Genomic DNA, 114,240 nt, shown 5'->3' with positions numbered 1-114,240 from the left:
GAAAGAACAAAATATACACCAGCAAGCAGCCCCCAACATTGTTGAAAAATATTGTATCGGACAGATGTGTTTGATTGAAGTCTGTTGTAAACTGCAATATCATAAAGCATGTGGTATTACTGTAAATGTTTCTTTCTGTTTCCATGGTTATTTTTTCAGGATTTATTTTGCATCAGCTCTTTTAAATATGCTATGTAAAAGCAAAAATGTGTACACAACCCAGTTATTCACCTGGCCCTACATTGTGATGAATGTACAGCATCATCTCAATGTCTTTCTGGCACCAGACAGCTAATTCAAATGAATGGCACATCATGAGGATCAACAAAAGACAGAGGATGACCCATTTGTTTAAGTCAGGAGTGTTACAGCAGGAAGACATTTAAAACATGCAGAGCACGGATCTCCTAAATGTGAGTTTTGGAAACAGTGCTATGTGCGCCCTCGGGGACCCATTAGGAGCTGGACTGGACAGCTACAGTACCTGTTTCAAGCTGTTTTACACAACTCAACTAGCCTCGGGCTTTCAGTCCTCAGTAAAGTGTTGTCTCCAGTGGTTTCAATGGGTAAGATTGTAAAGAAACACCTGAAGAGAAAAGAAACACGTGACAACAGAAATTCCAAATACTGAACTCTTTCCAGCCTGATAGAATAAAACGGACATTTCTAAGACGAGCAACAATTGTGTTGTTACTGGTTTTATATGAACAGTTACTCATTTTTTATATAATCCTCTGGATCAGTATTATCCTTCTTATCTCTGATTTTATTGGAATGCGTCTGATACACTGAGCAGTTTGACATTACAAAATGAAACAATGCACCTCAGATCTAGAAATGTTTATTTTCTAGAGCAAATACACATATCAACAAACAGAAACGTGGCAACGTGTCTCCAATCTACCTGTAAACTAGGACCTGTAAACTATGCTCTTGATACTTTAAAAACACCAACCACTCTTTGAAAACCAGTTTAAGATATTTCCTGTCCACCTGATTGCTTGAAAGACGTGTACTGAGAATGCAATGAACGTGATCATACAATTACGAAGAGGAGATGGGACGAGGCAGAAAGACACGATGTCAGGATTTGGCCTTGTCTGCTGCCTCTGCCTTGGCTCTCTCCACTTTGCCCTTTTCTCCTTGATAGAAGTCTGACTCGACCCAGCCGGGGTTCTGGGACAGCGTGACGTAGACTTCCCCATCGGTCTCTGTGACCATGTGGGTCCGCTGTTTCACACCCTTGGAGAACCATCTGGCCCCAGGCGGATTTCCATTGGGGTCGGTGGCCTTGTACAAACCCTCCCCTTCGGTCAAAGAGATCTTGTACTTGTGCTTCGGACAAATTATGCACAGCTTGCCATTAATTTCCTGTATGAGTAAATACACATACACACACAAAAAAAAAAAAAAAAATCAGGTAAACAGCCTCCTGTGGGTGGAGTGTCGGTCATTTAGGCCCTTTTACACAACACTGTGATATTTATGTTATGCATAATTTCACCAAATCAAAAAAATTATCAAAAATATGCAGTCATGTGCTATAATTTAAATGGTGTTTTGGTTTCTTCATTTCATCACAATCACAACTTCTACTCTGTTGAGTCAAACATAAACCTCACCTCAATGTCTCCATTCTGTAGCGCTCCCCCAGCATCTGGCGGGAGGAAATAGGATCAGTTTATTGCAGGATAAGCATTTCATCACACTAACCTTTTGCTGACTGGACACACTTTTGATGGGACAAGCATTAAAATGTTGCATGCATAACAAACTAAGGCAGCCTATAGGCAAATGTCTCATTTTCAGTGTTATTCACAGAAAAAGATGGGCCTTTTTTTGGCTGGATAAGATCTAAAGGCAAATAATGCAGTTATTAGATTTAAAGTGCAATTTTTATAAGTTCCTTTAAGTGGAAAAACTGTACTCACGATAACAGTAGCTGTCTAAAGCGTAGAAGGCTCCTTGTTGGTGAAGGATCAGTATATCACGACCCTCTATTGTTCTGAAAGAGCGCTTCGCTTCCATCAGTTCATCCTTTTTGCCAACAAAATATGACGCTCTTGTTGGCTGTTCCTCTTCTTTCATGGCTCTGTGAAGTCCTCCTTCCCTGCAGGGCAGGAAATACCACATTAGAATGCAATACTTTTCCCGAAATTGGGGTAAAATCTCCTACAATGTAGCAATGGACTGTATCTATGGTGTACAGTGTTTTAGGGCCAATTGTTAACTTTACATGAAACTGCAGCTTTTGTATTTTCCACTACGATTATTGTGCTGGCACCTCAATTCACTGTTGTCAGCCGAAATTAAGTCGTCTCTCCATTCAAGCAAGATCAGCACTACTCTATGCAAAGTATGAGATGTTGCGTACATCCAAAATATCAGTTATACCCATTATTCAGTAAACATACTCTAAATAAGAACATGCTCCTACTACGTGCCTTCAAAATTCAAAACAGCAAATCATTCAAGTGCCCAGTGATTGCGGCTATGACTTACATGGAGTGGCAGATATAGGCTAGAGCCAGATACAACATTGCTACATCATCCCCACGTGGAGCTGCTATTCAGGCAGTGAATGCCAAAAATATCTGAATAAAACTATGATTCATGTATAGCACAGTGGAGTAATGAGCACCTCAGTGCAGGCTGAGTAAGCACAGTTGTAGTAGAGAGTTGCCTGTCCGGGAGCCTGTGGCTAAAGCACAGGCCACTGATAAAAAAAGGAAGGAGCAGAAATGAATATTTATGTCAAGAACAAACACATTCATCCAGTGAGCCGTTAAAAACTATAGGCTACATTTGTCCTATTTCTTTAGAAGTGGGTTAAGTTTATGCACGTCTCTCTCAGTCTGCCTGGATGCCTCTCTTTCTCTATATATATTTTTGGTTTTACTTAAAAATGACAAAGCACATTTTACTCTCTTTTTTTCTAATGTTACCTTTAAAGCCAGTGGCTGCGTCTCCTCCGTCAAGTTGTACAACTGCACTGCTGACAGCTCAGGGCTGTGTGGGAAGAGGGGTCCATCTCTATTATCTTCAGACACAGGCTGTCTTCAGTTGAGCCCTACCTACATGCCTGTTTCTTATCTGTCTCTCACAGTCACAACAGCTATATGACGTTGAGGAAGTGTTTACATTTAGCATGAAGCCATCATTAAATTCTTCATCATGTCTGATTTACTGCTAACTGGTTTGATCGATCTAAATGGAGTTATAAGTCATTCTCATTTCATGTGTAACAATGGTTGTAGTAGTAGAATGGTGCTTTCAATTTATTAGAGTATTACAATCTCATGCAACTTTAACACTCACAGCTGTCAATTAAATAACCTGGCTTTCATTTGACATACTATGGTTTCATATGCAATACATTTTATGTTGTAACTTTGTTTTTATAAATCAAACTTAAATACACAGTACAGTGGCATTATGCTCAGTTCCCCCTTCACACTCAAGACAGAGACCTGTAGGCATGGGTTCCAATGCTGATAAGAGTAAGCTCTTTACCTAAACAATAAACTTCCTTTCTCCTTGATCTTTTATGGACCCGTAAGAAGGGGGTAGCATCTGCATTTGGAAGCGCCCTAACATCAGTCACATTTCTGAGAGGTGTCACTTCCAGCCTCAGTAAGGCAGCAGAATACAAGCTTCATAAAATTACATTACCAGTCATAATAAGCACAAAAAGTCCAGGTGGGCATTTCCAGGCTTTAACGTGAGTTGTTTATGCCCATTTATGCTTGCATAAAGTATGTTTTGAGGTGTTATTGTCGATTTTATATGTGGCAAATCATACATAAATAGCTATAAATACACAAATGTATGGTCAAGCAAATAAATATTTACAAAATATTCAGTTTATTTAAATCCTTCATTGCGATTTTCTAGAAAATGTGAGGGACTCTGTAAAATAATTTCATATTGCGAATCATGCCAAATATCATGGAATGATATTTATCATTATACGAATCATGGAATACGAATCATGGAAAACAAACAAGCGGAACTACTTCATCACTTCGACAAGGAGGCGGAGTGGTTTATCGGTTGCACCGCTGCAAACTGGGAGAAAGCTGCCTTGTTTCTTTTCCGCTGCAGAAAGCAAAAGTCCTTTTTAGCTCATTTACAGGCGTTTCTCTGCAAGTACACAGTAAGTCTGAGACATTTCGACATAAGTGAGTGTCTAAAGCCCGAAAGCATAAATGCTGCTTATCTACGAACACACACCAGGAGCCGTACGAGCCAATCAATTGTGCAGCGAGTGAGCGAACGTGCTAAAAACACATCTTTATGTGTCTGTGCAAACAATGAATCTGCACCAAGGTTCACTTTGACCTGCTAATACCTTACTTAAAAAGATTATAGATTTCATTGGAATAATTTGAGCTAAACGCTCCATCAGAGGCTGGGATGACTGGAAAGCTTTAAACTAGTATATGTCATTTATGATCCCAGAGGAACTTGAAGCTGTGAGCTCATTAAAATCAACATATGATAAAGTGCACTGTCGTGTTAAACCATAGATGATTTCTTTTTTTATACAGAAATCAGATCAAACACTCTTAAAACTTCTGCTGTCACTTCTGTAATTATTATGTTTGGACCTCCTTGAAAATGAGTTTTTTCAAAGGAGTGTATTCCTGCAAATCAGACCTTGGCATCATAAAGCCCAAGGGCCACATGTGGCCCTTTAGCTCTTCTTGACCCTTGGCCCTCAAGTGTGTCACTGGGGAAGCCTTGATCAAATAAAGATTACTGTGATAATTGTCTTAGTTATATCTAAAATGGTGCCATTTTTCACATTCTTCATTATGACTTTGGGTTTAGCACCTTGGCGAATAGTGTTTCAAAGAAATATTACTGAAAAAAAATCTAGTTTTTAATTTTGTTATGTACTGAGCTCAAAATGTAGGAAAAAAAGTCATCATTTCCAGACAAAGACTGAGGAAAAGTGACACAGAGGAACAGTAGCTCACAAAAATTGTTAACAAAAAAAAAAACATCTTATCTTTTTCAATAGATAATTCTTATTGAGTTCATGCCAAGTTTCAACTGTCTTCATTAGTAGTGCTAATATTTCATGTGGCCCTTTGGACAAATGAGTTGGCCACCCCCACATTTAACAATAAAATTGAAAAAGTGATAGTAGACTGTATAAAAGAACAGAAGAATATCTGAGAACGGATAAAACAAATGAGTAGTTTCATTTTGGTTAATTGCCTGTGATACTCTATCATATTAATGACTTGCACTTCATGGAATTTATTGTATTCTGTAGTTTGCAGTGTTAAAATAGGTTATTGCTTTTAAAACTTTGCTGTTGGAGCCATTTTTGTGACTTTCTTGCAACTATTCACTGTTGCTTGCAGGTCACCAGTTTATCACAGGACAAAGAAATAGTGAGACAACCTCACACTCGCCATACACGTATGGAGGGTACAGGGAGGTGATTCAGGGTCACCAATTAACCTCACATACCTGTTTTTAGACTGTGGGAGGAAAAGAGGAGGCGAGAGCACTAACCACGGCTCGACTGTGTGGCCCGCACTGGATGGGCGGCGGGTTTTTTTTGGAGATCACATGCTTTTTCATTGCAGACTTCAACATGCTGAGTTTTCATGCCTGATATTTCTGTACCACAAGGGGAATATGACCCAACCGCTACTGTTGGGTGGTCCTGGGTCACCTAGATCACATTAAGCACTGAATCTTCTGATGGTCTGATTGTTGGGTCAGGATAGCTGCCGGACTTATAATGAAGGCTGAGTTGTTGTTTTTTCTTTGCAATGTTCCTTTTTATACAGATTCCAGCTCCAGTCCAGAACTAAATACAGAACCCGTTTGTGTGCATATTTGTTTGTAAAAGATGGCACTGCGAGCTTGTGGCTTCATAGTGTTTCGACGTCTTGGCAGTGCCATCCCCCCGCCGGGAAACATCGAGTATCTTCTTTTGCAGACGTCCTATGGAGAACACCACTGGACCCCACCCAAAGGTTTGCCAAAAACCCTACAGGCAACAGTCGGTCGGACACAAATGAGCCGAATTCTCCTATTACAGCTTGAGGTGTTTTATCATTGACGTCTGATTCGCTCACCGTCAGGCCACGTGGACCCGGGCGAGGACGACCTCACCACAGCTCTGAGGGAAACCAAGGAGGAGGCGGGACTGGGGACGGAGCACCTGCGAGTGATGGACGGCTTCGTCCAGGAGCTGCGCTACGAGGTGCGAGGCAAACCCAAAGAGGTGCTGTACTGGCTGGCTGAGCTGAAAGACCCGCGGACGGCGGTGGCTCTGTCTGACGAGCACCAGGACTACCGCTGGGCACGGCTGGAGGAGGCCTGCACTCTGGCCCGGTACAAAGACCTGCAGGACACGCTGAGGGCGGCCCAGCGGCACTTAGAGGCCCAGCAGTACAAGTCGTGATGTGTCCGGCCTTTCACCGTCGTGAGAGGACGAATAAAGAAAGGAAGAAACGACTAATGGTTGTGGAAACACACATTTTGTGGGAGTGTCCAGTTTGGAAACACTGCAATGAATTTTCTTGATTGATACGTTGATTAATTGAGGCTTATTTTTTGGGGATTACAAAAGTTTATTCAAACCTGGAATGATCAGCAGGTTTCTGTCTTCTGCTGGGGTAAATGGTGTAATATATTTTTAAAAAAAATTTAAAAACGGAAGATTTCCAAAGCTTTTAAATTTTCTTTGAAATCCAAACTTGAAATATTTATCATTAATAACACATGTAAAGGAAAGTATGTTGCAGCTCTTAATCTGCTTTGTGACCAGTGTTAGCTGGTTCACTTTTACCAGTGAAGCTGCAAGTTTAAGAATCTTTTCTCTGTGTCCGTGTCTGCCATTCTTGTTTGTTCCATTGTGTCTGTCTCTTCTGATCTTATATATGTAATCTGATTGTCCCTCCATGATTTATTATTTTTTTTTTTTAAATCTTGAAGCTGGGAAGGTACATCTTATTGCAAAAAAGTTCTACTGCACAATCTAGTGTAACTAGTGTAACCATCTCTTGATTAAAATTAGGACACAATTTCATTTAACTGTAACAAACTGATGTGCTCTTGTTATTTTTTTTCTTTCAATAAAAATTAGTCTGGTCTTGATAATGTCTCAATTGTGGTGTATTAAAGCTCCAATTCCAAACAGTTTGGGAAATGTAAATAAATCAGCAATGCAATGAATAGCATATTTCATGATGTCATATTTGACTAACAATGGAACAAAAAAGAATACATCTGGTGTCAAAAGTAATAATATTTTACAATTGTATGTAAAATATTAAATCATTTTGAATTTGAGTAACGGTGCAAAGTAAAGATGGAACTGGTTCAAGCAAGATTGTAAACTGTAGCTGTCGCCACATGGTGGGGACAAAAACTTGATATCCATAAAGCTGGAACATAAATACATGTCATGACGTTATGAAATTATTTCACATGAATGTGTTTAGTGTCATCTCTCCAAAACTATGTACTTTAGAAAGATCATATTTGATAGAAACTTATAAAATTGTGTAGGACATTGTTAAGTAACAGGCTATATTGAATTGTAGACACCTGAGACGTTCAGTTAATTCTGTGCATCACTGTAGTTCCGCTGTGGACTGACAATTTTCCAAATAGAGAGAGCAAAAAGAAAGGCAGCAGCGCAAACGGAAAAATCGACGACTTGTCTATTTAATCCGAAGCCTCCTCTTGTTCTTCTGCGCTGCTCCCTGCAGGTAAGGGCTCTGCTCCGGACTTCAGTCGGCGGGATTACGTTAATAGCCTCTGCTGAAAGATGGCCTAAGAGTCATTAAAGAAACGAATGTGCTCGTTCAGCTATTACAACAGAATGGAGGCGCTTGCGTCAATTAACTGTCATTTTTCATTAGAAGGACATGCGGCAAAAACTGCATTGCACACCTATTATGAAGGGGGAAGGTCAGTGAAAGTTCTTGGAGTGACCTCTATCATTCTGCTGTCATGAGATACATAAACTGTCGGGGGGGGGGGGGGGGGGGGGGGGGAGAAAAATGTGAAGAAAAGAGCTGGAATTCCTAATTAATTTCATGCCTGGCTGAGCACACAAGCTGCTCGCTCTTTGATAAAAGATAACTGAAGCTCCTGAACCGAAATAACCCCCATGATTAATTATTTACTGTGTGACTCCCTGTATCATCTTAATAAGATGCATGAAATATTACAATATCATCTCTACACTATTGAATCAGTGTACCAATGCATTTAATCAGAATGCAATTATGGGCCATAATTCAGCATGTTGACATTTGACCATGAAGTGGTTGTTAGCAGTGCAGCAGAATCAGGAGAAAATGTGCTTCTTTTTTTTATGGCCTCCATTTATGGCTCTTATTAAGTTTGATTTATCTGCAATCTAAAGAATTCATTTTAGAGGTTTCTGTTTCCACACTGGGACACTGGAGAGGAATGGATTTTGAATGATGGTGCCCTAAGATGTCAAAACAATTTAATAGTTAAAAAATTACACTAAAACTAATGTTCAGACTGATTCGTCAGTGGAGACATTAAGGATTATACAACACTCGGTGTCTGATTGGACGAGGGACTTTGTTTGAGTCCTGCTATTCAGTATAACAGCATCGGGACACTTCACAGCGGTATCACTCTACATTTAATGTGGAGTGTCACACAGTAGAGCAACTTGTATTTAAAGACCAATAGTCTTTAGGTGTAATTAAAGAAGTAAAAAGTATTTTGTTTTTAATTGTTTCATTTTGGGGGGGGGGGGGGGGGGGGGGGGGGGGGCTGCACTTTGGTTTGAAAAGGAGTTTGGAGGAGGACTGAACCACATGCAGAGTTTCTATGCATTTTATTGATCTCTTAAATTTTCAGCCTATTTCTATATTTATAATGTAGTGGAAGCAGACTCAACTTAAAGTTTTGATGTTTTTAACAATGACAATAATCAAGACTATTCTGATTCTGTCCACAGGAGTTGTCGAGCTTCGTGAGAAGTAATAAAGCATCCATCTATCATTCATTATATAAAATGCGTGGTGATGGGGGGTACGGGAGCTGATCCCAGCCGACTACCGATAAAGGCAGCGAACGCTCCGAACAGGTGGACAGTATATTACAGAGCAAAGACAGAGAGACACATTCACAACAGAGTCGTCAATTAACCTCAAACACGTTTCTGGGCTGCAAACTTTACACAGAAAGTCCTTCAAGCCTGGACTGACCCAGGACCACAACCACCTTCAACATTTATCACAACAATCTAATCAGTTCATCATACAGATCATGTCCACGCAACACTCTTGGTAAATATGAAGGGCGTCCGGCTCGGGAAGGCAGAAGACTATCCAACCCGTACAACCTTACAAACAAGAGTCAGCGTTGGCAGCGGAGAACAGCAGACCGAGGTCACAGCTCACACAGTCTCACCAAACTTGGACAGCAGGAAGACTGAATATTTCTTGGTCTGATGGAAATTGATTTCTGCTGCGACATTCAGAGAGTAAGGTCTGAATTTGGTGGTAACTAGATAAAAGCTCTCCTCTATTCTGGTGTTTGTTTTACTGGGGGGTGAGTCTGTTGCTGGTGGTGGTATTATGAGGGAAACTTTCTCGCAAATGTATGGCCATCATTGAAAAACAAACAGATTCTTTTCCATCAATCAATTTCTTCTGATACTTGGGTTAGGGTAACCCGAACCCTAATATGTTGAATACTCTCTGTGTAATTTCAGAATGTCCTGCATGAGTACCAAGATTTACAGCGTGACTTGCAGGGAACAACAGATAATTAACTAAAAGAAAGCAGAATAAAGTCTGTGTGTACCCATATTACATCCAAATAACTGCTTCCAATCGACTAAATATTACATTTCCTTCACTGCTTGTGAAGGAATGTATTGTATTGCATTTGTATTCTCTTTCAGTTCCAAATATATTAACTTCACTCCTCCAATATCTAAAGCCATTGGCTGTCATCAATGGTTCTAATATTGTATTTAGCTCAGGGTCAGAAGAAAAAGGTGAGCAGGTTCCACCTGACACCAGATACAGTACAGTGGTGTTCTTATTGAGGCCACCGAGCACAACGTGGACTCAGAAAAGAAATTATCAGATTTCAGGAAACCCAACAGTGGAGTTCCCAGGGAGCTAATCTCTGTCCCATTGTTGTAAACACAAGACATCAGAAAAGCCGGCACTTAATACAATTCTTCACACTTGTTTAAGACCTTTGCTGCGTGTTTATTATGAAAGAGTTTGACTTTATTGTAAAATGGAGCTTTGTTGATTTGTAATCATACAAAAGTGACTCAAATGTTTGACTAAAGTCACTTTCCCCCCCAAAAAAAAGAAGTGGCAGAAAATCAATTCCAATTGCAATGTTGTTTTTAGATCCTATTTGTGTAATCTAACCCTTAAAGATAATACACTGCTAAACAAAAGTAAATCCTGTTAGCATTTAGCATGCAGTGATAACCAGCAGTGTAAAGTACGGTGAAACCCTTTCAGCAGGCTTTATCGACATACCGTTTTATTTTGAATAGTTTTCCAACTTGACCACAATAACTGTCCATTTGCATATCACTCCTTTTTTTTTTTTTTTGTCCAAACTCACCGTGTCCGTTTTCCACAACATGTGAGCATCGCGACACACATCAAAGCCAACAAATGTGTTCTCTTTTTTTTTTGTCGTACAATAGAAACTTTATAAGTGACATTTGCATCCTCACAAACACAAAATAGTGTGGAAATTAAATGAAAAGAAAATCAAATATGAAATCAATGAGGACAGTGTTTACATCGATAGGCGTGGACACATTGTGGTATCGTCGTGGACGCGAGAAGGCCTTGGGGGGGGGGGGGACCTCACACATGGTCAGCCCTCACTTTGAAAATAAAACACACCTTTATGCACCCACATGCTTACACGCAAACACACACACGCAGAGTAAATTCAGTTTTTGTATGCAACAACGTGTATGGAATAACATCTCAACATCTGTGATCCTGTCTTGTGACTTTTTCTTCTTCTTCTTCTTTTTTTTTTTAATAATAGTTGGTGTTTCTCTTATGTCAGTTGGTTCTGTGAATCTTTTATTCCACCTTGAGTACAAAAACCAAGACGTGCACTTCTAAAGAAGTTGACATTTCTATTATTAGAGCTACACTACATCTTAACTTATTTTTTTTCCTAATGAAATGATAATGCAGTTTTGGATTTCTTAAATTTGTAATAACGTGGCTTTGATGCAACAGTTTGACCTCTTGGGAAACTTTGTTGGGACAGTTACAGAGACATAGATGAGAAGACGGAGTCTCTCATTCTCACCTTCTATCTATGGGCTTATTGTCCATTCATCTCTTGATCTGTGCCAAATAGCGATCTATGAATTATTGATGAAGTACATCTACCTCAAATTGCCTCTTTACTTTCTCCTGTACATGGGTGTCAAATGTCAGATGGTTCATCTTCTACTGGAGGGGGTTTCCTAATTCAGGATCCATAAAAAGAAATACCAACACAGGTTGGTGGGGTCTCCTCTGTACCAACAATAATGCCAATAATGGCCCCTCTGCTGCCCCCCCCCCCCCCCCCCCCCCCCCCCCCCCCCGACATGGCAATGAAGCCCCCTCCACTTTGCACTAGAAATACAAAATGATGCATGAAGTGACTTCATCATGAATTCTTGTTCACGTGCTATATTCCACCAGAGGATGTGAGATTGTGTTTCTTAACACATCATTTCATCACATTTGTGAAGAGACTGCAAGAGACTGCACCAACGCGAATATACAGCTTACCCGTTCTGATTTTCAGGGTCAACCAACTGTCTAACAGTAACTGTAATTTACACATATTGCCTTAATTTGTCATTTTAGGTTTGGAGAATTTTTTTCTTATTCCAAGTTGTAGTCAGAACTAGCTACACTGCTGCTGGCTTGAAACATATTTAATGACGAAGCATTGCGGGATCAATGTTCTCAACAAAGCCTCCATCACAAAGCGTGGCTTTAATGACATATTCCATTCGCAGACACACACACACATGACACACACACGAGTGGTTCCTTTCATTGCCCACTATGGATCTTATGTCTGAGCACCGTGTGGGACGGGCAAAACTGGAGACAACATAAAGAAATGTTCTGAATTTCAGGGATCTTTCCGCCTTCTGTGCTGTGTTAACAAATCCAATAAAAGGTCCATTTCAGAAGTGGATTTTCCCTCTCCGTCAACAGAATCCAGTCTTTGTGAGCCTCCAGAGCATAGAGCCAAGAAAAAAATGTTTCCAAAATCCAAAAGGAGTCTCGTGAAGAGTTTTTTTTCCCCCCTCTTCTTTCAAAACAGCAGTAAATCCACTCCATGCATCCATCGCTCCGCAGTTTTGAAAATAAATGGTGGTGTGGGGTCATACTTGGTTTCCTTGGCATAATCTACATCCACTTGAGTCGCCATTTGCCCCAGTGCTTCGCTGTGTCGGAGAGGCCAACGGGCTCATAAAACAAAGCTCAAAGTGTGTCGTTAACTAGATGCAGCACAAGTAATAATAGTCCCATTATGCCGTTTGGTGTTTTCAAAAGCTTAATACTCACAGGGTGAGAGTTGCTGTTTTTTTTTTTTTTTAAATCAGTCAATTCATTTGCCAATTCAGGCATCCAATAAAAGCACTAGAACGAGGAGCAAACACACTCAATGACTTCTCAGCTGGACAGAGTCCAAAAGGTCATTTGGGCACACTAAAATCTGCACTGGTTCCACAAAAACAAAAAACACGGAAAGCCCTGACGTCATAGCCAATGTGAATGGTGAGCGTCAATCCACACGCGCACAGAGATAACAGGCAATCAGTGTCATATTCATTCAAATGTATTTCTCAGCTGCATGGTGGATTTTGTCGCTCGTGGATAAACGGACTCAACGTGGTGTAGCACAGTAACGACGTTCAGGAAGCTGCAGTCAGCAGGTGTTTGAGTAACAGATCAAATCTGAACACTTCCCCATCTATTGCGACATAATGTAAGTAATGCCTCCAGGAAAGGATACATTTTCAGTTTGTTTGTCTCTTGCCTGCTACCAAAAAAAAGAAAGAAAGAAAAGAAAACTCTATCATAAAGGACCCTAATCTGGAATAATAGCAACACTCAGTCATGTGTAAACGGCGGGATCAGAGAGATTTGGAGCACTTTGGGCCCTCTAATAACACCCAATGATACAGAAAGTAAGAAAAGGAGGTGGAGGTGAGGAGCAGTTTGCGTGTTAAGATTCTTGTCGTCTGGGTTTTCTCTCTCAGTCAAAGTCTATTGAGGCCCTGAGGTTTAAGAGGCAGAGAGAGGCGTGGGAGGCGATGTGGAAGAGAGAAACAAACAAACAAAAAAAAAAAGGTCTTGCTGTAACCCCTCACCAAATGATTGCTGCTTTGAGGGGGTTCAGGAGGGAAGAAGTCATGACGGATACCAGCGAACGAGTATCCATGAGGAGTGGAGCCACTGCAGAAGCCTCCGTTTGCAAGTTGAAGCTGATTGCATCGAAGTGGAACAAGAGACGGGCGTGAGGGGACAGAGACATTCCTCCGCGGGACACACGGAGACGGGACAAGCCGACCAGCTCATCGACTAGGTAATGAGTCAAACAGCGAAGTGACCGAGCCATTCCACAAAACACAAGGAGACAACGACCCCCCCCCCCCAAAACAACAGAAAAACAAAAACCCAGCAACAAGGGAAGACACAGTGGACAGAACCAATCTTTCTTTCAGCACGAGGACAATCGATCTGAAGTGGAGCTGGCCAGCCACACTGGGGTACAAGAGACCACCACAAGAGCAATTTGTTTTCATCATTTATAAAAACTAAAACAATCTGTTTACTTGTATCGCCGGAACTGATTGTTTTATCTTTGGGTAACGCCTTGTCAGAAAAACAAAGACTTATATGCCTCTGAAGAGTTCCTCAAGGTGATAGAAATGATAAAATAAATGAAATGTACATTTCATTTAATTGGCATTTGTAAACCTCGGTTACATGGCTGTAACTCTGTGGAGGTCACAGAGGGCAAAACAGTACGGTTGATTTACTGTTACAAGAGGTGAACAGATTGTGGAGGAAGGGTTTTCTAAAGTTGTTGTTACTATCACTATTCAAACAAGGCGCAGAGATCTAAAAGGTCCGTCACAATTTAAACCACTTTCAAAGACGGAACTGTGGCTGCATCAACGGCACAAAGCTAATGTCTGCAGACAAAAATGTAAAAAGAGGTTGCCGTTATTAAACTGCTACTTTAAAAATGGAATGGCTCCATCTATGTCAGTCCTTTAACTACTTTTGAATGCTTCTCCCTCCAGAGCTGGATGAGGCGTGTTTCTACAAAATACAAAGCAAATTGGTCGTGGGTTTTTACAATGACTGCATCATATACATACAATCGCGAGTGAGTTGCATACACGCTTCGGATTTACGGTAAAAGGGCTAAAAGGCAAAAAGTCTCAGGGTGGACGAAACGAGACTGAACTTTTGGTCTTAAGAGTGCAACCAAATGCCTTGGTTCGTAAGGAACTAGCTGCAGGAGAAGATTATACAGCATGAAGTTTAAAAATGATCATCCAGTAAAGACGAGTACATAATCTGACGTGTGGATATTTCGCTCCACCCGCAGTTGTTAATTTCTATGTGTGTTGATGTCAACGGGGGGGGGGTTGCAGAGTTTGATGTGGTGTGGACGGGGAACAAACATTCATGAAGAAAATGCTAAATGTACTCACTAAACACTTCGGCTGTGCTCGATAAAAGTGCAGGGAAAAATTTTCAATCTCTCTAAAGCTCCAGAACATTTGATGCCGGACAGAGTGCAAGCTGTAATTAAGGCAAACGGTGGAAAGACCAAAATCTGACTTTCAGTAAAAACAGTACCAACAAACTTTAGCTGAGAGGCGACGAAACGACATTACGCTGACAAGTGGGAAATAATCAAACACTTGCATTAGTTTGATAAATGATGAAAGGTTTTTGGCAGTAGACTTTTGACCCCACTGCATGTGCAAACGTACACACACGAGACAAAGAGACACACGCACACACACGCACGCGCGCTTGCACACACACATGTTGAAAAAAGAAGGGGAAGGGGGTGGTGGTGGTGGTGGTGGTGGTGGGAGAGCTGGCAGGGAGGAGTTTTCATCTTGACCATCACGAGTCTTCGTTGCCAGAGTCATCCTGGTTGTCGTAATGTCTGGTGGACGTCCCGCCGTCCTCCGCAGCGCTGATCGCCCCGGCCTCGCCGACGGACTCCATCTCGCTCTCGTCGTCCTCGTCGTCCTCCTCCTCCATGTCGTCGTCGTAGAGGTCGTCGTAGAGGAGGTCTGAGCTGCTGTCCTGAGAGGGAACCCTGGTTTGGACGCAGTACTCTGCCAGTGTGGTCGGTACCTTGACGCCGTCGCGCTCCGCCTCGGCTGCGGTCGACATCACCTGTTTCCTGCGGGAAGGTGGGAACTCGGTGGGGGTCACAGCAACCGGGAACTTGTCGGGCTCATCCGCCTACGCTTTGAAATACTCTGCCGCAACACTGTGAATTACCTGATAATCTCTGCGTACTCCTTATCCTTGCCTTTGCTGTCCCTCCATTTACGAAACATGACAGAGGCGTCCACGTTGGCTGGAGAGAAGGTGTTGGGCTCGTTGAGCAGGGAGATCACGCTAAGCAGGATGGTCCTGGCCGTGGAAGAACAGCACAGAAGAAAAGAAGGGAAAAAAAACATGTATACACACAAAATGAGGAAACTACAATATCAGATCCCATCGTCATAGGAAATAAAAGTTTTGCACAGGATGTTTTAAAGTTCAGAAGCGTCATCCCGGCTCAGACAAAGGCGTTACCTCGCTTCTTTCGCCTGGCGGCTCAATTACACGCCTCACCCAATCTGCTCAGACTTTCAAATCCAGACTCAGCACTCTGCAGCGACTGTGCGTCTTGCTGATAAGCTAAATTTAGAAGATATACAGTAAACTACCCTCCAGCAGTGTCTTCTTCAGAACCAAGAAATGCAACTTGTTTCAGCTACATGTGAAGCACAGACACTCCGCTCCACAAACACGTGGATACTTGTCCAGCATTTTCGTTCTATACAACACCGCAGTGGGGGAAGGTGAAAACCTTTGCCTTTAATTTGAAGGGCATCCCAAATAGATGGCGGTTGAAAGAGTTACTACCCGTTTATGTACGATCCGCATTTTAAAAAGGGACCAAACGTAGTAAGACACACTAAAACAATCATCGAATAATACATAATGTCTAATCCGTGGGGGTGGTGAACAAATCTTTATGGGCCTGACCTTTTGTTTTTTTAATTGTCGGGTTTTGCTCCGCAGTGCACTATTAAATGTCTGCATTGTCTGGAATCACTGACTCAGTGTCAATAAGTGATGATCAACTGAAAAGTGTGTCAAATTCAATTCTGTTTTTCTAAAGTTTACTGTACCATATTTCTTTGATAAAATATCACAATTACAGATAAAATCTGAACAAACATATAGCTGTATTTCTCGGTGGCACATTGACGCACACACCAAGCTTTCTGACACCGGGCAGCACATTCCTCTCTAGAATACCTTGATAGTCTCGAGATTTCATTGTACCCTGCACAGATTCAAGACGCCCAGTGCCAGATGCAGCAAAGCAGCCCCAGAACATGACGGAGCCTCCTCCATGTGTCACAGTAGTGACGGTGTCCTTTTCTTGGCGTGCTTCATTTCATTCGCCTCAGAGCTGAATGTGACTTGCCAAAGAGTTTTAGTTTCGTCTCGTCTGTCCACAAGACATTCTCCCAGAAGCTTTGTGGCTTGTCAACATGCAGTTTGGCAAAGTCTTATCTCGCTTTTTTCTGATTTGTTCTCAACTGTGGTGTCCTCCTTGGTCGTCTCCCACAAATTCCACTTTTGCTCAAACGACGACGGACGATGTGATCTGACACTGATGTACCTTAACCTTGCAGTTGATCTTTAATTTCTTTGGCCGTTGTTCTGGGCTCGTTTGTTAGCATTCGTATTAGCCGTCTCTTCACTTCGTCATCAATTTGCCTCACACGAGTTTGCTTTTTTTTAATAATTCTCTTTTGAACCGCAGTTCAAAAGCAAAGTCTGATTTTCATTGCTTCATTTTTTATTAAATTTCTATTTATTATCAATTTTGTGAGATTGAAGTTATTTCTGTGACCACTGTGGGGGTTTTTTTCTTTCATTAACAGACGGGTACCGACAATTTGGTCTACGTGTGTAAAAGTTAGGAGAAAAGCAGAGGTTGTGTTTGATACTACCTGACATTCTGCGTAGGATTCCACCTTTCAGAGGGCAGCTCCCCACTCTGAGGGTCATCGACAGGGGGGTGCAGGATGGAGATGCACACATCTCCATTCTACAGGAAAACCAAAACTTGTGTTAAAAACACAAGCGTGTCTGTATAGCCGGTATTCACAATTGGCTAATGGAGACATTTGAGAACGACAGAAAGAGGTAATGAGGAATAGAAAAAAAAAAAAAAAAAAACATTTGTACCTCATAGATATTGGGGTGCCACATCTTGGTGAGGAAGCGGAAGGTCGGAGGGGAGTACGGGTAGTCGACTGGGAACTTGATGTGAGCCTGGAAGAACAAAAAGAGGGTTATTATTTGTAGACAACCAAGTCTGACTTCAATTATGCTGCACAAGAGGCTCATGTCTGCCGTTGGGCCTGGATTCTATAAGAATGCATCTCACTTAAACCAGAAACTTAGTTTTATTAACTAAGTCTGAAAAGGTTGGGATGATGTGTAAATTGTGAATAAAAACAAGATGGATCAATTTGCAATGCTCACACGCTCAAATTTGTTGTGCAATATAACTTAACCTTCTTTTTTTTTTTTATTAAAATTAATTTTAATATCAGAAACGTCATATCACTGTGCAGTTCCTGTATTTTTAGATGAATAACATTGAATTCACTTCTGGTGTTGAATTCTTATATGTCAACAATATTGATCTTTTTTCATCCGAGTTCTCATTTTATGATGAGCCAAAGGTTTTATGTTTTAATTAGTAAAAGATCAGGACTGCGACAGGCCAGTTCAGTACTGGAACTCTTCCACTATGACACCGTCTTGCTTAACTATGCGAGGCCTTGAAAGGAGTACATGTTATCCTAAATCCTCTTCGGCATTGATGTTTTCAGTCCAACTTTTTTTTTTTTTTTTTTTTATTTATCATGCGAGAGCCTGTTGATCATAAACATGCAATATTGGCCTGTGGCTTGTGTTCCACGCACAGAAGGATTCATCAATCATATCTTGAATAAGTTCATGTTATTATAGGATACTGGTGAATGCTTTTAAAGAATTCCCTCTGGTATTAATTACAATTTTTTATTCAATTTTATAACCTCTCTATTTACTGACCCAAAAGAAAGCAGTCTCAACAAATTGTAAATGTTTGTTCAATGATCACTGTTGTGCTGCAGAGGGACTTGAGTTCACTTTAGGAGAAACAGATGGCTGTGAAGGCCTTTTGAAAAAAAAGGAAAAGAAGCTCACCAACCAACCAGACCACATTTTATCTCCTGATTTCTCCCTCACGTTTTCAAGCAGACAAAATAATATGTCCCAAACAAGGACACGTTGGAGTCCTTCACTGCCTGTGCTATGAGGCATCTTAACATAAGAAAATTCAATTTTAAATGAATTTTATAACTTGTTTGTTTCTCTTTTTTTCATGACAACCTATTTATTTATTGATTTTTTTGTTTTGTTTTGATTGTTATGGTTTCCTTGCTTTGGATAGCTTCAAAGGTACTGTATCATTTAAAAAGTTCGTAGTCTTTTCATGTTTTAATGAAAGTGATTTTCCCATAAGGGACAAATAAAGTTGTCTGAGATCCAGAGATGCTATGGCAGCTGCTGGTTGGTAAGTTAATATAAGTAAATAAAGCAATCTTTTTGTGTTTGCTGATGTTATACACCCCCCCCCCCAAAAAAAAAAAAAAAAAATCAGTCATTGCCACCTCCATTCAGTGGAAAACCAAAAACAAGTGACAATAAAGCTGATGTCAGCTGACAGATTATTAGGTGATTGCGGTTGTGTTTTATCTGCACAAGTAACAAAGAGAAAGACACAAAGTCTTGGGTGTGTTCCCAGTCAGATAAGACTATCGTCACAGCACAATCAGTCATGATACAAACATGAAACATGAAACGAACTATTTTCATGATGTCCTGGCACAAATGTTCCCATTTGATGTTCATATGAAAGCAACTACCCAAATACCTGAATGCAACATTCAGAAAATCCTCAAACTGAATTGGATGTTTGGGTGTGTCAGGGCGTAAACGTATCGAGAGTAATGGTAAATAGACCAAGACTTTAGTCATTTAATGAACATACATAAGACAGGCGATTAGAAACATTTCTTAATGTGACACTGTAAAGTCAAACACTGGAATCTGAACGTTATCACTTTTCTAAAAGCAAACCAGATCGCATTAGCTTGTGGCTATAAAGGTAGTAGTTACAAGTCTGAAACAGTAAAAGAAAACCCATTTAATGATGGAGCAGATCCACAGCAAAAACCTATTCCTTGTCTGCACTTATTTCTGAGAAATACTTCAAGTTCTCGTTTCAAAACAAGCTAGCAGTGATTGAAAGGTCACCGTTTAATTTTTGTGCTTATTTTCAATCCTTTCCTTTCAATTTCTTTCTTTTTTTTTGGCATTTTGTCGAGGGAAATGTGACATTTTTATTTCTACATTCACATTATCTAGATTCCAAAATACTATTTCTACTACGGGCTATTTGAGTTTCGCTCCTTCTGCATATGGCTGGTTATCTGAGGTGAGTGACGTCTGAACTCTGGCATCTATCGACCTTTTCTGATAGTGTCTCCGTTCGCAGTATACATATATATATATATATATATACACACACACAAAGTATTTGACTGGTTTGAAAAATATCTAGCAATGTTAACATGATGGAGGTGGAAACCAATTTTGTGATTACAAACTGTGGGAGTGTGTGACAAGTGAGGGAACACCAATATGTTCTCTGCATTATTTCGGAGTTCCTGATAAGTGACAGTGGACGATGACCACGTGCACAAACTGAACTCTGAAATTGTGCTCTCACTTGACATGGAAAGAGTAACATGAAAGAAAGGAAGAGGAGTCTGATCTTGCCCTTCTCTCTTACTCTTTCTCTGCGCAGAGGTGCCATTTATATCGGTCTCGTAGCTAAAAATAGCCATTTGAAGCACGACCATAGTACAGTGAAGGGGTGAAGGCTGGGTAAGGAGAAAGTGGTGGGCAGGGGAAAATGACAGGGAATTAATACATTATAGAGCCTGCTGCCAAAAAAACAAAAAAACAGGAAACGTGAAATGCCTTTATATATTTTTACAGCAGTTTTTCAGAGTATGGACTACACATACATGTAGGAAGAAATTTAGCATATAATAATAATTGTGCCTTATTCGGTAGACGTTTATTTCATGGGTTTTTAAAGCATCTAAAGGAAGGATTTGACTCACCTTAAAGTAGCCGCCCTCATAAAGGGTATTTGGGGGCCCAAATATGGCCACTTCCCAGTTGTAGAGGTCGGACTCCTCCACCAGAGTGATGCGGAAGCCCTCCACAGGCTGCTCCTGCAGAGACTTCAGCTCCATCATCAGGGCCTTCTGGGAACTAGGGGTTGCCTGGTGGGCCATGGTAATTCCACTTCTGACACGGGAAACGGTTTTCAGGGGTATAAAGTGAGCAGAAATGGTCAGGGTCTTCATGAAACCGTCTTACATGCATCTCTCACTCAATGATCACCCAACAAGAGACACCGACACACTCTGAGCATTGTTTGTTTTGTTATTAGCTGTTGTAAAAATTAATTAATTAATACATTTAAAAAAAAAATACGTCAGGGCACAGGAAAAATACGAGATAGCGGCCGTGCCGTTAAAATGTTAGTCGCAATAACAGAAACACAAACAGGATATGTGGCCTTACAGGCTCGCTCGGGTCAGTGGTTTAAGTATGCGGGCCCTTTATGAGGGAAAAGCAAAGTTAACAACAAAAAAAGTGTTTACCTCCGTCTCCTTGCACTGTAATGTGTGTTGGTGTCGTTAGAGCCGGAGCCTGGAAGGTAAACTCATTGGTCGTCCAAGCTAACCTGGCTATGCCTTGACAGAGAGACAGTGACAGGAGCAGTGGGTTTTCTGCTAAAGCCTATGGCTGCTCCTCGTGTTGTGTTCCCCCAAAATTCTTTGTGTTGACAGTTGACATGGAGCAAGTATCAGTACAAGTCACGGTCTCCTGAGGATCATTCTCGGGCTGAAAACAGTAGTCTGGTGGTCCCTGACATCCCTCCGTGCTGCTGGTTCGGTTCGGAGAGGCGCTCAGCTGATCCCTGCTTGTTTGTGTTTGTTTATCTGCTCTCAGGCAGTCTCAACTTCTCCACACGTCAGCTAAACCCCCACCGAGCAACTTCCTTCAAATGGAGCACATTTCCAGCTCCCTACCGGACCATCCAGCACAGCCGCGGTGTTGGAGAAGGACAGATTCGAGCCCGCGGTCGCAAAACGGACAGTAACTGAGAGGTTTACACTCGCGAATTACAGTGAATTTCATCGATTTTTATTTTCCTCCCATCGATGCTTCCGGCTATCATTGCGCGTGTCTGAAGAACGTAAAGCGCGTACGGGTCTGTGCGTGACGTGCGCGCACTCGATTCTGAAAAAAAAAATTGCGTTACAGGCGCGCCCTCGATTCTGCGCACTCGATTCTGCGCACTCGATTCTGGGATAATAATATTGATGATGATTTCACTTTATTCTTCTGTATTGCCATGAACATATCTTTTAAACTTTACACAAAATTCCAACCCTGTTAAGTAAGTAAGTAAATAATAATAATAATCATAATAATCATAATAATAATAATAATAATAATTATTATTATTATAATTTTAATAAAAATAAAAAATTCAAAAAATTCAATTAAATTCAACTTCATTTATATAGCACCACTTACAACACATTACTTTCTAGGTGCTTTTAACAGATATAAACCCAACAAACCACTGGTACTGTATCTTTCTGCATCCCTACAATGGATAAAGCTATATAGAAGATGGGTGGATGGTATCAAAATGCACAATAAACATATAGCAATAGCCTGACTAAACTGCAATACATTTATTATTTTTCCTGTGCCCTTTGCATTCATGCACTGCAGTTTCATAAATATTGTAAAGAAAAGCAAGGGATGACCAAAATGACCAAAAAGAACAACAATAGAAAAGGAGTAAGACAAAGCAAGTTTGGGGACAGGATAAAAAAAATATATTTTTTTTATTTGGAAAAGCAATCTCAAAGTGAAGATGAATTAACATTGTATTTTCAGACGTTTGTGACAAATTGTATCATTATAGCAACACTGAACAGCATGATCACACATCCCATTTTTACGTAATATCACGCTGCACGAGTACTGAGGAATACATGTCACACAAAAAGAAAGCATTCAACCCAAAAATGACACACAAAAAAACTGCACGTATTTAATTTTTGTAATTAGTTTCAATAACCCTCTAATTTACGCGCATGGGCTCTCGCTTATTCTGTTTGCATTGTGTACTCGTGCCACCCTGCCGCGTCATCACGCTGTGACGTAAGATAGGTGAGTGACGCCAGACAGGAACCAGAGGAAGGGAGCTTCACAAATCAAGATGGCGACCTGCGCCGAAGCAGGAAAGAGGTTTCAGTGCAAATAAAGCTCACCGGGAGAGCACCTGACGCTGGAGTGACACTGCGATAAGCCGTCGTTTGATTTTTGAGAGGACAGGACGCAGCAGATACTGGTGAGTGGGGTCTGAATTCACATGTTAACGGAGTTTTCTGTGAGGGGCGGTGGCAGCAGGTCTCTCCTATCCAGACACATAACGTAGTAACCAGGCCACCGACGGAGCTAGGAGTGTTAGCATGAGCAGCCCGGCACCAGAAACCACCGGGCACAGTGGCTCGTGATCATCTATGTATCTTTCTGAAAGTACGTGACGCCTTGAGGCAATATCCCAGCTATCGCTGACTTCACGAACTGCCTCGACGCTGACTGGTAGCGTCTGAACTACGATCAACCCACCAGAGTAACAGCTTATCTTGAGAGGCGGCTATCACAACTTAAGTGACAGTGCTTAAATCGTACACCAGTGTGTATGTCAGGCCACAAAACACCAGTTTGAACACACACGTGTTGGACATTGCGAATAAAACCAAGAATTGTAAATCCTTCGTGTTCGATATAAGTCAGACGTTTTGGGTTTTTTTTTTCTTCATCTCCTTCTGTGTGAGTCAACTTAATTAACTTGATGAGTTGCTCAGCACAAACGTGATCGTCCCGAATCTCGCGGTATTGCCTTAATTACAAGACTTGACTTTTAGCTGCACACTTTGTTGTCTTAAGTTATTTAACCTGAAGTGGAGAGCTGTTATGTAAGTCACTCCGGTGTACCTCCTGAGATAAACACTGCACGATTAAAGTTAACACTGCGTAGATCCGATAGAGAGAGGTGCGAGCAGACCACGAGAGAGCCGGTCATGAGTTTGCCACGCAGATAAACTCCCTTTTAAAAACAACTACACAAACAAAGAGGCAAGAGTCCCAGAAAGTCGCACGCTTGCTGTGGTGTTTTGTTTTGTTTTACGATTTCCTGGAGGGTCACAAACTGCAGCGAGCTCATCCAGAGTTCACACTAAATGTGCACTATTGGAGGTTTGAATAGTGATGTTGCCAAATCTCCCATGGAACTGGAACAAATCGCTCACATCTTCTTTGCTGGTCTATTTCAGCACACAGATCAAATAGCGGATATGAAAACAGTTATGTCTTTGTGCTGATATTTCAGGCATGTGACTTCAGATTGAAGGGAAATTGAGCTATTCTGCTTCGGTTGAAAGCTGAAAAATTTCAACTGGCACAACATTCCTTTTTAGCTTTGAATAAAACAGTTGAACTGATTCAAACTACCCATCAGTTCACGGCCAGTCACTCCTGGTGAAAGACAGAAACAATCACCCACATTAAAACACTAATTGTGTGGATGCCAAAAGCAGTCACACATTACTGATCCAAATCTATTATTATTATTATTATTATTATTTCTTCCGTGCCATGCTATTTCTCCTGCTCGCCTCATACCTGTGCATGTATATATATTGCAATAATTTTGTTTGTCTTTATCACTGTTGCTGCTCACTAGTTTATCCTCTGATTCTCATTTCAGAGACTAAATGGCTGCGAGGAAGTCTGGATCGGATGCATACAACAATGGCAAGCTTTTATAACTCTAATGATCAACTGTAAAAAAAAAAATGTTTGTGTTGAGCCTATTGCTGCCTGCAGTTTCGCCATTCACTTTTCTGATGAACGCTTACTTTGAATTTCTTTCTCTGGTAATATGCTTTCAGGGCCTGTCAGCTACCTTGATGAAGTTCCTTTCAAGCTCAATGAGAAGTTTCGCTGTCCAGCAAAAGTGGGGTTGCCTGTCGGCTTCTGTGTGAGAGACTGTGGCTCGCTACTTCTGGAAACACAGGTTAGTTTAATGTTAGTTGAGTTGTGACAACTATTAGAAGCATTTGATATCAGTTTCTCTCAGGTGTATTTTTTCTGGATTTAAGTTTTGTGGAGCTTCCCCCAGTGTGTTGGCATCTCAGCAGTCACCGAGTGTTCCCGAGGCATTGTGTGCACAAGGTCCTATGTATACACTCGACCTCACAAGATCTCAATTTGCAACTGCAAAAAAAAAAAAAACAAAGATCAGTTTCGCAACATTTAAAATAATTCTTGTGGCTTAATTATCTTTCTTTCAGAGAGTCTGGCTTTTTTTTTTTCAGGCTGAATTGTTGCGTGCATGTTTCTCTAGATGACGTCGGTTCGTTTGTAAACATATCGACTTTTGTGTGATCAGTTCAGACAACTGCGGGTTGGAAGTTTGGGGAAGTGAGTGGTAATGGTCTTGTTTTCGTGTATTGGTTTATTCTCTGTGCAGTATTGACGACTTTCATGGGAAGTATATTTTAAAGATACCGGCAGTTACTTTTAGCTATATGTGCAGCGACCTTAATCCTTGGCCTTCCTTATTGACCACAGAGACATCAAAATCAGTTCCAGATGGATGTAAATGATTTTTGCGTGCTCATAGTAGTCCAGTGTTTGCAATATTAGTCTGCTAAGAGGTGTTTGCGATGTGGGCTGAGCCAGTTGTAGGTGTCATCCTGAAATAAGCATGTGAAGTAGAGAGCTGTAATATCAAGATGTTTACATCGCGACAAGATTATATGCTGTCTGAGCAGCATCATAATACAAGGATAGTGTCCTTTTGAAATAAAAATAAAATGCAGATTTACTCAAATTCAAATGCCCCCCAAATACAGTCAGAGTTTCAATATTATCTGAATGTTGGGACTGATTATTCATACATATTACATTTTCTCCCTGACTCTGTGCCTTTTTGTCTTATTACCTTTCCTCCTGTCTCACTCTCAACAGTATGACTTTTCTCTGGAGAGGCGGAGTGTGCGCTGGGGGGTAGAACTGGCCGAGGCTCGAGCAGCAGAGGCCCGGGCAGAAGAGGCGGTGGCCAAGCAGGAGGCCGAGAGCAGGGAGGCTCAGGACATTGACCGTGGTGGCGGGACAAAGCCCAGGTCCTCTGCAGAGGACCAAGATCTTCTACCACCAGCGCTAAATCCCGTTTTGGCCGGCCTGAGCCATAACGCCATCCTCACTCCACTGCCCGCCCCAAGCTTCGGCCCCCGGAAAGCCCAACCCAGCACTCCTCAGCCGCACAGTCTCAATCTCGCTGACTTCGAGCGAGAAGAGGATCCCTTTGATAAGCTGGAACTCAAAACGTTGGACGATAAAGAGGAACTGAGGAGCATTCTCCAGAGCCAGACTCAACCTCAGCCGCCTCCCTCCGTGTCCCCACCGGACGTCTCTCAGCAAGGATCGGCGTCACGTGGCAGCAGCCCATCTCCACCCAGCACCAACACCGGCCTGTCGGCCAAACCGGGCTTTACCCACAAACCCAATGGGCTCGTTGCCTTGCTGGATATGGACAGAGTAGGGCATCCTGGAAGAGCAGCGTTTGACGCTGACGACCGACCCTGTAACATCCGCTCTCTGACTTTTCCGAAGCTCTCTGATTCTGGTGACCCAGAGCCAGTGAGGTACAGTCCAGTTCCCGCCCCTGCTCCCCAACAGAACCTGCCTAATGGCAGCCCCCCGACCCTTCCCAACACCCAAGTTATTGTTGCCCCTGACACGCCCAGTTTCACCAAGAGTGGCACAACAAAGCCAGTGAGTATAAGAGTACATCCTTCCAAGCAGAGAAATGAAGACTTAACTTGAGACGGTGAATAAATATTTTAGCCGAACTGAGATTTATTTGTGTTTCTAAAACTAGGCCAACCCAGGGTCAGGGTCCGCTGGGCTGCCGTGCGGCGGGGCTCTTCTCAGCATGACCCCCAGTGAACGTCAGTGCGTGGAAACGCTTGTGGGCATGGGCTACTCTTATGAAGGTGTCCTACGAGCCATGCAAAGACAAGGACAGAATGTGGAGCAGGTGAGAAATCCAGATACCCACACCAATTCCCTCCCTGGTGCTTGGCGATCCCAGTTCTGAATGTTTGCTTTTGCAACTAATTACTTCATAATGCACACTATCTGTCTGTGTATTTAGCCTTAAATTAATAAAATGTTCTACATGGTCCTGTCTGTTATCGCTTATTATTGTTGGTATGAAATACTGAAAACTGATGTTCTGTCTAGCAGAATATTTACGAATACAAGGGTAAATGGTATTATGCACTTACCGTACTGTTTGAGGAGCTCACAAACCACAATCAATAAATCATGGTTACAACAAACATGATTTATTACTCTAAATATTCTGGTAGTGTAACATGTAACCCTTTTTGTCTCTCAAATTCAAAAAGGTTGATGCTGTCTGATCAGCAGGAATAGAACCATGCCTTGTGATTACTGTAGTTTTTTTTGTTTTGTTTTCTAAGGGAAAAGCTAATAATAATTGCCATTATTGTAATGACACTGTCATGTAAAGGGTTTTAAGCCAACCGCATGTTAAACACACAACCACCTCTTTGTTGGTGTAAGGTACTGGACTATCTCTTTGTCCATGGCCGTCTGTGTGAGCGGGGTTTTGATGCAACTGCAGTGGAGGAATGTCTAGAAATGTACCAGTGCTCGGAAGAAAAGGTTTGCGCATTATGTTATTTCAAAATCAGAGTTCATTTCAATTAGCTGGCTCAAGAAGTCACTTTTCTTTTGTTCCGTTTTCTGCCGTAGGCGTTGCAGTTCCTTGAGCTCATGTCAAGATTTGGTGAAATGGGTTTCGAGCGGGACGCCATCAAAGAGGTGCTGCTTGTCCACAACAACGATCAGGACAAAGCTCTGGAGGACCTGGTGGCTCGCGCCACAGCCAGCTGAGTCAGAAGAGTTCCCCAAAACCAAAGCTCTCCACGGGGCACGCCTCCCTCTACCACCCAACGGCCCCGTTTTCCTTCTGCCTCTCCTGTTTCATCATGCCCTGCCCCTGCCTCGGCTGGAAGGGACAGCTGGGAGACCGCTGTATTTCTCTCTGTGCTAAAATGTATTGTGTCTCAGCACTTCTCAAAAGACTGTGCCTCGAGTGGAGGGGGTTCAACTGCGATGATATTGGTGGTGTTGGGTTCCAGGATTTGGTACTGTTTGGATTTTTTTTTTTTTTTTTTTTTTTCTTTCAAGAAGGAGGAGCAACGACTGAAAGCAGAAAGAGTTGGCGCTTTTGTTTTTCTGATGCCATTCTAATGTGACTGCGGGTGGAACTGCAGAGCAGAACAAGGAGACGCTGGTGAGCGGCACTGAGTGCATCAGTGTAAGGTCATTGAACTTTGGAAACTCCCGAACAACTAAGCTGCCATCTTCCACACTGCTCACTGCAGACCCAGAGAGGACCTCGAGGAGGCTCTCTTAAGACTGAACCTTCTATTATTAAAAAAAAAAAAAAAAAAAAAAAGAGAGAGAAAAGGCACAGTTACCAGGCAGAGAATTGACTGTCATTAAATGCCCTCTGTGCTGTGGTGCCCTCCACCTCTTTGTTTGACTTCATGCTTTCTCTCATCGTTTGTTTTATCGTTTCCATTTGGGCACTTTTTTTTCCACACTTTAAGGATTTTGTGTCTTTGCTTTCTGTTTCAGGAAGTCCATATTAAATCATTTGTCATAGCTCGGGACACGAGCGCATTAGTTGCGCTGTTTTTTTTCTTCAACCTGCACTGGAATAGCTTTGCTAAAGAAGTGGGGGGGGGGGGAACAGTTCCTCTGATGGAAGTTTAGGATGATGTCACAAATCTTTTGGCGCTGTGTTTGTGCACACAGACACGTTTCATAATTGTCATCCTATTTAAACTAGTACACTGACACTTTGATTAAAAAGAGTTTGATATGGCAATGTAAGATATGTTAACCCACAAACGTGATGGTTCTAACTGTCGAGGACTTTTGTTGGCCAACTGGAAGAGCGTGAGTGGTTTAATAGAAGAAAAAAAATTTGAATTGCAGCCACATCACAGTGCAATAGACATTTTTTTTATTTTTTTTTTTATTTTGTGTGACTTGATTGGCACCTTGAGCCTCAAGTAATTGTTGGGAGATGATGGTCTTTGGAAATTTGGATACTGATACAAAATGTTTGTTTTATTTTTTTCCCCAAATTAAAACAAATCTCTCGAATTGTATAAGATACTGCATCTCTTAATCACAAGTGGCTTTGATTTGACTTGTCCACTAAATATTGAAATTTGAGTTCTCTGCGGTCTGATGTGGAACGTCAGGAAAAAAGGTCAAAAGCATTTCCCAACATGTTGATTGGGTGCATTCATTCAAAAGAAGGCTAAATGTAACATTGTTTGTATATGTGATGATGATGGACCTGCCGAGTTCTCGGTTTGAAAAACATGTTGCTTGGTTTTGCAGCGATGGCAGAAGTTTCCCATAATCTCGAGTTGTGTGGTTTTGATGGGGATTGTGAGAGGCATGGTAACAGATTAAGGGCTTTAAAGCGAGCAAAATGTGACTCAGAGAACTGGCCTCTGTTCGAATGAAAGGAGGATATTTCTGATCGCCAATCTGTTTGAAAACAAACTTGTAGTGCGTTTCGCTGCAGACATGGACACGATTTTTTTTCCCCTCGTTCGTTAGAAAACATTTCAGGCCGGCTATTTGCAGAACAAATTGTACCAGCGGAGTGCACAAGTGTGAGCTTGCAGTGAATCAACTTCCCGGACTGCACACTCTGCAGTGTTTGCCTCACAAGTCATTAATCTGTCCTTCCGTCAAACTTAGGCTATTTCCGTCGGTATGCCTTGCACTCCTGCTGCAGGTAAATAACCTGTCTTTGGCACAGTTTGGGTGAAATGACTTGAGCCAGCATTTTTTAACTCCCACGACGTGATGGACAGGTAAACGTTTTCACTGAGTGTTTTTGAAATTGCCTTCCTTTTTGCTTGCCGAGATTAAACGGAAGCATACACTTACCAATCCCACAGAAACATAAGTGGTATTATTGTCTCCACACTCGACTCAAGTGTGGTTTAGTTCACCAGAGCGAAAGCAGGTTAATGTCCACCTGCTTCTGCTCTGACAGCCACTCAATATGAAGCTGATTATGGTGTAGAAAGTTCAGGACCTCCTCCGGTTTTTGTTGGGACCTTCGAGCTGTGCGGGGATACGGTACAACCGGATTCTCATTATTTCGGGGATGTTGTTGAGGGTTGCTTTTTCCAAGGTTCACATCTAAGTCACTGCATAACGGATCTAATAAACATTGAAATATTTTAATAGTATAAATAAAGGTTGGTGAGCTGAGTGTTCTTTCCCAGGCTCCTCAAGTGTGATTCACAAACTGTTCACTTTCCTCTTGGATTATTTGCAAAAATTCACATGATTAAATGTTCACATCTTTTCAGTGGTGGGACTGCTTTGTGATTTTTCAAGCTCAATATGATAATGGTTTCCTTAAACGTGATTACAGAAGACAGATTGTGGTTTATAAAGCTGGTGAGGATGTAGAAGTCCTCTGTGCCTCAGTTCTCTGTTTTACTGCAAACACATTTTAATTCTTTCAGTCCCGTTGACAAGACAGTAGCAATAAAGATTGTAAATGGAGGTATGGTTGATGGAAACTGGGAACATACAAAAGCAAGGTTTAGTCAATACAATATGCAACAGAGTAGTGGTCTGCCTTTATCAACCAGGATTAATAAACTGAGGAGAATATAAAGTCATGTTGAACAATAGCGAATCTGAATCAAGTGCTTACATTGTGCAACCCAGCTCTATGGTATTGTACACCAAGGCAGTGAAGGTCGCCGGATCCCATGTCCTACCACCACTGCTGATGCTGGACAACAGGCTACACTCTGGATCAGTCACCTGTCCAGAGGACAGAACAGGAAGTCATATGCTCACATTCACACTCACACATATGAGGAAATTTGGAGTTTGCAGTTATCCTCAAATGTGTTTCTGAACTGTGAGGGGGGGACAATTGAGTACCTGGAGGAAACTCACGCACAGGTAGAATATGCAAATATGACATAGAGGAGCCCAAAACAACTCAAATCTGGGAATGTTTTCTCAGTGTGTGATGAGCGCTGACCTCTACCCCACTCTGCAAAAAGGAAGGCAAACTGATAGTCCACTGATTTTCTTCCCTTTTTTTTTTTTTTTAGATATTAATTCATGGCTTCTGAAAGTGTGACAGGATTAGTCTTGGATGCTGGACTTTGTGACTTTATTTTATTTCTTTACATTAGACTCAACTGAACTCAACTTTATATACAGATCACCTTTAAAAACAACCACAGCTGAGCCAAAGTGCTCTACATAGAAGCCTAAAAGCGATAACAACTTCTCATTCTGCTTAGATGCTTTTAATTACCAAACTTTTAGGTTTATATATACAGTCTGCAATTTTACCCCCCCACTTTTGAGAATTCTTTTTGCTATTGTAATTAGTCCCAGTTACACCTTGAGCAAATTCAGTCATGAATACGAATATATATATATATATATATATGTATATATATATATATATATCTTTGAGAACCAATACATTACTTTATTATTTCACTCTACCCTCACAAAACACAAAGTTTTGTTTTATATAAAACACAAAGCTTTTTACTGGGTTTTTTTTTTGTTTAACATAGAGCTATTATAGAGCTATTTCAGTAGATTGGAATTTGTGTATATGATAACATTATTTCTGAGAGAGAGAGAGAGAGAGAGAGAGAGAGAGAGCGAGAGAGAGAGAGAGAGAGCGATTTGAAATCCAAACAAGCACGTCACGGCGTTTCCTCTACCCATGTGACGTGAATGCGCACGCACGACGCTGCCGTGTACGTACGACCTTGTTTTTGTTGACGATGTTTAATTTGAGTGCGGCTGCGCGCGGCTCAATGCTTCTCGCCGTTGCTGCTGACGCGACTTGGCAGGGAAAAAAAGAGAAAGCGTTAACCCGCTGACTTTTATTATTGACTCGGGCGATACTGCACACTCTGTGTGGGCCAAGTCGCGTTATTCGGCCGGCGAGACAGGAAGACAACGATCGGAATTTTGACGATAATCTGAGTCTGGGACAAGCCAACCTCATCCGTATGTGATCGCCCTTCCTCGTCGTCGGACGCTGCCAGGGAGGGCCAAGCAACAAAATAGCTTATCGCCATTATATGATCCAGTGTCCAGCGTCGCTTTTACCCTCCATGTGGGTGAGGGAGCTGTGTGTGTCAGATTATGGCGAGAAAAACAGTTAGCAGGAAAAGGAAGGCAGGAGAGCCCAAGGACCAACAACAGGTAGGCGGAAACCGGTGCGGCTCGGAATGCTAACATGCTAACTAGCATTTGGGCGAGCCAGATCGGGCTGATATGAGATATGGCGATTGAAGATTGTCTGTGACATTTGAACAGGATAACAATTTTATCACACGAGTCCAAGATGCACCAGACAAACCGACGTAACCAAAAAAAAAACAACAACAACGGTGTTTTCTTATGTGAATGTCAATACTGGCCGTGGTTAGCATGGCGGTAATTCGTTGTCATTACTGCTAACATTAGCCACCTCGTCTTATCGCTGGATCTGTTGTCCACCGGTTATAAGACTTAAATGAGATTGTCGTTGCGAGCTGAACAACACTGACATGTGCATAGCCTCTTGGGTCGTCAATAATCAGTTTGTTAATCGACAACTGTGCCGTTTATCACCTGTTAAAACCCGTTTCCAGTTTAACGACGAGCTAACGTTAGCTGGATCCTGACCCAGACAGGCTACCACTGATCGATCCAAGGGAATGAGGTGGACATGAATCGACTGACAGCGTTACTCATCATTAGTTTTTGCTGACGTGCAGCCAGTTTTATACCGCTTCAATGACATGACACACATCTTGGTTGTTGATGCACTAAACTCGGATGACCACTGTGTCAGTAAAGCTGCCATAACATAAACAAATTGAACTCAACCACATCCATATTCACAGCAAATAAAAAAAATCATGTGTTACTCTTATCAGAAAAAAAATCGACTTTAATCACAAACTAAGGACGGCATTTTGGATATGAGCTGAAACATCTACTTCAAGAATTTTCATTTGCATGTGTTATTCACATCCCACAGCCTGTGTGACTGCAATCGTTCACAATTCAATCAAGTAATATAATCGTCCAAGCCCTCAGAAGGATCAGCACTAAACCACAGGTTCATTTGCAAAGAATAGTGTTCACAATTAGAGGAAACATAATGTTTCCCCTCTCTGGTCCAGTGTAAATATTCAGCTCTCATTTGGTTATAGATATTGTACAATGCAAGATATAATCTCTAAAGCATAACGCTCCCCATATTTTCCAAAATATGTAATAAACGAGTTCCTGATGTAAATATCAAAGCTGATTTTTGTTCTCCATTAACAAGCAAGAAATTGTTTCAAAGGTGAAATGATGTGTACAAATCAATACTTTTCTCCTTGTGTATTTTCATAAAGGAAATTTGTCTTAAGAAGACTGATGATTCACAATAGTTTGGACTGACATGGATTGAGTGAGACATGCCTCAGCTGACAGTTGAACACTATTGATTTGGGACTTGCTTGATTAAAAAAAAAAAAAATGTAATCCTCTAACTTGATGTAACTCTATTTGCCAATTACCAGAAGGTGTGTGTTTTCTATGGCGCAGTTAATTCGTAGGTGCTTGACTTTGCTCTCGCTCGCTTCCTCCACAGCTGGGCTGGTGTCAGGCGCCACACAAGCGGAGTCGTGTTTCCTGTTCATCGCGTCATGCCCAGCAGTGGTGGTGCAGTAGGCACTCCGTGGTCTGTGCCCTCCGGGGGCGGGAGTTCAGACCTCAGCAGCAGCACGAGTTGCGGCTGCAGCGAAGCCTGCGGGGCTTCGCGGCTGGCAGGCTTCCCAGCATCCTCAAGGAGAAGGAGTTCTCACTGGAGCGACTCAATAAGGTGTTCGCCTCGCAGTGGCTCAACCACCGGCAGGTGGTGTGTGGGACCAAGTGCAACACGGTGAGACGCACCGACATCTATTCCAATAGCTTCTTAATTTGTAAGGCAGCACGTATGATTATTTCTCAGGGTATGGAAGTGCGGGGTGAGGTTTCCAACCCTGTAGCAGTGGCACAAATCTATGCGTGAGGGAAATTCCTTTTCCCAGCAAGAAATATAATTTGTGTTGATGCTCAGAAGAATTAATTAAAGGGTAAAAGTAAGAACATTAATGCTGAATTTGATAGGGTTGTATTGGAGATGGATTAAAATCTTTAAATACTCATGGAGTTTTGCATTTTATTGCCTGTTGATCTCTACAGCCATTAATATATAATGTTGTGACAAAGATTAGGAGCAGTTTAGAAGCATTTCTGGAGGAATCCCATTGTATAAATTATTATAGTTGAAATTAAAAGGATTTTGTTTTTGATAAAGTCACTTTGAGGGAGTTCCACAGATGTGCCATTCAAAAGAAAAAAAATTAGACATTTTGTATGGAATAAACATGTTTTGCGGTTTAGTCTTTCGATTGTACTTAGTTGATGGTTGTGGGAAAATTAATTCCTTTGCAAAAACATTATAAGGAGAATCACTGTTAAAAGACAAAACTGGACCAGCAGGCCAGGAAGTATTTATGATGTCAGTACCGTAGCATTTTAAGGAGCTTACAAATAACAGATGTTTGCAGGGGTGTTGAGATTTTGACTGTATGTATTTAGAAAGTTTTACTTTGCAGTGATGCATATTCTTGTCTGAGTGTCAGGAAATGCAAATGTGAGTTCAGGTGCTTAAGTTTAGGATGGTGCAGATTGTATTTGAAGCTTTACTTTAATCATTTTAGATTAGCCTCAAACTAATTTGTGGACCACCAGGAGTCTTCAGATCAGGTTGATTAATTTTGTGTTTGAAATAATGACTTCACACTATTATAGTTGGCTTTCATTAATATTTTAGATTTTTTTTCCCGCAATGGATATTTTCCGTCTGTGCATCTAACTGTTTTTTTTTTTTTTTTTGTCCTTCTTTCACCTCCAGCTTTTTGTCGCTGATGTCCTGACGGGACAGATAACGCGCATTCCCATGCTGAAGGACAGGGAGTGTCGTGACGCTGGCACCGGGGCTTTAGGTGCAGTGGTAGCAGGGCGACATTACCACTCCACCGGAGGCTCCCGTGCACGACTCGACCAGCAGGGCTGTGGGATCCACGCCATCGAGCTCAACCCCTCAAGAACTCTGCTCGCCACCGGAGGCGACAACCCCAACAGCCTGGCCATCTACCAGCTGCCTACACTGGATCCCGTTTGTGTAGGAGATGTAAGATGCTTGGTTTTCTTGACATTTCATAACATCTCGAGGCCATGGTGTTGCATATGAACTTGGATTTTCAACCTGATTAATGAATCTACATGATTCGAGGCTTCGGTTTCTCTTATTTCTCTGCAAACTCTTGGACGAGTTTTAAAAAAAAAACCCAAAACTTGGGGACTTCTCCCTCCTGAATATATAATCTTCATGCAGCCGTTGTGAGATGAAAAGGGCACAGTACAAACTAGGCTTTTCTCTTTGGAAAGGGGCTTTTTTTTTTAGGGGCGCTGATGCTGATAATAAAATGGTGAAGTCCCATCATGCAGGGCATTGATGCCTGCTGTTTGGATCTAGTGTAGTTTTCAACACAAGGCTGCTGGTTTAGAGGTTCAATCACAGGTTTGTGTTCATCACTCTATTCTCAAACACATTATAATTAGATTATTTTTTTTTTACCTATTTTACATTGTTTGAGTGTTCACCACTGCATGAGAGATGCAGACGATCAAACCTGTAGCCCATTTGAAATAACCAGTCAGCCTTATAGGAGAAAGTTAAATAAAGGCCCTGTTCATCAATACTACTGTTTAATGTTTTTTTTGTTAAAGTTCAAGCCCCATGATTACCCTGGATGTGATTCAGAGGTGTGTGTTGTTGTGTTTACTGCCTGTGTGCTCTGATTGGGAAAACAGCAGGGTTGTCCTGTTCGAGCATAACAGTGCTGTTACTTTAGCTTGAGCGGCAGAATCAGTGACAAAAAGTTTATTAACATGGCTGTTGTTCAAGTCAAATTACAGTAAACAGACTTTATATTTCAATTGAATGTCGTCTATAACATGTAATTCCTCCTCAGAAATGGTTCTGATGATTCTCAACTGGTCAACATTGTATGGTTAAATATTTTAGCTGAGATGCTGATTCGATACTTTCTCTTAAAATTTTTCCTTCAATTACGAAAGATTGAAATTCCACTGTTCATATTCACCTTGATAATGACTTATTAGTATTGTCTTGCCAGGCTGTACAGCATTCATATTGACACACAAACTTTACTGATCAACTATTTGTTTTTCAGGATGGTCACAATGATTGGATATTCTCCATCGCATGGATCAGTGACACAATGGCAGTTTCTGGTGCGTTTTTCATGAGCGTTGCTGAAACAACAGAAAATTACAGCGATACTGTGATGACAAGGGTGTCACTTTTCTGCAAAGTAAATATATATTTACAATTGATTGACACTCTACTTGTTGTTCTGTAGGGTCCAGAGATGGCTCCATGGGGCTGTGGGAGGTCACGGAGGAAGTGATGAGCCAGGCTGAGAAAAGTCAAAACGAGGAGACGGTACCGTCGTACGCTCACATCTCCCACCGTGCCCTCAAGGACATCCCCAAGGAATACACCAACCCATACAACTGTAAAGTCCGTGCTCTGGCCTTCAACAACAACCACAAGGTGAGTCTCAAGCTCAGGTTGTGTCTCTACCAAAATAGTTGAAAGAGCTGATATTGGGGAAAATGCATCATGTCGTAGTGTCATATCTATGTAACATACATTTTCTCCTGCTGTGGTTACATACTCAACTACAACCAAATTCTTCACCTGTTATTGGAAATCACATTCGTGGTTTCATTATCATGTTTAAATTTATAGACATCAAATGTGGATTCATCCTTTGTTCCATCACCACAATGTCTTTATGATATTGACTGAGGGTTTCATAGAGACATATAGAGAACATATATATATATCTTATCTTCATTCTTCCTTTATTTAACTATGTAACTGAATAAATACCGTTGGATATTTAATTGGCTTCTTTTAGTATAAATAAGTTGCTTAGGTCTTCTTTCTTTTTGATGCATTGTTTGAAACCAGCACTCTTTATTTACCTGTCAACAGGTAATGTGGATAGTGAAAGAGCTCTAGACGACTGTTGTCTTACCAGATTGTGTCTTTTGAGACGTAGGTGAAATTGCATTACATTCATATCTTGGTTTTCACTCTTTGCCTTTTCAGGAACTGGGTGCCGTTTCCTTGGATGGCTATTTCCACCTGTGGAAAGCAGAGCACAACTTGTGCAAGGTACAATACAGAGATGGATTTTCTCCTGTGGGTATTTAAATTCTTTGCAGGGCCCCCCCCCCCCCCCCCCCCCGGTGGTACATTGGGTTGAGTCTTGACCTTGAGCGTAGTTCTCGTTTACTGCAGGAAGGGCCGACATAGTAAAAACTCGTCAAGTCCACAGTGCGAGTTGTAATGACTTGCTGAAGAGGCCCCTGTAAATTGGAGATGATGAATAGACACCGACTGTTCCAATTCTATGCATTGCCAATTCAGTCTTTAAGTTTTCCACCATAAAAGTAGTAGCCCTTCATTATTCCTTTATTCCGTGTTCCTCTTTTAATGTCACTCTATTGTCGAGGTATTCATAATAGGTTCCCCTACATCAGTCAGGCTTTTCATTTTTCTAACACAAAAAAAGAAACATTTCTTCAAGGTTTCCCGTGAAGAAGCTCCCTCTTCCAACCTCGTGTGTCCCTCCCACCAGATACTGTCCACCAAGCTGCCTCATTGCAAAGAGAATGTGTGTCTGGCCTACGGACAGGACTGGTCAGTGTACGCTGTGGGTTCTCAGGCCCACGTTTCCTTTCTGGATCCACGCCAGCCAACACACAGCATCAAGTCTGTTAATTCCAGAGAGAGGGGCAGTGGTAAGTGACCTAGAAACTTCATACAACTTGATGAGACTAATGCTGACAGAAGTACCTAAAGCACCTGTATCTAAGTAAAGCGAGAACATGGAGTATTCACTTTGGGTTTTTTTATGGTTTAAATAATCAATTTTGACATCGTGTGTTCTTGGTATTTTATAGCATTTACCTCACACAATGTGATGATGAACTTATACTGACAATACTAACTGCTGTGTGTGTGTTTAGGGTACTGTAAGGCTCAGGGGTCTGTGTATGATGATCCTCAAAGGATTAATGTTTGGGAGTTAAAATGCACAAAGGACATGGCTGAGATTTACTCGTGAGTATCTTTACATTGACGCGTGTGTCTGCCTGTGCAGGGATCCGCTCGGTGAGTTTCTATGAGCACATTGTGACGGTGGGCACCGGCCTTGGTTCTCTTCTCTTCTACGACATCCGGGCTCAGAGGTTCCTGGAAAATCCTTTTAATCCATCCGGAGTGTATCGGAAGTGTCCTGGAGATGGCATCCTCAAGCTCACGACAGGGAAAGGCTGGCTGGTATAAAGTGTTTCTGTTCTTCATGAGCGTGTTGTGAATGTTAACGCTGCTGTTGCAACACAGCCTTTCAAAAATGTTGATAAATGTGTTGGATTTTTTTTTTTTTATCTCCTGACATTTCCTTACTTTGCCTTGCTTTCAGAATCACGACGAGACGTGGAGGAGTTACTTCTCGGACATTCATTCCTTCCCCAACGCGGTGTACACCCACTGCTACGATGACTCTGGCACCAAACTGTTCGTAGCAGGCGGACCACTCTGCTCGGGCCTGCATGGAAACTACGCGGGACTGTGGAGCTAGCTTTTTCTTCCCACCACCTCCATCGCTCTTGTCACTTCATGGCTGTCTGATACAGCCCCACCCACCTCCCATTTCTCTCTTTCTTCAGGTTCTTGAACATGTCACCGTCGTCCCCCTTTTGGTCACTGAACCTCACTCTGTTTTGCTCACTCATGGACTCAGGAGCATGATCTTTCCATCACGGCTTGCAATATTGCTGTTGTGTATATTTGTGTCCATAAATACACAATATTTTCTCATCCATTCTACTTTTTCCTCCCAGTTGATATATACATATATAAAAATGTACAAACAATTAACCAATTATTTCTTAAGAGCTGCAAAGTCTGCCACCGAGGAAGTTATTGTTTTTTTTTTGTTTTTTTTTAAATACCATCAGAAAATGAAGTCCTACATGTTATCACCTTTGTAAGACATTTTTCATTTAACCTGCAGGGATTAGGCTGTGGTGTTTTGCTGGCTTGTTTTTTAATGTAAGGATAGTGTCTAATGCTGCTTCCTCTGTGATGAATAACGGTGTCTTTGTGGAAAAAAAACAAAACAAAAAAAAAAAACCTTGTGGAGTTTTCTCCCAAAAGTTCATTTTCATTGTCTCACTATAAAGGACGGGCAGTAAAGGAGAAGAACGGGGGAAGAAAGACCAGAGAGACAATTTTCAGAGACTGATCTTGAGTGCAGTTCTGCATTTGATGGGGAACATTTACTGGTTGGGACAGCCGGCAACAATCGCAGAACTACTTCTTTCGCCAGAAGTAAAACAAAGAAGCCAATCAAAACGGGACGTTAAGGTCATTCGATCTTCACTGAGATGATGTAAAGGAGACACGTTAAGCTTGATAAATGCAGTGTTGTAATTCTGCTCTGATTAATCCAAAAGAAATGCTTTTTTTTTTTTTTTTTGACTGTGTGATTTGACAGGCGTAACCTGCTGATATTCAAATTGACTTCATTTGTATTTATTTTTCTTGTTTCTGTCACTTTTGTGGGTAAGGAGTGTTTATAACTGCTTCTTTTGAAGGATGTATCGGGGAAGTTGTTGGTTGTTTTTTTTTTTGCCAGTTTGATTTTGTTCTTGTTCCTTTTGACCAGAACTCTTTCAGCAGATTGTTCTCTCCTACTCTTGAACACTGCTCCCAAAGGAAAAACTAAATCAAGATTTCTAAGCTTGAGTCGTACCTAAAATTCATCAGATGTGCTCATTAATAGGAGTCTTTAGTGACTGGGTTAAGACCCCTCCGGTTACTGGAACTGCTCCACGGGACTTGGGGAGAGAATCTGCAGTAGCTCTGTTTGATCTTCTCAGCCATCCGGATTACAAGAAGAACTAATGAGGAATATTGGAACTCTACCCTGGAAATAAACGCTGCAGGCACATACATTTGCTGTCATAGTTGTAGAACTTCCTGTACTCCCTTCCCCTTTTCCTTTTGTACCAAGGAATAAGGGATTCGTTTTTTTTCTTTGTTTGGTAGAGGCAGGGTAGGTATAGGTTACGTTGTTGGCCTTCCTCGTGTCTTTCTGTGAAAGACTGCCACAGGCGATCATAGTTTTCCTTTTCTACATGGAACTTTTCTCCAGTTTTCATGAGTTTAATGACAGATGTAAAATTAAAAAAAAAAAAAAAATCCCAACTACAACCCTGAATTGAACAAAAATACAACACTTTTAAAGTGTATTTTATATATATATAGCAGTGTATGTGTAAAATACATGGGGATAATTGGATACCTTTTTATGTCTGAGAAAGTGTGTGGATTGAGCTGTCTATTTGGTGAAGCCCTGTTTTTTTATACACACCTCATGAATGTTTTTACAAATGACTGAATCTGATAATATTGTAAGATATTCACGGGGGGGGGGGGGGGGGTATCAAATCTTTGAAAAGAGTCAATAAGACAAATAAAATGTATATTGATGTAACATGTCACGTTTGCTGTTTGAATTATTTCTCACAATTAAATTATCGTCGTCCGGATGAAGCTGCGTGCGCCTTTAATGACCACGGGCAGTAAAACAAACGTGTCGAGAAGGCATTGTAAATCCTATTTTGGCAGGGATCGTGCGTGCGTGTGTGTGTGTGTGTGTGTGTGTGTGTGTGTGTGTGTGTGTGTGTGTGTGTGTGTGTGTGTGTGTGTGTGTGTGTGTGTGTTGTAAAGCTTCAGCTGTGACCTGGAGACTCGAGGAGAGCATCCATCCACCACGGCAGCGCGCGTCACGTGACCACCCTGTCTGCTGCTGCTGACCGACTGAAGCGTGTTAGCAGGTAATAAAAACACACAATTTCTTACGTTTTCAAACTTTTACTTTGCGTATCTCGACACCTTCAAAACCCCCGCGATTGTTCGCGTTGTCGCCCAGGCAGTTGGTCGCGGGCTCCTTTGTTTCGGTACCTCGGATGAAGGATGTGTTTCGCAATTTTTTTTTTCTTCTTCTGTTGTCTTGTTTCCCGGCGAGCAATGTCGGGATGGGATTGTGCTCCGCTCGCGAGGCCTCTCTACATTTCAGACACCTTTTGTTGTTAGCGGTCCGTCCCGGGGTTCCTGTGTCGACGGCACGTCTGATGTAACGGGCGCTGCCGTTAAATAACTGCTCGGACCTTAAAATACCCCGCTAAGACTCACTGCGAGGCTGTTTAGCGGAGGACTGTGAGCAGATTTAGATTAGCATCGCTGCTAGCTGCGCTCCCCCCGCATCGTTTGTTCAGCATCGATGTCAGTTAGCATGTCGGTGGCTAACTCCGGTCGGTGCTAGCCGAGGACAAAGGGGCCCCGTAGTACACCTTCAGCACAAAGTCGGTCAGTGTCGAGTCGAGGCACCGCGGAACTCTTGATTTGTTTTCGGGAGATGTTAATGAGCGTCGGTTGTTTCTGAGCGGCAGAAGAAACGAGTAACGGGCTAACATTAGCTTCAAAACAACGCTCATCCAGTGCTACAATAATCTGTGACCTATAACTGGCCAGTCAGCTGTAACAAGGCTGAAGTGACCTTATAATGTGTGTGCGCTCGTTATTAAAATGCCCACAATAAGTGTGCCGTTTGAGACGTGCGGACTCTGAATGATTGTTTTGTTATTGTTTATGTCTGAGCTTGTCCATACTTGACATTGCACTCTATTATGAAGATTTTATTTATTGCTAATAACCGATGACTATTTCTGGGGATCATCAACCGTAGTTATTATTTATTATTATTTTTTGCGTTTTTTCTTTTATATGAAAAAGGCATCCTCGTCCTTGTGCATTATCTTTGTTCAGTCTTGCAGCCAATGGCCGCTTTGTACGTGCCAGCGTCACTCAGACACAGTAATCTGGATTGCTATTGTTCTCTGACATAACATAAATGGGTCAGTGGGGATAGATCCAGTTATTTTAGTGATGGACACCATAGCCCAAACTGTCAGGCTCAAACTGAAGTCCATGGCTGATTGTGTGCATGTGTTTTGCAGGTTATGAAGGACATGTTGTGACAGATGTGTTTTTAATATTTGTTCATTTCATATGTGGTTGCAATGTCACTACAAAAGACTTGTTTATTACCAGAAATAAATTCATGGTTTTTACCTATGAAGTGCGAGGAAGCTTTCATTGCTTTGATACTGTTTAGCAAGTCGAGGGGATCTGGGGTGAGGGTGTGTAGTGTTTTTTCTTCTGCTTGCACACATACCAAAGTACTGTTTGTAAGAGGACACTGGGTTGCATTCCCTCCTTGACCCAGTTTTTCAGCAAAGCTGTTGCATCACTGAGCCAACTGTGTGTCTTACAGTCTTCATAAGGCCAGTATTCATAATTGTGCAATGAGGCTTAGCTGTGGTCACAACCCATATTTCTTGTATTAAACTCTTAACTACTTCTCATCACTCTCAGAAGCTAAAGTCTTGGTTTATACAGCTCATTGTTGATGTCACTTTCTTTTTTCCCCTCTCTTTCTCTTGCAGATTTTTTTCTATTTTGTACATACAGAGTTTTGTATATACTGTATATGATGAGCTCGCTGGGCAGCGACAAGGCCCGGGGCCCTCGGGAGAAAGCGCTGCCAGCTGTCACTCACACATCACAACCACAAAAACAGATACAGGTGAGCAACTCCAACCGCATCTGCATGACGAATGTTTCCTGAGCCTGCATTCATCTCAACCTGACACGTTTTTAATATAAAGGCCAAATTTCATATTACGACACTTGCTAACACAACCATCGTACGCATTTTAAGTAACTGTAAGACACATTTGCAATTGGAGGCATTTACTAAGTGTAAGTGCCTCTGTTATTTACTCAAGCTAACATTTACCTATATTCCTTTTTCTTGTTGACTTAAGGTTTAAAGTTGTCTTATTGTCTCTGTGTCGCAGGCCACTGCTGAACAGATCCGACTTGCCCAGGTGATCTATGACAAGAATGATTCTGACTTCGAGGATAAAGTTAACCAGGTAAGAAGCAGACAAATCAATCAAAGCAAGATATTTACCTATTCCATCAGACAGTGAGGCAGATATTGTAAATTTAAGGCATCCAAAGCTCATGGCTGCTGTTTTTAGACGAGATGCGTTTTTCAGTAATTCTAGAAGTTTGTTTCAGTTTTTGTAACTCAGGATTCCAAGTCATTCTTTCTTCAGGAGCAGAAGTTGTTCAAAAGCAAACAAAATAAAAACGTTTTCAGGTTAAAATTCCACACAACTTGGAGAAATCCCAGGAATTCTAGTTGAGATTACAATATTACTGTTCGGAATATGCAGTACAAATATTGTTTTAGTACTGCTTAATAGCAGTTTTATTTTTATAGTGCGTGTTTACAATGTTGTAGTTAACTTGATAGAGTGCAATGCTTTTCAATTTAGAAGACAACTGGAATGCAGATAAAGACCCTTTTTGCTGCGTTACCCATTCAATTCTTTCCAGTCGCTGAGTTTTTGTTGCGAGGAAGGGTTCAGCATTTTGTTGCCAGAACTCCCATTTGGAGGAACATTTTTAGTCCACACCCCTGAATAGGTCCTTGATCCTTCTCTCTGCCAAGTGGTTCGCTGAACACGGTAATGGACCATAGGCAAATGCTCGGTACAGAATATTATGTAAGAGAGATGTCTGAGTGTGTAATTTATATATTACAACTGGAGGACCATGTATTTTCCTCTTGGGACACCCAATAAGTTTTTCAGGTCCTTAGAACTTCATAGTCTGATTTGAAGCAGTTTCTCTTCTAATAAATGTTCTCAACAGAGTGTCAAGCTCCTGATGTCGGCCTCCTGTTTATACAGTCTGACATAATGCAGTTTCATAGCATGTTTCCACCGTGTTATTGAAAGTCTGAAAAATTAACTTTGAAGTCAGAATGTACCATCCAGCAAGCACATGATCGTGGCATTAACTGACAAACTGCAGCAGCGACCGACAACAAAGTCCAAGCTTTGTTAAGGCTTTGTTAATCTGTCTGGGTGGATTCAGCGTGACTTCAGCGCAACAAAATGAAACATAAAAGCCTACTGATACTGATAAGCTGGTCGCACATTGTATGACATGATTTTGGGGCCCACTTCTGTCTGATTGCAGAGAGCACTCACCTCTTTTCAGAAAGTTCATACAATTGTTAAATTCTAAATCACTTACTACCTGATAATATCAATATGGATTTATTCCATCTAACAGTTAGCGTTCCAAGCTTAAAGGAGCCTCTCGGCATCAGGATTGATTTTGTGTCACTTTCTTTCAACGAAAAGATAGTAAGGTATTTGTGAGCACCTTGTTTCATATTATTCTGCTATTTCAGAGAGCTCTTTGATTGTACAAAGGCAGACATAAAAGAGACCACAGAAGCTTTTAAGTCGCTGTCAGTATTTGGACGATCCAGACATGGTGTCACATTATTTCATAGCTGCATCCCTGTCGTTTTAAAATACCTAATCCTGGTGAACCCATGTACATGTCTAACATGCATCTTTTTACTCCGCCAGCTGATGGAAGTGACAGGGAAGAATCAGGACGAGTGCATGGTGGCACTCCATGACTGCAATGAGGATGTTAGCAGAGCCATCAATTTCCTTCTGGAGAGCACCTCGGACATGGTAAATGACAGCCTGTGGTATTTCATCCATCGAATGCGTCCATTCAATGTATAGACGCATGAGAGACACAACAGGACCTGAAGCGTCAAAGAAGAGTGTCTTTTTATCCTTGGGGAAATATAAATATGAGAAATATTATGGAAGTGACAGTGGCCAAACTGAAAAATAAAAAAACCGAAATGATTTCTATGTGGTTTTCTGTCATTGTCTGCATCTGTGATGCTGAACAGTATGCACTCTTCTATTTGATGAAAACAGCTTAAAAAAGAGCTCAAATGATTCAAACTGCTAAAATGTCACATTGTCTAAATAAAAAACAAACAGAAAAGGGAGGTTAAAACCTCTAAAATCAGCTAAAAATGTAATGCCATGGTTACCATCCTAAATTGCAATTGAAACTTCAAAAGTGCATCATGAGACACATTCATATATCAGAAATCTATATGAAACATTAAGAGCTGGCGTGGCCTCATTTTAGAGGTTAAACATTTTACGGCTCCAGTTAAATCCAATTTGGTGGAAACTTACAAAAAACGTCTCTTTTGGTCATAAAGTTTGCAGACCCCTGTTCCAGATGTGCTCGCACCTCTTTGCACAATAACAGTGGGTCACATTTGGAATTGTTGTATCTAAGGGATATTATTCTGATATTTTACGACTCCACTCAAACTCAACCCGAGCTGGACGTCCCTTCTGTGTCGTGAAAGCGGCCACTTGTTCCTCCTTCATGTTTGTGCTGGCCTAAAGCAAAATATAAGTCATCGCACTCTATTTGAGGCAGCTGTTTTCATTAACCTTGTTATTTCTTCGCTGTCAAATATCCGCATGACTGGAAAATAGAGAGACGTTGCAGACTTTGTAGACAGCTGCCAGGATACGTGTCCTTTTTAAAGGGCAAAGAATCGAACTGAAAATACATTTTGTCGCGTGTATTTATTTAATTTGTAAATGTGCAAAGTGTTGTAGAGAACAACATTTAGAACTTGGTGATTCTCTGCACGTGGAGTTTCAGTGTTGTCCTTTAGCCTGTTGACTTCTTGCCTCTTGTAATATCAGGCCCTCTTGGCCTGCTATAAAGACGTGCAATTGTAAAAAATTTTCCCCCCACACACACTTTTCCACCAAAGTCAAATGAGGTCTGGCAAACACTTGAGTGTTGTCACCAGGGCAAATGCACGTCCAGGCATTTCTGAAACATACCAGCCAGCACAGATGGAGAGGGGAGGCTGTAGGCGAGGGCAACTGGCCAGATGGCGACCCGTGCTGTCGTTTCATGGATGTCCAAAAATAGGAAATGGCTGGTATATCTTGGCAAGACTTTACTCCAATAGTAAACACTGGACTCTACTATTTCACCTGCTCTTACTGTACTGCTGTATACATTTAAGGTTTAGAGTCTTCGTCGCGTTTTCCAACTTCATTTTTTTTTTTTTTTGTACAGTAAGAATGGGTGTAGCAGAGGAGAGTGGGCTATTGCGTAATCAACACACTAGTTTATTTTGTAAACGTTTTTTTTTTTTGTCCTGGTCTCAAGGTAGGCCATTTACAATCCTGTCTTTTCTATTTGTTTTTCTTATGTAACACATACTGAATCCTTCAGTACAGAAGTTGGTCAAAAATAGCTGCATGGAGCACTGTGTTTATGGTGTCTTGTTCTATTCTGTGTGGTTTCTTTTAAACCTCTTGAGCCAAATGCTGTAATCACCTGATACCACAAGAAACAATGCCTCCACACACTTGCATAAAGATTTTCTTTTCACTATTAAAGCTGATTTGATCACCAGAAAATAATATTGTCAGTCCTTGATGCTTGCTTATTTTTATTTTGAGTTGTTTGTGTTCAAGGAAGAGTGTAGACAAACGCATTTCAAACTCAATTTGACTGCAAGAAGCCCATTAGGAATACAGATCTCCCTTTTCAACAGCCATCTCGGGAGGTCTGGCAAAATTAACATCAACCTGCATAGCCGTTCTCAGCCATCAACGTCTTTCAAGTAGTCTTTCACCTTTTTGAGATTTGAATTGTTCAACAGAATCGACCTCGAGACAGCTCTAAAGTCATAAACTTTCTAGTTCAGAAATTCATTGTTTTACATTCACATTGTTGCAAATTTGTCATATCTTTGCATATCATGTCTTTGCACCTAGACCTCATGGGAAACGGTTGGGAAGAAGAAACCACTGATAAAGGAAGGTCCGTCGGAAGGCAAAGAGAACAAAGAGAATCGGGAGAAGAAGGGAGAGAGGGAGGCGAGCAAGGGTCGTCCCACCGCCAATCGCAAAGGCAAGGGGGCCAGCCGGAGCCGACAAGGTGAGGAGTCTTACCCTTCGCATGCATTCGTATGGAGTTCACAGCCTGCTGCCCAGTTCCATAGCATCACGCTTTGACTCATACAGCCCGTCCGGAAGAAAATGGCGTGGAGGTGACACCAGTGGACAGAAGTTCGGATCGCGGCCGAAGGGTGAAAGGTGGAAGAGGTGAGCTGATGCCCATTTTCTCAAAGGGATCTCGGTACATTGAACCCTTGGGGGTATATGTTGCTCACTGTTGTTTGAATGCAACACAGGATCTGGAGTTCGAGGTCGGGGCAGAGCGCCAATAGGGAGCAGGTTCTCAGCCCAGGGCATGGGGTAAGTGTTTGGCACACATCCACAATACGCAAGTTTCAGGATTAGGTTAATGTGTTTATTTTCATGTACGGAGTGTTATTTCAGTTTTCAAATTAATGCCAGTTATGTCTTTCATAAATGGAACTAATAATATGCAACTTATTAATATGTCAGTCACATTTAACAGAATACGCACTCAAGTTTCAACAAATATTTTTAAAAGGAGGAGCCTGGAAGGAAACGTGCAAGATATTGTTCTTTGTTTCCATAGCAACTAAACAAAGGTGGTTGTGAAAACACCGGAAGTATGTTTTTGTAGCCTTATTGTGAATCTGTTTTCTAAATTATCATCTGTCTTACTTATTGGGATGGCAACCTTTTCCGAAATATATCCTTAAAATGTCTCTCCGTGCAGATAAGATAATAATTTACACTTAAAACTGTCATAAAGACTTCCAAGTGTTTTAATTGGCCCAAATGAGGTAAAGTGGAAGTCACTGTTTCCAAAAAAATCGGGACATCCAGCGTAAAAACGAGTGAAATCTATGATGCCGGTTACAATGACTCGCTCTGACGGCGTCTGCCAAAGGAAGGAGCCTAATCGACACTTATTGTGCAGCATAAGAAAACATTAGGACTTGCCTAAAACTGTCAACACTGTGCCTGGTCTCACTTAATGGCAGCTGCACTTTCCAGTAAATATCTGAATAACTGATTGCAGCCCTCTTTGAATCCTTATCAGGACCTTCAATCCTGCTGACTATACCTCAGAGGCTGGAACAGGGACCACGCAGGCAGAAGTTTGGGATACGGCGACCAACAACAGCACAGATGGGACCGGTGAGTTGTCGCGTGCACACATGCAGCTCCCGTCTTGTTTACTTATTCAGTGGGAGCCGGAGTTTTGTCACTCATCACTGGTGGTTGTCTAGTTGCCTGGAGGAGTACTCTGGAAGACTGGGCTCCCGAGGACTGGAGTGAGGATGTCAGTGTGAGTTGAAACCACAACAAAACAGTCTTAGTCACAGTTATAAATGTTTTGGGTGCAGCAGATGTGCCTCATTTGTCTTTACGTGTTTCTGCAGCTCTCGGAGACCAAAGTGTTCACCTCCTCATGTGCTCCTGCTGCTGAGAATCACATCACACCTGGACAAAGGTAACAACCTCAATAGGGAAGAAGCAACTCCCATAATTCATATATTTCCAAATGTACTGACGAGCGTTGCAATCTTTTTTTTTTTTTACAGTGTTGAAGAAGTGTTTTTTTTTTTTTTATTGACATTTGTTAACTACGGTTTCTTTGTTAGTCTGGACCTTGCGTCTCTGCTGCAGAAACCTGTGGTTGGAGGCAGAGAACCGCCTTCCTCCTCTTCACCTCAGAGTCTGGTCTTCACCAACTCTCACCATCACCAGCAGTCGCCCCTCAGTCGCAATGCCACCAGTAGCACAAGCTATGCGCATGCTGCTCTGGTACGAACACACTCTGCCTGTCTTTTCATCTATCTTTATCATCTATCGCATATGCAAAAGAAATGAAGATTGATGAATCTCTCTCTCTCTCTGTGTCAGTCATCAGTCCTGGGCGCTGGCTTTGGGGATTTGGGCCAAACCAAAAGGGCTCAGCCCAGCGCTGGAGCTCAGATACTGGAGCAGCTGAAGGGTCCCGGTTTGGGTCCGCTGCCGTCATCGCAGGCTGCTCCTCCTGTCAGCACCCAAGGAAGTAACGCCGCCATTGGCCGCCTGCCGGGCCTGGGAGCATCCGTACCTCCCCCCTCCTCTTCGAGTTGGGATATGAAGGCTTCAGAATCAAACACCACCTCGCTGTCCTCGCAATTCAATCGTACGTTTTCACGTGAAGTCCAGTCTTCCTTGCATATCTGTCCACAGAACTGTGGCTGTTTTCAGTATCTAAGCACGTGTATTTATAGGATATATACATGAAGTCATTTATCATCTGTGTACCACCCATGTATTTGTCTGCGCAGGTGAGTTTGGCCTGCAGCCAGAGCCTTCTCTGGTGCTGAGCCAGTTGGTTCAGAGGCACGCCGGCCCCTCCTTACCACTTGCTCGCCAGCCGAGTCCCCCATCGCAGCAGCAAGCACTCTCTGCGTCAGCCTCGCCTGCTCCCCCTCATGCCATCTCATCAGCACAGACGGGCCCGGTGATGGCTGCTGCTGGCGCAAAACCTCCTCCCCCCAGTGCAGGGCTGGACCCTCCGGGCAGCAACACACCGCAGCAACAACGGGCACAGCTCAAAGGCCAGAAACGAAGGATACCTCCGTCATCCAAGGTGAGGAACATATGGCTGCGACTCCAACTCAGATGAGTGTTTGAATACTTGAAGCGTTTGAAAGTGTAAGTCACCATCATTTGGTGTGAAAGGTATATACGTTTTTGTGGTTGTTACTTCTGTTTTTTTTTCCTGGTATGTTGTTGGAACACCCGATGCTGAAGTTGAGCATTTTCCTGCAGATCCCCTCCACTGCAGTGGAGATGCCAGGCTCGGCTGACGTCCCTGGGCTGAACCTCCAGTTTGGAGCTTTAGACTTTGGCTCGGAGTCGGCGTTGCCGGAGTTTGGAGTTGTGGACAGTTGTGCGAGTGCCGCATCGCGGGAGTCGACGCCAGCACCGGCGCCGGCACCACCTGCTCCAGGAACAGGAGCTCAGAGCCAAACGAGCCTGTACTCCAAACCGCTCAGGTATGTTCCTGTCACGAGAATTAAAATGATGTATCTTCTCTCAGCTGACTTGATCGAACAGAAAACTTCACCTGTGTTCCTATCTTCCTTGCGGTGTGTTGCAGTGACTCATTGGGCAGCCCTCTCTCCGTGGCCCTGCCTTCTCCTCTCTCCTCGTCTGAGCCAGTATATCACACGTCCACGGTGGCTTTATCCAGTCTCACTCCCTCGTCCTTGGGGACAGCCAGCTCGACCAACCCCCCGCTCTCTTCTACAACAACCTCAACTACTTCTTCTTCTGTACCCTCCTCTTCTCCCTTCTCCACGGTGGGGGGAGGTTATGATGGGACCATGCCTCCCCATGCACGACTGGGCTTTTCCCAGAACAAAGATTCTACGGGGCCAGTGATGGTAGGTCAATTAATCCAACTTTATTTTTATGGCATGTGTAATGCATGTTGTTGGAATAACTGTGCAGATGCTTCACGGGAAGAGCAATACAGTAATAACAGGACAAAAACAAAACAAAGAAAAGGCAAACAGAAGAAACAAAATATACAAATGAAAATAATTCACATAAAAGCACAAATCACATATGTTATAATATATACCAGCTAATTTAGTGGGTTTAAATAAATATATCAGCCATTAATTAAAACAACTGTTGTACTGTTCATCTCACCCTTGAAGCCGGCCTTTTGAGCTGGGGATCATCTAAATTCAGTTAAAGGGGACCAAACCATCAGCTTATGGCCACATAGATTGACCCACATTTTCTGCTTTAGCGATAAACTCTTTTTGTGTTTTTTCAGGTCAAAGCTCATTATAGCTCACGACGGTTAGCCTGAGCTGTGAAAACATCATCAAACTATTTTGAAATGTAGTCGGTGACTCAGACTTTTACTTCCAAGAATAGTAGCAAGCCTATGTTGAGCTCAGCTGAAGTGTTGTCAACACTAGGCCATTGATCTGGTAATATTTTTCACGAACATTTTCAAATGTATTTTCTTCTGTCCAGAATGGTCTCAACGGTGTAAGGACCTCTGCAGCTCTAGACAGTGAGTTCCCCGATCATCTTATTTGCTTGTTAAATTATTCATTCATTTTGTACGTCGCCTTTGTCACTCATGAGGCATCTCCTCCTTCTCCCAGCCTCCTCAGCTTCCTCCACACCAAAGCCAGAGTCGCCGTCGATGTCCATAAGCACCAATGGCGCCTCAGCACCCTCGTCTCACCTCACCTCCTCCCTGCCTGCACACAGCTCCAGCACGCTTTCCAACCTGGCACAGGACCTGCCCTCAGCAAGTCCACTCAACTCACTCAGCAGGTGACGCATGCAAATAGAGAAATGATCAATTCTATAATTAACTTCTTTGTCCTAAACCCTGAAGAGAACAGAGGAATCTCTTTTTTTTGTCGTTTATGTCTTGCAACAAGCAATTTCACAAAGAAGCTTGTTCTTGAGTGATATGGTAGTAGGGGATGGTTTTAAGTTGCAATCTCTCTTTATATCCTGGCTGATGATGGGCTTTGACTTCACTCTTTTGCAGCCACGCCAGCAGTCATTCTTCGGTTTCAGCTCTGGGCTCCAGCTCTCTCACTGTAAGTACCGGCTTGGTCTGCCACCAGCATGAGTACTTGTCCTGTCGTAATGATACATATACAAGTAAGCTGCTCTGTAAAGCAAAGTACAGACACCCACACACCCACATACAAACTCGGTTAGGCGCTCGATCAAGTGGCTGTGCACAGAAGAAGCAAGTGTGGAAACGCCACCACCGGGACAGTCCGTACCAGGAGCTGTCCGTGCTGCCATGACACAACCTGTGGGACCGCCCCGACACGAGCAGGCAGAGGAGCTCACACCACCGCGGCCAGGCTGTAATAAGTGTCAGTCAGAGTGGGCATCGAAGTGCTCCCAGTGGACCCAACAGAGAAAAGGAGATTTAATCTGAAAATAGTAGATTTTTTAAATCGCTATTGTGAGATGAAATGACTATATGTCTAAAATACAGTGAAAATGCGCAACAGTGAGTTTTAAGTCATCCACAGTTGTGAGAATGTACATGTGTGTATCATCAGCACAGCTGTGAAACTTGAAACCGTCGATGGAGATTAAAAAAGTAGGAGGAGGGGGGGGTTAAAATTAAGACTCGAGGCACACCACACTCCATTCCATGGCTTCTTGGGGAACAAGTGTCGATACTTTAAATAGTTGATCTGTGAGATGGGAGTTGACCCCCTTGAAGACAGGACCAGAGACCTGCCATGTGTCTCGGTCTGTTTGAAAGAGCACAGTGATCTCCTGTGTCAAAAAGCTGAACTTCGACCCAGTAGCAACCAAGAAGCACCACTGACTTGTTTATGTCCAAGGTACACCTGGAATCATTAACGTTCTTTACTGGAGCAAGTCTCTCTACAGTGATTCCTACATGCAGACCGATATGTCTTAAAAACTACTTTGGTCTGTAATTACCAAGAACATGAGGATCCAAACTGTTCAGAAGAGGTTTGGAAACTGCAGTTTTTAAAGCAAGGAATGTGATTGTTTAAAGATGAGCGTTTTAATAGTTCCTCCAAACAATCTACATTGTAAAAACTAATGTAGGATGGACTTCTGAGAAAGCATGAGCAAGCATCTCTGGGACTAAACTATGTTTCGTCAGATTAATAACAAGCATTCAGATGTGTTGAGAACCGTACATTGATTGGCTAAAATAAATATATCCAATGAAATCAGTGTGGCTTCTAAAGTGTTCTGAAATGTTCTCACAGAGAAAAACTGCTGAATATTATGTGATTTAGGATTAATTTATTGGTTAATTTGCTGAAAATTTACCTTTAGAATTATTTCTGTTGTGTTACTATTCTATTAGAAATCGGATTTCTGCCATGTCTTGGTGCCAAATTAGGAATTTATTTTTCATCTTTTTCCATTCATCCTGCAGTTTTTTTTCCCAGTTTTTGATTTCCTTTTATTTTAATTATTTTTAATGGAACTACTGAATCAAAAGATGATTTCTTGTCTACCGATAAAAGTGTCCACAAAAAAATCACAGAATGGAGGTGGATTTGTGAATTTGTGACTTCTAGCATAAGCTAGTATTTCCTGACTGTTTTACAGCTCAGTTGTTAGTCATCACACAGATTATAATTCAGGCTCTAATCATAGTTTTTCAATTTTTTTCTTTTCAACTTCTGAAACATTGAAGCTGCAGACCTATGAAGTACTATTCAGCTAACTTTGATTCTTTAACTAACTCCTTCCGACTTCTTTTAACGTCGTTGGATGATGATTCAAACACTGAAATGAAGTAGAAGCCTACAAAAATTCTACTTGGAGAGTGAGAAAATAAAATGCATCAATTGATTACAATTCATCCTGTTCTCACGTGCATCGAATGTCTTGACCACATCAGTTGTTGGCCAGAAACTAAGTTATGTTAAAAGAGATTGTCTGAATCCATAGTTATAGGTCTCTGCCATCTTTGTTCATTCTGAGGTCTGTTGAGTCATCGCTGCCGGCTTTTGGGCCCTGAACATAAGGCTTTTTAAAAAAAGTTTTTATTGTGTTTTGCATTGTCATACAATAGATTAATTGAATTTCACCAATTTGAAAGAATCCCAAACTTACGGAACAGTTTTGTCAAAAGGCTACAGGTGGAGCTTTCTCTGCAGTCTCATGGGCGCAGTACTTAGTGTCACCGTGTAAAACCCCACAGATAGCAGAGGCTGACATTTAAAATCTGGACCGACTTCCAGTCCAGCTTGAAATTGTTTTGATTCCCTCTCTCTTCAGTACACCAGTGGCGACAGCAGCAACGTGAGCTCTTTGGCGCCCTCGTCTGGCTCCTACACGTCGTCTCAACCCACAGCCTCGCAGCTCCACTCGACCCACAACAGCAGCAACAGTAGCAGCGGCATCAGCCACCTGGCCAACATGCCCAGCATGGGCAACAACATGAGCAGCACAGTGGGCGGCATCGCTGGCTCGAGCGGACTTCACTCTGCTGTCACGGCCGCCACCAGCACAATGCTGGGACTTGGCTCCAATGGAGCCGCCGCCACGTCCAACCTCTCCGCACCAAGGACCACAGCCCTGCTCTCCTCCACCGGTACAAACGCTGAGATTGTGGGACGTGCGAGGGGGGGGGGGTCACCTCCACTAATGCCGATGAGCTTCCGCGTCAGATTGCAGCGCGTGTTGAATATCTGAAATTGACGTGCTGCTGTATTGTTGTGTGTGCAGGTAAAGCGCCCCCCAACCTGTCCCAGGGAGTGCCCCCCTTACTGCCCAACCAGTATATTATGGGTCCAGGGGGACTGCTGCCCGCATACCCCGTAAGTGAAGACGTACCTACGGACAATCTTTGATTTATCGGTAGCTGTTTGTCGTGTTTTGAAATATTCTGCAACTCGGCAACCTGTTGCTTGTGTTCTCGCAGCAGATCTATGGCTATGAGGACCTCCACATGCTCCAATCCAGACTGCCAATGGTAGGTTGGGTTCCTTTGTCTTGCTATGAAAGGCTGCGGTCTGCATCCGGGCCTGTAGGTGTTCTGTCATCTCATCTGATCCCCTTCTCTTCATTTAGCCCTCTTTGCAGGATTACTATGGAATCACATTCCCCGGCCCCACGGCGACTCTGTCTGGCCGAGACGGGAGCCTCGCCAACAACCCTTACTCAGGTAGAGCACGTCGCCCGCAGCAGGAAACGTCTACAATCCGGTGAGCGTCGTCAACACGGTCTCGCTTCTGTTTGTCAGGCGAAGTCACAAAGTTTGGCAGGAACGACTCCACCTCCCCGGCGCCGCCGACGAGCCTCGCGGCCCCGCAGCCTCCCCAGGCTCAGAGCCAAGGTCAGAACCAGGCCCAGCCTCAGCCTCCTCAGGCCCAGCCTCAGCCCCAGGGCCAGCCGCAGCACCACAGCAGTCAGCAGGCCTTTCTGCCTCCAGGCTACAGCTACACAGGCCTGCCTTACTACGCCGGAGTGCCCGGCGCTGTACCGAGTGCCGCCGCCTTCCAGTACGGCCCCACCATGTTCGTTCCTCCCGGAGGCCCGGGACCAGCTTCGGCCAAACAACATAGCATGAGCTTGGGTCTGGGAAACCCCTCGGCGAGCCCATTCCAGCAGCAGACGCAGCAGCAGCCCAGCGGTTACGGCCAGCACGCCTTCAGCTCAGGTTTGTGACGACGGCGACAGAAACGGAGGTCCGGCGTTCGATGTCTCATTCCTGAAAGTTACTTTTTTTTTTTTTGTTTCCAGGGTACGAGGAGCTGACTGCAGGGCCAGCGGGAGTAGAATACAGTAAAGGGTACAACTCCTCGTCACAGGCACAAGCCAAATCTGCTGCTACTGGGCCTGGGAAGGGTAAGAAAAGCTGCTTCTTCAAACTGAAATGTGCTTTGTGAATATGGTTCAGATTGCAAAGAGTAAATGTTGGTCTCCTTCTGCCAGGTGTCTCTGTGACGTCCAGTAACTCCGGTGTGCCAGACATCAGTGGAAGTGTTTACAATAAGACCCAGGTGAGGCCCCCCCCCCCCCCCCCCCCGACATCTCCAGCTCCTGATCACTCTGCTCTCCTGTCCTTCGCTTCGTAACTGTCTTGACGATCTCCTCCAATCACAGTCTTTTGATAAGCAGGGTTTCCATGCGGGGACCCCGCCTCCCTTCAGCCTGCCATCAGCGCTGGGAGGTCCAGGGCCTCTGAATCCTGGAGCAGCTCCTGGAGGTTATGCACCTGCTCCATTTCTCCACATCCTGCCTCACCAGCAACCACATTCACAGCTGCTGCACCACCATCTAGCTCAGGATGGACAGGTAATGCACTCAGCTGTCCCGAGTCGTTCGTTGTTGTTTGTAAGTAAATTATGACTCTGCCATCTGAACGTGGCTGCAGAAATCGTGACTCATCAGGCCGGGCAAATGTTTTTCGCCTGTACAAGCTGCAGCTTCAGTTCCCTGTTCTCAGCTCAGAGTCGTAGCACCCACTGTGGTCGTCTGCTGCTGTCGCGCCTCAGCTTCAACGCTTCACGTATCGTGAAGTCCGAGATGCACGTTCTGCATACTTTTGGTTGGAACGTGTTAACTTTTTATCCTCTCCAATCAGTTGTGAAACGCCGAGTTGTACTTCATTGTCTAACAATTATAGAAACATCGATGGGTTTTCTTTTTTTTTTTCCTTCTTTTTTTGTCGTTACTGACGCGTTGATTGGTCGGCTGTCTCTTCAGGGTGGCCCGAGCCAGCGCGGCCAGTCCAGCAGCCTGCAGCAGAAGAGCCAAGTCAACAAGTCGAGCTACGGCAGCTCCCCTTACTGGGCCAACTGAGACGGCTGCGTCATTGATGTTTTTGTGTGTGTGTGTGTGTGTGTGTGTGCGTGTGCGTGTGTGTGTGCATGGACGGATACCAACACACAGCACCACACCAGCGGATCGGTCAGACGAGATCACAGAGGGACAAAAAAAAAAAATCAATTTTTCAACACAAGCTAAAACACACACTACCACCCCCTTCCTCTTTGCTCTGTATATCCCCCCCTTTTCAAATTTATGGCTGTTGTATGTAAAATATATTTATGTATGTATTTATACAGTATATATGTATTGGTAGGACATAAAATGTGGTTTTCTGCATTTTGTTTTTATTTTGAAGGACATTTTATTTCAAAAAAGAAAATGTGGAAAGATGAGAATGCTAAATCATGGAGATGAAGGTGATGAATATACTTGAACACAAGCATCTTGTGATGTGGATTTTATTTTTTTTTGTATGCATACATGAGCTGAGAATGGTGTACATAGATGATACACATCATTTTCACGGCAAAGGCCTTTTTTTATTTTACAAGAAAAAAGTTTTTTGTAACTTCAGTCTCCCACATCTGTGAATCTTTATATTGAGGGTGACTTGAGTTGATAGCTTGACTTTTTCTTTTCATCCCCGTTTTCCCCTCCATCCGTCTCTCTCATTCCTCAACTCTAATTAGTTGGTTGGTTCAACCAGCCAGGCCTTGGATTTGATGTCATTTTAACATTGGTTTAATCCTTGTTGTCCAAATTAAAAGTTATGAACTGTTTGTAAGGACCCGGCATTAGTGTTTCTGTACCACGTTGGTTCATCTTGTATTTCAGACCCACAGTTTTAAACCGTTAATGGTTTTTAAAGTAAATAATGGGCAAAAAGACATACTTAAGGCATTAATACCATGTATTTGTATGGAAGTCGGCACTTATTTTACGGTTTCAGTTACATAATTTTACACACAACAGGTTACTTTTAACTTTTTTGGGATTAAAGTACTGAATAGCAGCTGTTTACCTATTTGCTTTCATGCACCCAGTATAAGTTTATCATTTAAGATTATTATCCCCACTATTCTACTCAAGTGTCTCCCTGAGGACTGGGTGACATGGACATTTGGTCAACTGCAGATGTGACTGCTCAAGTCTGGCTATGCCAAAAACAATGTTTTTGTTAGACTAAAAGGTTCTAGCTTTATGACAAGCACACAAAGAAACCTTTAAAAAAAATAATAAAAGCAGTAATACCAGAAGATATTCTGGTAAACATGACTGCAAGCTTTCAGTAGTGTTGAAATATTAGTTATTGTAGTGATTTGTTTGAGCATTGTTACAATACAATTTAGCTGGGAGAGGACACTAAATAATGGATGAAACCACATTATTGGATGGAAAAACTGAGTCGTCATTTGAATATTTTGTGTTTAAGGAAAACAGCGAGAGGAACATAACTAAAAAATATATTTTGAATCGTTTAGAACAGAAGCTGAAACAAAGGACACTTAACAGCAAACAAAATACAAAGTGCTGCTAATGTCAAACCTGTTACTTTTATACAGACATCTGTGTATTGCAATTTATGTGTCACGTTGCCATACAAGTGATTCTTTCCATTTAATGGAAATCTGTTTGTACACAATTTAATCTGAAAAAAAGTTCTCAAATTTGGCATTCAGTTTGCATTGCACACTAGCTTTATTAGTAAAGAAATCAACTGGTCAAATCCTTTGATTTACACCAGGCAGACAAGGTAAGATTGAATATACTACGTCATTGAATCAGTATGGCAGTTAAGTCTCAACTGGGTTTCCTGCAATGATTTTTAAGATCCAGCAGGTGTCAGTATTGAACAGTACAACGTGACCTAGCGTCGGTAACGAGTCACAAGCTTCAGGAGGTCTCATCGACCATGACTACAAATCAGCATTGCCAAGTATCTTATTTACATAAATAGGATTTTATTCTTTTAATAGTCTTGAGGCTTACATAACGCAACACCTGACTTTGAAACATAAGCAGGTCAACCTAGATCTGTGAAATTGCTCCATATTTTTCATTTCAACCCTTCTGAAAATCTGGTTTTTGGGTGTTGATGCAACACTGGAAACTGAATTCATGATTTGTTTAATTTATTTACACAAGTAAAGTTCAAATGTAAAGGCACAATTCTACACGTTAGCCATTTAGCCTTCCAAGAGACTGCAAAAGAAAAAAGTGTGACAGACTAATGGATGAAAAGTATAAAATGAGGGGAAAAATGCTGTACAAAAATATAAATCACATCTCTGTCAATATCATTTGTCTTCAGTCAGCACTTTTCTTCTTTTTTTTCTTTTTCTCAGTCACAGGTGTTTCAGGGCTCTCATCCTTGGGCTCGGCCTCCACACTCTCAGTCTTTACTTTCTTTTTCTTCTTGCTTGGTGTTTCCGTTTCTTCTTCTTTGATGTCGGGGGCTTCTTCAGTCTCTGCTTTTCGTTTCTTTTTCTTCTTGCCCGGCGTCTCATCGGCCCCGTTTTCTGCAGCAGGTTCTTCTGCCGCCACAGTCTCCTCCGCTTCTTTCTTCTTTTTCTTCTTCACCACTGGGGTGTTGGCTTCCTCCTCCTCCACCTTCACCTGGGCAAAAGAAAAATGTCAGAAGATTAAAGAGGGCAATGCCTTACTGTGGCGCTCCATTATGAAGCTTTCTATTGCATTGTATAGCAAATGTGCGACTCTCTTCAGTGATCAGATCCATTGTTTTGGACCAGCCAATGGTTCGGAGCCGACGTCAATGTTGCATGTCGTACACTGAGGTGGGACCACACGTGTGGGTCAAACCTCAAATCAAAACATGCAGCAGTCATATACAGAAATGGAACCGTACCTTAACTTCACCATTGGTGTCACCGTTTTCATCAAGCTCTTTCTCACGCTTCTTGCGTTTCTTCTCTTTCTTCAGTTTGCGTTTGACCTCAGCCATAACGTCAGTAGCCTACGATGGAACAACAGCTTAGGTTCACTCAAAAATCACAATGGTCACAAGAAAGAAAATAATTACTGTGTCAGGCTCATTAAATCAGTTTAACCCTCACCATGATGTCAGGGAAAAGGCTGTCATCATTCACAGTGTCAAACATGCTTTCCCATTAAATCTGCCCAGTTTCTCACCTCTTTGACAGCTTCTTTCATGACATCCACATTCTTGCGCGGCAGCTCGCCCGTCTCATAGAAAGACAGTCGCTCCTCCACCTGCTCACGGAGCTTGTCCCCAAAAACACTGGTGGGAATATCTGAGGAGAAAGCACATGACGGATCAGCAAGACGCCAGCAGAGCTGTGGCGGGCAAACCCCGCCCGGTGCGTTTGCTCAGGAAATTACTTTTTCAACATCAACCCAAGGGATGAATGCTGTTGACGAAAAATATCAACATCATGGCAATTTTAAAAGCCAACCCCGACAGGAAGTGACTCCAAAGCGGTCCACTCACCAGAGAAGCAGTCGATACGCGAGGCGATGGTACACTTGTTGGCGAGGTATCTGGAGATGCGCCCTTTGTTCTTGGTTGCAGCTCGTCCGATAAATGTCGAGTGGAAGATGAGGCCATATTTAGGCGTGTTCCCACGAGTTTTAAGGGCTCTGGAGAAATAGTTGCATTCACATTTAAGACACTTTGCCAACAGTAGGTTGTGGGAGCAGTAAGGAACTGAAACCACTGAGGTCTACATTTTTCTAATGCAACTCCTCCAAACAAAGTCGGCATCTGAATTTAAACGATTGTGAAACGTAGCATAGTATTCTACCTCTGTACTGTGAGTGGATGCTCAGACTGTGGGGGTGCTTTAGAACAAGAGAGGGTATCACTCCAGAGGAGACTGCCTCCTCCGGTCACCGCTCTCTGCTCCAGCCCAGCCCTGCCATCACTGCAACCACTTGTTTCCCCAGCAGGGAGGGGGCGCCCCAGTACCTGAACAGGGCCTTCTCTGCTCCCAGGATCTGAACGGTGGACGCTGGGTACTTGGCCAGATTGGTCAGACTGCCAGCATGGGAGATGAGACGTGCGCCGACCTACAGACGAGAAGGCGGCATTAATCACACTGCAATACACAAGAAGAGTCAAAGGGCAAGATATTCAGAGGACCATCAGCACCGGAGATGATTCAACACGAATGTTCAGAGGATTGACAGATTTTGGTATAACATCATAGGTCCCATTTGTAATGCCGGTTCAAAATTAAGATTCTACTCACCACTTCTCCAATCAAAGCTGCCAGGTTTGGGGCGACCTGCGACATTCTCGAACGCAGATACTCCTGCAGCCCCAAACGATATTCAGCCAGAGACACGACACGAGTGGAGAACCTCTCTATGTTGATCAGGTCAATGGGAGAGATATCCATACCTGAAAGAAACACAAGAGGTACTTGAAGAGACTGGTCTAGATACCCTACATGTCCCATATTCTCCCACAATATGCACTTGTTTCTCCCGACAGGATCCGCAGCAAGGAATTTGTGCCTTTACTACAGGTTTATGAGAGAGCTGCTCTACCCCCCTGTGTTAGACACCAAGGACGATCATTGGTCCAGGGTGGGCAAAAAAGGGGCCGAGGTAAAAAAGGGAAAAAGTGTCCAGCTGACCCATAGAGGAACGAGATGCATCCAGGATGGCCTGCGCCTTGGCACTGTCCATCACCACCTCCTCCAGGCTTTCCAGACTCTCCTCTGACAGCTCCTTCCTGTTTCCAATGAGCTGCGTCAGGCGGCAGTACATCGAGTTGTCGGCCACAATTTTGATCAACTCTGGAAAGTGGTAGCCATACCACTCACTGCAATCAGACAAAATAATAGGTTAATATACTGCGGGTTGCATCACGTATAGGCTTCAGAGTGCCTCAGATGATGGTCATTTTCAATCCCCCCCCCATCGATCATGCGAGATACCGAAATTCAATTAACTTTCAATGGTGTACAAGCACTTTGCAAGACAGCCATTGTTCTTTGTGTTCAACCGATTATTTCAAGCACGTTGCGATAGTAAAAATGCACCATGTTATTAAAGTATGATGCAGATGTTTCACCCAACAGCTGGGAAAGCAATAGTGCCAGTAGAGGTTGATGCACCTCCAGTTTTTACACAGCCAGCACTCTTAAGGTGTGCTGCCTGCGGTAAGTGTCAGGAGGACAACCAAAGGTGAAGGATGATTCATCAACAATTCATCAACAAGTGCATTGCTCATGAAATAAGCCAACCATAACGCCCCAGCAGACACAATGTGATGTCATAAAAAGGACCTCACCGAACGCGCATTGAGAAGGTGTTGATGTCTTTGTCCAGCTGATCCAACAGGGCAATGGACTGGATTATCATATTGTCCACCCTGTTGACGTTGAACTTTACTTTGGCTCTGGAGTAGCTGTGGCCAAGACCCAACTGCGCTTTGGATGCAGCCAGGCCCGTCAGGCCCTTCACCAGTGAGTGGAAGTGGAGACGAATACCTAGCAGGAGACGGGAAAAAAAGGGTTTTAAATAAACTTCTGGGGTATCCCATTCATAAAAAGACAAAAGCATGGGAGCAGTCGCTGTTCAGATTTTCAGTATGAACCTTCACGAGTGTCAGGAAAGGACATCACATCATGACAGGCCACCCGACATAGGATATACCAACACCAAAAACCCAATCACAGGATAACCTGGCCCTCACCTCTGATAACCTCAGCCACCACACCACCAGTCTGGATGGAAACGTCAAACTCCTCCTGCAAAGCAGCTCCGACCTTGGAGTCCGAAACTCCCAACACAGCTTTCTTTTTCCCAGAGCGAGGCAGGTTGGTTTCCAGAAACAACTTCAAGTCGGCATGAACCACACCTGCGAAAGCAAAGAAAATGTTAGTCAAGTACACATTATGGCTACCACACCAGCTGATGTGGTCTTGCTCTAATTAAGAACAAGTTTCAGGCTATCCTCAGATGTTCAGGGTTTACATAAAGATGTCAGCACAGAAATTCAGTGGATTGACAGATTTTAAAACATCATTACAACTGAGGAAAACAAGCAAAAAATAAATAAATAAAAAGAAAAGAAAAAATAATGTAAATTGAAGCACATCTTGCCTTCAGAGATGGCATTCATGTTTTCCAGAGCAGCCTGGGCCGACTTGAACGGAAAGAAAGCTGCCAGGCTCACCATACTGTTAAACTTCCCAACATTCAGCACACTGGCCTCAACCTGAAAGACATTTTTCAAAGTGTTAATTCTCCCCCCATGAAGGTAGATTCATGACAGTAAAGTCAGAGAGCCCACCTGAGGCAGCAGCATGCCAATCTCCTCCACCTCTTTGACTGCAAACAGGGCATAGCCCGCTGCATGCTCGAACAGCACGTGCAACACCACCTGGAGGACACAAACCACGTCAGAAAGGGGAATAAAAATAATGTTCAATCGATCTAACATAAACGAGTACTGAAAACTGTCTGGGAAAGGACAGGATTATAAGATACACATGTAACGTGTTGCTTTTCAACCACCTGAATCCAATCTGCTCGCACGTGGTGACTCGTACACTTAGCCATATCTTTGGCAAAGCCACAAAATGTGTTAATCACGGTAGTGCGTTTCTCACTTAAAAGCAAATGTTGCTCAAAATGACAGATTTTAATCTAGTAATCATATGGACGCTTAAAATATCAGCACGTGATCGCAGTAGTCTGAGCCCACGTGTCAACCAGGGCCCATACGGAGTGGACCGTAAAGCTAACTTCTGCTAACTGCACGAAGTAACACGGGGAAGGAATAGAGACATCCGCTAAAATTGCCACCTTCAGCTTTTAAATCTGTGGCTGCTATCACAAGTGCTCGTGCTCCCCGTCCGAAGGGGTACATGAAATTACGTGATTTTTCTTTTTTCTGCTCCATGTTAGCCGCTAATGCTAACTCGTGCCAGTGGACAGGCCTCAACTTTTAGCAAGAGTAAACGGACGTAATTCTACTCTTAAATAATTTACTTTTTAAAACAGCACTACGTTGTATAACATAAAAAAGTTCGTTCGTCACGAATCAAGAACGCAAAGTGCACATTCTTCTCACCATGATTCGAAGATTTGCACAGCGACACGCAACGCGTGTGCTCTGCTGCTGCTGTTCCTGAAGAAAGACACACGGTATGACTCGTCTCGTTTCAGGCAACTGCGACAGCGGTCCAATCCCGCGAGATCTGCTAACACCACTCAAATCCCGCGAGATCTGACATGTGACTCATGGACTCATGGACTCATGGATAAAAATGGCGCCTGCAAACTTTGAGTAAAATAAGCAATTTTATTTTCAATTACACCAAATCAGATTTACCTGAAGCCACAAAACACGTTTAGACAGACAGATAGACAGATAGATAGATAGATAGATAGATAGATAGATAGATAGATAGATAGATTTCGGTTGCATTCATTCAACGCAGCAAACAAGAACATTATTACAAAAACTGGCTTATTTTGCAGATCCTGTACCATCAAATGATTTCTACAAACAATATTCAGTATTCAATTACAAAAATAAATGACAGTTTTAATTAGAACTCACTGTCACCAATGTTTTTGGACTATTTTCAGAACTCAATGGGATTCAAACCTGCAGATCTATTGACATTTCCATCAGCCAGCCATGATGTGTGGGTACCACGAAAACAACACAATCCTCCTGATGCTAATAAAAGCGTGTGACTAGATGTTGTGTAATGCTTTGCAATTTTGTTTTTGATCACTAAGCATGGAGTAAAATGTTGCTTTTAAAAGGGGTTCTATGAATAATTTTGATGATGTTGACTAGTTATTGTATTAGTTTCTCGATGTCACAGTTAGGTCTAACAGAATTGAAGGCCAAGCAGGAACTGACTGAATCAGATATTACCTGCTGATAACATCTTCACTCAAGTGTTTTTTTGTACTCTCTCTGTAGACAACTGTAAAAAAAAAAAAAAAAAATTACAATATCATAAAAGGTTTCCTTAATAGTGCATTAGTACTGCTGTTGGCATACATTTTTCTTCGGTATTCAAACCAACTGGTTATAGAAATCAAAGCAAATTTTGATTAAAATGCCCATTTAAAAACAAACTATGCTTATGTTGATATTTCACTTTAATATTGTGGTTTACGTGAGTATTGCAATTGCACAATATAATAGTTTTCAAGATCCCAAATATTAGAAAACCAACTGAAGACAGCAATGCTAGTAGACTGTTTTTTATTATTAAGATCAATATGTATGGGATTGCAGCATATTTCTTTACTATTCATAAGCCCTATTGCGAAGTAACAGAAAAATGCCAAAAGAGCTTTTGTACGTAATTTCGGTGGTGTGAGACCAGGTGCTGCACAAGATGGAACAACAAATGCAATAAACCAAACACAACAATGGCAATATTTTATATTTAGATCAATAAAGGTCTTTCACTTGTTGAGGTTTCCAAGCAGCAGATGTATGTGTGTCTGTATGTGCCCAAAGACAAATTGTAGACACATCATAAATGTCCCCGTGGGTTAAATAATAACTCAGTACAAAAGATTTATGGCTGACCTCTCTGGACACATCACCTTCCTGCTGAACCCTCGGTCAGTTTTTCTTGGTGACATAAATGAAAACCACATGATTGACTAAGCATAAGTTGTTAGGAGTTGTTTTGAAAATCAAATGGATGTAAAATGTCCTTGTTTTGCAAATGTCCATTGCTTGTTTACATTAAGATTCCATCCATTTTGACAAATAAGTCCAACAATGTTATATAAAACTTATCCACTATCAAAGACACAGTATAAAAAAAAACGGCATTTGTCATCTCTGTCTCAGTTTGTCAATCGTGTTAAATACCTGCATACATACAGCATGTTGAGCTTGGGTATATTACCCCAATAAAAAGGCCAGATTCCTGAGCAATGTCTGTGTTTCCAGGAGCATGAAGGAGAGGGCTTGAAGGAGCCTGTTGCAGGGCGGATGTGAGGGAGGACAGTAAAAAAGCTGAGGGATCTGAAGGCTTGATATAAAGACTGACCGGACAAGCTGACGCTCAGAAAGGTGGAGCTCTGTTCATCTTCAAGCATACTTGCCCAAAGCAACTAATCAAGGCTGACAAACCACGTGAGTACCATATGGCTTCTATTGCTTCTCTGTGTCTCTCGGGCTTTCGCTTGCTCTGTGTTCCTCTCGTCTTTTTCCCTTTTGATGGGCTATCTTCATTTGTGTGCAGAGCCGCCCTGCTGTTGTGAGTATGACTGCTTCACTCCAGCTTCTTATCTCTTACTTCTGTCTTGTTCTGCCGTCAGAACTCCCACACCCCTTCTTTATCTCCTATCTGTTCGTCAAACCTATCTCCTCTTGCATAAGCATGATCTGCTCTGTCCTTTCACACCGCTGGTATCTGTTATTGTCTCTGGCTCACACAACACAACACACCACACGTCAAATGTTGACCTATTTTTACCGTCACATATCTCCCACAAAAAACCAAAAACCAAAACCACACTATAATTTCAGTGGGTGGCCCGGCCTGTGAGCCACTCACCCTTGTTTGTGCAGGAAGTAGACGGTATTGTACGTCGATGAGAACACTCTACACACACGTGTCCTGCAAATGTGTGTGTGTCCAGGAGAGAGCAGGATGAGCATGCGTGGAGCAGTGGCTGGTTGTGTGGTACTGATGTGCCTGGTGGTGCTGCAAGTTGAGAGGACAGAGAGCCACATCACTTTCTTCAGTCCCAAGGAGATGATGCTGATGAAGGTAAGCATCATGTCCACATGCAGGGCCAAACCGGGGACGAAAAGAAAAATTATGTCCAAACAATAAAAATCATTAAAAAAACCTAAAAAAATCCCATTAATTTTGAGTACTAGTTTATTGCCCTAGTAATTATTTAAGCAATGTGGAAATAATTGCCTCTGACATAACAAAAATGTTTGAATCAAACAGAACTAAATTATCAAGCTATAAAACAATTTTCTCACAAATGAATCAGACTCAATCAAAGGACTCATCACAAAGTCTTTTAAATAGTAAAATATGGGAAAAAAAATGTCTTCAGGCAGAAAAGACAACTGTAATGTAACACAGGGAGATTTAATCAAAACAATCACAAATAATCAAATGCAATCTAGTGTATAAATAAAGATTGAATGATTTGTCATTCATCGTCATTCATTACAGTATGGTTGCTTGGTGCAGTGGTTAGTATTCACCTCACCACAAGAATAACTCCAGTTAGACTCTGAGCTCAGAGGCCTTTATGTTCTCAGCGTATGTTTTAAGTGTCTTTCTGGGTAATTCTTTCCATCCATTTTCCAGAAACACACGTGTGAGTTTAATTAGTGAGTCTAATAAGTTGTCTGTAGGTCTTCATGCGAGTGTGTGTGAGACTGTCTGTCTCTGTGATGAACTGGTGATCTGACCGGATGTTCACTGTCTGAGCCTATAGGTTGGAAAATGCAGCCTTAAGAGATTAGTGGATGGATGGAGATTGCTTCATATGTGATGCTTTTTGTTTTTATGTCTGTTGTGTTACGTGTCGGTGCTGCAGGAGCGAGAAGGTCGAAAGGATATGGAGCCTCGATCAGAGGACGGTCAGTTTGAGGAAGCCACTGTGCAGCATTTTCCCGAGGCAGAGCGTGCTGGAAATCCTGTGAGTCTCAGCTCACGTAACACATTGTGCGCTTTCAGCCGACACCCCTGTTTCCTGTCAGTCATTCGCTATGGAACATTACTACTTCTTTGTGAACTTCTGTGCAGGATAAAACCGTGGAGATCGCTCTTCGTCTGACGCCCAAACAGCTGGATCATGTTGCTCCCGTGATCGAGGAGATCATCCATGAAATAGCGGAGGAGCGTCAGAAAGGTATCCGAAACTGTATGAAGGCACGCGGAACAACCTAACACAGCCTTAAATCTCATGTCTCTACTGATGTTAAATAACACAAACAGAAGTGATAATGCGTTGATTTTGTCACCACAACTTTTGGTCTCTGTCTCCACAGCGAAATAACCAGGTCGAAGGCACGAGGAGAAAAATGCTGTATAAAGTCTTCAATGCTCAAATGTTCTATTGTGTTTTTAAAGGAATCGCTTAATAAAGGGAAGTGATAGCCATACCTTTTGGGACTTTTGCTGTAATTTACATTGTGTCATCTTTAGGAAACTTTGGTTTCTTTGTCTCATTCACAAAACTCACAAAAGAGTTCCATGAAAATGTTTTCCAAATTGAAAATTATTCCATCCAACACAATAACATTTTTCGCAGGGGTGAATTATATTTAGCTTGTTACTGAAATGATTAAAAAAAACAAACAAACGAGAAAAGCACAAAGGTCATTCATTTCAGTGAATTATTTAATTCTTTATTAAGGTACTCCTCATGTACATACTACAAATATAAACAGAGCTTTCTATCAGATCATGCCTTTCCAAATTTCCTATAAAAGTGTGTTCATTCATCATGTTCCTCAAGGTTTTTACATACATCTTTAAACATTACACCCCGAGTCAAGTCAGAATGTGGAATTTGAACCTTTTCCCTCTTATCAGCCAGGACTGATAGCCGTTTTAAAGCTTCGAGGTCAGTCTTTCACAGACCTCAAAATCCTTGACCGCGAGGGCGGTATCTCGAGCTAAAGGGGAGGGGAGGACCAGGGAGCAGTCGCTGTCAAAATACTTTCCAGTTACACCCTCCAGTTCTTCTGCCACTGCACAGTAGATGGGACTGACTGCACCCTCTTCTGGAGACTGACAGGGAGACAAGAGAAAATCTATGAATGTGGGCTGAAGAAACAAAATCTGTGCTGGCAAAAGTTTGTGTGAGCTCCGTCTTTGGTGTCTGATACAGCCGGAAGAGCCTCTTCAAATCACACTAAAAACAGATTCACATCAAGACAGGAAGGTTTTATTGGGATCTCACAGGACCACAGAAAGTTGGTTCATTTCTAGGAAAAGACAATTGTCATATGTCATGATACACAGTCATGACGTATGAATTCTGACCCAGGAATGTGATTGTCTTTTGCACCGAGTGCAAAGGGGGCTTCTGCAGGACCTCCCCCCCCCCCCCTTTCTGCTCACAAGACTCTTCCCCCCATGCATTCAGCCAGTCACTGATTGGTTGAAGCTCCCAGGTTTTGACACCTCTGAATTCACACGTCGAACAAAAGGCTTCAGCCAGCCTCCACTCTCTCTCTTGCACGACTACACTCTGAGGAGGTGAGTTGCTGGAGAGCAGCTCATCCAGTGTTAGCACACAGCTAACACCAGAGGCCTGCAAGCAGGGGCCTCCACTCCTCTCTTGCAACGAAGACTCCGAGGAGACCTTCCCAGGACCGGAGACCAGCGCCCAGAGTCTGCTCTCCAGGGAAACCAACCGGTTCCTCCAGGACGGGACCAGGGAAACGATGCCTCACAGAACTTCTTTGTGTTTTCCTCTGAGCAGGAAAACCATCACAGACCTGAGTGACCAGCTCCTCAGTCTGGACAAAAGGAACAACCAGGAGCTGCAAAGAAGGACAGCTCCTGAAACATCAACTTCATCTTCTTCTCCTCGGCCTGCAGAACCAGCAAACTACAGTTATCAGGAGGTGCTAACTACAGGAGAAGACACCAACTCCCTTCCAGCAAGGAAAACAACTGAACTCCTTCACGGAAGTGGTAACAACTGGGCATTACCTGAGATTAGTTAAACCTGATGCTATGCATAGAACTGTTTAACTTTTATGAAGATGTGTCGATTCTGTTACAGTGATTGTGTTCTTTTGATTATGATATTAGGAGCAGTTATCAACTTGTAAACCACTGTTAGCTCTGCCACAGACACAGGGTCTGCATGCTAATCTTTGCTTTAATAACTTGTTAACTCACAATTCTATACATATCACATCAGAGACAACATCACACCGTAACCGAACACCATCTGATGACTCCTGACGTTTTACAAGACAAATCGCAGTTACATAAACTCATTCTAGAAATGGTCCTTTAGCAGAGACACACCGGAAGCAGATGCTAAGGCTAGCTTCCATTGATCCATTGTTATCAGCACATGGCCGAGACCAAGGACAGACTTCCTGCTCTCTGATAACCTCCATTTGAATGTAGCTTCTTGTGATCCGCCATCTTGTTTTGTAGTTCCATCACACGTCTCACACACACACTCCCTCCACCTCTCTCTCTCTCTTTCTCTCTCCACACACACACACACACACACACACACCTACACACACCGAGCTGTATATAGGTAGTTAGAATCTGTGTTTTATTTGTTTTCATTGTAAATAAATATAATTTTTGGAATCATACTTGCTGTTTTATTAATGAGCACAAAGGTGAATGAAATGTCGACCTCTTCTGTGTTAAGAACTCCAAAATCCTTCAAGCTTTACTTGAAAAAGCTCACCTCACCTCCTCGGAGTGTAGTCGTGCAAGAGAGAGAGTGGAGGCTGGCTGAAGCCTTTTGTTCGACGTGTGAATTCAGAGGTGTCAAAACCTGGGAGCTTCAACCAATCAGTGACTGGCTGAATGCATGGGGGGAAGAGTTTTGTGAGCAGAAAGGGGGGGGGGGGGGGGTCCTGCAGAAGCCCCCTTTGCACTCGGTGCGAAAGACAATCACATTCCAGGGTCAGAATTCATATGTCATGACTGTGTATCATGACATATGACAATTGTCTTTTCCTAGAAATGAACCAACTTTCTGTGGTCCTGTGAGATCCCAACAGTTTCTATTCACTCACCATTAATTGTGAAGTTCAGTCAGTGCTAGCATTGATGGTGAAGCACTGACTGATCAACAGATGATCTTAAATTGACTATTTAATCACCCATTTGCCCGTATACCATTTGTTTAACATTATGTTTCATGCCAGACTTCTCCACACATAAATTGGATACATATTTGGCAACACAAAAGTAAATTTTTAATTTGCCATCACCATTTCACTTTTGCTCAACTCTTGCTCGACTCCACGTCCCTGTTGCTTTTGTTAACTTGGCAGATTTTGGAGCCGTTCGTCTAGTGTGCAAAATACAGATATATATATTACAACAAATTAGACGGGTCTAACATCATCAGACAGCAGTCTGACAAAATGGAGACATATGTCGAAGTTCTCTCAACGAAAACAAAAGAGATTTCTTTTTTTTTTTTTAAAGACACAAGGCTAATTTGAAACTGATGTTGCTGACGTACAGGATTTAGTTGGTAGTACATCAGAGATAAGCTGTAAAACATGTGGTTCTATTTCAGCGTGTTTCCTTTGTGAAAGCGACCAGACATGTGAACATGGGCCAAGTTCTGGCAGTGAAAGCAAATCCTGAAGCAATCTGGGTTGTTATTGTTCCATTTTCCTGTTTCTCTGGATCTAATGTTCCTGCTGCTCTCCGACTTGTAGCCTCTACTTTACATGTTACTTTCCTCTGGTCTGTGTGAAATTAGTCACAAGTTTTCGACTGTTCATATATGATGCTTAGTCGCATCTTTCTGAGTTGAGTACACATTTTCTCAGTGATATAAAACAACACCATCCTAACTATGGACTTTTACATGTACAATTTATTGCAGCTGGTGTTTGTAACATGATGACATACTTATACACGCAAGTAATTTTCTGCAAGAATGTGAAATGTCTCAATGTGGCTTTTAAAGCATTGCATTTGTCAAAGAGTACAGCTGGCTTTCCCAGCTTCCAGGAATAGTAGATGTGAATCTTATCTTGGCAGAAACCAGAGGACCCAGAGGACTGCCTCACTGAGCACTATTTACAGTGGCAAAAAAATAAAATAAAAATGCAACTATGATTTTCTGGAGCCAGTTCCTCAGTTTACTGAGAAAACTTGAAGCACTTATCATGCAATCAATATCAACAGTCAAAAGTTCATGTGTAAGCAAGAAGGAAAAACAATCTTCGGAATGTGCACTTACAAGAACAATTCAAACCTAATCATCCCTCATTTGGTCAGTGCTTATAATGAGTCCTTTATTAAAGGCAGACTGTCACCAACCCAATCTGAAGCAAATATTTCTCTTCTGCTAAAAAAAGACAAGGATTACCTTGAATGCCGTAAGTAGAGATGCAGCTCACTTTTGAATGTAGAGCAAAAGATTCTTGCCAAGGTCTTAGCCATACGCCCACAACAAGCTCTGCCTTGGCTTGAATAACCCTTCAACTTTAGCCCTGCTTGTTAAAAACCATCTATTTCTGCCCTCCCTATCAAATCCTCTATTTCAATTCTGGCGAAACAAAGGTCTCTGGTTGACTCACTGCTCTCTCTCGACCCGTCACAGAAACACTCCATCTCAGTGATATACAACTCCATTGACTCCCTCAACCCAAACCAGATGACCAAACTGAAACAGACCTGGGAGGAGGAAATATCAGACAGCCGATGGGACCAAATTCATGTGTGTGTTCACTCCTCCTCACTATGTGCTTGGCACGGCTTATTGCAATGCAAGTTTCTCCTGAGAGTGCATTACACATGTGCTCGACTCGCAAAAACTGACCCAGGCACCAGTGATAGTTGTAATAGATGCAAACAGTCACCCATCAACCATACACACATGTTCCGGTCCGGTCCGCTCCAAACCTCACTGGCTTCTGGCAGCAGATTTCGGACACCCTTGCTCCAGTGCTTGAGATGGACCTTTTCCCTGAACCCTGCACTGTTCGGGTCCCCTCCAATTACAACAGCTAATCTGCCTCTGACGAAATGCCATGATAACCTTCTCAACACTACTGGCCCCATGCCTTACCTTGTTCAAATGTAAACATGCTCTCCCACGTACACACAACAACTGGCTAAAGGAGGTCCTAACCCACAATAAACTGGAAAAGATTTGATTTTCACTCACAAACTCAAGTTCTGTTTTCAATGAAACCTGGCAACCCTTTATAAAACACCTGTCATTACTATTCACCCAGAAGCTAAATAGATGCCCCCCATCTATTTTCTGTATGTCTCCTTCTGTTGTTTTCTTTTCTTTTTTCTCTTACTTAACTATTTACGTCTTAATTTTCCTGTCCAATTCAGTTTTTTTAATGTATTTATTTGTGTTCCTTATTCAGTTGTGTCTTGCGTTAAGTTTTCACTAAAGCGTGAGCAGGGAAAATAGACAATCACAGGCTTTACTTTGGATGTAGAAGCAGATTGGGCTCAATTGATACTGTCTTTATGTCTTTATTTTTCTTAATCCCAACATGCAATACAATGGATGACCCTCTTACCTTTCATCCCATCTGTTTGTATGGGAAAATGCTAATAAAAAAAAATAAAAAAAAGAGGGAACGTGCGCTTACCTTGAAAAAGAAAAACCCAATGAAGTTGAAAATATATCGGAGCCAAAGAGGATAGTGTCTCATTACTTCTGTCATGACAACTCCAGGGTGGACGGAGTTTGCAGTCACATCTACATGGACGTAGAAATTCAGAAACGCATATGACATTCGAGTCAGTGCAAAAGTCCTCACTCTGTAAATTGTTATTCAGCATAATGGAAAAAGATCTAAAAGTCTGCAGCACGTAATCAAATTCCTAAAATCATGACCAAAGCAATCATAATATCCATTCAGTGTTAGGATCAACTTAGAAGCATTTAATTTTTGTTTGAAATGAAGGAATTTAAATGATGAAAATGGAATTTAAAGGATCAAATAAAAGTATTGCATACAGTATATATTCAACCCCTTCAGCTCAGCATTCAGTAGATGCACTTTGGAGCGCAACACTGTGATCTGAGTATGGACAGATACTGTATGTGCATCTGGACACTACATTTTTTTCACCAGTAGTTCTCAATTTAAGGGGCAAAACCTGTCGAAAACCTAATCTGTAAATTGAGCTGCAGGATTTCTCCATGTATGTGATTGGTCAGAAGCTACAAACTCCGCCTCTTTCATGCGAATGTCCACATGTAGGTTTGGGTTCTCATTTTGTAATATCTAGCACTGAAGTTAATCTCTCATGGTCAGAGGGAGTGATATGGGCTGTCGTCGATCAGCTTTGTCTCCTTCACTTGCTTGCATCTGCGTCTGTAGTGATCCCTTTACACCGAGATGTTTCACGAAGCGATCAGATGGATTCACATGTTCTGTTCTTCTGTAAGAATATCCACTTCTCCATCTTCTCAATACCCACCGTCCCTTTCCAAAAGGCATCTACCACTTATAGCAGTATGTCCCCACCAGATACGGTCAATATATGGACCATAGGTTAAAAATTCCACTGTTGAACTCAGTTTGTTCAGAAACTCTATGTCCCCCCCACCCAACAAACCTACAACATCATACAGGCTTGAAGGTAAATAGAGATATGGGAGTTGATGCTCCTTTCACCAAAAGCAAGTGCTTACATCAGGCATGGTTGCAATTAAAACACTCTATTTGCTGAATTAGGAGCCTCCATTATCACCAGGTTTTGGACAAGGACCTAATGAAATGGTTTTGGTGGCAAGGATGGATTCACACTTGTGAGCAGAACTCACATAGCTGCCTAAAAAAAGTGGCTTGACTGAATCAGGTATAGTTTTGTAATTCATAAACACTGATCTTCAATGTGTTTTTCCTCTTTGTAAACATTGTTTATGGTTTTCATTCCTTTTTCTCTTTAATGTTTTCCAACAATGTTTGGTGTATCACTTTAATGTCCACCTTTTAACCATTTGTACTAACTTACAGGTAATCGTATTGTTTCCCGCTTGCTTTATTGCCAGGATCATTGTTCTGATATTAAAGACCAGCTAACATACAAAGTAACACAAACCCAGAAAATTATAACATTAAAAAAAATCAGAATAGTCACAAGAGTCCTAATTTGGCCTCACCTGTTTTCTGGAGTCGGCGTGCCAGCTCATTGGTGCAGATGATATTGTGCAACTTTGTGTGGTTGTAGACTTGATCCATGTAGTGGACAAGGTTCTCACCGCGAAAGTGGGAGAAGTCCACTTTGCCCTTCTTATGGTTCGATGAGCTCACAGTGACGATACGAGCTGGAGCTGATTGCTTTATCAGGTCTGCAGTCAAGCAACACCATAAATGACAAAGGAGGGGAGCAGAGTAAAAATGACATTAAGGAATTTAAAGAAAAAAAAATGCTGTATCAACGAGTGAAGAGTCTTACCCAGCAGCAGGTTGGTGAGTAGAAATGGTCCCAGGTGGTTGGTTGCAAAAGAAGCCTCAAAGCCCTCCTTCGTGATCTCCCTGGGCAAACCTGCGATTTTTGATCAGATCTTAAACCAACCAAAACAAACCCATATGGGCGAAGTTATCACTGGTGTTATCGCTACCTACAGGGCGGAAGAGAGGTTGAACTGGCTTTCTGAAATCTACCGTGAACACGGAGCCCCGGGTTGGGTTATAGTGAAAAAAATGTAATCAACACGTGGGAACGATATAATAAGTCGCTCCCTTAAGTTAATAATACGAGGGAACGAGATGATTTAATCCATGTTCACGTGCTGCAGAGCTCCTCCGCTGTCAGCTGCGTCGGATATATAATTTAGAATTAGTTTTCTTCACGCTTTTCATGGTAACATCATTGTAACTGACTTCACTTTCAGGTCTTGCATGGCGTTATGACTGCAGGCTGGGGTCTGCAGGCTGCATTGCTCCGCTCCGAGACGCTCCATTAATATTTTCTAACCCACAGAACTTCTTTAAAATGAAGCAATACTTTAGGTTAATCCGCAACTAAAAAGCAAACTACATACTGCTGTAAATGAAAGCTGGGATTTTTTTTTGGTCATAAAATGAGCCTTTTAATGGCTTAATTTGAAAGAGAACTTTAAACAGCGTGTGTTTATGCAGATCGTCATTATAAATGGCTATAGAGCTGCGTTCCATCATTCTACACCTCTATTCCTCCTGATGTTGAAACATTTGATATAGAAACGTGCAGAAATAAAGTGAAAGGAGCAGAAATTCACAATGTAATGCCCAAATGTTGAAAAATACGCCCCAAACACGCTTTTTCACGCAAAGTGGACGTGAAAAAACAACAATATAGATACGATGAGACTCAATGTTTTCTGGTCTGCATCCGAGGTTCAGGCCAGACTAGATGGAGCGACCCGGACCAAACCGATGAATACAGTCCATCTCCTCATCCTTCTATGAGTGCCGTCAGCGCGAAATTGGTGAGATCAGTGACGTATCACGTTTTGGAGTGACGCAATCACGTGGCTCTCACTTGGCTCAGTTAGCGGTGGAAAAACAACTGGTTCTTTGGCGGTACTCATTTAGGAACTGGCTCTGGCACCGGCCCTGAACTAGCTCCTGGTTCTTTCTGGTGGGAAACCCTGCGTGCCTCCCTTTCCCATTGTATTGAAACACCTCTCCCTCTGTCGTCGTGTCTCTTTGCTCAGGTTTCCCTTATGTTTCCGTGTGTTCACTGGACTTTGCTGCAATAAACTCAGTTTTTATGGTGACTTTGGAGTCTGGGTCTAGGTCCATCCACACATGCCCTGACAGAAGCGAGGCCATTGACTCCCCACCTACAAAACTCTGGATCACATCTTTCATGGAAGAGAAAAGCTAAAATGGTCCCAGTCAGAACATCTTGATGAATGAAAAATGAAATATTATGTTATTTTTGCTACCATATCCTCCTGACCAGTGCACCTGTCAAAATTGATTTACACATCAATGAAATCTTTATGACCACTCAATGATTTTTCTTTCTACCAAACACATTTTGTACATTAAGACACAAAGATAAGACTTAAGGAGAACCCTGACCTGTAAAGCAACTAAAGTCTAAACTATAATGGAAAAATTAAGGAAGACTGAAAAAAATCTGTTGGAAAAGAACCAATTACATGCTCTAGTTCCAAATGTATTGAAAGGATGTATTCATCAAATTAAAATGGGCCTATATTCCTAAAGAAAAAAAAATACGTTGCAACATGTTGTTGTGGCGTTAAATTCACATCCGGTTTCTACTCTACATTTGACTGACCTTATGTTTTATATTTTCTGGGAGCTTTACCGATACCTCCAACCTCGAAGTTTCAAGTCAAGTGACATGATGTTCAACAAACTGGGTTATATCCCGTTTGTCCTCAGCGAGGGAGATCTAAGTGTTTTATGTGGAGCTCTGCTGTGTACTTGCCAGGTCTTGGAGACAGAGATGTGATAACTAAATAAACAGCATAGGTTAGTGTTCTGGGGTTATTCATTATTCAGCTTTTCATAACAGATTAGAGAATCACACCTTGGTTTTCACCTCCAGACAGCGACAGGTGGGAAATTCTGAAAGAGGCTTCTGTTTTTCGTAAACTACTTTATAATTGTTAATTCACTGATTTATTAGCTCACGTGAAGCACAACTTGACGGGACTTTTTTCACTGGTTGAGGGTTGGCATTGAGAACATTCAAGGACAGCTCTGTTAATCAATCACTAATTGCTGACCTCCATAGAACGTCGCCAGCATACCTGAGACAGCGGCATTGTTGACGAGTATGTGTAGAGCCTTCTCCTCCTGAAGAATCCTCTTGGCAAACTCTCTGACAGAGCTGAGCGAGCAAAGGTCCACGAGACGTAAATGAACATCACTGTTTCCTGTTTTCTTCCTGATATCGTTCACTGCTTCGGTTCCCCTGGCTTCACTCCGGCAGGCCAGGATAACACGAGCCTCACGACGTGCAAGGTCTATCGCAATTAACTTTCCAATTCCTGTCACAGTAGAGAATGCAATGGACTTAATATCATACTTATTATTACATGGTCACAGTGCCCTTGATAATACAAAGACTCGTGCCCTTGCAGGTGTGAAACAGTGAACAGTGGTTATAATAGACATGCATGAATCAACGATAACTTACAAAATGTTAATTCCCATTATATCAAGTACTAATAATAAACATAAAGTACAAATTTACCTAACAAAACTCAGTCAATGGGTAACTTTCAGAAAAAAGGAGATTTTTAAACACACTTCCTATTTCCCCTGAATGCTGGAGTTATACTAAGAAGTTTGGACTTTCTATTCTGTTTGTAACGTGATGTAGTTAGATACACTGTCAGGTAAATGCCATTTTTCTCGGAAAAAACAGAAAAGCCATAAAAACGTGTGTCGGATTGACAAAATGAAACGATAGCTGTGTATATTTATTGTCTAAAACTGGTTACTACAACAGAGTGTGACTGATGTCACATAAAGAATGCGGATTTCCATGTGTTTTGAGGGTTTTTCCTGTTTTTAAGCTTGACAAATAGGCTCAATAAACAAAAGTCCTTTGTTTACACCATCCATTGTTTGTGCACATTGGATGGCATTTAAATAAAGGATTTTTTTGTGGTAAAATGACCGATTAGAAGAAAATAAAACAGACAAACCAAACATAGAGTATAGCCAAGGGTAGACAAGTTGGTGTAGCTTCTCACTCAAGAGAACAGCAATGCCATTGATATGCCAGCATCTTCATCCAGTTAATTCATAACATTGACCTGTGTTCAATGTAGTTACAATGCAGTGCATTACTGGAATTGTACCTTTATGCAACCTTGCTGATGCTGAGCTCAGTTATAATGAGCAGGCTATACCCTGGACAAGTCACGAATGACTTCTGCTTCAGTTTGTTTATCATTGGCTGGAAAAAAAAAAGGTCCAAACAGTAACACAGACAAGGAATGCAAACAGAAACTGATCAAAAGTCAAGATGTCAACACACTAAAGACAAAAGTGAACTAATCAAACAGCATCTCTAACAAAACACATGCAGGACCTGTATTCACTTTGGATGGTTTCACAAAAAAACAAATACTTGTCATTGCTGTGCCTATCCTGTGCTTTTTAAAGTTGCAATTTCTCCAGATTTTAACGTGACTACAGAAAAAACAATGGAATAGTTATTTGTATTATAATTTTTGCAATTTGGAAAGTCATGTCATTGAATTTGATTAAAATTCTCGTTTAATGTGATCCAGGTATCCAACCTCAGAAATTATTATTTTCCTTTTTTTTTGATTGATTGATCGATTAGGAGATGTTATTATCTTAGTATTACCTGAGAGTTCACGCTCATTTAATTGATTTCAATTGAATTGCTTTTAAGGTAAACTCCACAGACGGACTTTACCCACTTAAAGCAACAAAACACCAGACTTCTGAAAGAATGTTCCTTCACAATGCTCTGCTGAGGGCAGAGGTTCTCCAAACAGGACACCGTTTTTTTGTTTTTTTTTACCACTTGAACAAGCAGAGACTCTGCGCGCGTGGAGTTTAAGTTGAGCTCCCACGTTTGTGTCTTCTGTGAACGCTTGCCATTTCAGGATGATGCACAATTCCAAGGGTGATGACGCGTGATTCGGTCATTTTTGCACATTTGTATGTAAGTTAAGTGAGTTTTGGACCTACCTGTGTTGGCCCCTGTCACTATGGCAGTCTTCCCTCTCAGACGCACGCCGCAGGCGCGTGGGTCCCAATTGCCTCTCCGCTGCGCGCGGACCACGAAGGCCAACAGCACCGTGGAAACGGCCCACACCGGGTGGGAGAAGAGATCCAGGAGCTCCATGTTACCATCAGCAGGTCCGCTGGAGACAGAAGCTCGGGTGGACAGGCGCACCCAATGCGCAGCCGTGCGCCTCAATGGAAGCTGGACACCAGAAGGAGGAGGTGTGTCCTAAACGCCCCGCAGCTGTGAACTTTTTAAAATGATGTTACAAAGGCTGCGGTTTAACCCTCCCACCATACTATTTGTCATTGCTTTGGTCTCATTCGTTATTTTTCTGGTTAGTATCAATACCTCCGCCAAGGATGTTGAAAGATCACGATCATTTATATCTGATTATTTGTCTGCCTATTGAGAAGATATCTCAAAAACTAGCGGATCTAATGAGAGGATCAGAAACCCTTAACTGTTAGGTGGTGATGCGGATCAAATCCTGGATCCTGGATCTGGATGTGTCCATGTCTACTCCTGGCGGAGGACAGAAATCTCTGACTGCTCTTGTTTATAATGCTAAAACCTAAATTAACAATTTGTGATAATTCTATTTCGTGGGCACTAGTACTTTGTGACCTTTTTGAAGTTCTCGTCATCCACGTCCCAGTCACTGGGTTTATATTTCCATCCAAGTGAAACCGTTTACCAACAATTATTGAAGCTAAGTGAAAATAAAATAAAATATACCAGCTACTTAATGTTAGGTTTGCCACTTGAATGTAGTATGTCTTTTATAACACACACACGCGCGCGCGCACAAAACATCCCATCTTCGGTAGAGTTCTACAACTTTCACGTCATCAATTAAATAATTTCATCAAATATTTGTGGTTATAAAAAAATCTTTCAGGACTGGAATCATTTTAACTTCACATTTATCCATGACTCACATACACAAAGACAGCAGTGGCTTAGAGTTTCTGGACCACATCATCTTCTACTTTGTTGTTGCAGACAGACATCAATGGTTAGGGCAGAAAAAAACAAGTTCATCATCATGAGGAACAAGTAGTGCTCGCTGTAGTTCACACTCAGTTGATTCTCAAAAAGAGCATCTTTTCTGACACTGTTGTGAGGATTGTACTGGAGAGCTGTGTGCACTTTATATGTGCTATGGATTTTAAGTTCTTATGTCTGTGCTTACATGACAACTCAGTGTGGGCTGTTTGAGAGTGCCCCGAGGGGATAAAGTATTTTGAATATTGGATCTTGAACCAAATCTTTAATTTTCACCACGAGATGGCTCGTCTGAAAACCAGATCATGTACAGTTCAGTGTTCATATAAGTGTCAGTCCATCATAAAACCAGCTCATCCAAGTTTAAATTGTCTGTCCGTCCTCAGAAATATAGGTTCTTTTTGGCCTTTTCACTTATGTTCAGTCAGTATTATGATGCTCCAGTTTAACTAGTGGCAACTAGATCTCGTTGGTAAAGTTGGTCTGTGCTTTTGTTTACCGTCCAACGTGTGAGATATTGTTGATGAATGCACAGTTCTACAGTAACAAATGTGCACTTCACAGCCACTGTTCTATGTGTGCTGATTTATTGAGGATAATATTCTTTTTGAACTAAGGATGATGTTCTGTGTGATGAATATTGCTGACCTTTTGGTTGCCGAGTGTTGAGGAGGTCTATGTTGTCACTTCTACCAGATACTCCAATCGTCAACCTGATTCATACATGGGAAACTATCCCATCTACTGTCTGGGAAACATACAATCGTCATCAGTAAGTTAATACATGGGAGAAAGTGCTGTGAAATTACACTACATATAATCACATATGTCTGAATATGTTGTAAACTTCAGCCACTCTGTTGATATTGCTTGATTGTGAGTCTGTTGGTCAAATATTCCATCCATCCATCCATCCATCCATCCATCCATCCAGCCATCCATCCATCCATCCATCCATCCATCTTATCTACCACTTATCCTGTTCATCCCTGCTTACTAAGGCAATGGCAGGATACACCCTGGACAGGTCGCCAGTCCATCATAGGACAAACACACAGAGACAGGCAACCACACACACTCACAGTCACACTTGGGGGCAAGGGCTGCCAACCTTTCAAAATACCTTGGAGTGAGATTTTGTTGGGTTAACCAAAATGTTGCCACATATAGGGCACCGCTTTTTGTTTGGCCCATTCATCCTCATTACCATACAGCAAAATCATTCGTTATAGGATTTACGACACATCAGTGGTCCTCAGTGTGGAGTCCAGGGTCTGTGAGTGATTACAGGTTTGTGACAGAGTTAAATTAAAAATGGTGTACTACAGGGATCTATTAGGGCCACTGAGATTCTCCACTCTCGAATATAGTGGCTGAGAAACACAAATTTAATTAAATTCTCATTCTGACCAAACAAAATAAACAGAAATGATCATCAGTGAAAGACTGGGGACACTGGTGGCTCAAGACTGCGTCTCACCATTTTAAAAAAATGAAGCAAAATTAGTCCGGGAGGGTAATTTTACAATCGAGAGCCTTCCCAACTACAGCGTTAAAGAGAAAACTGACATGGAAAACAACCAACAGTGAGACACAAGACACAGCATGGCTCATTTTGTGCATGTTAAATTGGGAATTCTGTATGAAAAGAAAGTGCTTTAACAGTAAACAGACATGCATGGTGTTGCATGATGTATATGTTTAAATGCTAGAGTAAGCATTATTACTTATGTGCCATTCAAAACACACAAAATCAAAAAGCTAGGCAGTTATTTTAACATTTTTGACCACCCCTAAACTACATGCAGCTAATAACAATTTAAATAAAATCAGTATAACTGCTCTGTGATGGACAAGTCCACACAATAAAGCCTGCAGGTGCTGCCTTCACTGCCCTCACCTCACTTCCTGGTTTACAGTCAGCCACACCCCAAACATTTTTCGTATGCACCGCACCCTTGACTTATTCCATTTAGTTATAATTGATTTCCTAGTCTTTCACTGTTTGACTGAAGTGCAGCCATTTTTACACTGGAAGACTACCATTGCCACATCTCTTTTGTATTAATTACGCTTTTCTATTTTTGAGTTCCTCTGCTGACGGGCGGAGTCATCGGGCAGTGGCAAAGGCGGGGCAACAGACGAGAGGCTGTTCCAAGTAGTAAATAAAACCCTTTTTCAAAGAAACCTGTTTGCCTTCTGCTTGGTCCCTGACAGCTCATGCAAACAATCTTGAAATTCCCAAACTCAGGCTGCTCCAGTCAAAGTGCTCAAGATGTGTGTGCCTTGTTTTGGCTCGTGGTCCTCGTTGAGCAAGTCTGTTTCGCTCCACGAGGGTTGATCTGGAATAATGAAGGTAGTGATCACACCTGACAGAACTGCAGGAACATGAATTTATGGAACACAGAACTACTTGTGCCGTTGCTGTGATGGATTGATATTCCAACACAAAACACTCACACAAGAGAAACAACTGGATGGAAAGAAGAGTGGTAAGGAAGTTCTGCTGAAATAAAGTGTAACTGAGTGATCACAGTGCCGTCCGTTTATATCACTGATGAATTAATATCGTATAATCTCATGAAGTCACGCATTAACAAGTCGGGAATGTTCAGGCTTTGGATGCGGCAACAGTGTTGCTTTTAGCCTTGGTGGTTGTGTTTTAATTCTTCATAATCTCCGGGTAACCCATTCATTCCAGAATTGTCGTACCAATTACCAGGATTTCAAGTAAATGCATGATGTGTCCTCAGATTTTACTCACACCTCAGAGTCATACATATATTCAATGTCTTCAAATATCAGACTTGTAGATCCACATAATCATAAACAGCTAAGCTGCAGTGTTATCGATGTGTTTCTTTTGTGAGCCATTATTGCTGAATCAGCAGCACGACGTTCATATGTAAAACATCTTCAAATGATACAGAGAGCGGTGGAAAGAACTGATTGACTATCAATTGTGACAAGGTGAAGAACAATCGGTCTAACTTCAGGGTAAGCATATAAATAGCCGTGCGTAAAGCTGCAGCGTGGATACGACGCACTGCCAGGCGCTCTGGACGCACCGTTGCGGAGCGCACTGGTGCTGGAGAAAGACGACCTCCTCCTTTGTGGCACGAGTCTGAATCTAAAGTTGTTCTGTTAGAGTTGTGTGTTTTTTTTTGTGTGTGTGTCACTTCTTGAACAATGTTACTCAATCCCATAAATGAGATTTTCCAACCAGGTTTATGGCCTATAATGGAAAATTACTGAGCCGGTGTTCTGCTACCCCGCTGAAGTGTCATGAGATACCCCTCCATGGTGTGACTCATGTTGTGTCAAGGTGTATTGTGAGGTAAAGTATTTAGCATAATCTGGTGTCTATATTGCTCTGCTCCCTTGTCGGTGAGCACTCACCCAGTATTGTTTGGAACTCTGCGATGGCCTGTCCTGTTCTGTGCAGAATAAAAGGAAAAGAACCAACTCTGATTCTGCACTAGTTTATTTCTCATCTCTGTCATAAAACAAAAGAGAATTTCCACCACACGCCACACTCAATATAAAAGAATTAGAAGATCACTGAGCCTGCCTAATGTACCCAGGCCCAAAACCCTGATAGAGATTGAAAACTAAAGTTATTCAATTATAATAATATCATTATTATTAATGATTTGTTTTAGTTACCAATGTCACTGTGATTAGATCCACTGAATAATCAGCAACAGTTTGACAAAAAGTGTGATCAGTGATGGAGAAATATGAACTTCTGGTTGGGATCTGGAAGATATTTGACTTCTCATTCAACAGGCTTCTCCTGCTCTGGTGAACTGCAGCGTAGTTTCCAAGAAGAAATAAACATGTGTGATCATTAGGTCAGTCAGAAGTGAAAACAGAATCTTGCGTGAGGGAAGTGAATCATTATGAACTTGAAAGAGGAGTCAGTCTAAAGTGACTCATCTTTAACTTTAAACAGCAGTCAGTTTGAAGCAGTCTCCTTTGAATAATCACTATCACTTGGATAAAAGAAAAAAAAAACAGTTATAAAGGATTTGCAGTTTTTAATAAAGAATGGCAAAAAAAAGAACAAAGATTAAAACACTTCCACTTTTAGTTTTGGCAACGATAGCTAATCTCTTGTAATTTCTCGAACTGCTATTTTGTAGATTTTTATCTTTGAAATCAAGTGCTATCTTAATGGGTCTTACTCATTACTTGTTTTTGAAAGTAACTAAGTCACAAACTGACAATTAGTACATAGTTAAACAACAGCCACCACACTGAAGGCTGTTCTATCACCTCATGATTTGACCTCAAGTGGTAAAAAAAAAGCGTGAATCTCATGTATTTTTGTTGAAACTTGTTATAAAAATCAGAGAATTGCAGATAAGGACAATTAAGGGCATCATGTAGCAACTAAATACTCATGCAATTACTAATTTCCCCTTGTGTTTCTTGATGTCAGTTCAAGCCAATGGCTATCATGGACATACTAACATGGTGAGAGTGGTAGCATTAGCAAGCTGACAGATGGGCACCTTGTTTACCCTGCATTCATTAGTACCAATAAATACTTTGTTGCCGAAGCCAGAAGTATTTCCAATAATTAGACACTTTAAAGATGTGATGTGACGATGATAATGATAAGAACCAAAGATGAACGGATCATCACAATGGTTGCAATTAATAATGTCAAAAAAAACCTTTCGCGGAAGTCATTCTTAGGGCGTCAACTCATCATATATTGGTTGGGGACAATTATCTGTTGACAGACTGGAGACCTGTCCAGGGTGTACCCTGCCCTCGCCCACAGTAGGCTGGTATCAGCTCCAGCACCCCACCACCCTCAGCTGGATAAGCAAGATAGAAGATGGATGGATGGATGGATGGGACATTATCTGTTGAAAAGAGATCCTGTGTTTTCAGCTTATACATTAGAGGAGGACTAAACAGTGCACGTTTTAACTCACAGTAATGTTTTAGAACCATTCCTTTGCCAATGGCTGACATGGGCCTCTGGGTGGCACCAGAGGAACAGTTTCTAAGGTTTTATTGACTGACTGAGTGGTGAAACTCAAGACTCCTAGGGATAAAACCTTTTTATCGCATCATTTTCATAGACACTGTAGAATGCATGAATGAAGGTGGTGCATACACTAGTGAAGCAAATATAGTCTTTGGATCTTAAATCTCGTCCCCCGTGGTCTCCACAAAAGCAGCTGTGGCTGAATGGCGCAGCAGAATCACACCCAGTAGATTGGCTATTAAACCCATTGTAAGGTTTTCGGTTAAAGTGGTGACGCGCTTTATGTGAAGTCCATTCAGCATATATTATTGCCCCTTAGGAATTAAGGTTTCTGAAGCTGACATCATCTGATGGGAAAGGCTTGATCACACCCAGGGCCAAAGCAGAGAGACACAGTCTAAATCCTCACTTCTTAACTTAGTCATACCCAACCTCCAAAGACATGAAGAGGGAATGCAAACAAGCTGTTGTTTGTTGTTGTTTGAACTCAAAAATAAACAATCAGGCCTTTCAATTGAAAACTTCTGGCCTAGTTTTGTTTAAAATGTAACATTTCTGCTCAAAGAATCCCATTTACAGATGTGTTTGGCACAATATTCTTACCTTTCTCCTCATTGGTTGAGCACTTGAAGATCAGCTGCTCTATTGGAGGATGGGTCTGACTGTGTGTGTTTCAGTATGGGAAGAGGGAGGGTGAAGTGAAAGCTATGTGGGCATGTGTGGGACAGAGAGAGAAGAAGGATCAACAGAAAGGCACATAGAGTGTGACCAAAGGATAGGAAAAGTTTGAGGGAAGATTATAAACAGCCTTGTTTATGGACTACTGTGGGGGATGGAAAACCCCTCATGAAGTCGTTCAGGGTGACTGACCTTGAGTGAACCTTAAACTCATTAGCCCGAGAAGAAGCCAAAAGAGAAGCAGCAACGAGGAGAGGAGATGAAGGACCTGGCACAGTCAGTAGAACTCGGGGACTCTCAGCGGAGAGCAGCGAGTGTAACTCGGCCCAGGGTTTGGCTAAAAAATGAATTTGTTCGTGTAGGACTTGCTGAAACCCTTTGCACTTTTGTCATGATGGTAAGAATACTCTTGCTGAAGCTCTTGTTCTTTTTTCAAGTTGGCTTCATGTCAGCACATGTGTTGTTTCAACATCCTTCCTCATGGCAACAACTTCACTTTTTGTTTGGAAATGTATTGCCTGCTTATCTGTAACAACCATTAATAATTAATACACGCTCTGTACTCTTACATCCCCCCACCCACACATAAGACACACAGAAACCCTTCTAACAGTCACATGACTGGGGCTAGTAGCTTGTGATTGGTGGGTTTCAGGGGGTGAACCAGGAAATCTAGTGTTACTAGAGGAATGCCCGGGCAGTGCACCGCATGGAGAGGGTGACAAATGTCACTTTATCTCTCAGCTGTTACAATAAGCTGATACAAGAATCTATTCAGGAAGCTATGAAAACACCCTGAATATGGCACAATGATAACCAAGCCAACATTTTGAAATCGAAGCTGAAATACAGTTGAAACACTAAATCAGAAATTCTCTTCACTTAAATTTTTTTTTTCTTTTTAAAGAGGCCGCACACTTTTTCCTGCTTCCTGAACAAACAGCTTCAGTTCAGCAATGTCAGCTTGTTTTTGGCGTCCCTCAGACCACAATAACCTTTCACTGAGTTAAAAGTTCAATGTGTCAGTTCAGGGTTTATCCGAGATGTTTAAGCACATTGTGAATTCTTCACTTATAAACCCAGCTCTCTGAATGATTCACTGACTTTAAAGATATGTGATCTTGACGTAAAGCCTCCACTGTCACATTATGTTATGAAGTTGAAGTTATTAAAGCATCCGGTCTGTCCTGTTAGACTTCAACTCAGTATGTTAGCAGCACAGTTTTTTTCTGCTGCCAAAAGCTCCAGCTGTTGTTGTGCTGGCTGTTCCATGTAATACTGTGGTCACCTGCTCCTCTTCCTCTTGTGAATCGACTGAGGACATACAAAACACAAGGGATTGTCGTTCAAGATCAAATCTTTGTGTACTGCTTCGTCCTAGTCAGGTTTGTAATACTCTGGAGAGAACACAGACAAGTACACACACTGAAGTTCACACTTATATGCAATTTACAGTCACCAATTAACCTCAAACATGTTTTTGTTTGGTGGTGTGTGTGTGTGTGTGGGGGGGGGGGGGGGGTACCTAAAACCCCACACTTGCACAGAGAGGACATGCAAACTCTTTGTAGTAAGGCTTTAAAACCCAAACTCTAACTAACCATGACATCATCACACAGCCTCTGAAATGTATTTATTCTGTATATTATTTTAGGTTATTTTTTTTTTTTTAAAGAATTACAATAATAAATGTTGACTGATACCTTTTAGCAAAACACTATGTGTGTTGTACCTTTAACAATTTAAATACTAAACTCCCCATATTAATTTTGTCTACCAATTTATTTTTGTTTTCTGCCAGATTTAAAGATGTTTTGACGTTGTCGTTCACCAGTCCACAACGGTCAGTAACTTTTCTCAATACATTCTGTTTCTTTTTTCAATACAGGTGTTTGGCCTCGGTTCTGTGGCCCAGGTCGTCACTGGACAGGGTGCATTCGGAGAGTACCTCAGCATTAACATTGGCTTTGCACTAGGTGTCGCTATGGGGGTTCATGTTGGAGGAAAGGTTTCAGGTGTGAGGGTGTGACCGTAACGATGAGGATACATTAAAAAGAAAGTTTCCCAAAGGTGTCGTAGCAGAGATGTTCACCACAATTAATTGTTTCACCAGGGGCTCATATGAATGCTGCAGTGTCGATCGCAATGTGTGTGTTCGGCCAACTGGCTTGGAGGATGTTACCCCTGTACATATTTTCACAGTTCATAGGGTCATTTCTGGCAGCAGGGACCATCTTTGGTATCTACTATGGTAAGCATTCACTAGCGCATAACTTATAAAACCAGACAATCCTGTGTCTTGAGTAGCCATTAATGTTGTTTTCATGTGTAGAGGCTATTCATAACTACTGTGGAGGAAACCTGACTGTTACTGGAGTAAAGGCCACAGCTGGTATCTTTGCCACCTATCCTGCACCATATCTCTCCTTGATGGGTGGATTTGCGGATCAGGTAGCTATAAAACCAGATTAAAGACGTACAAATCGCAGACTACATCCTCCGACACATTCTGCTTGAACCCTTTTTCTTTGTGTTGTTGTTTTACGCATGCAGCTGTCTTCTTTGTGTATCTATGCGTGTGCTGTGTGTGTGTGCCAGGTGTTTGGCACGGCAATGCTGCTGCTGTGCCTGATGGCTCTATCGGACCAGAGGAACAAACCGCCTGCTCCGGGCAGCGAGCCAGCCTTGGTGGGTCTGCTGGTGCTGCTCATTGGCATTTCTCTGGGCAGCAATAGCGGCTATGCCATCAACCCCACTCGAGACATTGCACCCAGGGTCTTCACTGCCATCGCAGGCTGGGGAGTCGATGTATTCCGGTATGCAGGACAGATGCTTTGTTTTGTGTGGGGTTTACTATTGCAACATGTTTCTAATCAGGGGTCAGTCACGGGAAATAAAGGTTCTTATTGTATATGCATAACAACTTTGCTTTTTCGTGTGTACATAGGGCTGGAAATGGCTGGTGGTGGGTTCCTCTAGTTGCTCCATCTATTGGAGGAATCCTGGGAGCAGGGGTGTACAAGGTCCTGGTGGAACTGCACCATCCACCAGTGTCTGAAGAGGAGCGGGCGCTGGCAGGGGAGGAGTCTGTGCCTCTTGAGAAAGTGCAAAACGTATGTGTGTGACATATCAGCTTTGCAAACAGATAAGTGTATGTACAGCTGTGTGCACATGTGTATGCAGCTGAACCATTCCTCACTGATGAAGTGTTAAAAAGACCAAAACTATCCACTCCCATGTGGACTGAAACACTTTAAGAAAAATGAGATGAGCTTGAATAAAACCTTAAACTCAACTTTAATGTATTCACATAATCCAGGCTGCCAAACATTTAAAAATATGCACTTGTAGACATTTTAAATGAGCATATTGATATTTTCTGTTATAAATTAAATCCAAACAGCAGTTTCATTTATGAAAGATGAACAAAGCCATACTTCCTGCCCTACATTCTGTGTTTATATTATCAGGGCAATAGCAAGTGATTTAATGTCATGAATTACCATAAATATTTTTCATTACAACAGTCAACAGGGGACCGCTTACACAATCATGGAAACTTAAGGGTATGTACAGAAAACTACCCCTGTCCACTGTATTGAAAAATAAATATGTATTTTCACCAATCCAGGACACGGCAGCCTAAACATAAAATAATGTACACGAGTCCTTCCAAGCTCCTAATTGTTAGAAGCAAAAGCCTGGTCCAGGATGTTTCAACAAGTTGTCTTATGGAAAAAGATGCTGGAATAAAACCCCCTCAAATTACTTCACTTCTATGAAATACTGAGGGTATCCTAGAACAGCGTCTCTAAACTCTAACATGCATATTTTTACATTTGTTTGGTTTACATTAAATGTGTGAGGCACTGCAGTGAGAATCTTGGTGGGATTTGGCTTTACAGCCTTTGAAAGTGTAACAATTCGTGCATCACTGTTGCACACGTCATGCAATGATTGGATCTGAAGCTCGAGGGCATCAGTTCAAAGCTTCAACTGATGCTCCGGACTGCCAACGTGTTCAGTGAATCATACGATAGGGTTCTTTTTACAGAATCACATGCTCACTTCATTTTCTGTGTTAAACTGAGGTTACTGTTCTGTGGTCAGTGATAAAAGTGTAATTTTTTTAATCTTCCCATTGAAGGCTTAAAGTAATAAAGGAGTTATGTTTTAATACATTTGAAGATGAGCATCAAATCAATGACTGGATTGTCAGGCTAAACGTCTTCCTATTGCGGAGAGCAATGCTATGCTTAGAAACCACTTGTTAGTATTATCTGTGGTATTATTGCACAAATTATGTTCATAAACTGTCTGCTATTGAAAATTGTATTAAAAGAATTGGTGCTGTTGCTGAAACAACTGCATGTTGGGTCCTAGGTGTATTTTGTAATTACTAACAGTCTTAACATGCTTAGGTATTTAAGTTAGTAGATTGTTGTTGTTTAAAACCACTAATGTTATCATGGCCTCAATTGAAAGTTTCAAAATCAAAATAGATTTTTTTATGTCCCACATTGATTGTATTATATTGACACTATTTGCTGAACCAGCTTTAAACCTGGGTATTTCTTCAGTCATGCAAGGGACAACCTGTTGTAAAGGGATTCTATCCGCCCTTCTGTAGCTCAGGAAGAAGCTGCACGCTGCTCTTTTATATCCACGGTGGTCATACAGACATTAAAGCACTCTGATCAAAACATTCTCATCGCTTTACCACAGTGTGTCTTCCGGTGATGCCCTGGCCCTTTGACGGTCCTGTTGAGCTGCACTGTGTTGATTGCTTCTTTTTGGGGGCCGGTACTTTAGCTTTGCCTTTGAAGGCCTTGGTGGGATCCAGCTTATTGATATAGCAGTCTCCAGCAGCATCTGCTGGGCTGAGGTCACAGCTGAAGGTCAGGGGCTGGTAGAGGGATGCCCACTGCTGCGAAGAGAAGCAGGATTCTTAGACAGTAATGTGGATCCAAACAAACAAACACACAGAAAAATATGTCTGTCGTAGGATGTGTATAACAATACACATTTACCATTTACCACATTTACCAACTTAAAAAATGCTATATGTCTAAAAAGTTTGTGACAAAGCAAAATCACACATTTTGTAATTTCCAACTGATAATTTACTTAAGGCAGACCAATTACAAGTAACATCTCTGTCAAATGTTCTTAAAATGACATTCATTCTCCCATTATTAGTAAAAGAAATATTTCAGAGAACTTGGTTGCGTTTGAATTTAATGGAGACGGGAACACATCTGGTCCACTTACTCATGTCTGGTATACAAGAAGAACAAACAGATGGATGACGGATTTCATTTACATTGCACAGTCTTAAAAAAAACCCAAGAAACTAAGACAATCAACCATTTTGGTACCTTCGCCTGGGGGCTTGAGCCATATGGTGTGAAGACATACTGCCACTCAGGCAGACCCAGGTGTGTGATCATCAGTCGGTAGTAGGACGTAAATGTTGCCGTCAGAAAATGCCAGCACAATGAGCGATCGAGGAACCAGATTTCACTCTGCTGGGCTACCACAGCTGGAAAATACCAAGATTAACATTTAGCATCAAGAGTGGGAAGGTTTGGGGTTAGAGTGAAAACATTAGACGAGTAAACAGAACACCTGGAGTGCAGTTTTTGTAGACCAGACACACTTTTCCATTCCCACCACAAGAATCCAGCTCGAAGATGCGGCTCCGGGCATCAAAATGGGGTGCGGCACGTGCAGGCTCGAGCCCTGACAGATAGCATTTATGAATCTCAAATAAATATTTAGAGTTCATTTAACAACTCATTCATTAGTCTGCTTTCTGCGCAAGTGGGCATGTGTAAACAACCATAATTGAACTTGACATGCTGTAATTGAAGAGTTAAGCCGCATGAGGATCTGACAGGAAATTTTATTTTGTTTACCTCTCTCTGTGGTGCTCTCCTCCCAGTCCAGGTCAGCCAGTGAGGGCGCATTGGGGAGAGAGAAGAGTGACACCGGTTGGAGGAGAGGCCCCAGTCTGGCCACACTGTTGATCATCATGCATCCTAAGGGAACACACTCATCTGGAAAAACATGCGCACCAACATGATTAGAAGAAAGCAAGCTTACTTTATTAATCCCCTGTGCTGAAATTACTTCTCTGCATTTAACTCATCTTACTTATAGTTAACCTTAAGTATGCATACGCATACGCATACGCATACGCATACGCATACGCATACGCATACGCATACGCATACAGTTGCAGGGGTCAAGGGCCTCAACCTGAGCGGCGGGATTCAAGCTTGCAAATATTCGACCACAAGCTACCTTGAAAAGCTTTGGTAAGCCTTGAATAGTATCATAATATGTTATGATTTAAATTCTCAAAGTAAGAGCCAGGCTGAGGCAACAACAGCAAGAGAAATCTGGGGATCAGGAGCATGTATTTTACTAACCTGAATATTCCCTTTCACATTTTACAGACGGGAAACTAAATAAATAAGTGGAGGGTTAAACTATTACTTATTTGGTCACAACATACTATATTATCAGTGTATTTAATGATGCAAGTGTGATGGAGAGAACTGGAAAATAGTGCAGTGATGTAACAGCAGTTGCAGCCTTTATATAAAGACGCACATTTGACAAATGATGACACACTTCTGTAGGATGTATGGTTTTACAGACAGAATATATAAGGACACCCACCGTCGAGTTTAACACTCCACGTTAACGTGAATCCATCAGTTGTGAGATAGAAATCGCGCAGGTCCTCTGGTAAAATACAAGTATTTTTCTGTGGGATAAACAAAACGAATGCATGCTATAACAATGTCAATTCGGATCCAGGTTTGTCACAAGAAGACATGCTTGCACCTGCTCCCACGTCAGCAGGCTCCTCTTCTCTGCAGGCTCCCTCTCTGCAAAACGGACGTCCACCACACCAGGCATGCTCTCTGGACCAAGAAGAACAAAATACTCAGATCCTGACTGGATCTATTTGTTGCTAGCTAGCCAGACCTTCGACATGTGCCAATACAATAATACACACCGAGGATTCGGGTGATGCCGAGTGTCAGTCTCTCAGCAACACCCTTAAACGCCAAGATCTCTTTGGTCTCCTCCATTGCAGCAATATCAGTTTTGCACAAAACACCAGATGCGCTTTAAGTAGACATCTCAGATATCTATCTGCCCTGCTAAAGTCTGCCCAGCATCCTTCACCTTGCCTCGTTGACAGTACGCGCACAGGAAGCCACTAACTGAAACATGACGTAAGAGAGACACACAATTCAGCCAATAGGGTTTCGTTTTTCTCAATAATTACCCAATAAGATTTGAGTTCTGAAAAGGAGGCGGGACTATAATCCCATAGCAACGCTTGGCTCCCTGGGAGTGGTGGCGGTTGTTTCAACATGGCGGCAGCGGCTAAAAGAAGTGAAAAGTCGGGGATCAGCTGGATAAATAGCGGTATGTCTCACCTCTACTGAACAATATCCATCATATTAAAGTGGTTCGTTACCGAACCTGCTCCATGATAAGGTGGTTAACATTTTTTAAGCGAGTCCGAGAGATTCTACTTGTTTGAGGAAGTCACGCTGCTTGTCAAGCTAATTACTGTCCCTTAAGTTTAATATGACTGTCTTCTAATAATGTGATTTATTGATTTATAGCAAACATAATTGTGTAAATACCTAGCCAGTTAGGTTACTTGATGCTTCCATAAACACTGGTGTGATTTGCAGTGTAAATCAACTTCTGCGTTTCTTTGGTGAGCACGTCGCTTTTAAAAGAACCCAAACAAATCGGACATCATTCAGAAGCATGTAGCTTATTAAGTTTATTAGAGTGGTGGGATACCTCCCTAACTACCTATTTTCCCATGTTCAGTGTCAGAAGAGGAGCAGCCTTTGGTGTTTGTTCCTGGTGAGCATCAGTAGCACTGTTCATTCACAGTCCCTGTGAATAATGTCATCGATAATGGTCTCGTGGTGTTCTTTTTCCTTTTGCTTGCATCCCCACATGAACCACTTCAGGAGTTGACAGAGAGGTGAAGACCAGCACCGCTTTCAAGAAGGGATCAGGCAGCACCGGCGTATACAATAAAAAGGGCGCCACGGCACGAATCAAGCAAAATTCTGACAGCAAAACCCCGGACACAAAAAAGACAGGAGGCAAAAACCAGGTCCACCTCCAAAGTGATCACTCTGGTTCTTATTATCGAGAAGAAATGTGTGATCGCAGAGGTGCTGTGTCTTCAGTGTCCACAAATTCATTTATTCCTTTTACTCAGGTTGGCCAGCATTTTGTTGGGTTGTCTTCTCTTATCTTAGAGAATTCTAAAGTATACATTGTTATCAGATCCTCTGCCAATAACACATCAGTGTTGTCAACTACTATTCATCAGGTGGTGTCAGACAACAGCAAAGCTAAGAGTGACATCTGTTTGAAAGACCTCTGTCCAGAAGATAAGCGACGGATTGCAAACCTTATTGAAGAACTTGCCAGGTAACGACCACAATATGCTCACATTGTTATTATCACGCTATTATTCTTGCATATCTTGAACAGTGACTATAAATCTAAATCATGTAGTTACACCCTTGTCAGTGTCACTGACTTTTCTTCTTAATGCTGCTGTTTCCTGTTTTTCAGAGTGACTGAAGAGAAGGAAGAATCAATGCAGCGTTTGAAAGATGAACAAGGAAGTTCTGAACGTAAGATTCAGCAGTTGGAGGAACAAAACCTAACAATAGTACAGGAAAGAGAGAGTATCCTTTTAATATGTGTGTTGCTTATAGCAGTAGCTATGTTCTTGATCTTTTTTTTTAATGCTGACAAATATCTTAATGAACTTCCATTAAACAAAACCAAAAACAAATGAAGGATCTGAGAGTTGGCAGTAAAATATGATAGTTACCAGTGAAAAGACTGGCAGTTTCAATCAAAGGTGGACAGGATACTGAAAACCTCTATTGTAATACAATTACTGTTGCGTAGCTTCAGTTACATGTCAAAGTACCCAAAGAAAAGTAAATGGTACTTTTTCGCATACTACATAACAGCATTTTATTCACTTATACCAATTCAGTATATCTGTATAAAATACCTACATTTGAAGTATTTTTATTAGCAACACGTATATACATAAGTTACACAATGACTTTTTTCTTTGAATAATAAATGTAAATATAAAGCAGGAATTTGACACTCTAAAATGAATAGAATTTGTGACCACAAAAGCACAGGACAAAAGATCTGAATATAAATTCTCACTGTGGCCACACTCGCCAGTGGATTCAGATAAGTAAAGAATACATTATGTGAATTGTACATGTAAAAGTGCAGCTAATAAGACACTGCTCTAAGATGAAATCATGGTGCAATAAATCTAGATTTTCAAAGCCATTTTCCACTATTTAAAGAATACTCTGCTGAAATGTACACTGCATGTTGGTGTATTGTAACTTAAGCATCGTATCTTCAGCTACAATGCTCAGCTTTTCTCGAGTTGGTGCTTTTAATACAAAGGGATGGGTGAAGTAAGGCTCTGGTACACTTTTTGTAGCTTATCTACGGTATATGTACAACTGTAATTTCTAAAATCTCTATAGTTACGCATCATGGGTTGCATAATGATGTAGTCCTTAGCTTAACTAAGCTTAGCCTTAATATTGATAACATAACCAGTGATTTTTTTTAAAAATCATTTTAATTGTCTCACAAAAATGACTTTAAGCGTAACATTTCAATCCCTAGGATCAGATTGCCTCGTTACATTTTTTTCAAACAAAAATTGATGCCATAATTATCACAATACATTCTTTTTTTAATGATTTTGTTCGGGTTTATGTGTTATGAGTGTAGACATGACTGTGGAGCAATGAACTTTTCCTTGTTCTCAGTTTTATGTGCTATGTGAACAAAACGTCTGTAGGGGGCAGTGTTGTCCCATGTAATACCATCCACAGCCTTTGGCAAGACTGTTCAATCTGTTAGAGAACTCCTAGAAATAGAGCAGATGCATTTGAATTATTTGATGCCTGCTGCAGTTGTCTTGTAGCTTATCCGCTGTTTTGTACAGAATCAATTTCATGGTTGGAGCTGTGGCCCGAACCGTCTCAATCATCTTATCATCCAACGATGAATTTTGATATTTACTAACAAAACTGCAGCGGCTCCTTTTACCATCTGCTTTTGTAGCCAGTCCTGACTGTTGAATGGTGAGTCAAGAGTTTCCCTCAGTATCCCCTTCAGAAAATGAGATCAGATGGGTCACCAGCTGATTCATGATCGTCTCTACCGAGGCTTGGTTTTAGAGTCAAACGCTGAATCCCACCTTCTGGTATTCATCACAATTCTGCTCAGGTCAGACTACGGGATGGCCAGAAGTCAATTTAGGTTAAAAACATTGCAAAATATGAAGAGTAATTGACCCGGCTGGTAAATTGCACGATTGGCAACGGTGGCGGAGAAAATTAGGAAAGCACAACTCAATTAAAGACACTTTGGCTTGGAGACTTGGCATTTACAGCAAACTTCTAAACTCCATTAAAAAGGTATTTGAGAGAAAAAAAAGTGTTCAGATCCCAGCACCTCAGGGGGGGATAACATAGTCTTTTAAAGTGTGTGCAAGAGTCATGAAGGCCCTTCTCAGGCAGGAGGTTCCGGCACTTCTCCGAAAGGTTAAGGAGACACCAAAGGCAAACACACTGAATGAGAGTCTTGTCAAGTTTAATTCCATTACTTCTCAGCTTATCTTATCGAACCAAGATTCAGGGTTGTCAGGGATAAAGAATATACGGCTGTACCGTCGCCCCAAGCTACCGAGGATGAGAGGGAAAAGTACCCGTGATATTTGGGGTGTTCGGCTGACATTTGCAACTGACTGGCACAGGACTGAATTTGTGTTTGAGATAGAAAGGAGGGCTTTTGTACTTCAAGGCATGTTGGCATTGGCAGAAGTCAAGGTGGCGTTACTAACATGCTACATTTGCTGTATCCAAAGCAAGGCACAGCAGGTGCTGCAGCTAATGTCATTTATTGACTTGAAACAATTGCAGGGAATCCTGAGGCCATAGAGAGAGAGAGGGGGACATAACAGCCCATTACCATGCGTTTGGAAAATGCTAATGGTGCGATACAGGAATGCCAATGCTAAATCCATTTTCACCCCTCCAAGTTTCGGATGTGTGACATTTACAATCTGGTGCTATCCGATGGGCTATTTTATGATAAGCCTACATTAGAAGCAATTGTTTCGATGATTATAAGAACATTGTTCTCTCAGGCAGACTAAGCTTAGCATTATGAATATTTTCACAACTCAGTCTTGGTGTTGTCAAGTTTTACCTTTTAACATTCATGGGCGAGTTTAGCTGTTTGGAAGAGCCTGATGTGTGGTTATTGTGGCCTGTCTGAGTTTGCATGTTCTCTCTGTGTTTGCAAGGATTTTCTAGGGTTACTGAGGGTCAACTTCACCATCCAAAAATATGCGATTTAAATTATTTATTGACTCTTGCTAATATGTGGTTTTCTGCCTCCATGTGTTTGCTCTTTGATGAGCTGGTGACCTGTCCAGGATGAACCCTGCCTTTTGGCCATTGTCAGCTGCGATGGCTCAGGATTCTCGTGACTCTAAACCGGATTAAATGGGTGTATAAGATGAATGGATTGATGGATCTAGTGCTTTCAATTATTTTCTATGTCTAAACCACATAAAAATGCTTGTTTAACTGCTTTTTTGTTATTTTTGCTGTTCTCCTGGAGAGTATTTAAATGGACTTGGCAGCAATTTTTCGAGACTAAAGTTTATTTGAGTATACGGTGTACATGTGTACATCATGCTTTCTGCTTAACTGAGAAAAATTAATTTGAGCTTGATGATTAATTGGACTCAACTGTGAGGGTTTGCTATAATAGCTGTAGTTGGCGAAAGCTGTTTTTAGCTCACCATAACTCTGAATATCCAGTGTTTTGGCTACAAGAAATGGGGGTTTAATCCTCCTGGGGCGGTGTACAACTGGCGTATCTCAAAGACAGATGCAACTTAACCAATATGCTCCCAACTTTTCTAAGCTTTGATGAGTTATTGATTTGGCATGCTTTTGACGATAACTGATTTTTTTTTTTTTTCATGTTTAACACGAGAAAAGTCAGAGCAATTTGCTAAATAATCGTTGGCCGGTGTGTGGTCCTATTCATTAGCCTATCATCTGACTCTTCTCACTATTCTCTAGTATTGATGCAGTAATGTAAGCTGTCTCCTTCTATTAATTCTCTGGCATCTCTTCCTTGCACACACACACTTGTACACATACACACACATCCACACATCAGTCTCCTCCCCCATTCCTCTCACAATCCCGCTCAGCCTCAATCTGTTTGGCACACTGTGCTAAAGCAGGTTTTAAAATATTCCCCCCTCCTGTGCAAATTTGTTCCACCTTGAAGTGGATTTCATTATTTCATTTGAGCCTCGGCCTGACAGGGAAGTGAATCATTTTGACAGGCCCCGTCTGAAGCCTCTTCAACCCAAGCCCTTGATTCTGAGTATTTTTGGAGCAGGGGGGAGGAGTAAGTCATTGTTGGCACTCTGCAGCTCCATGTAAACCAGGGGCTTGCCGAACACTTGGCCCCCATTGGCTGGGGTCCAAGGCTGTGGAGGGAGCATGTTTAGTTTGGAGACGTACGGAGAGGTGGAATCTTATCAGCGTTGCTCCACTCAGTTCAGATTACCTCGCACTTGCTGTCCAGGGACTGCATCACCCTGTCAGCACATTAACACCTTACCTTCAATTACACTGGGATGCTATGATGCTGCAGACTTGTTAGGCTCCATTTGTGCATCTCTAGGATTGTGTGTGGTCTACTACTATTTATGCCGAAGCTTCGTATCCTGTGCTGTGCATATTATGTGTAGTTATCTGGTCTTAGCCCTATATAAATCATAAATTGCTGCTCTGTATCTTGGATTGCGGTGAGGTCTAGCTGTGCGAGTGTTTTCAGCATCTCCCCTCCAAGACCCTTATTCATGCTGTATAAATAAACACCCAGCACAGACTTACTTGATGTGATGTCCTTGTGATGTCCTCAAGTTTCCCATATAGATTTGCTTCCGTGGACATCACTGCATCAGGAGAGGAGCCTTAGTTTGATGAAGGGTTCAATCAAAGTGTTTCCTGACATTTACCTTGTGTTTATGGAAGCTGCTGTCTTGCATTTGTCTGGCGTCTGGTCCTCGATTCAAAGTCATCCCCACTCTCTTCTGCCTTTCTGTTTCATTTCCACAGCCTGATTGAAGTCTTCTAACAACCAAAGTGTTTTCTTATGGAGTGTTCCGCCAACTATTCCTTCAATAAGACTCCACTTTGAACTTTGATTTTCTCTTAAAACGGGGTCTTTTTTTCTCCTCTTTTTTTTTTTTTTTTCTTTTTCCTATGGATGCTGAGAAACTCATCAGCTGTGGGAGCTGGGCCACCGTCATAAAAAGATATGGCCTGGAGGAGCACACTTTACGGTCAGCTCGGGTGGGAGTGTGTGTACGACTGTTTGTGTGGGTTGTTCACAGTGCAGGTGGGGATTCTGCACTCTCACGTCTTGCTGTTTTTGTGTGTGCCGTGGAAAGTTGGAGAGAGGTTGATTATTGAATTTGTGTGACTGTCTGTGTGTAGTCCCTCCATTCTCATGCTCATTATCTTTGTGCGTGCTGGTGTGTTGTGGTGCTGCCACTGTCATTAGTGGGCCCCTGAGGCGCAGCAGTAGTCCCGCTCCAGATTAGTTTTCTTGTGGCTGCCAGCTCTCTGTCTGGCAGATAGCCTGGCATGGCACTGTCCAGCTCGCCTCGATACAGCTTGGCCCGGCACAGATGGTGAAAGCTCCGTGCCACAACAACAACTTTGATTTTGCTGGACTCATCTCCCTCTGTTTTCAGCTCTGCCATTCCCTCCACTTTTCTGGTCCAATGTGTAATTGATTGCTGAAACAAGGTTTTAATTCAGATTGTCAATCTAATTCCAGCATCTATCTTTTTTTTTTTTTTTTCCAGATGAAACCGCACTAGAGAAACCTTTTCTTTCACAGCCATTTTGGAGGTGTCACTTTTAAAATTTGTTTATGTTTCATTTGGAAAACACTAACATTCAAACAATCCTTTCATCCTGTTACCATCTCTCTTTGGACAGTTATATCTGCACACTGCAAATTCCTCTTGTGATGGAACATGTTTTTTTTGTTTTTTTTGCTGTTGTTTTACTTTGTTAGTCACTTAACTATTGTTGCTCCAGGCCTGCACCAGCAGTACAAGGAGTGCCAGGAGCTGCTTGCGCTCTATCAACAATACCTTTTGTTGCAACAGTCAAAGCTCAACCAGTCCATTCCCCAGCTCAGCCAACCGGAAGCCCACAGCAAGGTAAGCAACGGGACAATTCAGAAAGGTAATTGCAGAAGTCATCTCACAATCAGCACGTCTGCATTTATCATACATACTGGTTTCACCACAATCTTGTGACAATTCGTCAATATTCCAATCGGCAAAAGAATGGAACTGTGTTAAAGAAACACAATAATAGTAGCACTTTGTATTTTCGATTACTGTTCTGCTAAAGTTTGAAAAGGCTTCTGGCATTGGAGTTTCCTTCAGATTGTTTGTGTACATTGGAATTATGAGTGAAGGTGCGACTACACACACACATTATCTAAGTAAGAGAGAAGTAAGAGCAAAATTTGTTTAGTTTGAGACCAACCGGAAGTTGCAGCATTTAGGTAGCAGGTACAATTTTTAGAAATGCCTTTTGATGCAGCAACACTGAGCAGATTATATCATAAGCTCTGTTGAAGAGATGAGTTTTAATTACGATTGCTATATAATGATTTATTGTGGTTGATAAGTTATAGTTGTTTAAGTTGCTTGTGTGATAGTTTGTTTACATAATGGTTGTATCGATACAGTGGCCAAACAATAGTGAAACATTTCATGTTGAAATTGTTGTGGCTATGCTCGTCACTGTTATGCTTTCATGAGCCAACCGATGGAAACACATTTGACATCCAAATCTCACTGATATGGCCAAGTGCCAAACAGCAATGGACTGTTTCAGGCCACAGTTAGATCCATCTTTAATAGTGAAAAATGTCTCAAGGTTACATTTCAGAAACAAAAGACATCTCTCTGGCCATTACATCTGTATGAATAGATGACTTGGCTAACCTCATTGTCCCACTGCAGCTCTGAATAATGCGTGTTTGCCTGCTCCCTGACCCGCGGTAAATTAGTCACGGCCTCTTCCGTGGTAAACCAAAGGATGCTCTCCTCCTTATGTTTATCCCATAATGTTCCTGACCTTGGCTTACCTGCCACTTGTGCCGAGTCGAAAATAGTCCTCTTAATCTTGTGGCCACTGTCCAGTTTATAGTTGTGAAGGATCATTTTCAGCTATCCTGCTGAAAAACCGAGCCATGCCTCACCACCACGTCTGTGCAAGCCCCAAAGTCAATTGAGTACATTCGCATCAACAAAATCAGCAGCAACGTTAGCCACACATTAGTGTCTACACAAGATGCATTCTGGTACGGTTGTTTATATAACCTGCATTTTGGCTCCACTTGTAGCTCGATGCACAATCAGTGTAGTTATGTGCACAAAATGGAATGAAATAGACCAGGAAAGATGCTTTGGGTTTCTACAGCACACATAAAATGCTTGTGAAACGAGTTCTTGTGGAACAGCTCCTGTGAGCAAATAGGGAGCTTTTACTGCACATAGCAACACGAGCAAATTAGGTTGCTGAGCCCTAATTCAGTATTGGTAAATTTCCGTTTGTATTCCAGGTCTGAATTAAAGTTTTATGGAGCAGTCTAATGTTTTTGGCTGAATAAATGCCATCAGCATTTCAGAGTCTTCCCAAATTGGCCAAAATGCATTCATTGTCCTCTTTGTTCTCTGTCCAGGTGCTCAGCAGCGAGGAAACCCACAGCAGGACATCCACAAGCAGAGCTAATGGCTCACTCTTTGATGGCTCATACCTCAGCTTTGCCGCCACAGAGCCACAACAATCACAAGTGTACAGGAATAATGATGGGCGAAGAGGAGCAGCACACACATTTCAGAATCCCGCTTCTCGTTTCTGTGTTAGTGACTTCAGTCCAAACTGTGGGCCACTCAAACAACATGTGCTGCCGAAAAGGGAGTGCAGGGGGCAACATTTATGCCACAGATGTGAACGCAGCCAAAACGGCGTCCTTGACGCTGGCTATGAAAAAAAGGGGCAGAGAAGCGACGCTCATCAATGGAATGGCAACCATTATATTCACAACAAAGAGGAGATTGAAAGGTACAGTAAGCTTACCATTCTACATCAAGTTTTCTATATCGAAACTTGTCAAGACACAGGAATGGCTAAGCATGGAATATGTATTGACACTTAGGCACCACAGAGGACATATCCTGGGCACGGAGGCTGAGGAAGGTCCCTCGACGTCACAGTTGAGCCATCAAGACTGGGAGGAGAAGAAGCACCAACTACTTCTGCAGAAAATGCAGTTAGAAATGGAGAGAGAGAAGATCCAGGCACGACTGGCTGAGCAGGAAGAGAGGTTCAAGAGACAGAATGAGCAGCTACGTCAGTCCCGTCTCGATTACAGCAGGTAAATACAAAATACTCAGAGAAATGAGTCATGTCTGGTGACAATACGAGGTTATATTTGGGGGCGTACTTTGATCGTTATTCACATCTCAGATTAACTACCTATCCATGAAGAGTCATTTTTATGTCCAGTGTTTGTCATTGCAGAACTTTTATAACTTGGCATTTTCTTTTTTCCCTCCCTCACTTCTATTTTTGTTGTTTTTTGTTTTTGTTTAGTTTTCAACAAGCTCCTCGAGCTGAGCATAGCAAGTCAAACACAAGGGAAGTAAGTTCAGAGCCTGGAGGACCTTCTCGAGAACATTTGCCTCACAGGTAAATGCGATCAAACTCTTTCAGTCAGACATGCTTGCTCGCTCGCTCATTGCTCACTCGCCAGTACATTGTTTCTACGGTCTACAGTGAATCTGAAGATGTTGGCACGCTTCCTGCAGGACAGACTGTCCATGAGAAACACTCGCTAACTGTATCTTCTCTGCAAAATCACAAGAGTAAGTCTCCCATAAAACATACCGTACGCAATACACCTATCAAAAATTAGATTCTCTCAACACATCTTATTCCCTTTGCACTGTCATATATATGTCAAACTGGTTCGGTATATCTTGTGGGTTATTTTTCCAATTATGTGGTCTGTCCTGCTCTTTGCCTTGCGGCTTGTGCAACTCGTATAACTCTTATCTCATTTCTTTAACGACAGGCTCCTTTAAACAGTCCAGAAGGGACATGGCCACATCTCCAGCAAAGCCCCTCACTGGACTCACCTCAGTGGCTGCAGCTGAAAAGACCCCAGAGGCCAGGTAACACATCTTCACTGAACATCACTGAAGCATTTAGGGGGGAAAAAAAACCTCGCCATTTGTTTGAATACTTCTTGGTTTCTGTAAGGCTTTATGGCCTTTGACAACCTTTGCACACTTTATGCTGGATAAACAGCAGGACTATAACAAATACATTTGAGCATGTAGTAGCATTCTTTTACACAGAAACAGCCCGCATGGTTGATTTCAGCTGTGCCAGCGAGACGTGTCAATTGCTCATCGAGCAGCAATGAGAAATGGCAGGGTAAAGCATCTACATGATGCCGTAAAAAGGTGTGAATCACGTCTGGTTTGTAATTGTGAAGTGAGCTTTTCCCAGGATGGCGTTTCTCCGCTACTCCAGTGATGAAGGAAGTCCTGTGAAGGACACTGTGGAGATCACTTGTGTTTTCCTATTATCACCATGAACCGACATCATAAAAGAAAGTGTAAAACGTAAATCTTAAAGCTCATTTTGTGTTTGCAACTGCTGCAATGTTAATGAGTAAATGACGGCTTCTCTTAGTGTAGCAAAATTTTTGGAGCTGCAAGAAGCTAAATGAAGCTTTTTATTGAGCTAGCCAGTGCTGTGGCCGGCCTGTCAGGAGACATGCTGCGTTCCATTAGTCGGCCTAGCAGGGATCCTGCAGCAGGTGTAATTGAACAGACTTCTGGATGCACATGCTGCCCTCCCTTCTCTCTCTGCCACAGTAATGAGACAGAGAAGGCAAGAGTGAGGGAGAGATGTTAAAAGTGTGTTCGAGGGTGAGAGCATTGGATAAAGTGAAAAATGTGAGGTGAGGAATGTTCGCGTAGGCCCAGATGGATCGCAGTGGTAATGGTGAGAAAGACGCGAGAATGAAAAGAGGTTTTGAGGACAGGCATGAATCACTAAGTGGAAGTGACAAAAGCCTTCCCAACAAACCAAATTAGTTTTCTACATGAAATAGTAATTAACCCAATTCCGTTTGCCTGTGCACTGGCCGGCCATCATATATAAGGATTTTAGATTTTTGCCTTGACATTTCACTTGCTATGCGTCGCTGCAGACATTTCTGTTTGAAATTAATTTTATATTCCTTTAGTTGATGAATTTCTTTGTGTGATGTCAGATTAGATTTTTCTCGACCCTTTTTGGAAACGTATTGATTGACACGAGGGGCCGGACGGCCTCCCTCTGTCAGTTTGACAGGGTAGTTTTCGAAACTTTCCTTCTGACGATTAACTCCTAAACAAAGCAGTGCGCGGTCCAAGTTAAACTGTGAACGCTGGCAGATGCCCATTAATTCCAGCAGGGGACCCTCGGTATCACATCTTATTAGCATCCATTTTCACCTCCAAAGCTTTTTAAAATTGTCGGACTCCGACACACTTCTTTATTTATTTATTTTTCACTGCCAGTAATGAGGAAGTCTGTCACTCAGATGCCTTTTGAGGTTTGTTCATGGTCATCTCTACAGGTGCTTCTAATCCTTTGGTAATCTATTGTTATGGATCACACAGAATGTTGTTGTTGTTTTTCTTATAAAAATTGACAAGACAATATTACTTTAAATAAGGCGACAGGGGAACAGTATCTTGTTATTTATTGTTCGACAGGTAAGCCACAAACCTGGACTTGACTTTTAACAAACATATTTATATTTCTGTTTGCCGATTTAGAAGCCATCAGCGCCTCATATCAGTTTTTAGACATATTGCAGAATATATTATGTGACTACCACCAAGTGTGTGGCGTCCCCCTCCCTGCCCTCCCTTGGGGGCACCAGAGCGCCTCGGGCATTGCAGCAGCAGGAAGAATCTGAGGTTCTTGGCGATGCCGCCTTCTGCCATATTGATGATTTATTTCATTTTGTTTCAACATAAAGAATTAAGTGGATCGTGAAACAACAATTATGTTATTAAAATGCCTATTTTCAGGCAAGGCAAATTTATTTATAGAGCACCATCCAGATACAATTTACAGTCTTTTACAAAAAAAAATAAAAGAAACCCATTAAAGCAAGCAATTAGGAATCCTAATCTCAGCAATTAAGAGTATGAAATACTTTGAAATGTCCTACACTCTCTCTCACACGCTCTCTTTCACACTCTCATCCTTTTCGTTGGATCAGCTGAACTGCGCTTTTCCTATATTGGCATTTGTACCTGAGCGGCGTTCACTGCATCACTTCTCAATTTAATTTGCGATTAAGATTGAAATTCAATGCAAATGTTCATGAAAAAGTGTTGGTGTAAAAGTATATTTGTACAATAGTGGACAATATATAACGCATCTAAATGAACACAAGAAAACTTTAGAGTAACAAGGATATCTTATAAAATAAAACACATCAGGGAGTCTGGCATTCTACTGAAAATGGCTGGGGTGTTGGAATTATGGAGGATGATTGGGCTCACAGTCATTACGAAATGCTTGATACCATTATGTCAACAAATATGCTGAGGTGGAGAAATGCTACGCGTCGGTAACGCGGATCCAGCAGCTCCACTTACCAGTTCGATAAACTGCAAAAGCTTCCTTCAGTAAACGAACCTCTTCCTCTTTGCAGGATTTGGCACGTTACCTGAAGCCGTCTCTTTCAATTCGGCAACAGCATGCCCCTTGTGGCCGTCTAATCTTAACCAATTCAATCTTGATGTGCAAATTGCGAAACCAGGCTGGGGTTAACATTAAGTGACCTTCTTAATCCTTTCATGAATCCTGCGCTAGTTAGTAATGAGACAGTTCCAGCGCACCCCGCCCATCTCATCTCCATCCTTCCCTGCCGCTGCCCGCCTGCTATTGATTGGTTGGAAAATTGACATGCGGGATATATGCAGTGGCCATTATAGGTTTTTTATCTTACTGTTTGGACTGCAAATGAAAAGGGGCGCCAGGGCGAGACGGCTATCTTTAATGAAAGAGAGGAGCCAAATAAGCAGTGAAAGTTATGAGCAGGAAGGAGGCGGCGAGGAGCGAATGCGGAGGAGTTGTGTGGAAATCTTTTTTTTTTTCTTTTTTCTCCCCTGGCCACAAAGGAGGCATGCTGTATTTGTGCACTCGGAGAAAGAAGTCCACCTGCTTTTATTCCGCTCAAGGATTCACTTCCATATGTTCAAAGCATTTGAAAGGAGACTCACGGCTGGCTACTGCATAAGAGTTTGTTTATTATGGCACCTTTTAAACATTTTTTTACATGAAGGTAAAATATTGCAGAGAACCTACTTTCTGTAAGTCCCCGAAGGGTTCTGTGTTATTGTTACTGGCACAGAGGGTTGAAGTGCTCTAATGTTGGCATCGCTGTGTCTCCAGATGCTCCTGATGTGACCCACCATGCTGAGCCAGAAGATTTTTTTTTTCCTTCCCTTTTTCGTTTTTGCTTTAAAATGATAACAAAAATGTGCGTAGCTGCTGCTGTCCATGTTTTCTTTACATTCACATAGAAGTAAAGTAGAGATAATATTATTTAACGGTGGTTCACGCTTCAACTTTAGACAAACAAAGCCAACAAATGAAGTTCTCCATCGCCCTGAAAATGTATTTGCATGCTTCCCTCCAGTCCTCGTCCAATCTCCATGCCCCCACCTTCCCCTCGCACCCATCCACCACCATTACCCCGCCGTTCCTGCCCAAACTGTACCCCTACCCCCCACGCCAGTCTTGTTATAGATTGTGACCGCCGGTAAGTGATGCATTATTCATTACCGACATGTCGTTTGTTGATGGATGGCTGTTTGAGAGCCCTGTCCGTTAAATAAATCAACAAATAAAAATGCAAATTCTCACATTTCGAGTGAAGCGGCCCAGCTGAAGCCCCCCCCCCCCACCCTCCCCCCCACCCCAACGCTCCCTCTCCGCCTTCCTCTCTATCCACAAAGCGGCACTCATTTCCAGTCTCTCTCTTACAGACAGACGAACACACTCTCCCTCTCCCCTCCTCTCTCTCTCTCTCTCTCTCTCTCTCTCTCTCTCTCTCTCTCTCTCTCACTTTCTCTCCTTTTCTGTTGACATGCAGAAGACTAAATGAGGGAGGCAGATTTACTTAGTTGAGCTTCAGTCTCTTTTTCATCTGTTATCATCCCTCAGTTGACTTAACCCTCATTCACTTTCTCCCCCTCCCGCTCAAACATGTGCATATATTAGTTCACGTTGCTCAAGCAAAATATAGCCTTTCAATGCGGCCCGGCTCCCGGTTTGTGCCGCCTCAAGTTAGTTTGAAAACATGACATATCAAGGTCCACAGATACGTGTGGAGGAGCACAAATGCGTCCTGATTGGAAGTTCCACCAGTGTGTCTGTGCGCAGACCACCCACATGCATATCAACAAGTACATCCCAAAGATCGCCCTTACCTGGGAGAGCTGTGTGTCGACCCGCGCGATGCAAATCGATGCAGCTTTAAACGAGCAGAGAATTATGTTAGCAACATCAGTGGAGCGTGCTTTAAAGAATTCATGTTTTGTATCTGGAATGGCCGTCGTTCGACTGTGTATACACTGAATAATTTATCAAGCCAGGCAGACTGAGGGATTGAATCTCTATTAGCTTAATCTCCCCCGTTTTGGTTTATTTATTTCACTACACATCCCCTCATTTTTATTCTAAGGGAAAAAGCACAGGGTTCTCTCCCTCTTCTTTTTTTTCCGCGCGCACCTGCAAGGAACTGTGTTTCTCTGCCGGGACGCCCCAGTGGTTTTGACTTGTTAACGCTGCTTGTTAGGGTTCAGTAGACACTTCACCAAGAAAGATTTTGTTAACACATGGACAAGAGTTTTTACTTTCATAGTGTCTGTGTTAACAAGTGAAAGGTGAATGACAAATATTTCTCCAAGTCGACTTTAGCCTTGTGCACGTCTGGTGTTGGTCCCTCGGCTTGCGCCTTCTCTGCTTAACTTTGAAAGCACGTAGCGTGACCGGCGGCCTTTGTGTGCATTTCTCCGCTACAATGAAACTGCACAAGGATGCTCATTTACAACAGTGCGTCTCTACAGTGCTCCACAGGGCTCTGTGTTATAAACATAGCCTGTGCCAGTTCAACCTTTAAAACGAGCTGAGGTCATACATGGTGAACAGAAAAGAACTAAATTGAATCAAAACAACATAAAACGAATAATCCTATTTAATTTTTTTTCTCTCTCTTCCTGTTTTTCCTTCAGGTTGGACTTATCTGCGGTTGAGTTATTAGATATCTTTAGTCCTGCCTCGGCACCCGAGCCATACAAGCCAGCAACTCGAAGACACAAAACATCACAACGTAAGCCGGCCGTCGCCCGCAAATCATTGAACCATACTTTACTCACTCCTGGAGGGTCTTATCCACAGAGCAGCCAGCAGGACCTGGAAGAACGCCAATTACTGGAAGATATATTCTTCATCTTCTAACCAATGGGAAGAAGATGAAGCGCAATAACATAATCCAGTCACTCTATTCATGAATATTTCTGCTACAGCGTTTATTAATTAATTAATGAATGATGTACTGAAATTTGAGTAATAGTCATGTTTTCGATTTCTTTTCTTGAGTAATACTGTGATTTTTTTTTTTTTACATTTCTTTCTTTACAAATAAATGTATTATGAATTAGTTCTACTGTTTTTTCATTCCGATGTTCAGGAGAACATTGATTTATATTAATTACCTATGAAGAGCTGCACATACTAAATCTCATCATACACATCTGACAAAGAGAAATTCACAAAAAATAAATGATTGAACCCCATTGGTTCACTGAATGTACAGAGTGAGTTGTTCAATGCTCCATCCCATAATTAACCTTCATCATGGGTAATACCGATAGCTGGGTAATTATGACACGACACAGAATGCTTTATTCTAGACTGTGCTTTATTATTGGGCTAAGCTGAGACGCATCATTCATTTAAAATTACAAAAGAAGAGTCCAGGGGACCAGAGAATGGTGCAGTCTGGAGAAACAGGGGGGGCGGGAACCTAAAGCGCACTGCCCAATCAGAAGCTTAGCTCATCAGGAACCTGGCAAAGCTCAATATGCAACATTCATTTCCCCCTCCCTCCATATGTGCTGAAATTGGGAAATAGATTTCCAGAATACTTTGAAAACCACATGGAGAAAAAGAAATGTGATTCTAGCAACACTACTGAGCTTTAGAAAGAAAATTACTGATAATGGCACTGAATAGAAAATGATAAGAACTCAATTTTGTTTTGATGAAATAGTGCAGTTTTCATTGAATTTTGTCCTCGGTAGAACAGTTCAGTTGAACAAGATCAGAGCTCTGTCAAATGACACAAAGCAGCATGGGAGAATAGTGAGGAGGATAATAAAGTTTTAGCAACCGAAAACAGTTGTTTTTACGTCCGCAATTAATCAGCAATCAACAATAAATCAGACATTAGCTAATTACACATTAGCAGCAACTTACAGTGACCTCAAGGCATATCCTCTGTCGTGAATACATATCTGATTGAACAGTTGGTCTGAGATGAAGTATTTAACCAGGGATTACACCTTATGAAATCTCATTTTCAAGGTTCTCGGAGCAGGAGCAAATGGAAAGAAGGAAAGAAGCATCTTTAAAAATTTGGCTTTTTTTTTTTTCTTTTCTGGACAATCTCACAACAAAAATCTTTTTTTTTTCTTTTTTTTTTAAGAAGAGAACAGCATGACTTGTTAAATACAAATATACATAAGGCTTTAGGGTTGTATACTGCATTATTGTGAGTAGTTTGCCAGCCACAGGAAAATGTCTTCGGCTTTGGGTAAATTCATTTTCCCAGTACTTGTAAAACGGATGATGTAGTGATAAAGTAGCACTTACAAGCAAACAGATCATATGGCAATAATAGAGCTCAGATCTTGAATCAAACGGCACAAATAAATAAAGCAACAAAACAAACAAATAAATAAATAAATAAATAAATACATTAATAAATAAAAAGGCATAAATAAATGAAGAAAATCTGTCTTTGACATCACTTGGTCAGTAGGAGCGTTTTGTCTCCGTCATCAAAGAAGTGCTGAAGGCATGGTCCTGCACACAGGAACAATGATCATCTCTGAACCACAGCAGTGGCCCATGCATGTCAATATAAAAACTATTTGGTCACGTACCAACTCATAGAAAAATAATGCCATGAAAGCATGCATATCATCTCAGACATGACTTGTAAATAAATATCTAAACAAATAGATAAATGAATAGAACCCATTCAGAATTGTTTTTTTTTTGTGTGTTTTTTTTCTTATAAAATAGGTCAATATGTGTCTAAGCTCTAACTGAGGTCAATGCTCTCCCTGACTGTATTCTGGATAAATGCCTTGGTCAGGTCCTACAGTTTTGTACCGTATCCTAGCGTTTTTTTTTTCTTTGTTATTTTTTTTTTTTTTGTACCTGGTTTTAATGAGCATTATCATGTTTTCATTCATATATTTTTTTAGGTATTTAAAGTACTTTATCCAGTCCTTGTAGATAGAAGTAAAAGTCCTATAAAATATGCAAACCTATGTACAGAGGAAAACAGAGCAAAAAAAGAAACAATTTACAGTATATTCATCGGTTTATGTATATATTTATATATTTATATATATATTTATATTCAAACTTCTGTTTCTTGATGTTTTTGAACCACTACTCTTTTTTTTTTCCCCCCCTTGTTTTAGTTTTGTAAACTTGCAGCTTAAAGTCGGAGCGAATGAGGATGAGGTGCTTGGCATTCTAGTTTGCGTGGTCATTCTGCTTTCTCTTGTTTCACTCGACATGAAAACATGAGTGAGAGACATGGGTGATTGCTCAAACAAACCATTAGAAAAGCACGGGCCGTGTCGACACTTTTTTTTTCTTTCTACTTTCGTCTTTTTTTTTTTTTTTCTTTTCAATTTTCACGGAGCAGCAGGGCAGTCAAAAAGGGCACACAGTGTGGCAATCGAGGATACCAGACATATGACATTTAGCTTTAGATGTTATTGTTAGACAGAGTGAGTTCAGGTGGATGTGCAGGAGGTTTTGTACCGCCACGGATACTGTGAGAGGACAAAAACAAAAAAAAAAAAAAAAAGGTTGTGTTGGTCATCTGTTTTGTACTGTATGCCAGTCTCAGGAGACTGCTATGTGGCAACCACAAACCAAGGCATCCTGGGATGTGTCGTGGCATCTTTTAGCCTCTCTGGATTTGGAAGGTAAATGTTAAATTATTCAAACTGCTAAAAAGGTTAGACACAGACGCTGGGGAAATGGCATAATGAGCAGTTTATAGAAAAACTAGTAACTGCACCCAACAGGAAGCATTGTCTTCCAAAGTGTCATATAGCCTTATAAATATTCATATATATAAATATTCATTGAGTAATCTCCACCAGCTCAATACGTGTTGAATGCGGGGTCCAATAAATCCAGGTCTGTTGACCTTTTGCAGGTGTATAGTAGGTGTTCGTACCATTTTTGTAGACTATTACAAGAAACTGTATGCTAAAGCAATGTGAAGTCAGCGTCGGCGACAGAGCAGTTTAATGCGTGAATGGCTTCCCACACTTATTGCTTCATTTTACAGTTTCATCTTAATGTTTAATTGCCTGATGACGTCTAACATAAGGCAATATAACATCTAAAGCGTATGCTTCATGTCAAGTACGTCCAGCGGAGAGCCACACATGACCTGCTGGGTAGGAAGGTATACAAAACCTTTTGCCTTTTTCCGTTCAATGGGAAGCCAGCTCTCTTTAACATATTCATTAATATTACATTAGCCCCACTGCCATTAAAATCCCCGGGCTGGGTCCAGTGAGCTCAGCCACGTCTCTTGTGAAGCCACGTCATGTCAGATGCTATCACCAACTTTGTTTTGTTTACTCCAACCAGTAGAGCGTGGGCACAGGTGCCCCGCTCACAGCCTGGATAGTTAGTACCTGTGCTAACAGGTTACCTAATGCCCACTTGTGTTTGTAACCGCATGACACTACATTAGTCCTAAATGTGTTTTCTCTTGTTCCAAAGACAATGACGAACCAACAGTTGTTGTCTGGTTCGTTATATTGGCCATGCACTGGAGCTCTCTACGCGGCTGAGGAATGACATGGATCTGGCTGGAGTTTTGACATCATAATAGCGAGTTGGCTGCTTGCCGTCGTGTGTGTTTAGTTCCTCTTTTTCTTTTTCTTTTCCGTCTTTGTTTTCTGAGAGCACAGTGCTTGATGGCAGATTCTGCAGGTGACAAGGCACACCCTGACGTGGTGACAGCCCATTCGCTACATGCACTTTACTGAATGCAAAAGAGAGCAAGGGTTGTGAAACGTATTCATTTTGGTTCAAGTTTCAAAGAGAAGTTTGTGTTTGTGTGTGTGTGTGTGTGTGTGTGTGTGTGTGTGTGTGTGTGTGTGTGTGTATGTGTGTGTGTGTGTGCGTGTGTGCGTGTTCGTGCGTGCGTGCGTGCGTGCGTGTGTGTGTGTGTGTGTGTGTGTGTGTGTGTGTGTGTGCGCGTGTTCGTGCGTGCGTGTGGGTGTGTGTGTGTGTGTGTGTGTGTGTGCGTGTGTGTGTGTAAGCACAAAAGATATGTTTGGAATAGAGTCGAAGATAATTGTCCTTTTCCTCTAAAATCATTGAGCCTGATTCTCTTAAAGCCTGCTACTGAGATGTGGCTTTTTGCATTTTCAGATAATATTTACACCATATGTGTTTTCTCACATGTGTATCTTTTAGCATTATATTGTGTGTCAGCATATAGGTAATCAGAGATAGGAATGCCTGCAGTTTTGGGAGCTGCCAGATTTGCGATTCTTCCCAAGCAGAGCAATGCTTCAAACTCCAGCTAAAATCTACAAAAAAATTACAGCTCAATGTAGTCAGTAGCCGCTCTATATACAGACACACATATATAAAATATGTGCATATAAATACATATATTTGTGATTAATATCTATTTATCCATATATACTGTATATATGAATACATTTGCTTGAATGCTTGTTATACATATATATGTACTGCAAATATAAACAAGTTCATATATTTCAAACGTTTCCGATGTTATTCTATCTATGAGGTTAGGATGTCAAGTTAAAAAAGATAAGGCTGTGATACGGAGCAGCCCCTCCCATGCACTCGCCATCCCTCCCAAGACAAAAATGAGAAGAGAAAAAAATAAACATTTTGAGTAATTGTAAACTAGCGAAGTGAGAGACCCCATTTGGCCATCTGAAATAGTTTTGCCTGTATTCAAAAAGCATATCAGCAATATATATGTATATATACATGTGTTGTATATATTCGAAATGTACACTTCTTTTTAAGTGCAACTTCCCAACCAGCTGACACTGACTGGGAGAGATGCAGTGGTCCGAGTATATTAGAGCTACAAGTCCTCAGCAATAAAAACGTTTGGTCTTTTGGTCCCTAAAACAACTAAGGAATGACAGATAAGACTTCCTGGAGACCGTTGCTATGGCTCTCCTCGGCAACAGTATCCCCTGGAAACGGACAGGCACTCCAAGCTAAAGATGGCCATCCCAAAATCGAAGCCAATTTGTGTCCTGAAAATATCACATTCCCTACTTAAAGTTCTCTCCGAGAATTTGTCCCTTCTTGTTTCAAGTCTTAGAAATTGGTCTTCAAAAGTCAAATGTCCCAAACTCGAACCATCTTACAGAAAGATCTCCTATGGCAGTCCACTATTCAGTTTTTTAAAAAGTTTGTTTAGTTCTTGTTGGACTTTTGACATCCATATTCCCTTTAAAGAGTTCAGTGGGATTGGTCATTGTAAGTAGGTTTGATATTCTTTCTTTCACTTGGTTTTCCTCATAGTTCAAGTAAAAGTTTTCTTGTGGTCCAAAAAAGGTAGCTGTCATTCAAGCAGGGTTTTGTGGATAAAGAAATGTGTATATGTGTGCAGAAGAAAACAAGTCCTGGGGCTAACCAGGCTGGTACAAATTCTCTCTGAGTTCCAAAGTTTTAGTACATCCAAAACGAGGTGTCCTTGACTGGGTCATCGCTCTCCCCCTCTCCTCTGTTTCAGAAGCAGCCTCAGTGGTCCAGATGTTGAGTTTGCACTCAGTGGTTGGTCAACATGTGATTCAGCTCAGCAAAACCTGGAAAAACACACAAGAAATTGGAATTATGTAAAAGGACAGAAGAGAAGTTGAGACAAGGTACATCATTTCGGTGGCAGACGGTTACAGATTAAGAACTAATCCCTCGGTTTCTACCTTCTGCGTGAAGCCTCAATATCAAGATACAAGCACTTCCTTCTTGTCTTGTTCATGTCATTCGCAACTACAATCTCCACTCTAGTTTGAGTCAAGTTTTGGGATGACAGTAGTAACTACATCTCTTAGTTATCAACCACAAGATTACATTTTGCTTCTATTTTTATTAAATAACAATTTTTTTTATTAATTAAATGTTTTTAATAATTCATTTCAGACATGTCAATAACATTTGTGCAAGCACATACACACACACTGATGCATCTATATACACATACATATGTGTGTTTATGGATATACGCACACATTTCATTATTCATACAATCTATATGAATAATTGAAGTTATATTATAGAAAAATATATTTAAACAAAATAACTAATCTATATCCAAGTATACTCACATACCCCCACACATACTAATATACATGTCATATATCTTATTTAACATGCTTGAAAAG

General features: G+C 41.9%; 11 protein-coding genes across 14 annotated transcripts; 6 read left to right on the top strand and 5 right to left on the bottom strand.

Moving 5' to 3' along the window:
• Window positions 1–361: 361 nt before the first annotated feature.
• Window positions 362–3,008, bottom strand: rfesd (Rieske (Fe-S) domain containing). The gene is made up of 4 exons (XM_080495538.1): window positions 2,946–3,008; window positions 1,932–2,110; window positions 1,623–1,657; window positions 362–1,371 (listed from the first exon to the last, which is right to left on the bottom strand). Exons 2-4 carry the CDS (start codon window positions 2,086–2,088, stop codon window positions 1,084–1,086), a joined length of 480 nt encoding a protein of 159 aa, XP_080351664.1. The 5' UTR covers window positions 2,089–2,110; window positions 2,946–3,008; the 3' UTR covers window positions 362–1,083.
• A 1,052-nt stretch (window positions 3,009–4,060) lies between these two features.
• Window positions 4,061–7,226, top strand: nudt2 (nudix (nucleoside diphosphate linked moiety X)-type motif 2). 2 transcript variants are annotated; one of them, XM_080495855.1, is made up of 3 exons: window positions 4,061–4,156; window positions 5,811–5,999; window positions 6,108–7,226. In XM_080495855.1, exons 2-3 carry the CDS (start codon window positions 5,873–5,875, stop codon window positions 6,428–6,430), a joined length of 450 nt encoding a protein of 149 aa, XP_080351981.1. In that variant the 5' UTR covers window positions 4,061–4,156; window positions 5,811–5,872; the 3' UTR covers window positions 6,431–7,226. The 2 variants fall into 2 exon arrangements, with proteins under 2 accessions (XP_080351981.1, XP_080351982.1); XM_080495856.1 differs by having other exon boundaries at window positions 4,081–4,156; window positions 5,873–5,999.
• Window positions 7,227–13,829: 6,603 nt separating this feature from the next.
• ube2r2 (ubiquitin-conjugating enzyme E2R 2) lies at window positions 13,830–21,667 on the bottom strand. The gene is made up of 6 exons (XM_080495870.1): window positions 21,095–21,667; window positions 20,546–20,735; window positions 17,547–17,633; window positions 17,309–17,406; window positions 15,573–15,707; window positions 13,830–15,471 (listed from the first exon to the last, which is right to left on the bottom strand). Exons 2-6 carry the CDS (start codon window positions 20,720–20,722, stop codon window positions 15,186–15,188), a joined length of 783 nt encoding a protein of 260 aa, XP_080351996.1. The 5' UTR covers window positions 20,723–20,735; window positions 21,095–21,667; the 3' UTR covers window positions 13,830–15,185.
• A 1,086-nt stretch (window positions 21,668–22,753) lies between these two features.
• On the top strand, window positions 22,754–29,992 carry ubap1 (ubiquitin associated protein 1). The gene is made up of 7 exons (XM_080494594.1): window positions 22,754–22,866; window positions 24,289–24,335; window positions 24,473–24,597; window positions 25,554–26,360; window positions 26,467–26,625; window positions 27,177–27,278; window positions 27,369–29,992. The coding sequence occupies exons 2-7, from the start codon at window positions 24,296–24,298 to the stop codon at window positions 27,507–27,509; spliced, it is 1,374 nt and encodes a 457-aa protein (XP_080350720.1). The 5' UTR covers window positions 22,754–22,866; window positions 24,289–24,295; the 3' UTR covers window positions 27,510–29,992.
• A 1,552-nt stretch (window positions 29,993–31,544) lies between these two features.
• Window positions 31,545–40,323, top strand: dcaf12 (DDB1 and CUL4 associated factor 12). Its single transcript, XM_080495707.1, has 9 exons — window positions 31,545–31,916; window positions 33,343–33,633; window positions 34,651–34,929; window positions 35,996–36,056; window positions 36,185–36,378; window positions 36,943–37,008; window positions 37,475–37,637; window positions 38,000–38,178; window positions 38,321–40,323. The coding sequence occupies exons 1-9, from the start codon at window positions 31,857–31,859 to the stop codon at window positions 38,477–38,479; spliced, it is 1,452 nt and encodes a 483-aa protein (XP_080351833.1). The 5' UTR covers window positions 31,545–31,856; the 3' UTR covers window positions 38,480–40,323.
• Window positions 40,324–40,649: 326 nt separating this feature from the next.
• On the top strand, window positions 40,650–56,269 carry ubap2a (ubiquitin associated protein 2a). Of its 3 annotated transcripts, XM_080495896.1 has the most exons (28): window positions 40,650–40,742; window positions 42,414–42,553; window positions 42,828–42,905; window positions 44,424–44,534; window positions 46,683–46,845; window positions 46,932–47,012; window positions 47,102–47,165; window positions 47,887–47,984; window positions 48,077–48,135; window positions 48,230–48,300; window positions 48,452–48,614; window positions 48,714–48,984; window positions 49,130–49,434; window positions 49,617–49,843; window positions 49,948–50,233; window positions 50,841–50,880; window positions 50,975–51,149; window positions 51,373–51,424; window positions 53,622–53,937; window positions 54,072–54,163; window positions 54,268–54,318; window positions 54,417–54,510; window positions 54,589–54,681; window positions 54,778–55,005; window positions 55,089–55,193; window positions 55,281–55,348; window positions 55,452–55,643; window positions 56,055–56,269. In XM_080495896.1, the coding sequence occupies exons 2-28, from the start codon at window positions 42,458–42,460 to the stop codon at window positions 56,148–56,150; spliced, it is 3,675 nt and encodes a 1,224-aa protein (XP_080352022.1). In that variant the 5' UTR covers window positions 40,650–40,742; window positions 42,414–42,457; the 3' UTR covers window positions 56,151–56,269. The 3 variants fall into 3 exon arrangements, with proteins under 3 accessions (XP_080352022.1, XP_080352021.1, XP_080352020.1); XM_080495895.1 differs by having other exon boundaries at window positions 54,589–55,005; window positions 55,467–55,643; XM_080495894.1 differs by having other exon boundaries at window positions 54,589–55,005.
• Window positions 56,270–58,061: 1,792 nt separating this feature from the next.
• On the bottom strand, window positions 58,062–63,274 carry nop56 (NOP56 ribonucleoprotein homolog). Its single transcript, XM_080495762.1, has 12 exons — window positions 63,187–63,274; window positions 62,404–62,493; window positions 62,214–62,328; window positions 61,804–61,968; window positions 61,399–61,597; window positions 60,740–60,927; window positions 60,350–60,501; window positions 60,067–60,167; window positions 59,590–59,738; window positions 59,271–59,392; window positions 58,987–59,094; window positions 58,062–58,736 (listed from the first exon to the last, which is right to left on the bottom strand). Exons 1-12 carry the CDS (start codon window positions 63,187–63,189, stop codon window positions 58,428–58,430), a joined length of 1,701 nt encoding a protein of 566 aa, XP_080351888.1. The 5' UTR covers window positions 63,190–63,274; the 3' UTR covers window positions 58,062–58,427.
• A 4,179-nt stretch (window positions 63,275–67,453) lies between these two features.
• LOC308129737 (retinol dehydrogenase 12) lies at window positions 67,454–78,659 on the bottom strand. Its single transcript, XM_080495782.1, has 6 exons — window positions 78,475–78,659; window positions 76,551–76,790; window positions 74,237–74,326; window positions 73,941–74,129; window positions 72,418–72,527; window positions 67,454–67,864 (listed from the first exon to the last, which is right to left on the bottom strand). The coding sequence occupies exons 1-6, from the start codon at window positions 78,629–78,631 to the stop codon at window positions 67,685–67,687; spliced, it is 966 nt and encodes a 321-aa protein (XP_080351908.1). The 5' UTR covers window positions 78,632–78,659; the 3' UTR covers window positions 67,454–67,684.
• Window positions 78,660–85,266: 6,607 nt separating this feature from the next.
• aqp7 (aquaporin 7) lies at window positions 85,267–89,782 on the top strand. The gene is made up of 6 exons (XM_080494478.1): window positions 85,267–85,599; window positions 87,091–87,217; window positions 87,316–87,453; window positions 87,535–87,653; window positions 87,801–88,018; window positions 88,150–89,782. The coding sequence occupies exons 1-6, from the start codon at window positions 85,462–85,464 to the stop codon at window positions 88,325–88,327; spliced, it is 918 nt and encodes a 305-aa protein (XP_080350604.1). The 5' UTR covers window positions 85,267–85,461; the 3' UTR covers window positions 88,328–89,782.
• A 95-nt stretch (window positions 89,783–89,877) lies between these two features.
• Window positions 89,878–92,397, bottom strand: tpgs2 (tubulin polyglutamylase complex subunit 2). Its single transcript, XM_080494479.1, has 7 exons — window positions 92,233–92,397; window positions 92,058–92,137; window positions 91,890–91,977; window positions 91,121–91,261; window positions 90,831–90,944; window positions 90,581–90,744; window positions 89,878–90,129 (listed from the first exon to the last, which is right to left on the bottom strand). Exons 1-7 carry the CDS (start codon window positions 92,306–92,308, stop codon window positions 89,911–89,913), a joined length of 882 nt encoding a protein of 293 aa, XP_080350605.1. The 5' UTR covers window positions 92,309–92,397; the 3' UTR covers window positions 89,878–89,910.
• A 943-nt stretch (window positions 92,398–93,340) lies between these two features.
• On the top strand, window positions 93,341–107,989 carry kiaa1328 (KIAA1328 ortholog; the record flags this gene model as incomplete). The annotated part of the gene is made up of 10 exons (XM_080494396.1): window positions 93,341–93,474; window positions 93,589–93,689; window positions 93,837–93,952; window positions 99,467–99,591; window positions 101,130–101,512; window positions 101,607–101,825; window positions 102,044–102,139; window positions 102,227–102,315; window positions 102,525–102,624; window positions 107,764–107,989. Exons 1-10 carry the CDS (start codon window positions 93,412–93,414, stop codon window positions 107,987–107,989), a joined length of 1,518 nt encoding a protein of 505 aa, XP_080350522.1. The 5' UTR covers window positions 93,341–93,411.
• Window positions 107,990–114,240: the final 6,251 nt, after the last annotated feature.

The sequence above is a fragment of the Blennius ocellaris genome, assembly GCF_963422515.1.
Source record: "Blennius ocellaris genome assembly, chromosome: 4".
NCBI lineage: Eukaryota > Metazoa > Chordata > Actinopteri > Blenniiformes > Blenniidae > Blennius > Blennius ocellaris.
Note: the sequence above shows the minus strand (reverse complement) of the source record. Positions and strands in the feature narration are given on the sequence as shown.

What these genes read in the sequence shown, in the direction of transcription:
- rfesd (XM_080495538.1), bottom strand. Translation starts at nt 2,088, where the DNA reads ATGAAAGAAGAGGAACAGCCAACAAGAGCGTCATATTTTGTTGGCAAA. An exon ending in TTTAGACAGCTACTGTTATC is followed by an intron (nt 1,658 to 1,931) that starts GTGAGTACAGTT and finishes TCCTCCCGCCAG; the next exon opens with ATGCTGGGGGAGCGCTACAG. An exon ending in TACAGAATGGAGACATTGAG is followed by an intron (nt 1,372 to 1,622) that starts GTGAGGTTTATG and finishes TTACTCATACAG; the next exon opens with GAAATTAATGGCAAGCTGTG.
- nudt2 (XM_080495855.1), top strand. Translation starts at nt 5,873, where the DNA reads ATGGCACTGCGAGCTTGTGGCTTCATAGTGTTTCGACGTCTTGGCAGT. An exon ending in CCACTGGACCCCACCCAAAG is followed by an intron (nt 6,000 to 6,107) that starts GTTTGCCAAAAA and finishes GCTCACCGTCAG; the next exon opens with GCCACGTGGACCCGGGCGAG.
- ube2r2 (XM_080495870.1), bottom strand. Translation starts at nt 20,722, where the DNA reads ATGGCCCACCAGGCAACCCCTAGTTCCCAGAAGGCCCTGATGATGGAG. An exon ending in ATGAGGGCGGCTACTTTAAG is followed by an intron (nt 17,634 to 20,545) that starts GTGAGTCAAATC and finishes TTGTTCTTCCAG; the next exon opens with GCTCACATCAAGTTCCCAGT. An exon ending in AATCCTACGCAGAATGTCAG is followed by an intron (nt 15,708 to 17,308) that starts GTAGTATCAAAC and finishes TTCCACGGCCAG; the next exon opens with GACCATCCTGCTTAGCGTGA.
- ubap1 (XM_080494594.1), top strand. Translation starts at nt 24,296, where the DNA reads ATGGCTGCGAGGAAGTCTGGATCGGATGCATACAACAATG. An exon ending in CGCTACTTCTGGAAACACAG is followed by an intron (nt 24,598 to 25,553) that starts GTTAGTTTAATG and finishes CACTCTCAACAG; the next exon opens with TATGACTTTTCTCTGGAGAG. An exon ending in AGAGTGGCACAACAAAGCCA is followed by an intron (nt 26,361 to 26,466) that starts GTGAGTATAAGA and finishes TTCTAAAACTAG; the next exon opens with GCCAACCCAGGGTCAGGGTC.
- dcaf12 (XM_080495707.1), top strand. Translation starts at nt 31,857, where the DNA reads ATGGCGAGAAAAACAGTTAGCAGGAAAAGGAAGGCAGGAGAGCCCAAG. An exon ending in TGACACAATGGCAGTTTCTG is followed by an intron (nt 36,057 to 36,184) that starts GTGCGTTTTTCA and finishes GTTGTTCTGTAG; the next exon opens with GGTCCAGAGATGGCTCCATG. An exon ending in TTCCAGAGAGAGGGGCAGTG is followed by an intron (nt 37,638 to 37,999) that starts GTAAGTGACCTA and finishes CTGCCTGTGCAG; the next exon opens with GGATCCGCTCGGTGAGTTTC.
- ubap2a (XM_080495894.1), top strand. Translation starts at nt 42,458, where the DNA reads ATGATGAGCTCGCTGGGCAGCGACAAGGCCCGGGGCCCTCGGGAGAAA. An exon ending in TGGAGAGCACCTCGGACATG is followed by an intron (nt 44,535 to 46,682) that starts GTAAATGACAGC and finishes CTTTGCACCTAG; the next exon opens with ACCTCATGGGAAACGGTTGG. An exon ending in GCTATGCGCATGCTGCTCTG is followed by an intron (nt 48,615 to 48,713) that starts GTACGAACACAC and finishes TCTCTGTGTCAG; the next exon opens with TCATCAGTCCTGGGCGCTGG.
- nop56 (XM_080495762.1), bottom strand. An exon ending in TTGGCATGCTGCTGCCTCAG is followed by an intron (nt 62,329 to 62,403) that starts GTGGGCTCTCTG and finishes AATGTCTTTCAG; the next exon opens with GTTGAGGCCAGTGTGCTGAA. An exon ending in ACCTTCTCAATGCGCGTTCG is followed by an intron (nt 60,928 to 61,398) that starts GTGAGGTCCTTT and finishes GTCTGATTGCAG; the next exon opens with TGAGTGGTATGGCTACCACT.
- LOC308129737 (XM_080495782.1), bottom strand. Translation starts at nt 78,631, where the DNA reads ATGGAGCTCCTGGATCTCTTCTCCCACCCGGTGTGGGCCGTTTCCACG. An exon ending in AGTGACAGGGGCCAACACAG is followed by an intron (nt 76,791 to 78,474) that starts GTAGGTCCAAAA and finishes CTACTGTGACAG; the next exon opens with GAATTGGAAAGTTAATTGCG. An exon ending in TTGGGTTTTTCTTTTTCAAG is followed by an intron (nt 67,865 to 72,417) that starts GTAAGCGCACGT and finishes TCTCCCTGTCAG; the next exon opens with TCTCCAGAAGAGGGTGCAGT.
- aqp7 (XM_080494478.1), top strand. Translation starts at nt 85,462, where the DNA reads ATGAAGGACCTGGCACAGTCAGTAGAACTCGGGGACTCTCAGCGGAGA. An exon ending in TGGGTGGATTTGCGGATCAG is followed by an intron (nt 87,654 to 87,800) that starts GTAGCTATAAAA and finishes TGTGTGTGCCAG; the next exon opens with GTGTTTGGCACGGCAATGCT. An exon ending in TGGGGAGTCGATGTATTCCG is followed by an intron (nt 88,019 to 88,149) that starts GTATGCAGGACA and finishes GTGTGTACATAG; the next exon opens with GGCTGGAAATGGCTGGTGGT.
- tpgs2 (XM_080494479.1), bottom strand. Translation starts at nt 92,308, where the DNA reads ATGGAGGAGACCAAAGAGATCTTGGCGTTTAAGGGTGTTGCTGAGAGA. An exon ending in GTGGAGTGTTAAACTCGACG is followed by an intron (nt 91,262 to 91,889) that starts GTGGGTGTCCTT and finishes ATGTTTTTCCAG; the next exon opens with ATGAGTGTGTTCCCTTAGGA. An exon ending in GGAGAGCACCACAGAGAGAG is followed by an intron (nt 90,945 to 91,120) that starts GTAAACAAAATA and finishes GCTATCTGTCAG; the next exon opens with GGCTCGAGCCTGCACGTGCC.